We start from the raw sequence: 121,896 nt of genomic DNA on the forward strand, positions 1-121,896 counted from the left end.
CAGGTCCACGCAGAGAGGAAGTCCGGGACTTTGAGACGGCTATTTGTGTCCCATTTGAACCAAAAGTTACCAATTTAAATGTACATCAAAACTTAAATAACATAACAATTTTACTTATTGTAAGGCAAACCATTATGTTGTTATTAAACCTAACCAATTGGTTTGTTGCGTTTTTATTTTAATGAGTTATAACCATGTGTTTAAACTAGCATAACATAATTGAGAATGCAGTTCTGCTGTATGGTAACCTAATTTTGTAGAGACAGTTTGAAAATGTCTTTTTTCTAACAAGTTACCCCCCAGTTAAACAACTATATCAGAGTTAAGTGATTTCTGTCCATTTGGTTTTATTTTTTATGTTTTTCCAATGATCAGCCTCAGACAGATTTAGCTGGAACGTTTGATGTTGTCCAAAGGAAGACAGAAACCCAGGCAAGGAGAGATAAAAAGAGACAGAATGACAGATGGAATGAGAGACACCAGTGATTCATAGAGCCTTGTGATCGTGAGGAGGAAAAAAGAGAACCTCGATCTCACCCCTAGAACAGTGGTATTGTTGTTCTCTTGTTCGTTATTACAACTACATGTGGTCTGCATTTTGATATGACATGGTGTAAATGTTTGAACTAGTGAACCTCACATCTCAATTTGTAACAACAAAAAGGCAGTGGCATGGAATCTCACTGGATAGATTTGCTTGTCCAGCAAATAACTGGAAAAAGGAACTGGCATGTTGAGGTTATTGTGCCATTTTATTGCATTGACGACAGTCTAAAGATACAATGGTCAATTCAGTATTTCATTTAATCTGACGTGCAAATAAATACTAAGAAAGAGCACAATATACTATCACCCTGTAGCTATTTACTGATACTTCACATTCCTTCCCAACTTTAATATTGCTGTGTAATTGCAGGATAGCTCTTCACTCTAATCCAACTGAGTCTTAAGATTGCAATCCTTTTCCAAACACATGCCAGGCCAATCGACAGCACAATTGATTTCCTGATTAATGTCCTGGCCCACCAACTAGCATTGAAGCCTAGAGACATAATTTCTTTGTGAGCATGATCAATAGCTGCATCAACATAAATAAATGCTCAAAGAAAAGACATTTAGTTTAGTTAGGGCATCGAGGCCAAATAAACAAAGCTTTTGCAGGTTCATGGAATTAAGTCACAGAGTGCATGCTGGGAAAATAAAACGAAAAGATAACAATGCTGAGGACAGAAACGATTGACTGCAAACAATAAGGCATTCAAAGTTTGTAAGTTATGCTAAATGCTCTCTAGCACAATGCTTTGTGTTAAAGAAAACACACCAAAGCAGTTGGGTGCAAAGTGAACAAAAGAAGTGCAATCTCGACCTGCGTGTAACATTTGCTGGGGATTGCCGTGCTACGGGGAGGTAGGGAAGTGTTCTCGGTGCTGGACTGCTGACCTCTCACTAGCTTGTCTCTACACGATGAGCAGAGATAAAATATGTAGCAGGCAGTCGTCTAATTTTAGCTCCCAGCTCTTCCATCATCACTTTCTAAGTTTTGTGCTTAAAAAAGGTCTCTTGGACTCATCATCATCTCCTGAGTATATTACAGGGCAATATCTAAGACAGATATGCAGTTGGCGACTTTGTCCTGAAAAAAGGTTACATCGAGGTCACGAAACAAGAACATATAATGTAACATACAGAGAAGATACTTTTCTGAAATCGCAATTTCATTGTATTTGGACATGGATATGTTAATCATAATTGAGGCATCTTTGTTTTCTCAAATGCACACTGATTTCCAAATGTTCACTAAATGCTTCCAACATAAAAACTTCCACTATCATTTGTTGTCGCAGTCCCTGGTGTCGTAAAGCAACCCTAAACAAAAGCTGTGATTCATTTGTAGTATGCCCAGCACCAGTGTTGGTTCCAGCCTCTGATGACTTTGAGAGAATAATTAAAGTGTGGGCTGAGTGTTGCTTGGGGATATTTTACATGCAGTAGAAGGGATGGGACGGTGAAGCGGCCAGAGATATTGATTACTGCTGGGATTACAGCACCATGAGCATCGCTCTCAGTCCAACATTGTAATCATCAGCTTCTGTTTATAATGCGCAGGTCGCCTCAGCCTCACTGGGGGAGGGAAGGAGAGAGGCAGAGGGAACAGTGCAAGTGGACGCAGAGCAGATGGATAATGTTTCATCTGCCATTGTCCTTCAACTCTTGATGAATTTAAGGTTGTAATTTGCAGACTGGGAATTTGAGGAAGCTTTAAAGGAGCGGTGTCACACAGGAATCACTATGGATATCAGTGTCTGGTGTGTATTTATCGTCAAATAATATATTTAGGAAATAATTGTTTTGTCTAACACCTGTTCTGTTAAATGAATTACATCCATTCTTGTGGAATGAGGCTGCATTCTTCCCGGAGTTTAAGCCGATTGTTTCTCCTTTGCTCAGTGACTGTCACCATAGCTGCTAGCTCTAGATTGGATTCAGGAAAAGCGTTGATGGAAGTTGTCAGATACTTTTATTAAAAACAGCTCCTCTTTGAGAGTTTAATCAAGTGCTGAGCGAGCAGTTTTACCTTTCTTTTAGACAAATATTCTTCACAAAACTATCACCTTCCTCAATGAGAGCTGAATATATAGTCATACCCAGATATCTATCAAACATTTATTTTAAGATGTTTTAAACTACAAAGTGCATCCTCCATCTTCAGCATTGCATCAGCGGCTTTATTTTTCATTACTGTGATGCATTTCTTGTGGATCTTGTTGTGTAGGAGGAGTCCGTGAAATGCTTCATCCTCGTCAGATTTGTTTTCTTATATAACAGGTAATAGAGATTCTAGTACACAAATAAAACAAAAGCAATACAGAAGATATGTCATACTGCACCTTCAAATTTGAATCTGTGACTTTACCCATTTTTTTTCTGAAGAGCTTTTTATTACCGACATTTTTGTACATTTTAACATTAATATGAGTATGTAATGTATAGCAGATGTAAATGCATGCACAAAAATAGGAACATGTTGTAACTTTTAGATATCTTAATGAAACTTCCTCAGGACATTAGGACATTATTCACATTAGGACAACACTTTTTTGTATTACCATTTTTCTGTAATGTTATGTTTAAATATACACATTTTGGATACAGCCAGGTTCAAAATTCTTGTAACATTTTGTCAACATGTTTTTTTTTTTACCGAAGGAATAATCAATATCTCTCCACTCCATTTAAAAAAGAAAAACATGTTTTGCCATTTAAAAAGATAAATAAAAGGTTGTATAAATCAGCCGATGAATAATATATAAACAAAGCCCTCTGTGAAAACCGTCAGAAGTATGAGAAAACCTAATCATATGAAAACAGCCTTTAAAAATATATATTGTAAAATCCTATACATTTTGCTAGGCATTACAGGTTAAAAAGGTGAAAAAACTAAAATATTTGTTTTCTTTTACTAGTATACTGTATCTTTGATGTATTGTTCAGAACTCCACCTCTTGAAGTTGAACATCACATTTGTCAATGCACAGACATAAAATTCCGTTATAAATATTTAACATTATTGTGGACGAAGCATAGTCGGCTAAGTAATTGTTCTTTGTTTGAATGCACTTGCACTTTGAAGAGGAAGTGCTCTCGAGACGGTCAAGGGTATTTCTTGGAGTTCTTTGAGGCATCGTAGCCCTGGGGCGTCCCTTGAAACAACTTCCCATCTGAGGCAGAGAAGCTGGGACATCTGAAGCAAGCGGGCCAGGTGACATCATGGTGTTCCTGTCTTCTCCTTGCAAAGTGTCACACTTGCCAACTGTCTGGCAAACTTTCCAGCAACTTCTTGACATGGATTCTTATATAAATGTTACTGCTACTGGAGTGGAAGGCTTAGTTGTAGTATGCAAGCTTACCTGTGCTTTCATGATATCTGCCCATATAAATGGCCCTCTGTTTGCATTGAATCTGTATAACCAGCAGAGCAGTATTTTTTCTCTCTTCTTTTTACTTGTTAAATTTATCAAAACAGAGTTTATATCCTCTATTGAGGTTTTTTTTTGTGTGTTGCATGCTGGTCTATATTAACTGATTTATCACCAGATGGTACTTACCAGTTGGTTTGTCATCATCGAGGAGAGACAGTAGTCCATGCTGTCAATACTCGATTGAGTCATGCCTGGTGGTGGTGAGGGTAGTGGGGATCTGGACTTGATCCTGGATAATGACACCATCCAGACTCATATGGGGAAAAGTGGAGCTACTTTCCCTCAGGGCAGTGGGAGGGGAGGTAGATAAGCAACCTCTCTGAGGCTTCCATCTGACTGAATAGGATGACCAAGGAAACTGTGGGTGATACTAAGGAGGTTTTTAGATACAAATAGAGACTAAAGGCCCCTAATGCAATTGAGAATGTCATGCAAAGACAGAGATGTTACTCGAATGTGCCTGTAACATTAATATGGATATACAAATTTGGTTTGTAAAATGTGTGTGTGTCTCTCAACTTTCTCAAATAGAGAACAAAAGTAGGCTCCTCATAACAAAACACAAATTCTATCTGAAGTACACCTGGAATGTAAGCTGCGGTAATTGTGTTGGGTCACCCCTTACAGGAGCCAGTCAGTGAGATTACACCATTTGTTTAAATACTGCCTGGTCAAAAGGATAAACTCAAATCAAACGGAACTGAATTGCCACCTCAGTCTCCACCGTCTGTGTGTTTGCGCTGGCAGCAGAAAACACAACTGGCACAATATTGACAATCATCAAACACAGATGTTCAAACCCATGCAAAGGTATTGCTGCTTACTTGGTTGTGGTCCAATGTGCAGAACTAGATAAGAAAACCAAAAATGAAAATGATGATCAGTCATATGGTCAAAAACAAGAGTGAAGTTTTCAACAGGCGCTCGCAAAATGCAATGAGTTTCCTACTTGCGAAAAATCCCTGTTTAGAAGGTTTAATCAACTGTGTTAACAACTAGGTTACATTGCAATTTGTGATCAATTAGCGCACTCCTTAACAATACAAAATTAATCAGCTGGTTGTGAAAGTGGGCAAAATATCCACTTCATGCTTGATCTGAATCATGAAAGACAGATAAAGCAGGAGTGTGAATGACTTTGTTTAGGGAAAAGAGCGACTCCAGGGCTTCTCTGAGGTGGCACTTGTCATTGAAGGACTAGAGAGAGATAACCTGGGGGCCTGCAGATAAGTGAATCTAAAGACCTCAATAAAGCCGGAGCCAGGAGAGGAGGAAGACGCAGCCAAGTATTAGTCCATCCATCATTTCCTTCACCCGATCACAGAGTATAAAAATATACCACCCATCTAATATGCCTAGTTCTCTCTATCTTTGTCATCAGTGGCTTCAGATAACAAGTAGAGGTGGATCCTTCGTGACTAGATGTGGTGGGTAGGATGGGTTTACTGGAGGGTCTTATGCTCAAGTGTTAAAGGAAAATACCTATTTTTTGACGATTTACTAACAACCTGTGGGCCACGCAAGCTAATACAAAAGATTTGAAAAAGAAAAGTGTAGAGGTGTGTCTGATAGCTGAATTCTGTAGAAAAAGATGTGTTCTGAGAATATACATTCATTTTTCCTACACTTTGAGGAAAAGCAACAGATCCAGCTAGATAGGGCAAAAAGAAAAAATATGAAAAAACAATCCCTCATGAAACAGAGGTGACATAATGCAAAATGAAGGAATCGTTCATTTGATAACATTAGAGCAACAAAGTCTGACTTGTGATTACATCGACATGAAGTCTTATATTTTTTTAGGACTTAGTATTCAGCTCTTGTGCATCAAAGTGGCACTGGAAATATTTTAATTACAAATGTAGGACACACTAATTTGTGAAAACATCTGGGAAACATTATAATGGTATGTAATGGTGAGTGAGTCCAACTTTTCTTTGATATCAAAGTTGTAGAAATGTGATTTTTAAGGATGGGATTTACATATTATTGTAAAAGTACTGTAACCATATTGCGTTGTTATTCAAATCCATTGCAAACATACTGAAACATATTGTAATGATTAGTGGTTGTAAATGAAAGCAACACATAGTTATGGACTCTGATGACGGTTGGTAAATCTTCATGGTTATACTGTGACATGGTATAATTAAAGTGCAATACATATTCTGTACCTTCTTTGGTGTTGCATTTGCTGCTGATAGAAGAGACATCGCTGGCAAAGGAGAACATTACTTAAATTGTACTGTTTTGCTCTGGATTTTTTATTAGCAACAATAATGCATGATACACCGTCATGCTTATTTTGCTACTGAACCCTGGAGCATCTCTGAAATCTGCTTTTCTAAACAGTTTTCCAAAAAAGAAATTCCCTAAATTTTCAAAGCATTACTATAGCATCAAACAACTACTTGCTATGTATAGCTACAGTGTAGTCATGACTGCCTGAGCAGAGACTCAAGTTGCTCTTCCTCTATGTGTGTAATCTGAGCTTCTCCTAGCTTTGTTGACAAAGCCGCCCGGCCGCGTGTGCTCTTATTGCATGTTCGTGCATGTGAACGTGCCCCACTGGCTAGCTCATGGCTGCCGCTCTGCATTGCTCTCATAGGGCGGTTACAGCTTATAACTGTGTTATTAACAGCTACCCTCCAGTTCTTCTTCAAGTAAACACTATTGCTGTGTTAGCGCTGCGCGACTCAGCCCTCGCCATGTTGAGAGCCATGTGGAGGCAGTAGAAATGCTCCCAATCTAGTAGTGAGCACCTTTAGATAACTGATTTAATATGTATAAATTATCTTATATGGTTCCTTTTCTTATTGAGAAGATCTGGATCTATTCTTGCTTGTATAAATTGTCAACCATATTTTGAAATGGTATTTGGTGGAAAACTTATGTGATAATGCAAAATCCATGTATTTTGTACATGCAGTCCACCCTTATTAATAGTATGTTTAAATATTCCTTTGCAATGGTATGCTTTTAAAATCCACAGCCTACATAGCCACCCATCAAAGCATGACATGAATGTTGCTGAGACTTGCGGCGGAAACATCAATAGCAAGCTGACCTTTGTCACAACCTACACGACATTTAGCATCTTACTTTAAGGTCATTGTGAGAGATCCTGGTTGTTCCTGCCCCATTTGATATTTTATTGTGGGCTTTGATGAGGAGTATTAAAACAGGTCATTCGCTTTATGTCCCTCTTTGTCCCATCAGCAGGCGGATGATGTTGTCTTCACTAAAACTCAAGCCAGAGGTCGACATCAGTGAATTAATTGGGGAACATGAGAGATGCTATTCCCGGACAACATATTGATCTTGGAATGTTGAATATGCTAAACGCTTTGAAAAAATCAGCGATGCTACCTCCCCAGAATACCTGGAGTGAATATGTAAGGGACTGCGATACATTACACTGCTAATATAGAATGCAGAATAATAGTCATTGAGTATTTAATCATATGGTTCTCTGCTTCGGTCTCCACCAATTACCATGTTAAATAAGTCCTTGATTAAAAATCTTAATACCTTTATTATTGATGTTTGCTTTTGTACTGAGCAGGTTTCAGAATGGCTTTTCCAGCTTAGGAATGCAATCTCATAGGGGAGGTGTGTGTGCACAGTCTCATATGTATGCTTGTGTGTATGTACATACTCATATAGGAGTAGAACCTTCTGATTTTTCTTTCTCTATAACTTACTAAACCTAAAACAAAGACTTGCAATTATGTGGCATATAATGTTTGTAATCTTTTTTTCATGTTAAATACCATGGTTTAATTGACCAATCAAGGCATCTCTTTTCAACACAACTTCCTTCACCTTAACTCATTTTCCATCTGGAGCTCCTTCTGTGTAAAGACATCTGCTGGTATTGAGTTTGGGGGAAACTTCACTGAGTAAAGAAGGGTGGTTAGAGTACAAAAGCAAAAGTTTAGTCTCTGCCAAATCCCAGCTGATTTGTGCCCAGCTATCTATCCATCTTGTGTATGACAGGATAGATAGTTTATCATGTCAAAGTGCCTTGAGCAAAACAACAGAGAGTACGTTTTGGAAGTCAATATTTGAGTTCCTTTTGGTTTTCGACAACCAGCCTTGTTGTTTCCACCAGCCACAAGCCCGGTAGGGTATCGTGTCCGTATTTGATGTTGAACCTTATTCAGTTGACCTGACTGCCCATGAGTCTACAGCCTGTCATCAGTCTGAGGGATAATATTCCTCCGGTTCCAGTAGTGTGAAATGGAATGACTGTAAAAAGCTGTTTAATTGCTTCTATTTTCATCCAAGGCCCGTCGCAGAGTGAGATGCCCCCAAACTGTGTGGTGAATTTGATAACCAATCATACTGTAGCAATGCTGTGGGCCTCCCTGGCAGGAAGAAACATTGAAGTTTCCTTTTGATTCTCGGAAATTAGAGTGCCGAAAAACGCAGGTCTTCAGATCTTTTGGATTTTTTATTATTAAACCCTTACTGTTTGCTTCAATTTGAAAGTTACTGTCAGAGTTAAGTGATTAGTTGTGAAAATTAATCAAACAGGCACCTTCCACTTTTCATCTGCAAACATTTCAGATTGTTATGATGGTTTTCAATGTATATATTGAATGTATGTAGAAGAACTCCAGCCATTAAAAATATTAGCTGAAGATGGTGAAGCTGGAACGTCTTGTATTATATTCCCTTTGGTATTGTCACGGATCGAAGACCAGGGACCCAAGCACAATGGACAAAACAGAGTAAGCAAATAATAATCCTTTACTGGAGTAACGGCAGGAACAGAACAGACAGAAACAGGGACACAGACTATGGAACGCTGGAGAACTTGGTCTCAAAACACAAGACAATCTGGCAGAGGACAAGTGAGGGAACCTAAGTAGTGAGTGACTAACGAGGGAATGGGTTGCAGGTGGGATGGGCGTGAGAACCAGGTGAAGGGAATGAAGGATGATCAGGTGTGAATGACCGGGTCTGAAATGACAAGAGAGTTAATAGACAAACAGATATAATGAAAACAACTATTAACAGAAAGAAGGTGTGGAGCTGAACTGTCAAGTTACAAATCCTAAACCCACATTTCTACAGATCTAACTCCACATCCTCATTTTGTAACACATGCTTTCTGTCAAATAACTTGGTGATGTCAGTTAAATAACAAGTTACTGCAGGGGGAAGACACTAATTGCAGTTGTACACATTTTCCCCACAGCCCAACAACAAACCTGACAAACACCAATCACCCTCAGTATGCCATTTGGAAGTCACAAACTGCAGCTTTTAATGCACAATACACAATTGTCTGCCTTTTAGGGGTCTCTAAATCAAAACAACAACACAAAAAGAGTTTGGTGACTCTGTGAAATAGTATGGGATTGTGACAGTTGTTGTCTCCACCACCATTATTGTACTTGCAGTCACTTCTGCGGATTATGACTACGTTTGCTCAACTTTTTTCTCTGACAACTCCAAAATCCTTTATCCAGTTAAAATGTGTAGTTAAAAACTATCAAGATCTAGAAAGTGTTTAAATGTGGTTCAAAACTGGATAGAAACTACACACATTCTGGCAGACAACCAGACACATGTGAAAAGGAGATATGATGCCATTGACAGGTGACCACATGGTTAATTCACCTGCATTTATATATTGTCTTTCTAGTCTTCACATGTCAACATTCACACACACGTTCATATACTGATGCAAGGTGCCACCTGCCAATCAAGATCTAAACACATTCACACACACACTGATGGCGCAGCCTTCAGGAGCAATTTGGGGTGCAGTATGTTGCTCAAGGACCCTTAAACATGAAGAACGAGGATCAAACCACCAATTTTCTGTTTATTGGACAAGCCACTCTATCTCTGATCCATATCTGCACAAAATGAAATGGAACATTACCTTTATTAATATTACTGATTTTGTTAGGTTTTAAAATGATGTTGTCACCATAGAAGTAGTTTACTGTAAACAAATATAGAATACTTAAACTATATTGCAGAGTACGACAGCATACTGTTGAGCACTAGTCAGAGCTAATGAGAGAATAAACCTAGGAGCATTTAGCTCATTATGCTTCTTCTACAAACTGGGTCAGAATCAAAGGTCCATTGGGGAAAGAGTGCTAACCACCCAGACCAGAGTGACCAGAACACTTTCTCGTGCACATTTGAACCAAGATATGCAACAAGTAACACACTTCAAAATAACAAATACTCCACTCCGAATGCACACAAACAAGAAATGCAAATGATTGTGCAATAAATTGCGATATACTGGAAACAAAATTCTGAAAAAGCTCACACTTATATACAAGCCCTTGTTCTCCTGATTTTGGGAATATTTTCAAGTACATTGAGATATAAATAGTAAAATAACTAAAAGGAGAAATAACAATGACAAAATCTATAACTCAAATTACTAAATATGTAAGCCTGTGTTTTTCACATGTGTAAATTGTTAATATACATGTTGACCATAATTAGAATGGCAGGAATCTTCATTCAATCATAGTTGTTAGATTGCTGTGCATTTATTGCTCTATCCTCATCTCACCTATTTCTTTATGCATCGTGCGTTGCAGCTACTACACAATACAAACCAGCCATTCCTCCAACTAACGTCATTGTCATGCAGCAACTCTCAGTTCAGTCATATTCTCCCCTCACATCTCCGAACCAAAGCCCCCTCACAAAGCTTTATAAAAAAAATGTGTTCCCCGAGAGGGAGCAAACTGTGGAATACCAAAGTGTGCCAGGTGCTGCATTTAAAAAATCAGGACTGCTTAAACAGAGATGCATTATTTAAAAGATAACTGAGAGGCATACAAAGAATAAAAGCATGACAAGCCCTTCAATCTGTACCCCCTAATGTGGTCTTCTCGTAAAGATCAGTCGTCCCGCTCCCCCTCTGGCTCAGGATAACATGCTGTTTGTTTTAGTTTGTCCTTGAGCAGCTATTTCCCAGTCAAACCACAATAATTTAGGCCAGTCAGGCTGCAACATGAAATCATAGAACTGTGTCGGATGGCAATAAATGCTACTATAGCTACCGTATTGTGCACTGTTGGCCATGATACCACATTGGAACTTTGATCTTTTTCTTTCAAGATGTCAAGGTCAAAACTAGTATACATACAATGCTGTGCTGTGTGTGTGCTTGTCTCTGCTGATTAAATGCTTTATTTTCTATGATGAGATATAGATGACTTTATTAACATTTTCTGGGCAGATTACATTTCTATCTAAACCGTTGTGCAGCATCCCCCCTGCAGTACCTGAAATCCAGCAATCATCATCACTAGCTAACTCTCAAAATCACATCTTTGTCATGTGAAACAGACGCTACAAAGACAGCTATGCCAAGTTGCGAGCACATGGCAGAAATGAATCGCTCGGAGTCAGCCACAGAGAGAGATACCATAGACTGAGTCACTGACGTTTTGAGTCACAATCCACTAAGGGTCATGTCCAATGTGTACGGCAACCTACAGAGAGCCAGATGACCATCAAACACATTTACAAGGAATACCTGATTAGCTGTGTTGCTTATTGACAAAAGAGGTAAAAATCCAGCAGGACTGCATTTGTCCCAAATGCCAGGTGTTGAATACAGTTGTTGATTAAGCCATTTGTCCACATTTAAGGCACTCTCAGGCTCTTCTATTGCACTTTGCTCAGGTCTTATACCTCTCCAGGCTCTAGTGAGCAATCCTCACAGATTGCTAGAGTGCAGGTGTGCCACAGAGACTCACATCTCATTAAAAAGGTGCATTACCCCCTTCCTGTCTCCTTTTCTCCACTCTTATCCAACCCTGCTGAAACCATATGGACCCCATACCAACTCTAATTATACAGCATGAACTGAATTCATTCCCAGGAAGACAAGGAGTACCCAAAAGCGTTTGCATGTTCAGGGTGGCATGTTAATAATCAGATTTCGGGTTGGGAAAAGGCTGTCTCATTAAATCATGGGTGATATAAAGGGTTGATGTGGCTTATTGAGATGTGAGAAGGGTTCCAATACCTGTCAATAGAGCCTAACTTCAGTGCATGTAGTTTATCCCAGTATTAATACTTTTACTGAATCTGTTATTATGGTTTGCAGTGGGGTTTTTATGGTGCAAATTCCAGCAAAATAACATTGTAGAATACCAATGCATTTTGTCTGATAAGGTCTTAATTTGAACAAAGGACATTTCAATATAGATGAGCCAATCAGCCAATCACACATGCTGTACTCTTACTGCCGTTGAAGCAGCAGGTTTGGCAATTTGGGCAGTCAGTCATGGGTGTTCAAATAGATTTAATATTGTGAGAGTCTTTGTTACCCTTGGAAATATATTATATGTGCCATTATGACATGATTTTTCTTTTTTTATATATTTTTATATTTTATATAATTTGTGCAGAATGTAGTCTTAAAGCTGGTAAACTGTTGGGGGTCCTGAAAGGAAGGTTTTTCATGATCTTTCAAACAATTTTGCACTGGTTTTAAAATATTGTCCAGAAAGTCAGAATGCAACTTTTTGTAGCGTAAGCGAGTCTCTCTCCGTGGGCTCTCATCATATATTTGATAACACCTTGTTGGTGCCTATCTTGGCAACTGCGTTCATTTTGGTGTTCTAGAAAAGAACGCAGCCAGGCCAGAAAGGTGTGAGCCGAAAAATCTAGCATTCTCTCATTTTTGCTCCACCTTGAGATACAACCAAATTGAGGGCATATGCATAACAGTGTATGAAGAGGGCCCGTGGGATCTTTTCCTTTACCTTGACTTGGACTTCATTCAATCCCAAGGCCATAATGGGGGTGCCGTCATAGCACTGGGCTACAAGTTTTTCATTGCATCCATATCCAGAACCCAAGGGAGGGGCTGTTATGTCCTCTGCCCATTTGTTTCCTGCCACATCCTCACATTTTATGTATCTCTCTCTTACGGCACTGTAAAAGAGAGATAAAAAATGAATAACAAGCGATAGCTGTGCAGTACATCTGATGTTTCATACAGCATTATTTCTTCTTTCATCATCTCACCCATCACATCGTTAACAGCACTTGTCAAGTTGTTCTGTACTTGACTTGAGGTTCCAATAAAAACTTTGGAAGTGAACAGATGGTAGTGCTACTCTGTATAATATTCCGCTAAAAATTACAGTAGCTCCAGGTAATAACCACGATTCGCCGATTCTCTGCCCTTGTCATGGCCGTTATCATGGTCCCTGAAAGGTAACTCCTGTTTCCCATGGAAAATCACAGTGAATCCGAGGTTTCAAAATGTCCCAATTTTTTTCTCACCTTTTCATTGTGCATTGTCATTTCTCTCCGTCTCTGTGTGTCCAGCTGTAGTTCAATCCTTGAGTCTCCAAAAGTTTTCATGGTAATCGCCTTAAGATGACCTGCTGTGTTTTGGTGTTTGTGTGCAGCCTTTCCATAGCCTTTCTAATTCCAAGCACCCTATTTGGTCCAGAACAACAAGCACTGCCAGCAGTACGGCCTTGTGTCGTACTGAGCCCGTAAGCCAAGTGTATTGTTCCTAGTTCGTAGCCTGAAAATGGCGAACATAGCCATCTTTTGCAGGACTATTGAGCTCAAGGTTTTGGCCTTTTTTTTGTTTAATAATGTCCATCTTTTCATTGAATGTCATCTTGAAAAGGGCACTAATAATAAATCTGCGATAATATCATCTCCACCTGGGGCAATATCATCTCCATCGGCTGCGTCCACCTTTCGCTATTTTCGGCTATTAATCGCTAATTAACACTAAGCTATTTTTCATGAGCGGTTTCATCTAGAATACCCTGGAGCCGTGAAAAATACGCCCATTGGCTACAAATCCAAATATGATTTGTTGATCAAATTCTCGATCCAAACGTACTACGGTTGACACTACCTTCAATTGTCAGGGCATTCTATCAAGGAACTAGAAATCCCTGGATGGAGAATATTCTGCCCAGAGATCATAGAACATATCTTATAGGTTGCATTTGTTTTCCAACACAAAACCACTCAAATGTGCAAAGCATGTACAGAAAACAACAGAAACAAGTTGGTTTGATTTTTTATTTTATTTATAGAATTATTATTTTTTTTAATCTGAGGATCACAGGGCCATCTCGGAAATTACTTGAACGCCTTGGACATGTTGTCACTGATTATATAAGCTACCTTGCAACTAATGCTGTCTGAGACATTCTTCCTCTTTCTTAAAGGTAAGTGTGTAGCCTTGCGGGTGATTCATTTGTAGAAATGGAATATAATATTAATAACTATGTTTTCATTTGTGTATAATCACTTGAAACTAAGAATCATTGTCTTTCCACTAGCTTATTTTAGCCCTTCATATCTACATAGGGAGCGAGAGCCTTTCACATTCTTTACATTACCACTGTAGTGGCTCCTTAAGTAGTGCTGTTGTTGTTAGGTTGGCCTCTGCGTGAGGAAAAGGGCGTTATTATGCATGGCCAAGGCAAAAGACATATATTATACCAATATTGGATTTTTAATGTCACATTCACATTAAATACATTTAGATACACTTGAAAATAGATGTTTAATGACTTTCTTGTATACAAACAACAATTGTTTTGATTTATTTTTTCATAAATGTGCCTTTTTGTAAAAGAAATTGATACAAGATTGCTCTCACCGGTAGTCTAAAGGAAAGAAGATACAGAAAATATGCATGACAACAGTTTGAAGAACCTGCAAATGGCTTTCACACATGCAAAGACATGTACCACTCTCTCCATCCATCTTCATTTAATCCATTAGCTACTCTGAAGTTACATGTCCTGCAAGGCTGGGGTGCACCGAGGCACTCTCAGCCCCAAGTCATTAACCCCCTCTTCATCTGCTGACACAACAAAGTGAACAACCGCATACTCAGATGACAAGTGATGGAAATAAATTAAGCAGGAGGAATGGGGAGGGTGGTGAAGAAGATGTCTTCAGCTTACCTTAAAAGACAGTGCACAGCAGGCAGCTCATCCGGAGATTGGGGTGTCAGCTAGCTGTCAGGGTGCATTGACCTAACAGGGTTAGCGTGCCGGACAGCTGTCGTTGACATGACAATCTTCCTTTCAGCCAATCACTCATCAGCAGAACGGGGAGTGACTCACAGAAAGAAGGGAGGAAAATACCTATTCCGTAATATATATTTTTAAAGCAAAGGCAGAATAATCTGCATTTAAGATCCTGACTATTTCAATCACCACAATCATCAACATATTCCCAACTTCAAAAAAGCTTTAGCCACTCCCTCAACCTCTCAAATAAAGATTTTAGTCTTTTCTCAGTGGGTACTCACCCACCAAACACTCTTGCTGTCTCTGAAGGTCAAGCGAGTGCTGGGAGAAAGTGAGTGTTGGTGCAGAGGAGTATTACTGCTTGTGTTCAGTGCTGCCTCTGTCTGGGTGACCATGACGCTGCCTGTCTCCCCCCTTGCTCCCGCTCCCCTTTGCCTGGTCATGTCAGCTTTCTGGGGCACAGCGGTCTGGCTCCCCAGGGAGAGGAGACAAAGAAGGAGGGGATGGTGGGAGATGGGTAGGGTATAAATAAAATAACACTTGTGTTTCACCTTGGAGAGGCCGGTTGCCTGTTGTTGTTTTCCTCTATGCAGATTAAAATCCAGAGAAGTGCATTAATATCCCTGGGAAACGTGACATCTTCCCTCAGGTTTACATGTTTGCAGACCATAGTTTGGTCATTGTCTGGGGGTGGTGCATTGTGACTGACAAGTTATAAACAACTTATAATGAACTACGTTGGAAGGGAAGCATGCTAATTCAATTTTCATGGCAAGCATACAGGAAACAAATTACAGTCTTATAGTAAACTGCAGTCATAACAAATATGGTAACCAATGGACCCGACTTTCTACACCCTACACATAGAAAGGTAAATAAACATAACAAGTGGAGGAGGACTATATATGAAGATGAACACAAAGTAAAGCTGAGGCTGATGGGAATTTCATTTAATGCAGATATTTAGTCATGGATTAAAAACATGTTTGATGGTGGAACTTGATTAGTTAAGGTGTCAGTGAAGTTATTGACATGTCTGTGCCACATTTCTTGGAAATCCATCAAAATAGAGACATTTTCACATTCTGCATGCAGTAAAATTAGACCAAACAACCATCAATCTGGGCTGAACCTGCTATACACATTTATGTTATTGCCAACAACAACACATGTTTTATAACACACATTTGTAATGTGTAATATTATTATTTTGCCAACTGCAGTGTCAATATTATTGTTGTAATACAAATCTGACATCCATTTTTAATCCTTTTCAAACACAGAATATTTAAATTATCACTAACATTCTCTGCGCTACTTTTGACAGGTGGCACATGTTTCTCTCAGCCTATAAACGTTTTCAGTGAATATATGCAGTGTGTAGTGGACGGCTGTAGCTGTACAAACACTTGTTGTTAGTCAGGTTGACTGTTAAATATCTGGTCAGGGAATAAAATAATTGATTTAAGGTTCATCATTTCCAAATGGTTTGAACAGAAAACAGCTACACTTTGTGTTTTTATAAATTAAACTGGGAATATAGTAGCAGAGCACTGGTCTACCTGGGTCACACAAGAGATTTTGACATACTCTGTCTAAACCAAGCCATGCAACTTTAATGTTATGTGTTGCCCAGGGCAGCCATGTATAATTAAAGTGTCTCTGTGCCGCCCCCCCCCCCCTCCAATGCTTGTAGACAGATGGGGAATTAGGTGGGAAAAGTGTTTCTGAATCGCCCGCCATGAGGTGAACATATTATGAACAGAAAATGTGGTATAAAGATGAAGCCTTAATGAGATATGAAACTATACCTACAATTTGGCAGATGAGCAATATACAGTTCAATCTCCATCTTTCACAGCAGTGCTACAGTATATACTCACAGTGACAGACAAATCCAGTATGTAGTCGTCTCCAAGAAGTTTCTGGAAGTCCACCCGACAAATGTCAGAGCAGCAGTAATGACCTTGATGATTCTGCCACTCGGCAAAACCCAGTGATGATGGGGCCATTCCAACACATCAATTATGAGAAGCGTTTGTTGAAGTAATGTGCTGCACGCAAGGCAATGGGCGGGGGTGGACGGGACCTGCTACACTATTCATGTCACCATCTGCTCCCTTTCAAAAAGTCTTGCTCCACGGGCCGATCGGCTCTGGAACCGGGCCGTGGGCTGCTTCCCCGGTCCGATTCTTCCAGCAGTCCTTGTAGCCTCTGCACAAACATGTGATTTAGACCAGCCAGCTCTGCTGCCTTCATTGCGTTGGTCTCTGCTTTACTCCCAAGAGCACCTGTGCAATTGGAATCTGCTGGAATGGGGAGAGAATTTAAGGGAGCAAACATTGGCAGCAGGGGACTTCTACTGCAATAACAGGGATCAATACAAAAGCACAAGGGCAACAGCTGAAAGGGGTCATCACATAAGATCCCAAAGCCAACACATGAAATATAAATGTTGCTGAAATAGACAGGATTTCCTTTAGGAAGAAATTTCCCAAGACCAAATGTGCTTTTCTTTTTCGATCCGTATTAAACCCTGTATCTAGGTATCTATGGCACTTCTATTGGCAACATGACTCTGGAAGCTGTTGACCCACTGCCCAATTTGTTTTGAGGTGATTAAGACCTGGAAATGGCCTAATTGAAGGCCTTAGTCTGCACTCCTCAGAGTGTGTTTGTAAAGTAAAGCCGTGCTCTGATTAGATGTAATATCCACAGTGAATATATATGAGAGGGGATTATGTATCCTGATGGAGGCATCTTATCAGTATGCAAATTGAACAGCTCACTTTGCTCATTACATTAAATGAGCCGCGACTGAATGAGTTTGTCTCAATTATCAATTTCAAAGTTGTGCTGGGTGCTCGTTTCACATCGTAGTATTTTAGTTTCATATTAGAGTCTGGGTATAAGATTTAGGGCTAAGTAGGGCTTGTCACACTCTACATTTTGGAAGCCTGGGGTACAGACCACACACACCATAGACTAAATATTGGCCACTGTGGGGTGTCAGCTAGAAAAGATGACTTAGCCAGGAAATTATATCATTAAAGACTTAAGCAGAGAAATGTATGAGGATACAAAAAGCCAACCTTCACGTTGCTCGGTGTGCTGCTGTATAATCTGTTGGCGGGGGGTATGAATAAGCTCACTGAAAGGACAGCAAAGGTGTTGGAAAAGGGTAACTGTGGCACAGACCAATGTACTAATGTATCATTAGAATATCATGCTATTTTCTTCTCTATTTCATGGAAAGTGAAAAAAATATTCAAAATGAAATTGCATTTCTAAACATTATATTCATTTGAATACATTATTAGAATGTATTGTATTTAACGGTATGTGATTGTCAAGTGTTCAGTTCCGGTTCAGTTCGGTCTATGTAATATATACTCTATACATATATGTATATGATACTCCCGTTTATTTAGGAATGTGCTAGTTACATGTAATGTAATAAAATCAGTGTCCTTCATATAAGCAGGTACAATTTATGTTAATTTTAGATACCTGGCCAAAAGGGTGGTATGAAAATATTTAAAATACAATATAAACAAGCTAAAACAATGCTCACCGGCTATAAAACAGTAAGTATAAGATGCATAGACAGGTGTGAACAGGCCTATTTCTACAAGTTTGCCAGCATGTTGCCATTTTGAAAGGGCCACTACACGTGGAGATATGGAGTGACAGATATTGGGCGATGAAGCTGGAAGCTTGACAGGACTCGCCTGTGACCATAAAATGGATTCAGAATCCTGTTGAGAGCATGGGATCAATACCTTTCTGCACTTTGTCAGAATGATTCTTTGAAGAATGTTATGTTAATATTATTCAAAGAAACAATGGACTGCTTCCATTAGTGGACAAGGAAGGCAGGGTCTGTATCAGCTATAGAAGTAAACACTGACAGCCCAACAGTATGCAGTTTTGCATGTATTAAGTTTGTATGAGCAATACGGTCATACATCATTCACCTCTTTTACACTGTCATTGACAATATATATAATTCATGCTCAATTCTTTTCGCATCTTGAATAATTCTCCATTGAATTTTAAGCAGTTAGGAAATAAATATCACTGAGACCAGAATGTCTCATGGATCTTTTAAAATCTGTTTAGGAAAAGCTTCTGTTTTAGAGTTCTTGCATCAATACTGCCCCCATGTGATATGAAGCTGAATGTTACCCAGGTTACCACATGGCTTATTGGAGTCATGGCTTCAGTTCATGATTACTGCAATCACAAACACGTCAGCAGCAATCAGACAACCATCCAAAGCCAATTTTCCAACAGCAATGTGACTATTAAGGATAGAAAATGAATTTTGTAATTTATTATAGTCTTTATTATAGCCTATTTGACAATGTTAAAAAGCCCCTATTCCTTGTCTTTATCAGAGATCAGGGCATGAACCTCGCCCACACTGTTTTTTTGGCTTTCTCGGAGCAGAGTGAGAGAGACATCTGAATAGCTCAAAAAACTCAGTTGCTTCGTATTTAAGTTGATGACTGTCTTTCTCCTTGGGTGATGTGACAGGCAGGTCTGGTGCACCATATGAAATATGAAACAGGATGGGGACACCGTTGACAGCCATGTCACAAAGCATCAGTGAGGATGACAGGACCCAAGACCCTGGTCTGCTACACTGACGTCTCTGCGGCTAATCGGAAGGTACAGGCCCTCACAGCTGCCGGACCAAAAGATGGAGAGAAGGTCAATAATTTAACAGTCGCAATATGTTGAGCCTAGTCCAACGTTAAGGTCTCCTTCCGTCCTTCCGTCGTTCTCCTGCACTCTCTGTCACTTTTACATTCACGCTTGCACATCTTTGTGAGCAAAAGATTCATCAGCCGTGCACTGCTGTAAAATTAAAGAGCAATTCACAACTTTAGAGGAAGCTCATGAGACAGCAATGAGGGGAACGCAGGTGTGTAGTTCCTCAGACTATTTTTCTTTCATCGCTTTCTCTTACTCTTTCCATGAGGCATTAAAGAATTTACCACCTTTACTTTGCTCATGGGTCACGTTGCCATGACAATCGAGAACTTAGGTGAATATCCTGGCAGGCATCACCTCTGGTGGCTGGCACTCCAGTGTCACTGGCTCAGAGCTGCTCACAATGGGGACTAAGCAAGTGGACTGGGACTGTGGAGACAGGGATGGTAGGTAGACGGGCAGATAGAGGGAGGACGTTAGGATGGAGAGTTCACTCATTGCCCCCCCTCTGCCCCAACACCGCCTTAATGATGGATGCCGGCGTTGCCCTCAGGTAAAACAGCAAATGGCTGCAGTGTGATGGCAAAGAGTCACATGGGGAGAAGTACACAATGCAGGAAGAACATTCACAGGCACCACATGTCTTGTTCAGGACACTGAAAACAATCTGATTATATACTAATTTAGCTATTTCTTTGTCATTGTCGACTATATCTATAGACTGTTTACTAGACCACTCTCCGACTAGCGGTTGTCCAATCATAACTTGAAGCGATGTGCAAATGGCTCTGATTTTGAGTATTTTGAGTTCATTGTGCCAGATCTGAGAAGATTTGAAGAACAGATGGACAGGTATCCTACATATAGATGATTCATGTATGTTGCCCTTACATTTGTCAAATAAGGTCAGTGATACTGTTGCTGATACAATTGTTAATTGCACATCAAGCCTTTTCAATTTGATCAGGTTTTTATTTTTAACCTTTCTCGGTGTGAATTTGCATTCGATGGCAGCTGCTGAATTTTACACCGGAGGGAGTGACCACATACTGTGATGTCAAGTGCATAACCCCATAGACAAGTAAACTACAAACTTATTAGTTTTCCACCCAAGACAAATACTTAGCAGTAGCAGTATCCAATGTTCATCTCCAACTTACTACAGTGGTCCCAGTAATGTCTTGAAATGTACTAAAGTAGAATATCATATGACATGGTAAAGATATGTCTTAATCAAACAATTAAGGAAGGACTGCTTCAATTTAATAAATTCAACAATTTAATCATGCTATTTTCAATAATTAATTTTTTGGGTCTACCTTATCAATGTCCCATTTCCCATGCACGTAATTAGGGGTATTCCTCGTGGATCTTTGACTTTGCACCGTTAGTAAAACCTCAGATATTGGAGTCGGTAAGGAAATGAGAGGGTCGTCTTCGACTGATGCCGTGAACTCTTCTATAAAAGCTTCATGAAGTCACGCTGCAGACCGTTTCAACAGAACTGCACTGATACGGCAGGACTCGTTCAGACTCGGACACGAAACAAATAGACCTCGAGGCTTTTGGCTGGTGAAGAAACTCAAAGCTGTTGTTGTCAAGAACCTTTCTGCCATCGAAAAAGGCTGTTAAGGTGACAGTTTGTCCCCGGTTGTATGGTGGAACAACTATTTGTTATTTCAGCTGGATTAAATGATCTTTTTGACCTAGTGTGGTACATTTCTAATAAATATGGCAGCTATCTCTTTGTTGTTTATTTAAAAAGAATTTTAAAAAGTCAAGTGTCAGTGCTAAAATAAATATTATACAGGTCCCACTAACACACCTTAACAATAATAGTTTAACTGGAGGGAATATGGGAGTATGGATGTAAATTATAATAATGCAGACTTTAAATCATCCTAGAAATCGTCTCTGAAAATGTTTTCTATGGGGAAGGACATGCGATGTGCAGTGAGGTGAGAAACAGTGCATGTACTTCACTGACCACCTTTAACTCGGTCCCAGGCACCAGGGTTGGAGTCCTGGAGATCGGTCTTTGTCTCCAGACCACTCTATGAAAGGTCTCGGTCTCGTCTCGGATTCAACCGTATTTTTACCTGGTCTCGTTTATATTTCTAAACTGTTCAGGACCAACTGAACTGCCTGTGCATTGTCCGATGTGTTTGCTCACAGAGAAACAAAGGAAAACTACCACATGTAAAAAAATAAAATAAAAAAAATCACTTCTGCAAAGCCCTTTGATTATTTTATGTAGACACTTCTCATGATACACTTATATACACACACTGTAAGAATTTCAAACTACTTTTCACATGAATAAAAAAAAAGACACCAATGACCAACTGAACGGATGTGATGTGATTCCCATCCGTTCTTGAAGCTGCAGGAAATGATCCAAATATATGACTCACCTACGGTTGGCAGCGACCTTTGACAGGCCAGACCTCGGTTGCACTCCATGACAATTATTAACAGACATGAAAACTTTACTTGGGTTTTGAGGCGCTTCAGTTTTTATTCATGGAGAAACTGAAACATACACTGTGGATTTACTATTTTAAATTTTACATTTTAATTTTTTCTCTGCTTTGATCGCCTACAGCTGTCTGCTCTGAGGTCATCCACCATCACTCATTCTCTTCCTCGACCACACAGTGCGCTTCTATCATAACATATGCATCAGACTGTGTCAACACCCTACACAAATAGGATTGAAACACATGCACAGGAAAATAAAAATGTTTGTCATGAACTTAAAATCAATGCCAAAAGATAAAAAGTGTTTATTATAATCTGCTTTATTTTACGTTGTACATGATTTTTTTTTTTTTTTACAGCTTGGAGTCAGCGTGTATAGCAACGAAGGGGTCCTCATCTCTGTTGCTGATCTTGAAGTGGGCGCGCCCATCACCCCCAACATGGATCTGCTTCCCCGAGCACCCGCTTCCCTCCTTCTGACCAGAAATGACATCACAGTAGGTGCCACCGGGCATGCCAGTGTTCAGGGTCACATCCAGGTCCCTGAAGGTGAAGGCAAGGTAAATATTTTTTTTTAAACCACCAGTGGATATTGCCTTCTTATGTTGCTGTATTTTCTATTAAAACTGGATCCAAACAGAAGGTGTAAGCTAATAGGATATCACGTAGGAAGAGAGAGGCAGTTTTATGTGATGGGAGAAACCAAACAAGAAAAATATTAAAAAGTTATATTATTTGTTGGAAGTTTTATGTTCACCTAAATGCTTCTAGTTGGTTGGCTTTTTAAAAAAAATATTATTGTATTTAGTAAAAGTATTGTGATTTTAAAGCCAACAGTACATTGAAAGACATACAAATCCAATGAACATGTACATGATGGTTATATTTCATTTGACCCTATACATTTGTTTAATCTGGCTACTACTTGATCTAAGTGGGGAATTAGTATTGTGTCAGTGCCAAATGGTGTGCTTAGCAAATAATTCTTACCAGTCATCATTGTTGAAGACAATGAAACCACGATTACCACGTCCAAAGGCCACCTGGTTGCTCTGGTTGTCCCACCAGTTGGAATGAGGCTGTCCATTGACCACATTGCGGAAAATAACCATGTTCCTAAGAGGAGCAATATGGATAAATCCAAATCATAACATATAACGTACATAGTTTTCACATCCATATGACCAAGCATAAGTGACTTATGTTCTGTTGGTATTCAACAGTTCCCCGTCTCTAGCTTTTTGAGGACTCACTTGATTTGACGCCATCTGTGCTCACACACCCATCCATCTCCACAAGTCTGGTCAGCGTTGATGGGAACAGACTTGGTGGATCCATCACCATGGCTGGGGGGGCCCTCCCAGTCATTCTGATCCTGCAAAATAAAGACAGATCAATGAGTTTAACAAAACATATTTACACTTTAAATCACATTTATTTATCATTATTCCTAGTTAAAAGACCCTTCTAATCTACCTTTCCATTGACAATGTGGCGGTTCCAGCGGAAGCTAGACATCACCCTGGTTACACCGTAAGGGTGGGCCAGCATGAAGCCGACAGCCATCTTGTGGAGCCTGGAGTCCCAGAAGGTAGCGATGGCTGCACCACCAGCACCATGGCCTCTCTGGTTGTCGTGGTTGTCAACGAAGACGAGAGCATTGTCGTTGGGCATGAAGCCCCATCCCTCTCCCCAGTTCCTGCACTCAAGAATACAATGATACTAATGAGGCTTTCGCTTCTAAAACACCCAGGTTGGGTCAAAATTCTGCTTTTAACTGTGGTGCTTTTTAAATTGTGTCAGATTTTAAATATGTTGTACGGCGACCTTGAGTGCCTTGAAAGGCGCCTTATAAAACAAATGTATTATTATTATTATTATTAAAATATATAAAGTATTTAATTCCGAAACTCTAAGATGTGCCAGTTCTAAACAATGAAAAATTGTTTTGTCTCTTGAAACACAATTAGTAAGTAAGAAACTATCTATACAATCCATAAATGTGTAGCTAATTCATGGTAAAAAAAATATTCTAATATATCACTTTAATAAGTGGTTTAGGCACACCGACAGTAACAAACATACTTGGTGTAAGACAGCTTCTCGCCATTCCACTTTCTGAAGATAGTTCCCAGTTTGGCACCATACTTGAACTCAGTCACTCTTCCTAGATGGAAGTACTCTGTTGACGTGATGGACTCTCCTCCCAAATCAATAACCTATAGGGAAATCAAAACATGATCCACATCATACTATTCAAGGTAGGTGCGGTTAAGACCAACTGCACCGTAGCTCTCATTTGAGGATTGACAAAATGTAATTCAACATTTTTTTGGGACTCGGCAGTATGCTAACAAGAAACATATTCATGCTGTTTAATGTTTATGTTGTTAATGAAGACACACTTGTTTTTTGAGATCACAGGCTGTTTTTGCAGCTAACTTTGTTAACTGGGTTTAAGCACATTCTGCTTTATCCTTTTATACTATATTACCTGTATTTATGCAGGGGCTGGTTAACTAGTAAGGTATTCTTGGATATAAACATCTGCACCCAGTGTGCATATGTGTTTGTTCGTCGTCTTGATTTCTGCACTTATTTTCCCACAGCTCTGTTTGCTCTACCAGTCATACATATGAGTACTCATCAAATTATATCATGTTATGTGAATATCAGCTGTCAATTGTTTTACTTGAATACAAATACGTTATATTGGCAGCAAATTGTGTTTCCTGGTGCCATGTTTTCCAAGTAAATATAAGTTCATGCAGCCTTTATTTATTTTTTAATTATACCATTAAAGCACACAACTATCAAAAACCAGCTGTATGATATATATATATATATAACATGATGATATATGCATCTACAGTATATGTTCTTAATGCTACAGTAAAATGGAAGCTGATGGTCTGTCTAACCTACCTCCTGGAAGATGAAGGGTCTGGAGCCACCAGAGAACCACTCGGTGTTGAGGTTGTGCAGACGACCGTAAACAGCAGACAGGTCACCTGGCCACATGTGCTTGCAGGCATCCACTCTGAATCCAGCCACACCCATGTCAATCAGCTTGTTCATGAAGTCGGCCACCTTGTCCCTGACATAATCTTTCTCCAAGGCCAGGTCCAATAAACTAACCAGACGACAGTCACGCACCTGTAGCAGCAAATAAGCATTTACGTTGCAATTTATTTACTCTTTATTCTCATTTTAAAACTTCTCCAAGTCCAACAACAAGTCAATGTGGATGCTTTTGAATTAACAGTTCCTTGTATGGATCCTTTTAATGGGATTAAAAAGTGCTGTGAAATGTAGCCAGCTGCCAATGAAGCTGTTTGAGTGGCATTCATTACCTGATTGGCATCACCATAGTTCTCAATCTCGCCACTGCCAGTCCTGCATTTGTGGTCATTGAAGTCAGACTGGGTAAAGGGGACACTGGGGAAGTCCTTCCTGCCAGCACTGAACCAGCTTCCACATGAAGAGTGGGTTCCCTCTCCAGCGCCGGCGCCGCACATGTGGTTGATGACAGCGTCAACATAGATATTGACCTGGGGTGGATGAGTATAGGATTGAAGGTGCAACTAAACCTATCGACACCTCTCTTCTATCTCTTAACTTTGTTACTCAATACATTGAGTTTATTCTCAGGGGACAGAAATATGTCAAAGCTGCGCTGCTCACTATTGGTTTATTGTGATGTTGGCAGTCTAAAGTAAGGAACGAAGACAGAGGCATTCATTCATTAGTGTTGCTATTTGTTAAAATTCCAGCTGCCAGTTGTTACTGAACAGTTTGATAATGCTGCATCTTAAGCATCTGTATTGTACAAGGCTGTAGATTTACGAGGTGCTTTTAAACCCACAAGAACATTGTTTCAAATGTCTTTCACTAAATCACTCTTTACCCCAACGTTGTTGCATCTGGTGATCATGTCTCTCAGCTCGTTCTCATTGCCTGATCGGGAGCACAGGTTGTAGCCGACTGGTTGGTATCTCTGCCACCAGGGCCTCCAGGGACTATTCAGCACAATGTGCTCATTTGGAGGGGAAATCTGAGCAACATAGAGAAAACACATGCCAGTAATTATTGTCTTTACCACAGATAGTGTCTGCAGAGGGAAGATTATACAATACATGTTCTATGTATTGTACTATGCAGTTATTAAAGAGCCTCTCTAGCCATTTACTACAATACTACTCAGTCTGTGAAAAGATTATAACATCAGGGTTATTTTAGGCAGGGGGCAATAAAAGACCCCAAAGAGCTTTATTAAAAATGATTCATTAAAAAAAGGTTATAATATCTCTGTTTCTAACGCTTCAGTTTTTACTTTTCATAAATCTGTTTCTTCTAAGTCCTCCAACTCTAAGGAAGTACAATACTAAATCACTAAAGTACCTCTTTAGATTTAAATTAAAGTAGGAGATACGGGCAGACCAGCTTTCATGATCCCTACTAATGCTGATTTTCTTTATTTTTCCAAATTAAAGTTTTGTTTGAAATAAAGCATTTTCATAAGCAAACAAAATCAAAACAAGTAGCATATTTTCTTTGTAATTAACCTGGAATCGCCTGTTACCTGTTGATTTTATTTATCTGACCCATTTGTAGTATGAAGTGATGTTTGGCAATTACAGCTTTATGGTTGACAGTTTAGGACTCAATGAATTATGTCTATATCCTGACTTATCATTTTTGAATGGCGTGTTTTACTGCCCCATACACTCACCTGTATACCTAATGTATATTCAACATTAAGCCATCTTAACATCTGGACATCTTATTTCAAAACAGAAACAAAAGGGATTATCCTCCTTCTCTAGACTTGGAGGCTATGCCGTGCTCAGTCATACCTGAACTCCACCAAAGCCATTAGGACCCAAGAAGCGCTCACACTCTGCAGTGATGTCGGCCCAGCGCCACTCAAACAGGTGCACAATGGAGGTCCTGCCATGCTGGATGTGGGGGTTGTGCTGAGCGAGGCAGAGCCCAAACAGAGCCACCAGAATGAACAACTTCATGCTTTCTCTTGATGAGAGAGAACACCTCACTCAGCTGCTGCCTCACTGTTAATATTTATACTCATTTGTCCTGTCCTGCACCAATGAGCGACTGGCAAATATCAGCGTGGAGGTTAAGCAGGTGCTTCTTTCTCACGGCTTCCTATGTAGTTTTAAAACTAGTCGAAGGATTAATAGTTTAGAGGCACATACAGGTTGGAAACTAAACCAAAAACAGCCTTTACTGGCTTTAAACATTACCATAATAACATCTCAGGTAATGTTTTTTATCTTTTAGTAATCTTGTAATGATTAAAATATTTATATATATATACGTATATGTACAAATATTCTGTGTTTTAGTACTTTTTGCAACATCCTCTGGTTCAATAACCTGAGGATGTTGCAAAAGTTCAAACTTTCCCCTACAAAACTTTGATTGAGAACAAAAATCTATTTTGTTGACACTTTTGCCTAATCAAACATGTGACTGTCTATCTGTCCTTGACATGAATTAGGAATTTAATAACTCCCTCCGTGAGGGAAATACCAGTATCACATTTTATGTTAATTCTGAACATTATAAATATACCTTTGATTTCTGTCAAGATATTAAAATGTTTTATTATGTTGTATTTTTATTATGTTGTATTATCAAGATTCTTGCTATCAAATTGAATTGTAATGATCTGTTCATCAACATCTAATTGTATTGGTCTTATTAGATGATCACAGCAGTCAGTTTTATACAACTGATTTAATCACAGACACACATGTTTGAGGGTTACACAACAGGCCATGTTCTTCTGTGACTTTGCCTTGTTACTAACCACTTTTTATCAAAGAAAACCAACACAAATACGCTACACACGGTTGTGAAGGGTAGTGGGTCAAATAACTTAAGTCAAGTAATTAAACCAGCCCTGACAAAACAATTTTCCCACAAGTCACCCTGGCTGAGTCACTGTATAGATAAACAACTTTAAAAGATAGTCGTTAAACTACTTCATGTTGAGACTTTAAGTACGTTTTACTTGATACTCATCCACTCGTGAGCTGGATGAGCCACACCTGACCTGGTGTGGCCTTAAAGATCTTCATTTGGCAGCCGGGTTTCTCTGGGGGAGGAGATCCTTGGTGTTGCTGGCATGACACAGTTGCTGTGACTTATGTTAGTTCTGTTTCAATGTTCACACTGCCATACATCCACTTCACTACTGATAACTGATACCTCCTCTTTACATGGTCCGACTTATGTCATTAAAAACAAATCGCTTCTTCTGCAGCAATCGGATTGGGAAAACCCAGCCATAACACAAGGCACAAAGCCTGATACTCGGGTATACCACGGGATCAACAAGGAATGGATCAGCCCCCATATGTCACAACACGGCTCAGAGATTGCAACAAAAAGGGAGACAAACAAACTGGCTGCTAACAAGAAGCGATTTTTGACAACATAGGTCACCAAGATAACTTTCACAATGAACACCAATGTTCTGAATGCAATTGGCAGAAATAATGAGCTAACGTTTGGCTATAAAAGAACGACACCACCATGACTGTGAGTATAGGCCCGCACAACAATGATATTGTCATATATATATATCATTGTAGAACAAAACATTAAAAGCTCTTAAGGCTCCTCAAAATTCAAAAGAGGGGTATTTAATGACGTATTTTATATTGCAGAACAAAACATTAAAATGTCTTAAGCTTGTATTCACCATAGACCTTATTTCAGTATTCTAACAAAAAGCCAATTAAACAGAAATCAATGAATAATAACTAACTAATTTATGGGTTTTAGAACTCATTCCGTCAAAAATATGATGGGATGTATAGTTTCATATTACAATAGCAATCCCAATGGTTCTTGAGAGAACTGCTTAATTTAAAAAAAACATTATATATACTGAACATCATTTGGTTTATGGTATACAGAGAAATCACCATAAACAAAGTTCTGTAAACAACATATGCTGTACTGGATTGCATCACACATTGTTTTTAACCACACACAAATGTATTGGTCTGTGTCACAGCGGATGCATTGCATAAAAAAGGGCAGTGGATGCCATACTGACTGTATGTTTGTGTGTGTTGAAGCTTTTATTAATAAAGCCTGGTGTGCGTCCTCATGCATCATCCCACCTGCTTACTATCTGACCCAGCTCCTGCTCCTCCCGCATCCCCTGCGGAGAGTGTGTCAAGCGGACATCTGACCTGCCTTACTGGGTTTCGTTTCGGGTCATTCCTCCCAGTGAGTCTGCGGGTCACATGTAATAGTGAAGGGGCCCCAACATGCTTGTGGTGGAAACACTAACTCATAACTCATCTCAGTGCAGACTGTGAGTGTTGACACATAAGGACTAAAGGTATAAAGATCTAATTTTACAGTGCAGGTTTTGCTCTTAGGTTGTGATGCCATGTTCAAAGTAGTGCACAACATTAAAAACATGTAATCGTTATCTGAGTGGTAAAAGTTAAATCCACATACCGGAAAATGGATTAAAGGTTCTTCATACAATATTCAGAGCATTAATATAGCCTCAAAGAAATATTTGCTTGAAGCTAATTTATGGACCCTAGTCCATCGTTTGTCACATCAGGGAATGTGAGAGCATTCTATTTGTGGGGTCTAATATGTATCTATATGTGCATGTACATATCATAACAGTCAGTAATGCCACTGATATCTCTAATTGAAATATCTTATATATGTACTTGTTGATGTGCCTTGTCTTGTGAAAAAAAACATTAAAAAAACATTTGTAAAAAAAAATATATATATATTTGCTATGTAAAAGTATAAAGCTAGTGGAGTATTGTCTACCTGATCAGAGAAGTTTCTCTCCGGAGCTTCTTGCTTTGTTGACATATTCAGGCTGCATGTTGGTGCATGTGAGCGTGCCCCACTGGCTAGCTCAAGGTCACCGCTCTGCACTGCGCTCCAACGGCAGTCACAGCTGATACGGCTGTCTCGTTCAGAGTGGTATTCAGAGGCGTACTCTGAATTTCGTATTGAGCGCCTTAAAGAAATAAGACAATTATTACCTGACTTCTAAATGTGTGTGTGTGTGTGTGTTGAGGTGAAACTGTGTTCTTTTCAAAATAGGCCGAAATGTTTTTGGTTGTTTTTAAGTTGGCACATCATTGACATGTCACCCGCTTACGAGGTAATATGTGGACTTGTTTGCAAGCAGATGCCTGTTTACAGAACTATATTGTCATGCCTGTGTTTTTGGTCACAATGTACTTCTGCAGGACACATCTGGCTCTTTAGCTACTAAATGCTCCACTAAAAAGCTGCCCGCTGCCGCCGATAACGGCACCATGAGAGCAGTGAGAGGGAACCAAAGCAGTAAAGTGGAAGGCGGGACAACAATGAACTGAAACTCCACAAAGTGTTGTAAAGCCAAAGGGCGCTACAGAATCAGGTGATGATTATGTGTGTTCATCACTTACAAGCAACCCTGTCCACATTGTTTTCAGATTGTCATTTAACATTCTTGAATTTATTATAGACACACGTTTTCTTATGACTTACTGGAATGAGGTTTTCACCCTGATGACGCATCACGCTCTGTGGGAGGAGATGTCTGAGAGAGTTAGGGCCCAAACTCACTCACATTTTCCCATGGGCCCCAAAAATTCCACTCAGACCAAAGTCCTTTCCTGTATGGACAACATAGGACATACCTCCGGAGGCGATGAAGGCTTTTGGGGACAAAGCTTTCTTTCACAGCTCGAGCTTTGAGACCAGGTGAAGGAAGAGAAGCCGGTCATTTGATTCCCGCCCCTGGTTCTGTGATGGGAAAGTGGAAGAGTCATAGCGAAGGAGGGAGGCCAGAGGGTTGACTGGAGACAGGGTGAAGAGAAAGTGAAGAGGAAAGAGTGAGAGATGAAAGGAAAAGGGAAGGAATGGAGGTTAGCGGGTTAAGAGAGAGAAAGGAATGAGAGGTGAATGTGGGATGTTAGTTGAAGACAAATGAGGAAAAATAAGAGAAGCGAGTGTGTAAGAGGGGGGGTGCTGCTGCTGTATAGTTCAGTGCAAATGAGGAAAAACACAGAGGGAGAGAGTAGAAAAAGAGAACGGGGAGTTTAAACCAAAAAGAGAGTTGGGGTAAGCATAAGAAGCTGTATGTGCCTCGTCTTCTTACACCTCAGGTCGCTCGAACAGACAGCTCAAGCAAACAGATAGCACATGGCATGCTGAATAAAAGCAATGACACAGTGTGCAGAGCACAAGCACAGCAGAGCAACCAGGGTTATTCAACACAAAACTCATCAATCACTGGTTTTATATTGGATGAAGAGGTGTCAAATGAAAACTCTAACCACATTTATTGTCCGATAAAAGTCCGATCCAAAGCATTTTGTCGCTTCACTGTGTACTGCAAAATATATACTGCCCTTTACTTTGCATGGCTTTTTAATGATCCCAGTAATGCTATCAATTGTAGGTTGTAGTGTTTCTTGCTCAGACGTGAAGTCACCACATTTGTCCCGCTACGGTTTTAAAATGTTTTAATAAATAATTCTCATTTTGGGATCATTTCAGGTTTCCTCAGTTAAACCAGACATTCCAGGGAGGAGAAAAGTCCTATAAAGTGAAATCCACACGCTTTTTCAAAGGAAAGTTTCAGCCCAGTATCCTCCTTTTTTTTTTCTTTGATATGTTATGCAGATGTTGGGAAAAGCTTTCCATCCCACTGCAAAGAATAACAGCAGCAGCGGAAGTCCCCCAGGAAAGGTTCACGCTCTGAAACTTGCTAATGTGCACACACGCACATACACACACATACAAACACACACACACACACACACACACACACACACACACACACACGAATGGGCTGGGTTTTGAGACAGGTCATGGATTCCGACACTTTCTCACCATCTCTGTCTCTCACACTCATGCTCTCCTTCCAGTCAGAGAAGACACTCCAGGTTGTAGAGACACATGCTTCTCACCCGAGACATTGAAGAAAAATATCGGGCCCATAAAAATGACTATTTCCCAAATAATGTAATGATTTAATTATTTCACACTTTTAAACAATTTCCTTCATTAAAATGTTGTATAAGAGTGAGAACAGTTGCAAAGTCTTTCCCTGAAGAGGCTGGAATCTACACATGTTTGGAATTTCTATCTGATTACTTCCACCTGCAATAACTTTCCTTTTTTTTTACCAATTGGGGGCAGTGGAAACAAGCTGTAGAAATTGTATGGTGGGTTTTTAGAGCTTTTCGCTGGGAACAGCTTCCTGCTGCAGCTGAGGCTGAAGAGAGCGGTAGAAGTGAACCAGAACAGTAAAGTTGCAGGTGGTAAATCCCTAAAGCAATGTAGCTAAACAACACTAAAACACTGTTGGTGGGAATTATATGTGAGTTCAACCAAGCAATAACCTCTGTCTCTGAAAAGTGAAGCCAATTTGGAAGTGCCTTAAACTTACATTCTAATGGCCAGAAGGGGGCGACTCTGGTTTGCAAAAAGAAGTCTGATTGTACATGAGGAAGTCGATGAGGAAATGACCCTACTTCTCACTTGATTCATCATCTCGGTGAAGATTCTTAACACAAGTTTATGGTCTCAATCACTCTGCGGTCTGGGTGGTGACTGTGTTTTCATCTTAGAACTTTAACCCTTTTCACAATGTGTTTCCAGTTCATGAAAGTCGATTGTAACCTTTTTGTTTGCCTGTAAGTGTCTTCTTTTTCATTCAGTTGTACTTAGCTCCAACCAAAAACCAAGATAGCGACCACCAAAATGCCAAACTCTATGCTTGATTGATTGTAGTATCTCAGGGTTATTCCAGAGAGTTAGTATTGAGCCTCCAGAAGGTGGTTAGACTGAAACTGAGAAACTGACTTTTAATTTTAAATAAGAATATATATATTTTATAATACAACCTTGGACAGTACGTACTAAACAGTACAGTTCAGATGACCCTGTGGACGACATCATTATTGGCATCAAAATGATACTAAAAGAGGTCTCAAAGTTTCAGAAACATAAGGTCAAATAAGTAAAATATGTTAAAATCCAACCCATGCCATGCCGTTGCATATAATCTCTCTTTACTGTCAAATATGGCCACAAACTTTAAAAGAGACATGATGATGATATGAAACAGCTATTCACAAAAAGCCACATTTCTCCCCTAAGACTATGCTACGCATGTCCATGCTTTCAAGCGGATTTTAATAGAACTTAATAGAAGGAATGCCATCGTGCTGCTGGTGGCTGGAAAGTTCACCATAAAATTACACATGGAGTCAATTTTATGATCCCCTTTCACAGTAGTCAGCGAGAAATGAGAGCTTTGCTTTCATGGTTAGAAGCTGAGCAACAGTTTTACAGTGAGGAAAATTCCCGAGCTCCCCTGTACTGACTAACTGCTTCTGAAATGTTTGTCCTCCTTTAGACATTTGTTACCTTTTAGGCTACAATAACAGAGGATTGCCTTTGGGAACCCTTGAATACACCTTTGTCTCATTTTCTGTGATTTCCTTTAATAAGTATTTCACGATGTTCCTCAGAAATGCAACCACCAGGAAAGAAGTTATAATGAAACTACATTATTGATTTCATGAACTATTTATACAACATGTAAAAGTGGAAAGCTCAGTATGCATTCCATATGTCTGCAAGATAAACCATGTGTGCTAAAGATCTGTGAATATTTAGAGAGCAGCAGTAATCCCTTTGACTCTCTCCCACACCTGACTGACTGTCAGCCTTTTCCATTATATCACTGCTGGCTTTGAGATGTAGAGAGCTTCCTTTGTTTTGCAGTGCTCTGCTCCTCCAGAGCGAGAAGGGAGTAAGATGAGGGGTGACGTGGTGAGCGGGGGTAGAGCAGGCAGGAATCCTTCAAATAACACAATACCACGGTTGCTTTTATCAAACGGAATCCTGCTCCAAATCCCTGGCCACAACGGCCCAAACATGTCTTCCATTATCACTCCAGTCTCTTTATCTGATAATCTCTAATTTGTTCATGATTGGTCATTTCAACAGACACCATGTTTCACTGAAGTGAGTGTGAGGGCCTACTTCTGTAAGAGGGGTTTAACTGATGAACCAGATGACGAAGATCCTTGCCAAATGGCAGCAATGTGCAGAGCAGATGTCTGTGGCACAGGAGGTAGCATGACAGCACTGAAATCATCTCTTTAAACACTCCTATACTCTCCCGCGAGAAGAAATAGCAACAAGTCTGTAGGTCTGCAGGGTTATACTTAAGGAGGAATCACAGGTTGTATACTTGGCATGGAGAGGGCAGAGGATGGCTTTAAACCTTGACTTGATCTCACACTAATGAGCTTTAGTATAAACGTGGCGAGCACCTCGCCGTTTGTTCTCTGCTGACTTTATTTGTTTTCAGTCATAAACTGTGTAGCCCGTGGCTGCTATCTGTCCAAGTTCCTGTCTTCAACTGGCTACATCTCTTTACTACTGTTATGGTAGCGATGCCATAACAGTAGTCAAGAACTACCTCTGTGCGAGGCACTGGCATAGAGACTGACAGACACACACACACACACACACACACACACATATGTAGTGGACTGGGAGAAGGTGGGTCAATAGATAAAGTAGATTATAATTTGTAGTTTTCCTGATTTCTTTTCAGGCTAAACTAATGAATTCAAACAACAGAAAGTTGCTACATCTTAGATTATTGTAGCTCTTAAATTCCTTTCAGTCCACGTCTTTGTCATAAGAATTCATCACACAACTTCAAAAGTGAATATCAGCAATCCGTTATTCACACAGAACACTACAAGATATTTTCCACAATCTAGATATGTGTAACTCCTAATTGATGAACGAATTGTGTGTGCTATTAATCATTCATACATTGCATCTCCTTCAGTCACGTGTGCTCCAAACACATGGTGTATTAACTCAATGGCCTCTTTCTCAGGGACAGAAATGGAGAGAGCCAGAGGGAGAACAACCGACTAAAGGAGAGACAAGAGAAAGGGGGTGGAGTAATAAAGTACCTCTCTTTTCAATGTTGTATAACATTTAACCCAGTTTTTCATGAGAAAGAAAGTATGCCTGCAAGAAAGGTACTACAAATATCATCTAATATCATTTTTGATCATTGTGACTTGTTTTTCTTGCTTGTATTTTCCTCAATCTATCTCTGCTGTTTCTTAACACACCTTTTCTCTACTTTACTTTCTACATGAATTTTTATATTTCTATAATACCCTGACAAAAACACAGAAGTTGGCCAGAGCATTTAGGTATGAGAATGAATGTAGAGATAGAGGCCCAGGAAGTTAATTTTGGAGGACTTCCATGAGGCATTCTCGAAAATTCACCTTCCAGCCAAATCAAGTTAAGACTAAATGATAGTTTGCAGCGGAATGAGATTCACTTGTATTTTCTGTCTATTATCTGCTCATCCCAACACACACTGGAGTCACAGATGACCTCCACACACCATTAACGCCACGCTTTGGGCCGGTGGGTGTCATTCTAGGTTTCCAACACTAGGGGTCTCTCTCAGGACTTGCTGAGTCTAAACCAAATTGCCCAGCAAACAAACCCACAATTAGAAAACCCCTTGGTTCCAAATTAAGCTCACATCATCAAGCAGGGGGAGGGCACGTAAGTAATGGTGTGCCCAGGGACTCCATCAGTGCAGCCTGGAAGTGGGCAGCAAGTTTATGAACTCTCAAATCTTGCAGAGGAGAGGCCTGAGATTTCTCTTGCTCTCTCACACTTACAATGTCGGTATTAATTTCAGTTTTCTTTGTTGGCATGACATTTTAAATATGCTGCCAAAGCATATAGTAAAGAAACACAGGAAATAAAAAAATACATTGTCGATGTCAGTACCATTTCTCTATCAATTCAAATACATGTTTGCAAATCTTTTGATGAGTTTTAAAATGTCAATTTCGTGTTGTTCTAGCACACAGACCTCCTGGGGTGTAACTAAGTATGTTTCCTAAACTAAGGTTATTAAGTACGATTTTGAAGTACTTCCATTTGGTGCTGCTTGTGCTCGATTACTTTTCAAGCAAATATTGATATGTGCTATATATGTGCTTATGATTATTTCTATTTCATGCTACTTTATACTTGTGCTTATTGTACTTTTTACTGAGCTACATTTGTCTGACTGCTGTAGTTCATTTGAAGATTGCAGTTTTTCATCCCCTTCTCTTCTGTTTATGATCAACTGAAGAATGGTGTTTTTCTATTATGTGCTGAGAAAATCATCCTACTAATTGACAAAGTAAAAACTCCAGCTGAAAATCCATCATCACAAAGTTGCAAACAGGGCGTTTTCTTTGAATTCATAAAACCTTCTCTCGGAACAGTGGTGCTTTTCAAAGCCTTTTGCCATTCTGCTGAGACATAACTAGTATTAAGCGTAAACAGCTGAGGCTCAAGGGAACGTCACTAGTTTGAATAAAAAACAGAAGATTGGACACATTGAGAATTTAACCTGATAATAGCGCAAAATGGAAAGTCAGGGGATCACAAAGTTATTACAATTCACTCTGAGAGGAAAAGTAATGTCTGTTCCAAATGTCACAGCAATCTTTATAATATGTGTCACTCTAAAGCACATCAACCTCATGGTGGTGCCAGAGGAAAACTCAGGGGACCACCAAAGTCATTAGGATACAGACAGTAGTCTATAATATAAGATTTTGAACAGGGCACAGTTGGCCTTTGTATTTTTACTGTACAGACTTTGAGTGCATCTTGCTGGTAGTACTTTTACTTCAGTAGTTGTTTTGAATTCAGGACTTCCTCAAGTAAAAGATCAAAATACTTCTTCCAATGCGGTCCTTAAAGCAAAGAATAGACCATGCTGTTATAACCTCATCAACACTCCAATGGGTCAAGCCAAAACACAAAATACCTTTACAGAAGTCATTGCCCAACATTTACAATCGAGGTTGTTTTCAGGGATGTGTCAAACTTCACAGATTCTCTAACACAAATCAGAATTCAAATTTTCTTTTGTGCTGTCTGAAGTGCTGAAACGGTGCAATAAAAGTGGTCTGTCAGTCAGTTGTTTTTGCTTCTTTATTGAGTGTGATTGTGCTTCGGCCAAACGTCTGGAGCCGAAACTAAGCCCAGACCGTTATTAAGTGTGCGGAGCAACTATCTGGAGCTTGTCTGACAAAAGCACCCAGTATTGGGAAATGTGGGTAACACTGGTGTCTGTAACATAGCTGCTGTTAGGCATTGATGTGACATCATGTCTTCAGTTACACTGATGATCGCAGCTTGACGGGGACACGTGACACATTTGTGAAAGGAGTAAAAGCTTTTGATGAACCCCTTGAATTATTTTTCTCCCTGAAAGATAGATCAGATGTTTTCCCCAGGAGGAGTTATATACATATTATTTCACCTTTTATATATATATATATATATATATATATATATATATATATATACATATATATATATATATATATACATATATATATGTATATATATGTATATATATATATATATATATATATATATATATATATATATATATATATATATATATATATATCACTTGTCTGTGTATGCCACTGTCTAATTCCTCCGTCTAATTCTTCTCAATCTTTAAGAAAACCTTCAATCTCACATCTTATTTTCGGCTTCTCTCCTAACTGAGCTATTGCAATTTTTCTTAGACACTGAACATTGTGCCCACATTTCTCACCCACTTACACCTAAACAGGAACTTTCAAAGTACTGCCTTTAGCTTTGTGCGTGTCATACGCGCACATCTCAATCCATGAGTGTATTTGTGCATGGCTGTACGTTTGCTTCACAGTTTATGCGTATATGTGATTTCCTATGTTATATTTGTTCCAAGGTATCAATTTGGTGAGCAGGGCTTGACTTGATGGCCAGTAATAAACTTCTATTCCAGTGCTGCTTGTGCCGTGGCCTTCACCACAGGCAACTATGTGGCTACCCGCCCGTGCCACAGCGAGAGGAGCCATACATTTATGGATGGTATGAGTCACCGCTTACTACAGCTCTCAAACACAGGGTCCTACAGTGATGCATCAAGTTGTCAGGCTTCAAAGTAGCTTTGAGTTTCAGAATAAATTATATACAGAGTTTTAAATCAAACTCTGATTTTCTAATATAATATTGCTGATTAATGACTTGTTGGAACATATTGGGGTTCACTGAGCACACGCTAATGTACGCTGTGGTGTCTTATAAACCAGTGTTTCACAAACTTTGGTGCTGGGAGCCCACTTTTAAAAACTAACAAACCATTTAGACCCAATTCACAAAAGTCCTTATCTATACATGATTAGAAGAGCAATCTTAGGCGTAAATAATTTTCTCTGACATTTCCACATCACCTTATATTATTTAGCAAACTATTAACATATGTTAACAGGCCATCTCATTCTTTTCATTTCTTATCATTATTAAAATACACCTAAGGTATAAATATACCTTTCATGTATGATTATACATTACAAAAAATACATACCGGTACATCTAACAGAACAATACGAACATTAAGGCTCTCTTGGCACAAAGGTGTACTGCAGATATAAATGTTAAATAACCCAAAAAGGTTCTAGATTTATCGGGGGGGAATTAAATGTGATTTTCTCTCCTGATGAGTGAAAATAAAAACTTTTTGGTTCAGTTCAAGCTTTGAAACCACATTATGTGTGCGAAGCCATGATCAACCACAAAAATGCTGGATGCTGCTCTCAATTTTGTAAGCTGTTTTTTTTGCTAGCTGTTTTCCAGACGTGTTATACTTTATGAATTGTGGACACAATTTTAAACATTCAGTAATAAAGTTTAACAGAAATGTACATCTATAAATTCATATGAGTCTTAATTGATAATGACTAACGGGGACAGTTTAATGTGAAATGATATCATAGTGTGAATTAATTTGTGCAATACATTTGCTTACACTAGCCTAAACTTGCCCCAATTATTCAAAGTTCCTATTCACCCAAAAAAAGGTTTTGGGCCCGTTTACACAAAAAGGCATGCCCCACCTCCTTGGAATATAATATAACCTTTCCACCTCAAATGGAACATCTTCAGTATTACAGATGTATAAAATGGCTGTTTTGGGGGATTCTTTTATTCATGGGCTAAAGCTTGCAAAAGGTGGAAATTCAAAAACTGGTCCAATAACCCTCAATTCACCCTGTATCTGCTGTGTTGATTAAGTAGTGCTGTTTTCCGTTATGATCTTCTCAGAAAGTGTCATCAACATATCTATCCATAATGTATAAAGCCATTACATTATTGTACAACTTCATTCTCAGTCCCCCCAAAATTCTCAGATGAGAACAGTCATAACTTCTATCTGCATGGTTGCAGACGTGTATAGCTGACAGGAAAAGTAAAATATGTAGGAAAAAATGCTACCTGATTCATGGTGAAAGCAAAGCTGTCTTTGGAAACAATGACACTCCTATTGGGAGGAATATTTCCACATGCGAGAATGTGTTCTCACTCTGTTTAAATGATTCCAGACATGGTGCTCTCCCTATCGGCTTTACACATGTGCACGTGGGCAACAAGCAGGCACGAGTAGGCCTATAATCTCAAAAATGCACACATGCTTATACACCCCCACCCTCTGCACCTTCCACCTATCACACACTAACCACTTGAATATCTTTGCAGTCGGGGCTCCACTGATCTGCAACATGAGGTTTTGCAAGAGCACCACTTGTTATGGCATTATGCACCTGAAACCAAACAAATTACTGCAAATGTAAATCCAGCTGCTCTGCCGACTGTTTCTGAGTCTTACCCAAAAGAAGGACCTTCACTGGAAAAGGCAATAGATCAACGTCATTCAAAATGGTCTTTTATATTATTGCAGGTCCACCCAGCAAAGCCCTTTCCTTACAGCCAGGAATTGGCATTCTTTTACGGCCAGATGTTGAACCTAGAAAAAAAGACTTAAGTGGTGCCAACCCCTCTTATTAAGAGCAGAATTTAAAGAGTTACACTAGACGAAGTGGCTTAAAATACAGTTATGAATAGGCTGACAACTCTTTTGTTCCCCTTAGCTCTAACAGAGCTAGTGGCATTTTAGTCTTTAGTTTTATTGTTTTGGTTCAGTCCCAGCAACCTTTCTCAGCAAAAAAAAGCTTTGTTAAATCAACTGTACACTATCTGCCCGTCACCTAGACACACAGACGAACCAGTGACAAGCTGGTGAACACAGTAGACCATGAAGGAGCTGAAGAGCCAGATGTTTCCCTCAGGACTTTAAGGCAAACTACTTTAAAACCCAACTTTGCGATTGCCGCAATGTACGTCAAAAACGTTGCCTACACGTTGTCATAACCCAGTTACTGTAAATTTGAACACAGAGACAAGACATCCAGATTTTTTTAGATTCAGCATTTTTATAACAGTATCTCAGTAATCCAGTGATAGTTGTCTGTACATCCATTGCTGCATTGCAAACAGAACCTAATAATAGCTAGTTTGGCATGCTTTTAACACAGATAATTTGTCAAACATATATACAAAAATGGGGCTCACATTGTAATCAACAGTATACTGTTGACTCAGTATACTTCCTGTTTACATCCTCAAAGACCCCAAATTATGTAAACTATATTTCGAAAAACCTGGAGAATCATTATTCCCCAAATCAGGAAAGAATATCAATATTACGACAGCCATAAATATGAATTTTAAGTAATAAAATAACATTTTGCAGAGAAAAAAAAACCTTTTACTTTGAATATATTAAATAAAAACTGATATGGTTCCTTCAACCCCCCATTGTTCCATGGCAGTCCAGTGTTTAGGAATGATTGCTTTTGATTGGCTGGTTTCTGAGCCTTGTGGAGGGACACACAGGAACTGTGGAAACAAGGCTCCATCCAGCTGGTGGTTACTGGAAGCCAAACCACGATGTTGGAAAACACCCAAACTATACACTGTGGGAGGTAATGAACATGGAAAATAGTGAGCTGCTGCTGCCACCGCTTTTACCTTTTCCACAGTGACTGTTAAAATACTGGTAACAATCAAGATGGAGGAAATACATAAAAAACCCTGGCCACAGATGACTCAGTTCAATGTAGGCTATCTACTCTTTGACCAACCTTTAACCGTACTATACTCAAGCAAAGCATTGTTTCAGTGCCATCATCGGAAGATATAGTCAGGGCCTCATTGTAAGTGGAAAATAGCCCATTGATATTTTCAGTGTTGGGGGTAATATGAGTGCAGTACCCTATAATTCACTTCATCTGTTTTTCCATATCTCCACTCCAGCCACAGTTGTGTTTTTGGTCCTGCATGGGAGCACATAAGCGTAATCAAGGAATATTTTTTGCTTTGAGGTATGGAAGTATGGTGACAGTCTGTCGTTGGCCACAAGTCTTTTTCAGTGCAACAAAGCAGAATATTTTCCACTCGATTTTATTGTTTTCACCATTATAATTGCTTGTTTGTATTAGCCATATCCTTGTATGACACACAACATTGAAATAAGCAAAGCTTAAATTAACACTAATCAACTGATAACAGCAACAGTAAGATTTGTGTAACAGCTTATAGCTAGGATTATTAAAGTATCATTTTAGCAACCTTTTTCTTACATAGCTAGAGATGGACAGCACTTAACAGATGTGACTCAGCAGAAAAAACATGTATTCCAGGGTGTTACATTTGGAAGAAGAGTCATCATTTAAATTCTTTAAATGGTTACTTAAAGGATTTATTTTTTTGTATATTTTAATATAAAATATATTGAATCAGCATACTGTATTTTCAAAATGTAGAGAGTTATCTGGCAAAAATGGTATCACTTACAAACATAGATGTAGTCATATAATACATGCCTCAATGTGCAAAGATGATTATTTACCTTATCAGGTAAATGAACAGTAGCTAGCTATCTGTACTCTGGTGCAATGGTGCTTAGAACCAAATGCTAATATCATATTGGTATGCAAACCTGCTTACAATGACAATGTTAGCATGTGGAAAAAAAGCGTATTAGTTCTAAACGTAAAGAATGCAATTTTTTTCAGGTACATTGTCATAAACCAAAGTAATGGACACATTTAAAAGTTGACCCAATGGTGGTGCTCAATGAAAACTTCAAGGATAACCAAAGTCATTGCAATTATTCTTGTGTGATACATGAATGTCTGTATCTGCAATCCCCCCAATTGTTGAGTTATTTCAGTCTAGAACAAAGTGGTTGACCGACCCACAAGCAAAGTGACATTGCCAAGTCTGGTTGTCAGTGCCAGCAGGACCAGTAATTGCAAATAAATGATTACAACACAGAGCTCCTCATTAATCATCTTTTATTGCTTGTATCATAGTTTCAGTCATAGTCCCTTTTCTCTTGGGTAAACCATGTGTTGATTTGTAGTATCGTACCAGTTGCTTGATAAATAGTCCACATTGTGCCAGTTTTGCTGACAATTCAGATGTAGATTTATAAGTTGAAGCTGTGTTTGTACTCTTTGTTCAAGTCACTGACATCATACTTTCCTCTTATCCATTCACATAATAAAAATCATGGCTATCAATTCATGAGAATAATAAGCCAAGCAGGTTTCAGGCTGAAAAGACACTCACATTGTTACTAGATTGTGTCCAAACCAGTCCAAACAGCTTCAAGGACTGTCAAAAACAAACTAATCAGCTGAATACGAAACTGCAGCTCAGCACACTATTGGGTTTAGTAAACGTGTCTATATGTATTTGTGTGAAACTATTATCGTGAAAAGGGTGATGGCACGTCGGAAGAGGAGTCTCCCCACTGGCTGCTTTTATGACTGGAAACCCCGCCTGCATACCCACTCATTAAGATGTCAGAGGAATATACTGTACCTGATGCAGTAAAAACTTAGGCAGCAGACATTTGCTTCGTCACTAAACTGTGAGCAATGGCTTTTTAACTCCGACATAAACTTCCCAATCCTGGGCGGTGTTTGGATAATGGAATGGAAGGGATTTGGCATTTACTGCTTAAGCTGCATATTAGCTGTAGCTGAACTTCAGGGAGCATTTTGCAAATAATGAGGACTTTGAATTGCAGTAGATCTCAAAAGAAAGCTGACAGAGACACAGCCCCAACATCCTCCCATCTGTGGATAACATGTCAGCAAACAGTGACCCACTAAACTAATCTAGACACAGAACACCTGTATCACTTTTCTGGTCACCAAAATACACTATTGTCTCTCCATTTAGCTTTGGTTTGGTCTCCACCACTTACAGAGAACATTACTTGAGTATATTTAGCTTGCTAGATGTTCAACTAATCAATAATGACTAATACTCAATTTCCTTTATCCTTTTGGTTGGTCTCCACCAACTACTGAAAAACATTTGTTGTTTGATTCACTTCAATAGTTGCTGTATACTGTATGTTTCAGTGCTGTCTTTCATTGTCTGCAGTTAGAATACAGTGCGTTTATCAGAGCTGGCAGGTTATGAAAACCAAACAATATGCTTAGAGACCAAAGAGAACCTTTATAGGTTGTTGATAAATCATAATAGATGTTTTGATTGAATATCAGAAATACACATTAATGCAGCTTTTAGTAACACTGAATGTTGCTGAGCTGCATTCACATGTGGTGATTCAACTGATTCTTTTTGAATTACAGTTTACCACATCAAACTTTGCCTCATTCCCTGACCCCCATTCACCCTTTAAAGATGTATCTTCATCTGCAAACTCAATACTTATTGTAAGAATAGTCTCATTCAAAATAATTGCTATTGTATAAAATGTCAGAGTGAAACTGAATTCTCTCCATAAATGTTTTTATGCAGAGAATCAAAGATGACACAGAGAATGATGCTTTACCGCAACAAACAAGAGTAACCAGGAACATTCATGGCCTGTAAAAACCACAAATACCAAAGTGCTCTAAATCCAATAAGGTTCATGAGTTCAACCATCTTCAGAGAATAAGCCATGTGTCTTCACCTGCCAAGTTCTCAGCTTTGTCTTTGTGTTTTCATCCCATCTTCGCAATATATTTCCTGTATCTTTTAGACCTTATCTCATTTATTTGTTCTTCTAGATTAAAGACCCAAAGTCAGTAACTAAACTGAGTTATTTGACATCCTTAATTCCCCCCACGCCTCTCCCCAAGTATGATAACAGGAAATGACTAAGCGATAGGTTTTGTCTTGGCCTAGCTGTGTTTGTAAGCTTCCATAGTGAGTGTCAGCCAGTCCGCCATCCGTTTTTACTGCTGACGACTGGAGACCGGGCTCAAGGAGACTTTGGCTCATGAAATACGAGAGGCTTGGGGCATGTTTAGATTATCACAGACCTCTCCACTTAACTCTCCATAACACTCAGTTTTCTGCTGAAAGTAAAGGCATTCATCACACTGACTTGACAAGAAACAAGAAAATATGATGGCCTCTCTTCATCGATGTCACTCCTCTAGTCCACTTGGAGGTTGATCGCTGTGATATCTGATATCTACTTCTTGAACTATACAGACCAACTCCATTTTAGCAAATTGCACCTTCATCATGCAGTTTTGTTCCTGTCATATAGATTATTCTATATGACTTTTCATATTTACTTTCAGTTTAATTGTTCACATATTTACAATGTCAGTTCCTGCAGTGTTTAGGAGCCAAAAACAATATGGTGTAGAATCGCTCAATATGAGTGTATTTGTGATTTGTTTTTGCTATGCCAGTGGCACGGCTCTAGTGATGGGGATGTGAGTCCAGCATTTTGATCTCAACTGAAATATCTTTCATAAAATTTCTTAACAATTATTGGATGAAATTTGGTACTGGCATTCATGTCCCCCTCAGAGGGCAGTCTAGTCAGCCTCAGCTGCCCCTTTTTGTTTAGTACTAATTAGCAGGTGTTGGCATGCTAACACACTAAACTGAGATGGTGAAGATGGGAAACATTATACCTGCTAAAACTGTGTATGTTAGCATTGTAAGAAATATATCATGCTGATGTTAGCTATATTGCTAGAAAGCCCTGCTGTGTAGAAGCATAGTTTAATAAAGTTACTAGCATGGCTGAAAACTCTTAGGCTGCTTTCCAAATCTCAAATCTTTTCTTGTTACTTTTAGTACGTACTGCAGCTGCCTGACAAAGTATGCGCTGTTCCATGCAGTGAGTTTACAATCGGGGCGGACTACTTTGTCATCAATGTGCATTGGACTTTGATCTTCTGGCTCAGAAATCCGTTGCAGTATGAGGCGCAACATTTAAATGAGCTGTCATCAGGCTGTCGTCTGTCTGTGCTATCTAGTCGATGAGACTTATCTTGTGCAGGGGATTGTGGGTCCGAATATCCAGGAAAGCATGCTGGCTTGCCTACTGCGTAATGCGACCGGATGCAGTAGAACATCCTGGTATTTCTGGCGTACTGCATTTAATATATATTTATTGGGACATACTATAATTTGTTCAGGCTTGCTAATATTATGGTATTATGTGCATTGGACCACACTTTCAGTCTTGTTATTCTTTCTCGGAGTGTTAAAGACTCATACCTTGTCCAGTAGTCTGTATTTATTTTTAGAGGATTTAATTCATATAATTACAGTGTCAGAGTCTGCGTTTACTGCAATAGAAGGACATCAAAGGCAGTGTCCTGCTGTGTTGAAAAGAGTCCTGTATTGTAAAGTGGAATAATGCCTGATGTCATGGACATATTGGGCTGATTGTCACATGAATTTGTGCCAATAATGTTGTCTCCTCTGATGTTGTGTTGTCTGTTTCTTTTCTCTTCTGTGCGTCATGTCAGTGTGTAGAACAGCAAAAGATGACTTTGTAAGATAAAACCAGGTGACCTTAAAAAAAATTCAAAGCGAAAAAAAGTGAAAGCACACCTTCCCACGTCCTAGCAAACCCCTACTAAGTGAGGCTGTCTGGGTACCACATGCACCTATAACAAGCATGCCCAGACAAACATACATTCCACTCAGTGGTTATGCGGTCTGCAGTGTCTAGTATGCATCCCTCTCCGCCTCCAAGCCAAACACTGCCTTCTAGCTTTCTAATTCATAGTCACGATGAGCTCCTGAGGTTATATCGACTTGTGATCTGGTCAAGGACATTTGAGATCAGAAGACCCGGTTTAACTTTGTTCTTGTTGCAGCTGTTTAGGCACATTGATGAAGGGAATCACTCAACTTGAGGCATGGGTTTAAGTGCTCACTGTTATTCAGTTGAAGAGCACCTTGCTGATTGCCAAGTGATGCAAGCAAATTAAAAGAGTAATCATTAAGGTGTACATTGAATAGAAAGGTGTTTCCTTGACACTGTATGGTGTTTCATAAACATCACAAATCACAATTAATGTATAGATATAGACACTATGTCTGTTGTGTATTTGGGATAACTTCTAGTCTTAAACTCCTGAACTCAAGGGACTGTGCATCTGCAGAGAGGTGTGTCAGTCTCCAAGCAGCAAGAATAATATTATTCTGGACCATGAAAGCACTTGAATTAAAAGCTGCCTCCAAAAGAAAAACGCAGCAACTGGGCAACATGTTCATGACATTTTTGTGTTTATAGCTACTCTGGGCTGAACCATAAAGAAAGTATAGACTTATTATAGAATAATTATACAATGGCATGATCTCTGAGCACATTGGCAGTAAATGCATCAGTTGTAATCATATGCTTCCAACTACAAAGAGGGCAGCTCTGAAGTCGACTCTTCCTGAAAATTGTACACTGTCCCAGGGGACAAGAACCTAAAAGCTGCTGCTGGACGCCTGTTGGCTGTCCGAGTCCTGTTTGAAAGGAAAACTAAAGACTTTAGTTTCGGTTGTTCAGATTTCCTCTCTGCCAATGCAGGCAGGCTCGTCAAATGTAACCAAACATGTTGGGCCACAGTCCCAGGGAGCAACATGAACAAGAGGTTCTGACAATTCTGCCAAAAAACATTGAACCAAATGACAAAAAAGGGCCAACCACCTGCCAGAAAAGCAATAATCAGAACCAGGATGTGTTGAAGAAAGACTTTATTTTTTATTTTTATTTTTGCAAGCACAAGTTCATCTCATAGATACATTCAGACCATCTAACATCACATAATTAGCTACAGAGGTCATTCTATCCCAGCTAACATTTTGAACAATGACCCCATTCTGTTCATATTTCCTTTTTGAGTCTGATTGTGTGAGTGAGTTAGTTCCTCCAAAGTATTTGTTCCCAAAGTAAGAATCAACACTTTTTTTTTACAATAGGAGTCCATTTTCAACCCATTGATATTGTGTTTTGTTTTAATCATGTTTTACCCACACTATCTGCATTTCTAGCCCAACAATGATTGGATCTGGCTCAAAACTAGAATATCTAAACATTCCCTGACTTTTCCTTCATTGTCATCAGTAACATTTCCCCCTATTCTGTAAAATATCGCAACATCTACGAATTTTGTCCGTATCCTCTGATTTCTCCTCTTGCGAATCAGTTGGATGGATTGCAATGAAATTCGGCACAAGCATTGCTGTCGCATTCAGGGTGAATTGTAATAATGTTGGTGATTCCTTTACTTTTCCTCTCGCACCATCATTGGGTTTGTATTATTATTTGGTTTGCGACTAAACACCCGCCAAGCTAATCAGACTCAACCTCAGCTGTACTTTGTGGTTAATGCTAATGAAGAAAATATTACCATGCTAACATAGTGTGATGAACAGAATGAGCATTTTACCTACTAAATGGATCGTCAACATTAGCATACTGAAATTAGCATTTAGCTCAATGCACCGTGGTTTCTCTGCTAGCATGGCTTTACTTTAGTCTTGATCAACACTACCAGTCAATTCTCAAGCCATTGATTGTGTATGTTTGTCTTGATTACATATCTTTATTATAATCCCTACTCAGGTGCAGAGACAGCTACATCCTCACTTAGGTGCAAACTCAGCAGCTGCCTCCATGAGCAATGTGTCTTCTCTTGTCCAGTACAGCTGCATGGTGTCTAACAGTAGAACACTGTGGTTGAACAAAGTTGGGACCATATGTGAATGTGTTTTGAATTTTCAATATGCTCAGCAAATTTCTCTATTTCAACAAATGTTTCAAATGTCCACGACCTTAATAAATCAGACCACAATTCCGGCACACCCTGGAGTCTAAAACAACTAATCAAAGCCACACTTACACGCACAACAGTATTTTACTTCATTTTAAGTGCAGACATATCCTTTATTCAGCATTTAAAAAAATACTTCATCACTATTCATTGCCAAACTATAGTATTTAATTCGCCACACCAACACAATGCTGTCTAAGTCCATGTATAGTTTTAATGTCTGCTTTGTGATAAAATAAATCAACACAGACTATTTCTTACAACATGTGGTTTTGGTTACTGTGACAATGGCTGTCATTGCACTGTTAAAGCTGTCTTTCATCAGTACAAGAGAAACCAAATCAAGGAGAGGACTCTAGCTAACACCTGTGCTGCCATTCTTTGTTCCTGCCATCTCATCTCATTAATTATTGTCAAGCCTCAGCAGCCCTGCTGCAAAGAAAGAAGAACAAAATCTAAAAGCTCCTCAAGGAAACTCCTAGTCTGGAAACACTTATTTTTGTACATTGCGGCTTTCACATTAGCCATTGGCCCGTGTAGATGCATTTCACAGCTCCACCCCACCTATTTTTTTGCATCTATGTTGAAATTAGTTTAGTACTTCTATTGCTGCACTTTTCCATGTCCATTATTATAAGCTTATTTTGTTGATAAGAAAGTTGGGCCATTTTTCTTAATTTATTGTTGTATTCTCATTTAGATCTCTGTTAAAGATTGTATAATAAACATGCGCTGGAGCACTTCTAGGACAGTATGCATCTAGGATACTGCAGTGTGTCCTGTAATTAGGTTCCGCTGGGATGATGCTCGGCTTGATGCTGTAGCGCATGCAGGGGGCGGGTCCGGAGACTACTGTCCCGACTGGTGATTTGATGAAAGGAGGATTTTCCAGTGTCAGTATCTTACAGTCGGTTCAGGTTCAGTTTTGCAGCGGTTGTCCAGCCTCCTGACCGTGCGCAACTCTCAGGGAACCGAGTGGGTTTGCGTTTTTTTTTCCATGAAAGCCCTTCACCATCAGTCTGAAAGCTGGGCTTAAGGTGGAGCGGATCTGAAGGGCCCAGTCTGGCTGTGAGAGAGACCCTTAGCCTTGCACACATGGCACTGTAGTATAAGAACACTTTGTGGATTGTGGAAAGGACCGAATTTGATCAAAAGTAGACCGTTTTCTGTACTTTTGCGGGCGTTCATTATGGAGATGCAAAGATGGACCACCAGGTGGAAAACGAAAAGGTCGCTATGGGATTCAACGCTAATCGCTGTGGTCACATTACTTTTAAATCTACAAGCTGCCAATGTCAGAGCAGGTAAGAGGCTGCTTCTTACACCACGTCACAGTCACATTGCCAACTCCAGGGCATCCCAGATAGCGTGAGGGCATCCGATAGGCTGGCGGCCAGCCCATAGGTGATAATAGAGAGAGGGCTTACGGGGTAGCGAGGGATCCGCCATCGACTTTAATTTAGAAGACTGCCACTCTCATCCCAGGAAAGTCAGATTTCCAGTTTATAAACTTTTACAGCTGCACAGTAGCCCTTTCCTCCTTATCCAACATAATCATACTTCTGTTGTGTGTGTTAGATGGAATGTATCTAATGATGATGACTGAATTTCGTTGTTTGTTTTTGAGCGACTGAGCGAACTGAGCCCGTATCACACAACACCTGCATCCACGTGTTCAGTAACTTTAAAAGGGGTCTGCTGTCTCGAAGCTTTATTACGGCTTTGAAGTTATACGTAGCGTACACTTTAACTATGCAGGCAACCGACATGGTTTCTATGTGTCGAGATGTGTATTGGATTGTTTGTGATGTCAGGTTTATTCTTGACACAAACCGACGGAGCTGCTGCTCACTCTGAGTTCCCTATGAGTATCTTAGAAGTCTAACTCTGCCATCCAGGTGTGGCCAGTGAAGAGAGGCTGATGGTGGTGGTAAAAAGTGTACCTCAAATTACAAGTGAGCAATTGTCCCGCTTATTAGCGATGAAGATACTGTAATTTACGTGCTGCTGTATAATTTCCGAAGATAACTGATCACAGAAAGAAAACCATCTGTTGTGTCGTTGTGTTCATCGTCACCACTTTGCATTACTACTGGACACCCTTAAGGTTTTACGCAGGACTTTTACGCACGACGTTTGCTGTTCCAAAAAGTGTTTCCAAAATATTAGTGAAGTAAGAGCTTAATCCTTGATTCAAATTAACAAAAGTCATACAATTGGCACAACATGTTGTTTATCTTGTCTAATGAGGTGTCAGCTGCCATGTTGAGTGTATTGTTGCACAGTGCAACTTTAAACTTTTTTTTTTGTGATGAATATTCATAATTTATAATATTCTTGGCACAAGACTGTGGAATGCTGGAAATGAAATTCATATTCTGGCCCGAAGGATCACCATCTTTCCACATTATCTGGGCTCCCACTAAGTCCAAGAAGGGGCGTTAATGGAAAAAAGAAAAAAAAATGATCTGTGCTTTAAAAACACATATGTGGGTCGCATTAACTAATTATTTTATATTCCCTTTGTCTGTGAAGCCTGAGAGACATTCATACTTTACGGTGGCTTAGTTAGCCTGGCGACATTTGTCTGTGTCAAAATTAGATTCATTTTTTCTTTTTAATATTTATGGTTTTGACATCAGACCAATTAGAAAAAAACTTTCAAAAATAATGCCTTCTTGTATCAGTCACAGTACTGGCAGAATTAGTTATTTATAAAGTGAATATTTAAATTGAATTACAAAAGGAGGCTTTTTTCAATGGTTAGTAAAATGCGTAATGCATTGCGTCCTGTTTAATCATTTCCTGTCTTAAGTCCCACCCTGTTTTGAACCATTGTTTTTGCTGAACTCTTATGATACATAAATATACGGTCAGCAGAGGGAGCCCCCAAAATGAAAAGATCATGGAAAAAACACAGTTGCATTGCTTGCCCATTGCCCATCTTCCTTCACTCTGACTGATATTTAAACTAACCATAATTGCATGATGTCCTAGCAAACATTTACAGGCTTTCCAGTGCACTTTAATTGTTGCCTATTGCTGCCAATTCTCAGTAGAACCCAGTGAAAAAAGACCGACAAGACATCCCAAGATGCTTCTGCACGACCGCAGAGACACTATGTCAGAATGTCACGGATCGAGAAGTTAATCACAAGTAAAGTCTTGAAGTCTAACCACAAGTAAAACATCAAACTCTATGGCTTTGATAAGTTATGGGTAATTTTGACTATGCAGCTGAAAACGGTATTTTCATGTGTGAGGGTCTGCTGGTGAAATTGCTTTAATGATTTTAACAGGTTTCTCCTGTCACTACATGCCTCGTTGCCTCAGGGGAAATCGCACGTCTTTGTCATGTTAGTAGCTTGTTCACATGGCACAAGTCTCTGACAGCAGTCAGGAAGATGTGTGATTAAAAATCTGAGACTGGCGATTACCCCCGAGACAAGACTGTGGCTAGTCTGAAGCTGCTTTAGTACCTTTACCACGAGATAACTGTCTTCTCTCTCTTGTGGTTTTCATCCTTATCATTAGAATATGGTTTAATCCTTTTTTAGGGTTTTCTCAGGATGTGCTGAGTATATTGCATGCTGGCTCCTACAAAGCTAAACATTTTTTTTAAAAAGCTATGCTTATTCATTTGGGGTATATAATGGTTTGGGGATATAGCCTGTTTTTCAGGACTTCTGTGAAGCAACAGTTGTGGAAGTAGAATGGATGAAGAGTAAGGGACGTGGGATAGTGTGTGTGTGTCTGTGGGGGGGAGGGGGAGGGAGGTTCCTGGCCAATTCAGCACATCTGGAATATATGAGGCCTTGAGGTATGCAGTAATGCAGAAAGGCATTCTGAAACTCACAAAGAGACCTTTAGTCCACTCTTTCATTTTTTTCAAGAACCAGTAGCTCTGTACTTGGGACAATATTCAGAAGAGCCACAGACTATTTTCTTTTTCATGAGGCATTGGGTGTGAGCCTTTAAACTTGGCATTTGGTACCCTTTTTTTATTCTGTTTGTGGCCAAGTCAGAAGTCAGTCTGGTATTCTTCTACGGACAAAACGAACCCTGTGTCTGGTAACTTGCTCTTTTGTACAGTGTCAATCATAAAGTCTGTTTTACTCCATCTCTCTCTCAGTTGGTAAAAGTTACTGTTGGACTGAATTGGATACGGCATTCTGATTTTCTTTATTTTGCACCAGTGCAGCTTTCTTTATGCTTATGCTCTGAACAATTTAAATTCATGATCAGATGATCTGGATACATGTCAGCATAAATGATCTAGATCCATATCAGCATAAATAACTCCAGTCGTTTCCATCACTTTGAAGATCAGATCTGCGCAACTTCAAATGAGCCAAAACTCAAGACACCATCCCTCAGCATATGCTCGAATCAAGCAAGTTTGAGTCACCACTCAAGCTGTTATTTTTCTGGTCACAGGAGAAGTAGCCTTCTCCGTTTAGTCTCATGTATGTTTTAGTTGGGGGGGCAGAATAGGGAGTGGTGCCAATACCATAATGGGTTCAACATGTGGACTTATAGCTCCACCCATCAGACCCCCTCCACTAACAGCAAACAGGAACTGCATAATCAGCACTTCCTGGCTTCACGTACATTACTTTTTATAATAAAATTCCTTTGGCTTTTACTATAGAATGATGTTTAGATATTTAATTCAGAGGCACTAATCAATGGTAAAACTACAGGCTAACAGAGTTTGGAGTCTACATTTTGCATGAAAAGAAAGAACATATGGTTCTTCAACTAAGCCTGCCATTGGTAATCTATGTCTCTATGTCTCTTGACCAAACATTCTTTCTGTTTCATCAAGTTTTAAGGCAGATGGGAGATTTCCTCCAATGTGAATTTCAGTCATTTGTCAGATCCCTTTAAAATGATTTCCCCAACAATATCAAACACATGAATCTCACATTTTTTTTCCAAGGAAGGGAGATTTCACATTAAGACAGTTATCTGCCATTCCTTAAAGGCCTTATCTTCCTAGAGAGATTTTGAGCTGACCATTCAGACATTGTTTATCATTGCTGGGGCTTTTGAGGACACATCCTGCCTGTTGACTCACTAAAAAAAACATGACTTTGCTGCTGTGTCTTTTGTAACAGTAAAACAAGTATGATTTCATACTTTGGTTGCACAAAGTTTGAAGGTTTGTGGGGAAACTTAATCATTGTATTCTCTTCATTGTTCCTCTGTTACTGTATCTTGTAATATACAAGAATAGTTTTAGTTTGGTAAAACCCAAAGATTCCAGTCGTTTTGTAGGTCAAATCTTTCATCAGGTCCAATACAAAAAAAAAGAAGTCTCACCACAACAAAATTATTAATGACTGCTTATTTAAAGTAGGGCTGTGCAAAAATATTGATATAGCTTACCATCGCGCTAATCTTTCAAACGATAGTGTATCGATATGTTTGTGACTAATATTGATACATAAAAAATAAAAAGAATCAGCTGTTTTAAAAGGATTTAAAATGTCCTATAACTTGAAAATCCCTGTTTGTGTCAAACAACCTACTCCTCCGCTCCTGTATCGCTAGCCTACTGACTCCTAAGTTAAGTCCAGTCACCTCCCGGCCTGTCACATGATCCGTCCAAAATCCGACAGATGATGGGTGTAGCTGTTTTAGTGCCTCTGATTTACAAAAAAGTGAAGAAATGTGAGAAAACATCGCTCCCCCCTGCAGAGAAAGAGCCCTGACATGCGATGATAGACGACTACCGAGTCGTCTACATTTTTAGCATTTCCATCATCCTGTAATTGTGGCCCAAGTGGCTCGTGATCAGCAAACGTTAGACTTAGACTTGCTTTGAAGATTTGGGTTTTGAAAGACACGAGAGTTAAACCGATAATTGGCCAAGCGGATATACAGTATCTATCAGTAAATTTCCCGTACCGAAATGCCAAACTATTGTTAATTTAGTGTGTCTTCCGTCTGCTGTTTTTTCCACAAGAGAGCACTTACACGTATATTTCTTAGCTGTAATATGTCCTGCTCAGTTACAAGTAATTAGAGCTACAATGTCACAATCACAAGCCAGCTTAAAACATTTAGATAATTAAAACCTTGAATTACCAGCTTCCTCTTTCTGTATATTTTTAATTACACTTAACCTCAGTCACACGTGCGTTAAATCAGGAATGATGTTGTGCTGTACGTCAACACTCCTGTTTATAACATAGCCATGAACGATACCTTATTAGGCATGCCTCGGGGGATAGGAGAGACAAAATATTTACAGAATGGGACAGAGAGAGACACTGAGAGTAACGAGTTAGACAATTACTGAGCAACAGTGTTTATGACAGTACTACACAGTAGTCTGACCCCTGAGCACCAGGTCCATTGATAGAAAACTGTTTAGTAGTGTTAAGAAGCTCATAAAGCTGCCCCCCGCTGCGCTCTCCTTATTCCAAGGACCCAGTGCAATGAGTTTTATCATTCCATAGTTACTGTTGGCTGTGAAGGTAACAGTGGTGGTGAAGGGACATTTTTAATGCTCCTCTGACAAGGTACCTCATAAATTAACAACTGCTCAAACAGACATATTTGGCCAACAAGCATGCAACAAGGCCTGTGTTTCCAGCAGACTGATAGTTTATGTGAAAAAACATCACATGTACAAGCTGATTTATGTTTAGGAATGTCATATTTTCCAATCTAAACAAATTCACATGAATGCATCATTATATCACACTTTTTAAACAATGTACATGTACATACCTACGACTAACACATTCCCCCAAATAGCTTATTGCTATACAAATGTTATGAAATGTTTGCTGACAAATTATTATTGGGTAATGTAATCAACTTTTTGTTCTGCCTCCACAGTTGAACAGGTAGATATACTGAAGGCTCTCGACTTCCAGAGCTCTCCTGAAGGTGTACGGAAAACAACAGGCTTCTGCACAGTCCGGAGAGGATCCAAACCCGACATCGCTTACAGAGTGGGAAAACAGGCTCAGATCAGCGCTCCAACCAAACAGCTCTTCCCAGGTAACCTCACTCTTTACCTCCCATCGATTATCTGCATTTACACTGATGCTGAACAAGTCAACGTTGCCTGGTTGCTCCGGACATTAGAGAATAATTAGTTAAGATGTAAACTGTAAGCAGAATGTGAGGATCTTGAGGATAACTTCCCCACGGTTCAGTGGTGAGCAAAATACACATCACAACCACATATTTTCTGACTACATATTTGCACTATCCTCAGTGTAAAACGAGCTATCCAGCCTTTTTAACGGCGACTAATTTTGCAGCCATGCTTGCAATGCTTTAAGCTAAATGCCAGCAATGGTATGCTAACATGCTCCCAATAATGTTGACACGGTATAATTACTTATAAAGAGTTTACTATGTTAACTATCTTAGTTTCACATTTTAGCACGCTATCATTAGTTAATTAGCACTAAACAAAACTAAACACAAAGTACCACTGAGGATGATGGGAAGTTTTACTGGAATGTAATCCTGTTAAGTGTTAGACAAAGGCATATTTTGAGCGGCGTAGATATATCAATCAAGACGGAAGTCGGGGAACAAAACCAACCACACTTCCAACCCTCGAGCCATACATGTTATGCCAACTCAGACACATAATTGTTTTGGATGAAAGTGGAACAGATGCTTTTGTTTACTGTCTTGAACCATTTTCAACATATTCCAATTGTCCAATAAAATAGCAAAAATTGTGAGGTCAATGAAATCCCTCAACACATGTCCTCTAAAATGCAGTGCTGACTTTGCGCAATACTTTTCTGGAAGATGGGTTGAATGTGTTGATGTTTCAGTAGCATCCAAGAGCCCAAAGGGGATAAGTCACTCAGCACATGATGTATGCAATGTCATGTCAACACATGATTCAAGTATGAGGAGCAACAGCAGATTTTTGTTTTTGGATATTTTGGGGAACCAAAACCCACAATGTATTACAGCAACTCAATGAGAGGACCATTTATTTTGTATCTGTCCTCTAGTTTGATTGCTGGCAGACTTCAGCAGGCTGTGTTTGGCTGATGTAGGGAAATCTAGCATGGTTTTCAGACTCGGTGTGTTTTGCCTGACAAAGTCTGCTGCCCAGCTGTTTGTAAGCAATAAAGCCATATTTATTTTAGTAGGAAGGAGTCCACATATTACTCTGTAACCATTGGTTTGCTACTTTCTTACACTCATTGCTACTCATGAACTAATGTGAAAATGTAATACTGAACTGTAAAGGACAATATTTGTCATTACTTATGGCGGTAGAAAACCAATGAGCTAGAAGGTGTTTAGAAATTTATTCCAGAGTGCTGTTAAATGTATTGTCCCAATCTGTGCAGTATTTGTTGTTTTTTCAGCTTGGTTTGATGTCGTAGAATAAAAAAACTATTCAAAATAGTGTGATGTATGAACAACATTTCTGTGATTATTGGCCTTAACTGACAGCAGACATGACGCTTTCAGTAATGGAAATTTGAAGACTATAATTAAGCTAGAAAGGTGAGACATGGGAACTGCTTTGGAAGTGAAATGTCAAAATGTCCTCAGTCAGAATAATGTTTTTGAACTGTAGTTAAAAAAATATGGCATTTGTTCAGGTGTTTACTACCCTTGTAAAATTATTGTGGCTACATCGGCACTCAAGTCTTTTCAGGGGATGACATGGTCTCGTTCAGCTTCCTTAATAAACAGTGCTCCAGGTCCAGTTGTCTAGACATTGGGGTTTAATATGAGGAGAGAAAGTAAGAGAGCCAATAAACTTGTCATTATTCAATTGTGTTATTACAATACAATTGCCCTTGTAATACCATCTGTAGAAGGCAGATTGGTAAATGACAGGACATAAAGTGAAAGGGAGTCTGCCTTCCATTTCTAGCTTTGTATTCATTGTACACTGAAAAAGAGTGGTATCGTCTTCCCATCTAATATCATCAAGAAGATGCATTGTACCCTAAATGGTAACATTAGTATTTTTCAAACTGGAAGAACGAAGGGAGGCAGTAAACCTTCTGTGCAACATCCTCAGAAATTATTCTAACACAATTGTGCAGTTACCCAGATTTTGTAACTAATTATCCGTTGGTCTTTAACATACCAACCAACATGCCTGCTGCTTGTCCAACCTTCAGGAGGAGTTTTCCCTGAAGATTTCTCCATCCTGTTCACCATCAAGCCAAAGGCTGGCCTCCAGTCCTTCCTGCTGTCCATGTACAACCAGCAAGGCATCCAGCAGCTCGGTGTGGAGGTGGGACGTGCCCCAGTCTTCCTGTATGAGGACCAGCATGGCAAGCCTGCCCCGGAGGAGTACCCCCTTTTCCGCTCCATCAACCTTGCCGACGGCAAGTAAGTGACTGACTTCATCTCAAGAGGGCTTGAACATGTTGGGTCAGATGTGGGGTTATTTGGTCCCCTGTATTTTTTGCTCGTCCGTGTCCCATTTTCAATGTTGAATGTGAAACATGAAGTTGTTGTGAAGTTTGTGTGAGCTCATCTTGAGCACTTTATCAATATTTATAGGTTATATTTTATGCTAAATAAAACCAATCTGCTTAAAATATTTTTTCAGGCACTCTTCTAGCCTGCTAAACAGCTCTGAGTCATCCTATGTTTGTTCAGACTTTAATGCCATATGGAACAAGTCAGACAGTAATGGCAAATAAATTGCCTACAGCAATTTGATGACACATTTTTCTTTTCCAGATTAGTTGCAGCCTTTGAATACTGATATGCAGTAATAGGCAGGATCTTCATAAATTGCAGAGCTGCCAAATGACGTTGATACAGATCACTGTTAAAGTTGCCATCAATCATTTCAACAAATACTAACAAGCTTTTCCATGCGTGGCTGTTTGTCTGATTATATCAGAAAAAAAACCTTGCAGTGTAAATAAAAAATTATTAAATTAATTTACAATATTGATATTGGACATACATGTAGCTTGCTGCAGTGTGAAGTTGATTAATGTTGACCCTTTTTATACTAACAAAGCTGCCTGCTGCATTTATGAACAAACCCCGGCAAAAGCAATGATAAGAGATGTTATTAAATTCTTTGGGTTTGCAAAGGCTTTTCGAATTCGAGTCACCAAATCGAAATATATTTCCCTGCATACTCAAAGAAACCTGTAAACATTTTTGGACATGTTGGAAAACAGAAAAAGCAGTTGGAAGCAGGGGAAAACTGCTAACACGGCTCCGTTTTTTAAAAAAAAGGAGAAAATTATTGTTTTTTTTATTGTGTTAATTTCTGAGCTTTAGCCATTGGTATGCAGATGGTGTTACTTCCAGGTAGAGTTTGGTTAGCTGTTTTCAGTTGCTTCCAGCTTCATGTGCTCCCAAAATGTCACATTTGGGAGAATTCTGGAAGTATTTCTGACCGACCTTCTTCCCTGCTGCACAGATGGCATCGTGTAGCTATCAGCGTGGAAAAGAAAAGTGTCACCATCATCGTGGACTGTAAGAAGAAGGTGACCAGGACACTCGGTAGGAGCGACCACGCTGCCATCAACACAGAAGGCATTACTGTCTTTGGCACCAGAATTCTGGATGAAGAAGTCTTTGAGGTAAGGCGGCCATACTGAAGCCCTATTCACCCAGATTATGGTGTGAATGTGTTTAAATTAATGATTTAATATTTTGGGAAATGCACTAATTTGCTTTTTTGACGAGAGTTAGGTGAGAAGATAGATGCCACACTCATGTTTGAGTTTGAAGTATCAAGCTTGAGCCAGGAGGCGATTAGTTTGGGTTAGCATAACGACTGGAATGTAGCCATTAAGACATTTGCCGTCAAACGTGAACCATGAGTCATATTTACACTGCTGTTTGTACATAGATTAAACATAACAGATGCAATGTAATAATTCATGTGTTTGCAGGAATATTTTTATATATTTGAGTCATGCCAGCCCAGTCTTTAAGCTAACCCAAGATAATTGCCCTCTTGCTCCAGTTCTATTCCAAATGCACACATATGGGAGAGGTAACAATCTACTAATTTAAATGTCTGTAAGAAAGTTAAGAAGTGTGCTTCTCATATTCCTTAAATGCCTCCCTTAGTTGTATCAGTGCACAGATCTTAAGAACGATTAATGTAAATTGCTACATTATCTTTAGTATTCTCTTGCGTAGTTCTTGCTGTCTTGGAATGATACAACACAGTTTACCGACAGTCTGCTTCAATATGTCTCCATCATCTCCACATGAATGTCTTTCAGGAATACAATGCAGATATTCACCACTTGATTGAAGTGATTATGTGTTGAGGGAGTTTGGAAAGCTGACCAAGATGCCAAGATATAATTGAAAGCATATTGGGAATCTTACTCTCAATGAATCTCATTTACCATTGTGAAACGGGACTATATGAGTGTCTTATACTTTAAGTACCTTACTTTAAGGCCAGACATGTTGATGTGTCATTTACTTGTTCATTCAATAAATGTGGAATTGTATTGGCAAGAACAACAATATTGGCTTTGTATACTTTTGCAAGAGCTATGGTGTCTGTGGAAAGGCTACTTGCACACTGTTGTTCAAAGGGCTTTTTTTCTTCCAACACTGGTTTGGATAAGTTTGAATAGGCTAATTGGCTTCAGTTGTTCATATATGACAGTGTGTTCTTTGAGCTGCATGTATTTTGCCACTATTTGTGAGAGGATTTTATATTATTCCCTTAATAACTGTGCCTACCAGAGCGCACACTCAGGATTAGTGTATGGTTACTGAGGTGGCGATTGTGAAAAGGAGGTCCTAGCTACCAGGTTTAGCACAGGTGAGTTGAGTGGAAAATGTGAGCTGAATGCTACCTCCCAACACAATAGTCTCTCTTTGATGTCTGCATGTGGAATGCTTGCTAAGTAGAGCAGCTTGCAAAATGTTTGCCTCCAGGTCAAACAGGACTTTCCACAGAGGAGCCACTTTGATTCCCCCCTTTTTCAGTGATAGCGTTTTGGCAAGCAGTTCACATTGTGAGGTTAAACGTACAGACAAGTTTAGGCCATGATAAGAAGTATACCCTATATTTGTACACTTGACATTATTACAATTACAATGAGCACAACCAAAGTAAATTAGAATGTAAGAGAGCCAGAAAGCCAAAGTGAATAGCGTTGTGGTTGTAATTAAGGTAATTGAGTTAGGTGGAGAGGATGAAAATAGCCTAGCACTTTCACCAAGCCTTTTCTATTTTTAATGCTGATTTAAGTCCAGCCATTTTACTTTTGTGAGTGCTCTTTGTTTGAACATTTATATGAAACTAAATGGTGTTGAATTACAGAGTAATTTGTTTTTTTCCCCACTTTTAAACAACCTGGAGAAGACGAAATGATTCCTTTGGTTCCAAGGTTGTGGTTTTTTTTTTGTGTTCCAAGGTGGTTTTAATCGGTGTATCACGCAATAATAATGTTGTGGTGGCCCAGCTAGAAATGCAGCCATATCTTAAACTGTAATCATTTCCAGTTTGATAACCCTAGATTTGTTGATTGCCAACTGGCTACTTGTCGACACACTGCACAGATAATGGCTAAAATGTGTACTGGCCTGGGTTTTCTCCTATAGATAAAAACAGGTTTGTAATGTAGATGTAAGCCATGTGTTTGAGTCAGATTTGTTCTTTGGATTATACTTTGGCATTATACAGCTGTTATAGGTATACTACTGCAATCATAATACCTTGGAGGCTATGGAAACTTTTGGAAACTATAGATAAATACAATGGGAACATTTGAAACGTCCCCACAATCAGAATCCAGTTAAATCTAATGGATTTGTTTAAATCTTACAGAGATACATGCTATATTATGGCCTCATCTAAAATGTATAATTCTTGGAATTAAGTTGGAATGATAACTTAAAAAATCAGTCAGTTACTCCCACCTTGAATTCATTAGGGAAAGTGGGAACGACTGTTCAGGTCTTTGAGATCAAGCAATGCTGATCACACTTTTTTTGTTGTAGGTTATTCCCCAAAGACATAAAGCTAAACATTTCTATGTAGGTTGTTGAATACAATGATTATCAATGTTATATATAAACATACCCATATCGAGGTCTGTACCTAAATGGATTAAACACAAGTTAAACATTTGTTGCAGCTTGTCATCTATCTCTTAAACTGAAGAATTATAGATTTATAGTTATCAAAAAATGTATTACGAAATTGTGGCGTTTAACAAACCTGAGCTTCCCAACTTTGGAGCTATTCCTCAGTTTAATTCCGGAGGTTGGCTGGGATCTTTCCCAGTAAAACTGCTTTGGGCTTTGAGCACATGGCTACCTTACTGCAGTAGATTGCATAAGCAGGTGTCAAAGTTGGAAACACAGGGGAGAGTGAAAGCTTGGGGAAAATATGATCAGTGTGTGCTTAGTCTTGGCTCAGATTGCACAGCTGTTTAAAAGATATTCTCACTGACCAGGTCTCCAAATGCTCCGCTCCCCTTCTTCTGCTTTTCTCTCTTTTTAAATAAAAGCCACACGGTATTTGAATAAGCTCTCATTTTTATGTAAATCCACTCTTCAGACTTTAAAGGATAGGGCGGGATATTTTATTTGTATGCCTTCTGCCAATTTGTGTTTACGCGTGTGTTGTTTAATACGTGAATGCATGCATAAAAATGTGTGTTTGTGTGCATCTGTGAGGAGACAAAGATAGTTTGTTTATGTGTCTGTCATGACTGTAGATTGTTCCAAAATGCTGTCCCTCAAGCGGGACAGTCTTTGGCAAAGGAATCTCACAAGGCTCTGATGGGCTCCAAACCTTAAAGTGAATCATTGTTTATTGTTGACTTGGCAGGAGGAGAAGCGGTCTGACTGTTTCTCATCTGCCTTTGTCACTAATCACCCTCCAGTACTTGTCACATGTTTTGGTTAGGGTTGTGTCATAGAATACAGTAATTGATTCATATTTGTGTGAGTGTCACTGAGAGGGTTGTCAGTCACTGATACTTTCAAGATGTGTTTATACGAAGAAACAGAAGTGTAGAAAGTGTCTTTGTCAACCTGTAACTGTATCTGATCTCCATGTCCCTTGTTTTTAACCCCCATTAACTGGTCCCAGAACCGCCAGGAAGTTGCGGAGCCAAGGTGCTTCTTAAAAACGTTTTCTGATGCAAAGGAGCAGAGAGAGGGGAAAGAGACTTGGGAGAGAGAGAAGTGAAGAAAAGGCAGGCAGACAAGCAGGCAGATAGTTCAAGCAGTTCAACAGTTTTGTCAGCTACTGGCAGACAAAATGTTTAATATTTGAAGGGTGTAGGACATTTGTATGCCTCCACTGCTTGAAAAGAAACTTTATCCTTGGGCTGACCACAAAGGCTGCATTTGATAAAATGCTGGCAAGGATTAGGAACGTATTATCCATTTTTCCTTTTCTCTGTTTCTTGGTTAATTGTTGTCCTTCTACAGTGTTGAAATTCCATCTGTCTATTTGTTCTTTCTAGATCTGCGCCCCTCCCAGAGTCTGGAAAAGCAGCATTTTTAGATGATAGAGTAAAGAAAATACAGAAGTAATTAAAGATACTGCAAGTTTGCATGATATGCATTTTAAAAAACAGAAACATCTGCAAAAGACTGTTCATTAGAGCAGCGGTATTCTGCATGACCTGTGAGCTGGTGATGACGGTTCAGTGTGACAGGCAAGTTACAGTGACATCCGTAAAGGTTTTAATTTGGACTATTTCGCTGACAGAAAGTAGTTCCAATAAAAGGCCTGAGTTGGGACATTACATCTGGAAAACTAAGATGTAATAATACACCTGTATATCATCTTAAAGGTCGAACAAAGTTGCAGTATTGAGGACTGTCCTGTCATTCCTGCATTCATGTTGAGAGCCCATACAGTAACCTTTTAAACACAGCTAAAGTCCTGGTTCTATGTAAGGGTACAGTCTCTTAAATGTATTATATCCACCAGCTGTTACTTGCGGGCAAATTGACTGTTGCATCTGGACACAGACAACAATATTTCAACCACCTAATTAAGTGCTTACATGTTGTTTTGTACGCGTCAGGGTTATTTTTTTTGAATAGTGTAGAGTAGGGTTGCAGACTTGGAACAGTCGTAGTAGAATGTCAAATTTACTTTAATTAAATTTAACTTTAACTGTGTTTATAGTGGGTTTTTTTGTTTGTTTTTTTAGCGCAAATTAATTACACTCAAAATATGAGTGTATGGAGGTAGAGAGAGCGCCTCGAACCATAACTTTACAAAAGCGTATGGGAATAATTATACTACACACTATGTGTGTGGGGCGTTGGGGGAAGGACTCAAAGGGCAGAAAAAAATGGAAACAATTTAAGAGGAGCTGGATTATTTCCTCTATATTATCATATTTATTTTAATATTATATGAAAATTTCAATTTCAATAGCTGTGTGGATGGTTTTAGGTTTTACCAGCCCCAGTCATGAGGTTGCTATCCCATTCTCCCATGGTCTCTTCTGTGGAGTCGATTACAAATTACATCTTTGTTTATGTCTTCAAATTAGTCCCAACAAATGCAAGATGGAAAAACCCCTGTGCCTTCTGTCATCTCTGATCCGCGCCATCTAATTAAAATTGTGTCTTAATCTTTGAGGTTTGTCATGTGATATACAGTATGCTCATGAATGAGACCAGGCTTAAACTACTCACTTATAATTGCAATTATCCATCAGCTGGTTGTTTTCCTCAAGGGACTTCTGTTCCTGGTGGGTGTAGGTTGTGTGTTGGGAGGGATACTCTTCATGGTCAAGGTCACCTACTCCAGGGAGGAATTGAGTGGTGCCTGTTCGCTGTTTTACATTTGTGAAAGGTGAAATGTGTATGCTTGAGGAAAATCCCAGTCATACTCTGATGGTGCACAGCCAGGGCATTGCTGTAGATCATTCCTGGAATTCTTAGGAGGAACCTCAACAGATCCTAGAGAAATGTGCAAGAGAATCTCGACAGTAACATCAACAAAATCACAGAGATGCCTACAAAGGACACACAGAGAGTAAAAGGAGAGAGTGAGGCAGAAGCCAGTCGTGGAGTATGGGAGTGATTGAAACACTGACTGGCTTTTTAAGTGTGTGTGTGGTCTCTTGACAAGCCCCGTATGACGTTGTGGACTTTCCGGCAGATTTCCACCACATGTTTGTTTTCCTGTTGTAGTTCATGTCATGTACCTGTATTTTCTTAGTAAATATACATAAAACAAAGCAATAAGTGAGACCGAACGTACATAAAAAGCTGCACACAGGCAGACATAGACAGGAGGAGGTGGACAGAGATATCGCCAATTGCAATGTGTCCATATTTTTAACTTTCCTCTGTGTTTCGGGCTCTAACTTTGGCATGACATGCAGTGTGTAGTGGCTGAATGACTGTCATACACTTTTCATTGTAGTTTTAGTTATAGAGGTTGAGAAGGTACAGGCTGAACTCTTGTGAGCAGGTTATGTTCCCCTTCTTTCTTTCTTTTTTACATAAAGCAGAAATTCTCTTTAAAGCAGAAATTATCTGCTCCACAATCACAGCTAGAAGCTGCAGAGTACAACCTCAGTGGAATCTGTTGGCCACATTTGGGCATTGCATTCCTTGCTCATGACGGGGGAGCTGATTTATTCTGCTCTCTGGGACTCAAACTGACGACTTTTTGGTCACACATATTTGCTTTTGGGCCACTGCTGCCCAGTTTTATTCTAAGGTGCTGTGGACGTGGAATAGTGGAAGGGACCATTTAAATTCAATGTACGGTACTTCTCTGTCTACTTTTAGAATATTTAAAATTGCAATTCCTTTTTTTCTTCTGGATAACTTCCCAGCTACAAATCTGATATAGACAAGGGTTGAAATGTTGATATCTTGTGTGTGACTGTTGAAAACAAGTATGTCATGTTGTCATTTTTTTTTCCCCTTTATACCCTTAATTACGTGTATAATGTTTTGTCTCATAACTGCTGAATGATAACCAAACACAAGCATTCAATGTGTAGAATTTAAACTTGTGTATATCTTCTGGTTGTTGTTTGTGTGTGTTTGTGTGTTGTTTGTTGTGTGTTCAATACCCTGTTTGGGATTTACTGATCAGTGAATATCTAATGTGTTCCAGAGGTCTAAGCTTGTGCAGATGTATCCTTCTGTAATTTTATGCAATGTGCACGCATGGGCTTCCTCTTTAGAGGCCACCCTGACTCCGTCGTTCTTTCACCTTTACACGGCACATAGGTTATTTTCTTTGTTACTTATTCCAGTTGGATTCTGAAAGAGGTCAGCTTAGTTGCCCATATGGTTGATGAGTATGGATAACATTCTCCACATCCGTGGAATAGCAGTTCCTGGTTTCTGAAAATCCGTAGGAGACAATCATGGAAAAAGAGCCTTTGGCTGATGGAAGGGGATCTAATTTCCTTTTCCAAAAAGCTTATGAAAAACAGACAGCCTCAGATAAGTACAGACCTTGGATATGTATCTGCTGTGTGAGGGGACTTGCCGTCCCTAATGGTTGAGTGTACAATAGTTCTTCTATAGTTCTAGTTCTTTCATTCTTACAGACTTCCTTTACAGCCTTGATTTATTTTGGTACTGCACAGCATTTGCTTTGTTGTTTTATTGTCACATTTTATTATCACCACATTAGTGCAAAGCTGAGGCAATCAAGCGAGGAGGAATAGGTGTATTCTTTATGGGTATTAACATTTGTTTTTTATTTGTGTCATGAAACAAATATTGAGTTATTTGGGGTGTCAGGGCTTAAGTTAATTGATTAGCAGTTGAAGCAATTTTAAGGCTTTATTGGGCAGGAAATTCAAGTTGAATCGGTGCACAAGATTAACAACCATGTCAAAAAATATCTCTTTCTTTGAAAAAAGCCAAACCTTTTAAAAATGCATGTAGAGCAGTGAACTACAATCACTAAGTAGCAATCACATCACAGAGTTTAAAATCCTGTTACGTAACTTTGCCGCTAGTGTGACACTAAAGACATTTGTAAAAACGGTGTCAATCCATTCACTTTCGGTTTCTAGATCAAGTTTGGATGAAATTCACTCAGCACCTACTGTGCCAAATGACACATCTTTCTGTATTGGCTACAGCTCTTTTTTGTGCCTCTAGCTGGCTTCTGCTCAATAGCAACAGGTCTTGAGGCTCCTCTGTATTGTAGTATTTGGAGCCATTTGCCAAACCACACTGGGAACGTAACACAATTCATGGCCTTAACATAAACCTATAGTAGAACGTTTAGAAACACTAAGGATAAAAGAAAACCCTGACATGGGAATTTACACTCGGGCCTGTGAAATTTGTTGACATGGCTTCAGTTGCTGACATGCTTCTTTTCTTCTTCTTCTTCTCTTCCAGGGTGACATCCAGCAGCTGCTGATAGTGGCAGACCCCAGAGCAGCCTACGATTACTGTGAACACTACAGCCCTGACTGTGAAACCCCCAACCACCACGACATCCCCCAGGCTCAGCAACCTGAGGACGAGGTCAGTATCTGGAGAGGGGCGGGGATCAAGAGATCTGGTGGGAGGAGTAGCTGGCCGGAGGGAGGGAAGAGGGAACAGAGAGGAGGGAGGGAGGGAGGGAGGGAGGAAAGGAAGGAGGGATAAAATATGGGAGCTAGTAAGGCTGATAAGGTGTTGTTAGTAAAAGATGAAGTAAGAGAATAAACTAGGAAGCTTGGATGCAAGAAAATGAATTAGATCTATTTTAAAGTGAAACACACATTTTAATTTTCTTCATTTTTTGTGTGAGGAAATCAAAACTATAATGTTATTACAACTGTTTTGCATATTTTTCTATAGAGGATAGAACTGTCATTCGACATAATTGTAGAAGCAAAGTCTTAGCTTTAAGCCTGCAGTTTGCTGTTTCCCATGGCAACGGTTCACTGACAATTAAGGGCCGTTGTTGCTAGGAGATGTGGCGTCAACTTTTGTGATGAGCTAAAACACACGCACACACACACACACACACACACACACACAAACACTGAAGCACTAGTTCCGTATGTTAGCAACAATCTATTTTTTTTTTAAAAACACCATATCTTCTGATTCTTTATTTGCAAGCATAAACTAGATTTCATATTGACTTTAAAAAGGATGATTTAGCATATGAGAAAAGTAGAAACATGATGCTTCGAGGAACAGAAGGAATGATTCAGTGTTGGGTTGTAACTTGAGATACTCCACAACACATTAAGTCCCCAATACAGGGTAACATTTAGGATGATTCAAAGCAGTGAATTTTATCAGCAAATTATGAGATCTTAAAATCTCCTTCAGGCAAAAGTACTTTGACAGAGACATACTTGTATGAATTTCTATGTCAACTCTAATATGTTTTTTTACATGCTGATCAAAATACATTGTTAAGTCAGAGGTCATCTTCTACAATTAAAACTTTATTTCCACTGGCTCTAAAACATAATGTGTAGCCTTATCAGCCAAATATCTTAATTGAAATACAGTGCTTTTTGTCCGGGCCTCCTCTTTCTTTTTCATCTTCAGTTTTTGTTATTCAACCCTTTTTGTCGGCTGAGATTTTCCTTTAGTATTTCGCTAAATAACTGATGAGCTCACACTGGAAACTTTTCTTTTTTCCCTGCCACGACGTCTAAGCCCACTTTGGAGTGGCCCCGTGATTTATATCACTAACGAGTTCTGCAGGTTCTGCCCAGACTCCCAGGGAAATTTAAGCTTTTCCTTCCCAGCTAGACTCCCAGTACCTGGAAAAATAGACCAAAAGAAATCAGGAACCGGTTCTCTGTTTGAGAATATTGTCTGTACAGTGGGTACCGTGTCTCGGAAAATATAGCCTTCACCATCAAGTTACTCTTCAACGCCAGGACAAGGAGCCTTTCAGGTCTAAATAGACAGCAGGGAGCAGTTTTGTTTTAAGAACATTGGAAATGTGGTTTATTCATTGTTGGTTTCTCTACAGCTTTAACAGAAATGTTTTTCCTACAATCCAACTCATTCTTGCACAACGGAAAAATGTTTAATCTGGACGACAAATCACTGTTGTCGAATTTCAAAACTCACAACTGGCCAGTTTTTAAAATTTTAAAAGTATTTCTTGATGTCTGAACTTTATGAATCATCCCCCAATATGTATTAAACCAAACCTATACTATTCAACAAAAGCACAGAGCAATAGCTTTCACCTTAGCCTCTGAAGGCGCTGCTTGACCTGAGGCCGACCGCCTTTGCAGTCGTCAGCCACACGTCTGCAGCTGGTTTGAAAGAGGAAGAGGGAGTGATGCAAGAAGGAGGAAGGGGGAGATTTTTTTATGAGCCCACTTCAGTATTTACGCCTTTCATCCAAGCCTGTGGTGAAGGCCTTAAACTTAGCCAAGCACTTCGACATCATAAATCTTTATAAATCCTTCCTTCGTTCTCAATATTTCTCCCTGACCCTCTCCATCCGTTTAGTTGGTCTGGCCAAAGCTATTTTCTCTCTCTCTCTCTCTCTCTCTCTGGGCCGCTGAATGGAGGCCAGACCAACATTGCAGCAGGCCGTATTATTTTTATGAGTTCAGCAGTCGTTCAGGGAGTAATATTTATCCCCGTGCTGATAGAGCAGCGTCTGGGCTGTTAACCTTTTCCGCCTCTGACATCGTTAGATAAGGAGAATTCATTGACATTGACTACATTGCATACTATTTTCCAGTGTTCCAATAAATGCTCATCAACATTGGTGACTCAAAGGAATGGTCTGACTTTTGGGGAATCTGCTTATCAGCATTCTCAGATCAATATATTTATATATAAGCTAACTGTCTCCTGGCTCCATTTTCAGAATTAACGGCCAGATATAAGAGTGGTATCACTCTTTTACTCTAACCTTTGTGAAGAAAGTGAATGAGGATATTTCTCTAAATGTTGAACTGATATTTTAAAGTAAGCCACTTAAGGTTAAAGTCATTCTCAAATTTAAATATGAAATGCTTTGGAGAACCCAAAAAATATATTCTGAACACATGTTGTTGTCACAGAGATTGGTTCATCGGTGGTGATATGCCCTGCTACTGCATTCTGTATGTTCCCCATAATTGACCTACATGTGGTGAGTCAGGACAGCTCACGGTTTTGGTTTTAAAAGGCCCATTAATGAAACCGCAGGGCCATTGTTGGCATACAGAATTAAGCGCTAGCGGCAGATGTTTTTTTGCTGGCATCACAATTACCCTCTAACATCCTGTTGGAAGCAAGCAAGAATCTTAATTGCTGTTTGCTTGGTTACAGACATGAACCTTTCAATAGCGTCATGCAAATCGCGTGAGGTTTGGGTTGAAATGCAAAATTGTTCAGTTATCTAACATGGATGGGATATTTATTTTACTACATTTAAACGTGTTAATTCCAAAATTACATTTTTTAAACTGAGACAGTGTGCTGCCTTTTTTAAATGATTGTACTAATTAATGTATTGCCCCTGTCCCTTTTTCCTTATAGTACACTAACTATGAATATGGTGAGTTCTATGACTACAATGAAGGAGCGGTAACCACTGATGCTCCCCCAACTGAAGGAGCCAAGACTGAGGTAACACTTAGTACTGTTATAATTATCATAGCTGTTACCATAAATAACACAGTTACTCCCTATTAACCTCTCATGTATGTTATCCCCCACTTTATCAGCATGTCTTGATGCTTACAAGTGTTATTAGATTATTTAACTCTTTTTTTAATTTTTATTACTTAAATATATTCTAGTGTATCACTTGTTTTCCCCAAATGTATTGAGGATAATCACCTTAATTTTACATTTAAGATGTGTACACAAAAGATCTTGAATATGCCCTGAAATTGAATTTACCCATATCAGATATGTTGTGCTTTATTCAGACAAATGTGGGTGGAGATTACTACACGGATGAGTATGAATACACCAAAGTGGACGGAAGTCAGCCAGAAACCCCAACTGATACCACAGAACAAGGCCAGGTATCTTTTCACAACCCCATTGTTGGTATCATAATGTAGACATATTTGTATTCTTGACATTTGTGAAATCACGGTGGAACATTTTCTGTACTTCACTGACTTTTATCATCCTTGCTTGGGTACCATAACCAACAAAGTATATTTTGTATTTTCATCTCTGGAGGTTGAGACCAACAAGGCCTCGCTGAGACCAAACTGCTCACGCTACTTCTTGATTTTATGAGAAACCGCCTCCATCAAACAGAGTCTGGATACAAGCCCAAACAGGAAAACATTGTCATTTAATGAACCGTAACCAATGGAAAATCAGTAGACAGACACATCCCCTATGTTTCTGCCATATCCTGAATTTGGCAGATCTTGTCTTAATTTGTGCAAAACCATCACATAAAACACAACATAATGAGGAACATTTGGGGGTTAAACTAAAACAATACGTCTATGTTCTCCGCCAGCCAAATGTCTTGAGAATACATTCATTTGAAATGACAGGGCAGAGGGCGATCTACGCTAAACTTATGCTGTCCCATGTTGGAACACATGTCTGATTACTGAGGACCACTGGACAACTTGTAATCCTTGTCATATCCCCCGTAGACCGAACACAACTAGACACTATTGTTGGATGCTTTTAATATAAGTATGTTGCAGTAATTGGGTTGTCAGTGGATGGCTGAAACCCCTAACCTGACATAGTCTGCACATGCATTTGTGCCATCTTTTAGGGAATTATGCACTGGGTGTCCCTCTGTATTACTGCTTAAGTATCACATGGATCTAGCCATGGATTGTGTTTCTTTAGATGCCCAGTGTTTTCATTCACTTGTTGATAATGACATACGATAAATTTACTGTGTAATAAATACGATCAAAGATTATTTTGCAAGTGATTGTTGCCTACATTACAGGTAATTGGACTGGTGAATTAAAAGTTGTGTGTCTATGAATCCTAAAAACATTAGAGCATGGAGACACTGATAAAAACCTCTTGCGATTCAATATAAGAAAGGTTGGACTATGATAAAATTGTTGTTTTACAGCATTTACACAAGCAAAGAATTTTAACTGACAAAAGGATGCTTACAAAATCAAATTGCATTGAGAGGGTTTAACATTTTCTCTACTTTTTTACTCAAGACACACTCATTTTGTGAGAAATATACTTTTTAAAAACACTAATGTTTAAATAATTTGGGACATCTCACATCCTATTGCTTTGCAGAGAGACACTTGTTAACATACAACATGATTATATATTTGTAATGGCAATAATAGTGCCTGAGTTTCAAATATTTTGAGTTTTGGATGCTTTGCCAAATTATAAACTTGGATGTGTGCACAACTAAGTTGAACATTCTTTCGAGGAGTTTGTGCTAATTAGTAAAGCCTTGACTATGAATCATGTTATAAAGAATATGTGAATCATTGAAGCTGTTTCATTTCACTAACCAAACCTTCATGTTCTCATCAACCTTTCCCCCTCTTTGCAATGCCTTGATTGATTCCAGAGCTATGATGGGGAAATTGTGGATGATTACATCACCGGTGTGGAACAGGTCGGGGCGGATCCCACCATTGCTGTGGAAACCGCTGCCCCAGTGGACCCCCAGGAGAAGGTGGACCCTGCCACTGACGTGTATGAGTTTAAGGAATACGACCTGAAAGAATATGACAACAAAGAGAATGTAGAGAAGCCATATGAATATGGTGATTATGGCGATTATGGCCCCACTGATGCCAACCCAACACCTGCAACATACGGGGACGAGTTTGGTCCTGGGGTTCCAGCAGAGACGGACATCAGAGAAAGCAACGTAAGTGCTGGACTAGTTGGGAGTTATTTGGGGTTGGTGGGATGGGGGAAAGACGGAGGTGGTGTTCAGGAATGTCCGAAGATTGAGAAGCATGTGTTTTGATGGGGTGTTTGCGGCGCCCTTTTTGATTGTTGTTTCTAATGGTATCGGGTTTTAGCTTGGAGCATTCTGCATGCACCAAGCACAAATACACCAGCAAGCACAAACACACACCGTGTCGATCGAAGTCTCCCACAGATAAACAGATGTCGACCCAGCTGTCAGCACAGACACACCCTCCATAACCTTTGGCATCTGTGACCTTTTCTGCTAATCAAAGACAGGCTCTTCCCTGGTAATCACACCAATGAACTGCTGGGATTGCCTGATGACAAACTAAGTCTTTGCACATGTTTATTCATTAAATCCGAGAAGATCAGTATTCAAAACGAGACTGACACCTTTGTTGAGCTAGTATCTATAATGGCTTGAGCCCCCTTCCTTCTCTGAGGATCCAGATTATCAGAGGCAGGAAGTGACATCGTCCCTGTCTGTATGTTGGCTTGAGATCTGTCTGCCTTGGGTTAATCTGAACCGCTCTATTAGTGCCTTCCACTCTCAGGACAACGCAGTTCATGACTTTCTTCCAAAAAGTTTTTTCTTCAGGCGAACTGTACAATCTAGTGTTTTTTTGACACACTGGAGGTGGTTTTGAGAATTCTTCTTATGTGAAGTCATTGTATGGATAGGGTCAGGTATCAACCTCTGCATTTGTGCACAGTTGGAGTCTTTTTGAAGTTCCTGGCTAAGGGAGCTTAATAAATAGGAGTCATACCAAAGTCTAAATTATAGCTTCTTGCAAAAATAATTATTGGGATGAAGAAAAAAGGAGAGAAAAAAATGTGATTTTTGACTTGAGAACTAACCAAATTCAATGAACCAGGCAATGTACTAGTCAGCACTTTAATGAGCTTTTCTTAGCAGTTTTGTTGGTATTTTAAGTAACTTCAATAAAAGAGGAGGCATCCAACAGGGCAGGGCATCTGCTGCTGCCACATAATTTCCATTGTTGGCTTTCATATCATTGGAGCTCACCTGGTCTGTCTTATGTCTGTAGGTGGGTGGAGGTCACAGTTACCTCGGAGAAAAAGGAGAGAAGGGTGAACCTGCCGTCATTGAACCTGTAAGTGAAGTATTACACTTGGCTAAGTATAACTTAATTCTAATTCTGATAATTTTTTGTCCCAAATTAAATAGCTAACATTCAAGTTTTGAAAGTCACTCTCACAAATCAAAATGGTAAATGTGTGAGAAAAAAATGTGGTAGGCAATTTTGTCCGGCCTGCGTTAACTATAAAATGTTAACTTTGCTAAATAGCAAGCCACCAAACTGTTAATCCTTTATCTGTAAATGACAGCTAAATTGTTAGTTTGTGTCTACCTAGCGACCTAGCTAATAGCGACCTAGCTAATAGCTATCTAGCGAGCAGATTTCAATAAAATGTATGTTCAGAAAATATATCTCTTTCATATCTGGTTTACATATGTTTGATTCTTTTTTGTAGTTAGATTTAACACATCTTTGGTCACAGACTAAAAACAACCGCTTTTCATGCAAATTGGCAAAGTGCATGCCTTTATAGAACCATCCTGAACAATTTACGACTATAGGCTAAACATTGACTGAAATAGCAACTGCAGTTAACATCTCTCCTCCCCTGCCATCTGTACCACCACAGGCTCCCAACCAAATCGTTGACCACGCACACTATAGAATAGATATCTTCAAATAGCCAAAGTATTGTCTTAAGCTTGCAGCTCAAAGTAAACTCCTCAACCTCAAACCCAAAGCACCCTCTGACTCTAATTTCCCCCCCATTCTGCATTGCCTGTGGGATTTACAGGCTGCCCTATAATGCTACTGTATCCACTTTTTCCCTTTTCAGGGGATGCTTATAGAAGGACCCCAAGGAGCCCCCGGCCAAGCAGTGAGTATCACGTTATCCCACACTCCTGTCTGCCTTCCACAGATGGAGACCAGCTAAAGAGGGAAAAAATGTCTTTATGGAAAGAGCATCAGCCCTGATCGCCAGTGAAGCTTGAGTTGAGCGAGACAGTCAAAATGTGTATTTGTGCATGAATGTGTGTACACGTGTGTCTTTGTGTGAGTGAGTACAAGAGAGAGAAAGAAGGGGAGTTCGGGGCTATTTTATTTCTTAGGCTTATTTCTTTCTAAACCCGTGTCTTTGCCTCTGTCTTTGTTGGCCTATGCACATGAAGTACTGGATAGACTGACTGTGGTGGGAATGCTGGTCAGCAGCCGTTTGGGATATAATGTGCTTAAGTGAATGTGGTTGTGTGTGTGTGTGTGTGTTTCAGGGTCTTCCTGGTACCCCAGGATCGCAGGGTCCTCCAGGTCCCCTAGGAGATCACGGTGAGAGGGTGAGTAAAGATTGGCCTTAATTTACAGCTGATTACAGATCATTCTGAGAAGGTCCGTTGCCCATTCTCTACACATCATGAACACTTACTTTGACCTAAAAAAAAAAATTCTGAAAGAAGAATAAAATCTACTGAAATAACAACTTTAACCTTAGCCATCCATCTCACTTGTATGTATATATATATACGCCCCTTGATTTGTCTTCTTCTTTATTGGAAAGCTGTGAAGTAAAGTCTCCATGCCATGGAATGAACAAACAGCTGTGTCTGTATGCCGCAGGACTTTTTTGAAGTTTGCTATGAAATGTGTAGAAGCTTCAGCTTTCCCAGCACTGTGGGATTCCCCTCATTTATTTGATTGATTGGATGACACAGAATAATTGCCTGTCCCCTCCACAAGGCTGGATATAAACTTGTTTTTCACAAATGTGATAATTGCCCCACACCCCTCTTTCATCACTTTTTTTGCAAGTTTCTTCTGTCTCTGGAAGTTAACCCTTTAATTGCTCACAAAAAAAAGTAATACCCCAACACGCCTCCTCCAGCAGACATTGCCTGTACAAAAGGCATATTGTTCCACAGGGTCGAAGCGATCAGAAAATATTTTGTTGGTCCAAAAGTCTCTCCCCCTCCCTTAATTTCCTCCCATGAGAAACAGTCTTGCTGACATGGGAATTAAAAGTGACTCGTTACTGTAGTCTTGTGGTTTTCCGTTGCGCAGTATCTGCCTGAAATAAACATTTGGTCGGCTAATTTCTCTCATGATCACCTTCTCCCTCCTTTCCACCCAAACCCCACTTCCCCAGCCGTGTGGGACCAGCTTTAACACAATCTGCTATGCTTACTATAACAGCAAAGGATGGAGAGTATTTACCACCTCAGGGAAAAGGCAGATGGGAACACATGGCATCAATTTGAAAAGTCTGAGATTGCTGCACATGACAAGACTGCTAAATAGATCGTGGTCTCTCTTGAAACAGTGGGTACTGCTTAGCCTTGATCCTTAAAATGAGTTTTTTTCTTTATTAAATCAAACTCTGCTCTCCAGTATTATTGAACTGTTTATTTGTACTGTCATTATTCAGGATGAGTAACTTTTATACAATTATTTTGCTTTTATAAAAGATTGCCATCAAATTTGGTACAGACTTTTATGTCCCACGGAGATGAATCTTGAATACTTTGGTGACCCCCAGACTTTTCCTATGGTGCCAAATATGATATTTCAACTGTCCTAATTAAAATTGTCTTAAGCCTCAACGTCAGCCTACACTTTCCATTTCTAAAGTTTTAAGTTGTTTACATGCGATGAGCATTATAACCCACAGGGCCATAGCTGCGGATTTCTAGCCTTGTTTTAAAGTCCGTGGTCCCCTGCAGGCAATATCCCCGGGCCAGCTTAATGAAAACACATTCTTTTAATTTACCCGTGATTGAATCCCCTGTCTTACTCCTCTCAGTAGGATTAGTGAATCATTCATTTGGAATAAGCAACAACAATGCAGACTGCAGCAAAGTACCTTCCCATTGACATTGGTGTAGTATAGGGGTGTGCTGTGAACAGATTAGTTATTCAGTCTCTGGACTATTACTGTTATTTTCTTTCTTATTTCCAATTGGCCTTCAGGGGGATTATTAATAACAAAATAATCATCTTATCGTATTGCAACATATATGGCTTGATTATTACCACAGCTAATTAATTGTTCTTAGCAACGTTACGCACTGTAAGTAAACAAAATAATATTTGATATTTTAAATTCAATACTTTCAGGATGTGTTTGTTACAACAATATTTTTAAATAGTATTACACATTTACAATGAGACACAATATCCTAAAGCTCTCTCCCCCCTCTGGCTCTCCAGGGTCCTCCAGGGCGTTCTGGTCTTCCAGGTTCCGATGGTGTCCCTGGGCCTCCAGGTACCATTCTGATGCTTCCAGTAAGTCCTGCAGTTATTTACATGCCCACTGGGCTTTCTGTCTTATTAGTCTCACATACTATACACCCTTCATCTCAGGCACTAGCCCGTGAACACACTTCATTTAGTAAGTTTACCTCATAGCATCACCAGTAGGCCAAAGGATTGCAAACTTATTTTCTTTGGGTTACAAATCACTTACCTTGTAAATGTCAGCAAGTGCAATGGAGTGGAACCAGTGACTGAACCTTTAAAGGCTTGGCGACACATATTTGTGTGTATGTGTGTGTGAGTGTGAGTGTGAGCTGCCTGTGCTTGTATGCCAGCATATGTAAGTGTGTGTTTGTGTGTGGTGGGCATGGTGACAGCTTTACAGACTGGTTAACAAAAATAATGTATTTGAATTGAACACACACTCACGATGGGAGACCATTAGGCGGATCCCTTTGTAAAATGTAAATGTAAACGCAAATGAAAATTGTTTTTTATTGTTTCTTTTTTGATTTGTGGTTGACAGTTCCGTGCTGGCGGTGAGTCACACAAGGGACCTGTGGTTTCAGCCCAGGAAGCTCAGGCTCAGGCCATCCTTTCTCAGGCTAGGGTAAGTAAAAGCAGTAGACATGACCCAGTGCATCCATCTCAGTTTAGAGGCCACTAATCTTATTAGCAGCCATTTAACTTCATTCGTTTGAAATACTATGGTCCAAATGATTTTCTTGAAAAACGTCAGAAACATTAAAACAAAGAAATTTCAAATGGCCCACAAAGTGTATTAAATATTGGAAGGAGAAGTCACACTGATCCTATAAATTGTCCAAATTCCAAAATATGAATCTGTGTCAGATTAGGTAGTACATGAAGCCAAACCAGATGTTCACACACCCTCAGGGGTCCTGGTTAACATAGCACTGTTAAAAAACCGCCTGCATTATGTGGCTGTAAGCAAGGCGTGATCTATAGGAGAACACATGGAGATCATTAAATGTTGTACAAACACTGAATATTCACACATTCAAAACACTCTATGGAGTGGGAGGGCTGCCAAAACTGGTGAAACAGTATTTAATAAAGCACTTGTCGCCTTTCTATATTTGTCTGTTATTCCAGGGGTTTTGCCCAAGACGGGAACAAGAAAAAACATGGCAGCAGTTGTTAGTTACTTCAAAATGTAAAAGAGATTTGAAGGAACACATTGTTGAACTTGTTGAATTCTCTTTAAACTATTCCCAATGACAATGATACCTTAAAGCTGTCACAACGCAAATACGCTAACTAATATGTGTGAGTTGGCATTACTCGCTTTCCGTTGAATTAGCACATTTGCTAATTCAGTAATCAGGCTGGAAATTAACAATGTATTTGGTCAAGCATGAACAGGAACAAAGTAAAGTTTGCTTATGCACTTCAGCGGCTATATTGGCGTTTTATCAGTGTTTTAATTTCTTTATTCTTTATGGCTTTTTAGTTTAATGGTTGATTAGTTGAATGAATGTTGCGTCAATTTAAATATGAAAAATTCCCTACATTAATACAATGACTACATTTGTAATTTTAACATCGATCCCACATTCATTGAGCAAAATTTGAATAATCCCATAAACAAACAAGAATGTGTGCGGTATGGTCTACATTTTTCAAATAAAAATATTTTTCAGAGGCTTTTAGCTCTTGAAAGTATCTTCATCAGGCTAAGACCAGACCAAGTGCCTTCGTAAACGATTAGTCACAGTGCGTGCCACATAACCACACATTTCCTGGTTAGATTTCAGCCTCGGGACCTTTGTTGCATGTCATTCACTTCTCTCTGTCCCCATTTCCAGTCGTTGTCTCTACGTTCTCAAATAAAGGCAAAAATCCCACCAAAATACTTTAAAACAAGAAGACTAAGAGCAGATGTTCAGGATGCTAATAAACTAACTGCAAAGAGAACCTTGCAATATGTGGACATGGCTTCACTTTTAATGCAAACAAACCTTACTCCTTTTGGTAGAAAATAAAATATAGCTTTTTGATACATTCAATTGGCGTAGACAGGTATGAATGCCAGTGTGTCTACATTGTTAGTCGAGCCGTGGATTATGAGTTGTTTCTGTCTGATCAACAGCTGGCACAGAGAGGTTCTCCAGGGCCAGCGGGCATGACAGGACGATCTGGTCCTGTGGTGAGTGTCAACTTTTAAAAAATGTGAACACGCAAACACATACCATTGATCTACTTAAGTTCCATTTGTTTCACAGTTGATGAGTAAAACATTAGGTGATACGCTCTTCTTCAGCTGAATACTCATTTTCTAACATGCACCTTTCACATGCCTCCCTCTTCCCTATCTGTCTGTGAGCAGATTTGATTTATTCCAACAACATCTGATATCTAGCTTGAATTATTCAAATGTTTACTTATAGCTAATTATTTGTTATATCCACAGGATAATCTATCAAGCATTTCATGAAAACTGACAATAGCCAAATCCTTTCTTTTGTTTTGGTTGTGTCTTCCACACGACCAGGGCCTTTATGCCTTGTATGCATACAACACATGCATGTAACTCTTTAATACAGGACGGATGTTGTACATCCACATTCCCAAGTTTTAAATCATGCGTTATGTGTGTTTGGCTTTGCATTTGGTTCCAGTGCAACATAGATTATTCTGCTTTGCTAGCGAAATGACGAGACGACAACATTAAATATGTATTCATTTTTAATAGGGAGGTCCTGGTGCTTCTGGACTTAAAGGTGACAGTGGCGACTCCGGGCCACAGGTGAGATGAGCCTCTTTCTTTAAGTACAAGGTACCTATTATAATTTTGTTTAACTCCTTGTTTTGTACAGTAAGTTAATTTGTAAGCTTTTATTCACCTTTATACAGTTATTGTAACATAAATAATGTTTTAAATGTTAAAGTTGTAGTTAAAACAATCATATGTTTACCACATAGGGTCCCAGAGGTCTTCAGGGTACATCTGGTCCCTCAGGGAAAGCAGGAAAGAGGGTAAGTTCTTACCAACTGCCATGCTTTTCCTCCTCTAGAGCAACACAGTGTTGCAACTGAATATTGAGTTTAAATTCCTAATATTTCATGTCATCAAAAGTGCAAAGATCAGTGCTACAGGGCCCGAGGAGAAGAGCCTGTCTATTTTCAAACGTGGCCTTATTTCAAATAAGTCAGCTGCACTCAATAATTGTCTCTGCATGTTGTGTAAATTCATAAAGCCATGTTTATTTAACTGTAAACTAGTACAACAATATGATGGCATTTTCCCAGTCTGTTTTTCAGAACCATTAAAGATAATTAGATATCCTCTTCTATGTGGCCTGACATGATTTTTGCGTGTCCTTCAGGGTCGTAATGGAGCCGATGGTGCTCGAGGAATGCCAGGAGAGGGAGGGTCCAAGGTAAAGTGCACACAAGGTTATCCAATAACCCAGTGAGTGTCTGTGGGATGCCTTTGAAAAAACAAAGTGATTGATAAAACTAACCATTTGTTACCATGCTGTTTCAGGGGGACAGAGGTTTTGACGGACTCCCTGGTCTTCCGGGAGAAAAAGGGCATAGAGTAAGTATGAGGAGAGATAATTGACGGTTTGGTGAATGAACAAAGTCAGAAGACAAACCACATTCAAGACTTCTATCTGTCTCCAAAAATAAGATCCTGTAGTCTCTTATTTCTCGACTCTTAAGGAAGTCAGCATTGATCACAGTCATTGCTGCTCTGCACCCTGTCCTTACAGAGGAATCAGGGCTGATTGGTAGCTCATAGGCCACGCCTTCCCTCCATCTCATGTACACCCAGTGTTAACAGATATGCATTTTTAACCAGTGGAACTTATGAGATGTGGGATTAACTCCAGAACCACTAGGGGTGCATTTAACGGCCACTAAAGAGAGGACGGAGATCACAGAGGGCTATTTCTAGACAGACTTTCATGCCTTATCCTATACTGAGTAATTACAGGGGGCCAGTCCTTATAGCGCACTATGAATAGTTGAAACCATATAGCTCCATGCCAATTGTGGTGTACTGTAGATTCTAAGCAGTTTCGTTGCCTTTTTTTTTGTGGGGCGGGGGGGTGGGGGGTTGCTCTTGTTTCAACATTGCTTTTCTTCTATGTTTTTATGTAAAAAAAAAAGCTGTCTCTTAGCTGCAGGGATCAAGCTTGTGGACTCTCTTGTTACCTCCCGCTCTTAGTTGATATTCCTTTTCTCTCCAGGGAGAATACGGTTCCTCAGGTCCTCCAGGATCTCCAGGAGAGGATGGCCCAAGAGTAAGCACATCAATCACCACATAACATATGCTTGTTCTCAAAAGTACTCTGCATTCCTTCTTAACACACTCTTTCACTTTCTATCCAAAGGGTGAAGATGGCCAGGTTGGACAGAGAGGTGTGGTTGGAGAGAATGTAAGTGTACCCTTTTGGACTTGAACTTGACCATAGTTCATCAGGACAAAGATGATAATGTGATGAATATAGGGCCTATGCCTTTGCTACTACAGGTCCCCTGATTCCTTCTTCTACATTATTTTGGGTAATTATTAAAACATACAGCCTCATCCTCCTCTTGCAACTGTAATGACATTCCTGTCTGCAAGGGTAATTTCGTTTGTAATCTCAACCTTGCCGAGACAGAATGTCTCCGGATAACAGATCAGAAAATAGAACGAGGAAATGAGTTGTTCCGTCATTATGAGAAACTGACACATTCTGTCTGGTTCAGTTGAAAGTGGCCAATCGTTGAGGTGCATTAGTTAGAGTTGAATGAGAAATGGTTGCTCCCTGTCATACTCGAAACATCCCAGTTGTCCTTTTAAAGGAATAGTTGCAACGCAGTTTGTCACACACACTGTCAATGTGGTGAAAGAGCACACTAAGTGCAATGATTTTAAGTGCATGACTTAAGATATTGACATAAGCAATCTTCATGTTCACTTCTCAAAATATACATGCACTTATCAGATATGACCACAAGGATGCAGTATTCTACACATGTCACACAGTCAAATCAGTTTTACGGATTTTAGATGTTCAGTATAATATGCCAATTTTTATCGCCTGCCTATCCCTAAGCACAACACATAGTTTCAGACAAATTCACATGAATAACTATATGTTTAAGTATTTACGAAAAGTATTTTTTTTGTCCATGTACAGGGTCCTCGAGGTTTGCTTGGCCCCAGAGGGTCTCAAGGTCCTGGAGGACAGCGAGTAAGTACATCTCCTTTGTCACCTAATTCTCATACTGCTCATCATTTGTTTTCTAGCTCAATGGAATGTCAACTTTCATTGTCAAATTTCCGATCTCTTTAGGGTCTTCCTGGAATTGATGGGCAAGCTGGTCCAAAAGGAAACCTGGTGAGAATTATTTATGTTTTGCTAATTTCTAATATTTACCTCCCAGGGTTTAAAATCTGATTGGTACGCTTCCTACACATATTTGTAAAGACCACCTAAGCAATCAGTATGTCATTTGGTTGGCTTGTGGCCAGTTGCAGGTCAGTGACCTTTTTTTTGTCCGAGGGGTCATTGGTCATCTGCCAATTAGAGATGATAGATTGAGACAAGGGGCTATCTTATTATTGTTGTCAGACCTTTTCAAGGAACTACAAAGTCTGCTGACGTAACAGGCCGTGATGAAGAGCCCCTAAGCTCAAGTAGGGGATGAAACAGAAAAGCTTGTCTGTGCGTGGTCCCATCATGCATTCAGCTTCTCGGAGGCTCTCAATGGGATGGGAACCCATCTTTGGTCAAGACAGCTGGATAAGCCCACATGTTTTCTGTGGTCACTGAGCTGAAGAAATAAACAGCTGTTAAAGGGACACATAAAACAATGGGAACAAGGTGTGCTTTTTATTAATGTTTCTAAAGTTAGTATTGATACATTATAAAAGAATATCACAGCAGAACACTTGCAAGTATCCACAGTAGTAAAGCTTCCCAAAGGGTTTATAAACCCCTATGATGCTCACCCCAGCCTCTAACATATGGATGTTTTATGGCCTCCTCTATCAGTAAAGAACTCACTACATCTGAATCTTAGACAAATGCCCAGCAGTGCATTTTGCACTCAAAGCCCTGCTAACAATCTCAGTCAGGCCCCCTAAACTTCTCTGAATGCAGCTTTTGTATTACATGTTTGTAGTAACAGCTGGAGAAGACTGCGTCACAAAGGCCTTGTCTGTTTTTGTATATTTTTGGTTTGTAACACACCAATTCTCAGCAGACAAACCAAACAACCGACCATTCCGGTTTGTTTCATTAGCCTCGATCCATAGCCAGATGGCTCTGTAGCCCCACATTGTGTATTTAAATAAAGCTGCATTTCAGATTCTGATCAGGTTTTAAAACTGGCTCTGATAGAAACTTAACATAACTTTGGATAAGGCTGTAAAAAAGGCTGAAGCCAGTGTATCATATTTCTTCTCGCTGTTTGCACCTTTTTGTTTCACATTCTTGACATAGATTTGATAAAGCCAATTCAACCAGTATATCCAAGCAAGGTCAACCAAAGCTCACCTGGTACACCTGGTACCACAGTTTTGATGTGGGAAAACTACAAAAGTCACATAACACCCAATAACTTTAGGGTTTTCCCTTGACTGTATTTATTTATATACATTTTCTGAAATTATTGGCAGTATTGTTTTTAGTAGTTGTAAAGATTAAAAGCATACAATTGAATAGATGGAATGGCACCACTTGCAGTGAATGGAAATATTAATGGCTTCCTCACTTTTGCTTGTAATGCACAGGGTCCACAAGGAGAGCCGGGGCCTTCAGGGCAACAGGGCATGACTGGTCCACATGTAAGTTTCCTTCCTCTCTCTGTCTCTTTTTCCAATCGGGTCTGATCACTTCATCTCTCCTGTGCTTTACTCTATCTCTCCTCTATTGTTTAATGTCTTAATTTCAGTTTTCTTCATCCTGACTGTTATATCCATTGTGTAACCGGGAGTGGTCTGAACTCAGATGATCACTTGCAATCCTGTTTTGTTCATCAGACGTTCTAAGACATCACTTCTACTTCTTTCTCTTTTTCCTTCATTCCTCAAGTTGCATTCCACACAACTGACAGAAAATGTCACTGGTGTTCCCTAGCATTGTTTTTCTGAAGAAGAAGATAAACATCCTCTCTGTCCTTCTAAGCTCATTTTAGATAACATATTGTATTAATTTGATAGCACTTAACCCCATTATATTGTTTAGTTGGTAGCAGAGTGAAAACATGTTCCATTTTGCAGTCATCTTTAATACAAAACAGTGCATCCAATATTGTAGCCAGCGCCAAATGACGACTGCCAGGTAAGATTTTCAGTAATGCTGACGCTCACAGTTTGGACAGGAGGGCGTCACTCCTATGGAAAGTATTAGTAGGGACCTATCCTGATGGTACACAGGTTAAATAAATAACTTCATTTTAGTAAAACCTGGCTAGAGGCAGATTAAAGCCTTTCGGGAAAAGCAGTGCCCTTTAGAAATATAACACAGCTCACTTATTTTAACTGCTAATAATAGATATTTTTTTGTTCTAATAACAGACCTATCTCGATTGTCTTTCAGGGTCTTGTTGGTCCTCAAGGTCCGATCGGGCCTCCTGGTGAAAAGGTAAGTACTCAGGGAACCCAGCTACCCCTTCAGTCCTCCCACTACAACCCCCCGATAAGTGAATGTTTCAGTCATGGCCTCATAAGTGATTCTGCAGATACACTGCTGTCTGGTCGAAAGGCCTTTGATGACTTCTCTGAATGCCATAAGACACACAAGGATGGACACACACACAATATGCATATAACCATAGGACTCCTGCATAAGCACTTAGTAACTCAAAGTATTTTTATTATTTGTGGTTTTGTGCATATATAATGTGATTTCAAGCAGTATTATGAAGCCAGTCTTCATAATACTGTCAGAGATGGTGAGGTGTGCACTCATCCGTCTACTATCTGTCTGTGAACTTCCTATTTATTGATTTCTTTTCATAGGGACCTCAAGGGAAACAAGGTCTGGGCGGCCTTACTGGTTCTGATGGCCCTCCTGTAAGAACCACAACGGACTCCTATTTCATGTTTACATGATTCAGTCAGAATACCAACTGACAAAGTGATCAACTCTTAATAAACTACATCTCTTGGACTTCTTTTGTAGGGCCACCCAGGAAAAGAAGGTCCTGCAGGCGAGAAAGGAGCAGCTGTAAGTATAATGTAGTTGAGCTGTTAAACTGGATTTTACAGGAATGTATGTAATTACAGTTTCATCAAATGTGTCGCTGAGCAGTTAAAGATAAGATAAGATCATGCTTTATTAGTCCCGCAGTGGGCACATTTACAATGTAGCATTTGTTTAGCCACCATAGTGTTCCAATAGAGTGAGGTTTAATATAACCATACAATTCAGATTATATCTGGTAACATGCCTTAGAAGTAGAATACAATAAAATGGCCTTTTCTTACTTTTATTAACTAATCTTGTGAGTTGCTGTGATTGTCTTGTTGTTTTATGTGGTAAACACAACAAAAAGTGAATATACACACAGTGTTGATAAAGAATGATAAGAAATTTGTTCATTTTAAGACATGGTGAATCTATTTCTACAGAGGAAGCCGGACTTGAGGTGTTTATACTATGTACTTATAAAAGTCATATGGTAGTTTATCTAATCTTCCCTCTCATAAGAGATGCACACACAGGATTAGACGAGAACAATATGATAGAGATAATTCATTTTAGTTTCTAAAATTGACTTTAGGCAAGTAACTATTGGGCTTTTTACGAGTTCACTCGTTTATTTTTATTTCATCTTTCACTACTGGATATTAATAGATTCATTTATTCTTGTTTTCCTTATTTTTATTCTTGATGGTTCATTGTTGAATAAAAATAATGGAAAATCATTGAAAATCAATGGCAATATCTCTAGTTTGATGCATACTAATGCAATGTTACATCACCACTCACAAGACACTCTTTGCTCTCTTTTAGGGTCTCAATGGTCCTCTGGGGTCCATCGGCTACCCTGGGCCTCGCGGTGTGAAAGTAAGTGCTCTTAGTTATGCAATACCACACTGCCATAATATTTTATAATAATAATTTCCATTTTCCCTGAATTTTATCCTGACTCTATTGTCCTCTCTCCCCAGGGCGCTGAGGGAATTAGAGGCCTTAAAGGTGGCAAAGGAGAAAAGGTAAACACCCCTCCACTGTTGTCTCCATCCTCAGCATGATTGACAGCTGTCACAAATGCACCCGCAGTTGCAATTCCCTATTTTTGCAATCCAACAAGTGTAAAAAAGACTATTAAGGGCCCATCAATCTGGCAGTTAAGTCCTCATGCCACTGACCTGAAATGGAGTGTGCAACATTAAACGAGAACGAGGCTGTTTGGAGGGCGGTTTCAGTGGAGATTGATCTGTTACCATTGTTTTCTTGGGTTGCCGCGGCTTAACATAGTCTGTTGCTACCTCAGTGTATTTGGATAGATTTTCCACTGTATTGTTAGAGAATTTAAGCTCTTCAGAGATAACATAAGAACACTGGACATGTAACAAAAAAAAGAAGCTCTTCTACTCCAATACGCTTCTACTACTTATGTCTTAATTGTGACTTGAAATAGATGGGAAACGGCATTCTGAATTGTAACCAGCAGATGGCAGTAGAATAACAGAGAAAGCGAGTCCGTTGCTTCAAAACAGCTTTTGTGAATGCATTATTTAAGTGACCACTAGGTGTCAGTATTAAACTATTTATACTTTTACTCTTTTTTTAGTCTTTAATCTTTTTTGCTATTTAAAGTATCTTACGTGTTAACTATGTAACTGGATTGTATCATTTTTGCCTAAATAATACACTCATCTCTGATCCAATTTGTATCTCTTTCCTCTTCAGGGAGAGGATGGATTCCCTGGCTTCAAAGGTGACATGGGTCTCAAGGGTGACAAGGTGAATCATCATCATTGAAGAGAATACTGATGTTTGCAGCTGCAGAGAGTGATAGGATTTGTAATGATAGTAACACTTTTGTATTTGTTTTCTTTGCATCAAGGGTGAGAATGGTGTATTGGGATCCAGAGGAGAGGACGGCCCCGAGGGGCCCAAGGGCACGTCGGGACCCGGCGGGCAAGCTGGTCCTTTGGGATCAGCTGGAGAGAAGGTACATAATCAATACCTGCAAAAGACTTAATTGTAAAACTGTGGGGTTTTTTTATTTCAAGTTTAATCGCTGAGGATAATTCCATACAAATGGAATTAAAATGCTTTTCCTCGTATATGAATAGATATAGGAATAAAAAGTCTGTTACAGAGCTGCTCTGAGTCAAAATCCAGACCAGAGTCACGATTGCTCTGACATTGACAGCGGCTTAATAAAGATTTATTTAATGAACTAAAAAGAAAGCAGTCCCAAGAGAGTGCTTTACTGTCGCAGTCCTGATCATATTGAAGTTTAGATTTTTTCCTCCTCCCTTCAGCTCGAAAACAGTCCCATTTAATTGGCCTTATGTTGCCAAGATTTCCCATGGATCTTTGTTCTTGCTGTATTTTGCTTCATGCTTTTTGCTTTCATGGTATTTGCACAATTTGAAAAGAAATAATAGTTTATAAATGCTTCAGAGTTCTGATCAATTAATTGTTTTCTAATTAAATGGAATTAGACAGGCTTTGTGATATAAATTGCATCATTAAAAAACAGTAATGATCTCAGACAGGAGTAATTGTGATTTAAGCAACCATAAATGATATGTGAAAATAATTAGAATTGATGGAAAGAAAAAAAAGGAGATCTGTGTCTCTAAGTAAATCTTTCCAGTCATCCTACTAAACTTTTAAATCACCATTTGACACAGATGAGCGTCTTTGCAATGATACTTTTATATCAATAATGCAGTAACTCATCCTAATGAAAGTACTAAAAATAAAATACTTGACCTTAGTTTAAAAGCACATGGGATAGTTACATCATATTGCGTGGACCTCTTATACTGTATGTACCAAAGAAAATTCCCATTTGGGTGAAAAAAATAAAAACCTCTGACTGGATGATGTCATGTTAGTAAACATAGTCATTTTATATTTCCCACGCTAAAAGTAAAACTTTATGGGTATAAGTTTGTTTCTTTCCAAAATGCTTCTGTGAACTCTACTGAAGTCTCTCAAAAATGTATCTAGTGAAACAATGAGAATTAATCATCTTTGTTTTGTTTTTACTTCACTCCTTCTTAGGGAAAACTTGGAGTCCCCGGATTGCCTGGGTACCCTGGTCGACAAGGCTCCAAGGTATGTGATGAGAGTAATAATAAACACTTTACAATGCAGAGGAATTCTTCCCGTGCATGCCTCCAATACACTGGGAGGTCAGAGGTCAGGGCCGGCTGAAGTGTTTAGTGTCTTAGTCAAGGGCAAGTCAACAGAGGAGAAGTTTGCCAATGAATAGTTAAAAGCAGGAGTGCCTCGATCAACTATAAGAACATAAAATGTAGAGTGCATTGGATCAGTTAACAAAAATAATCTGAGACCTGCCGGGTCATGAATCTAGATTTGAAGCTGAGGACAGTTAGTGCACTTTCAATACAAACAGGAAGTTGGTACCAGAGATGAGCAAAAAGCTAATTGACCGTGTTAAGTTCTGACAGTAGCTCTCACTAACAGAGTACTCTCCAATGATCTGAAAGGTTAAGCAGGAGTGATCTGCTGAAACACTGTATTGATTCACCCAGTGACTGCATCCCCATCTACGAAGTCTGTCTGATCAGCATCCACTCATATTTAAACTTGTTCTCATGCGCCTTTCTAAAGACTTGCTGACTCACCTTGATTCACACAAACACAAACCCAAGCAGACTGTACTCTCGCCACAACTCTTAGAGGAAGCCTAAGTGTCATAGTCACCTGCTGGAGTCATCAGCCGTCCTCCCTCCTTAAACTCTTCCAGGCATTATCCAACATTCCTTGCACTGTAGCGCTGACCACTGTGCCACTGCTCCACTATCAGGATGTGCTGCTGCAGCTGCTTCCTCTCTGCTGTTGTCAGCACTGACAGCTTGGCACTGATATGATGGGTCAGATACATCTACTCTCACAACATATCCTGTCTGTTAATGTCAGCGGGATCAGAGCTGAGCGTGGCACACTAGTTAAAAAGAGACCTGGACAAATTGCACATAGTGGGAGAGACACAGAGAAAATAAGAATATAATAAGTCCAATAAACAATATTCTCTCCAGAAAATCCTTTTTATATGTTCTTTTAATTACTGGATATGTTATACAATAATGACAAAATACCAAGGATATTCCTTTGTTTGTATTCATTCATGGATTTAAACAAAGTTTGCCAACAAAAGGTTCCCAGTGGATCCCAGAATCAAATGTTCTTTTTAGACTTTTATGCTTAAAAAAAAGTTTATGAAGAGACAATAAAGGCATCCCGTGATTCGCATGGTATAAACGATGCCCTTGTTTCCTTTCTATAGCCCTCAATTGAAGAGTGTTATTCTTCTAGAGAAGCATTGAATATTGTGAGGATGCTTTTATAAATGCATTCTCTATAATTTTATAGATACTTTACTTTATATTTTAAAGTTTACATTCACAATAAAAAAGTACTTCTTGGAACCCTTTCCTTAAATCGATTGATTCAAGATCAAGTGCTAGTTGCTCATTTGAGAAAGAAAATAAAAACTCCTTTGTTGCCAATGCACAGTATCATCAATGTGACACAAATGTCACATCGTCCTCAAGAGTAAGTTCAGGGTCACAGTCTGGGTCTGTTTGTAGTCTTTATCCCTCTCGATCAGCCTGTGCACGAAAGCCTCCGCTGGCTGTGGTTTTGGCTGCTGCACCCCATCACTCTCTGTTAACAGCTTTCCCCCTCTGTTAATTATGGATGCCATTTGCAATAGCTTCAGTGGAGCCTTATCTCTGTGGCGCAAGTCAGGCTTGTCCAGCACCAGCTCTCCTTTCAGTTTACCATAACTGCACCTCTGTGAAAAACAAATTAGGCAGCAGAGATCGCCCTTCTTGCTGTCTCCACAATGTCGGTCTGTTTACCTCTTGCAATTCTGCCCACGCTGCCTTGGTATAGTGCCCTTGCTTATATTGAACAATATTATGCCTCATATACATATGCATGTGAACAACAATGAGCACTATGGATGTGCATTGCATCAAAGTATGTTTTAAACTCAAAACAAGCAGGCATGCTTTTGACCTTGTAGTGCTGCTGAAACAAAGAATTGTATTTATTTTTGTACCTAAATTGGTTGAATACATATTTTTGCTACCTAATTTTGCATAGAGCACGGCTGTATTGGTAAGTTGCTTGGTACTCCTTTTATTCATCCCACAGTGATTGCCCTCGTAGTATTTGTTTGACTGGAACCACCCTGCTATCCGAGGGCACAGCCTGCGAAAGTCCAATAACTAAATTGCTGATGGTTATCAAGGGGGATCTGCTGTTTCCCATTCCTTTGTCTCGATTTGCTCCCACGCCTTTTTTATCTTCCTATTTTGCTTTGCTAACAACCTAACAGCAGAGAAAGTGTCAAAAGTGGCGAGCAGGAGACTTTTCTCTTTGGGTTCCTCTTAAGTGTTAGAAGAAGGTCTTTATTTTTCTATGGGGAACTCACAACCTATAAACCGTGGTCTTATGATAAAAATCTGCTGAATTGTGTGACGGTACTTATGTTAGGACCTCACAGTTTCTCTATTAATTAGCTTAGTCAGTAAAGCATGAAGGAATAATGTTACTTTCTCTTAAGTCTCTCTCACATTTTTACTCTGTGCTATCCCGTATTCTATACCCTACAACTATGTAATGTCTCTTCTTTCTTTCCTTTTTCTGTCTTGCAGGGCTCCAACGGATTCCCTGGATTCCCCGGGGCAAATGGCGAGAAGGGAGCAAGGGTGAGCCACATAATTCCTCATTGTTTTTCCTATTAAAGACATGTATACTTTTTTTTTAGATGTGCAAAATGTAACTATGATGTTGCTGGTTCGTGTCTGACTAAGAAAGGCAAACAATAAAATTAGGTTTCAACTTAAAACCTACTTAGTGTCATTCATCTGAACTGCAAAATAACTTGTTTGCATCTATTGTACCATAATTACACATAATCAATACCATGTCCAGTCAGTTTTTATGTACAGTATATAGCCCAAAACTATGAATCCCAAATGTGCCTCAAGGGCCATAACAGACAACATCCTCTATCGTTTTAACAGAAGGGAAAAACTCCCCAAAAAGCCCCAATAACAACAAGAGGATCCCTGGTGCTAGACGGACAGACAACTAATAGATGTACAATATAATAGTTTAACAATCAAGTGTCATCTAATTAGTTTGTTAATAATATTCTAACATGTCTGTTTGGATGTAGAAAATGTATTTTACTGTTTTTATTACCAAACTATGGAACAACCGCACTACAAAGTATGTAAACAGTCAAACCACCCGAACATGTGATTGCTGGACATTTTATTCCATAAGCACTGACATAATGCTGCTAACAGCCCCTGCTCGTTTAGGAGATTTGTGAATTTGGCTGCAGGCATTTGCTCCTTCCTATTCAGAGTATTAGTGAGGTCATTGAACGACATTAGGCGATAAGGACAGACCTTCCAGTTTGTCCTAAAAGTGTTGGATGGGTTTGAGGTCAGGGCTCCGTGAAGCACAGTCAAAGTTGTAAGCACACAATTGCCTAAATTATCATGTTCCCTTGAGAGTTCCCTTGATTAGACAAAGAAGCCAAACTGAGAGAACATGGGTGTCCACGTACTTTTGGCCTGGCGTGATCAGGATTTAGCACTCGAGGGAGGACGGGCTCCTGTTTTCAGCTGTGTAAGAGTAGAGCGGTTGAAAAGCGTCAAAGATGAAGGGATGTAATGGCGAGTTGCAAAATGGTGGGAAGGGTTATTATTGAAGAGACAAGCTTGTCTCTGCTCTCAGACAGACATTGAGACGCAGACACCAATGGCCCCGCCGTGCTAAAACTGACAGGTAGTTCAAGCTGTCAGGAGCCTGTGGGTAACCACTTACCTCGGCAATTTGATTATTTATTTTCTTCCAAAGATGCTCAGATGTTTCTATTTGATCCCCCACTCCAATCTCCTCAGTATTTGTGTCTGTCTGATATTTGAGTGTATTTGTAGATGCTTTCGTTAAATACAAAAAAAATAGAAAAAGAGTGTGAAATCACTTATTTTGTCTTTAATAAAAGCTTTTGTTTTTTCTTTCTCAGGGAATTGCTGGCAAAGCAGGCCCTCGAGGGCAACGTGGTCCAACGGTAGGCAATTCATCTGTCTGCCCGATTCCTGCACATAAATGATGTATTGTGTTGAAATGAAAATACCTTCCCTTAGTGTAGTTGTGTATTGGCTTTATGTTGCTGTCTTTTAAGGGGATATGCACTGGGTGGGGAATTGTAGAGAAGGCACCTGCAATGTATCTAATTATGTGTTTTTGTATTTTGGTAAATACTGAAAATAATTGTTGTTTGTATGTAGGGTCCACGTGGTGGTCGTGGTGCTAGAGGACCAACAGGAAAGCCAGGTGCAAAGGTGAGAGCCAAGACCATTTTAGAATCCATAATGGTGGGGCCGGTGATAATAATTGTGTCTGCATGTTTCAAACTATATAGAAAAAGTACAAGAAAGTGACCATGAACAAATGCAGAAACTAACTGTTGCCTGCAATAGAAAAAGAAAACAATGTAAATGAACAGGTTCATTTCCTCACATTCTTTAACCATTATTTAACCACCAGAGTGCCATCTCAGGTAGAAACATAAATGTGCACGAGCAAATAGGCTTGCTACACAACCTCTGTGTCAATACTTTGCACAATTGTATTCCCCCCACTTCATTATTTGACAATGTTTCTCTTTGCCTTTTCTTTCTCCTCAGGGCACCTCTGGCAATGATGGACCAGGAGGTCCACCAGGAGAGAGGGTTAGTATGACATCTATTGATCAGTGCCTGAAGTGTTGTGCACTTGAGTGAGATACAAAAAAAAGTACACCAGGTGCTTCGTGCTTGAATCTTCACTCAAAGTGAAATAATTAAAGTTAAAAAATAAAGCTTATTTGTCAAATAAAATGAATAAAAAAGGTGTGTGTGCTCTACAGTAGCTGTTCAAATTATAAATGTATGCTTAATTCCCTGAAGAGACTCAATTCTGTGTACATCAAGCTGAAACAATGGCATACTATTATAAACATCAACAGATATCTAATTAAGTATAAAGAACCATTTGAGGTTGTGTTGTGTGTGTTATCCATTCTTCTCTCTACTCACTCGATTCACTTTCTTTTCATCTAAGGGACCTCAAGGACCACAGGGACCCGTCGGTTTCCCCGGACCCAAAGGACCCAATGTAAGTAGCTGCTGTCTAACTGTCTCTGGGTTTCCTACCACAAGTCCATGTTGACACTTTTCATATTAGCTTTTCAAATATTAATACCCTCTTAGGACCTGCTGTCTTGATATTTGTATCTACCTGTTCACCCCCAGGGTCCAGCAGGAAAAGATGGGCTGCCCGGTCATCCTGGACAGAGAGGAGAGACGGTGAGTGGATAGTTTCGCCCATGAATGCTTTGTGCTGTGCCATTCGACCCTGACCATCATGCATCAGCGCCTACTCGCTCCCAACTTGCTCTTTCACTCTCTCAGATAGGTTGTACAAAAATATATAGCAAGGCAGAAGACAACTGGGTCGGCATACAAATTGTGTTCTTTGGGTGAAAGTAAAGCGCACCAGTACACCTGAGCTTGTTTCAGAACATCTTAACGACAATTAATGTCTTTCAACAAAGAATATTTGATCACTGGGCATGGCACCATTGGTGCCTTTGATCATATCCTCTCACTTTATATACAGTTATATACTATTTAATTAGTTTTAGGAGCATTAGAAGTAAATATAGGAACATGTTTTTTATGCAACACGGTCTTTCATGAGATTCTTTCATGCAATTCCCATATTTGTGCTTTATTATAATGACAGTTAAGTTGGAATGAATTGAAGTAAACTAAGCTAAGTAATGTAGACTTGTTGACTGCAAACATTTCCACCCAAAGAAAACGAAAAAGTATATTTTATATTACTCATCCCTAAAATAAGTATTAGCCATTATGGTTTTGTTTGCTTCATTGTTCATAAAGTAAATAATTACAGTGTGATTTTCTTTATGCTAGTACAGTGATGTACTTTACTTTTGTATTTATAGCCTTTTTCAGAGGGAAATATTGTACTTTTTACTTAATTATTTGACTGGTAGGGGCCATTTATTTGTATAATGAGTACTTTTACCTGATACTTTTGCAGGACTAGTAATGGAGTATTTTTGTATTGTAGTGTTGTTGCTTACACTTAAAGGAAAATGAGTACTTCTTCCACCACTCAAAGTAAAATACCAGAAACAAAGGAAACAGCTTTTTGGATGTGAACTGATCTATCTTGCTTTAACAAGACCTGCTTACAGTTTGATTATGAGAACAAATTAGATATTTCTTTCACATCATGCATTCAGAACAATGCAGATTGCTCAGCATAGCAAACATTATTGCAACGTTTTACAATAAATGATCAGAATTAGTTTATTTTTGCCAATAGTCTGGAAACATATTTTCAACTTTCACTGTCACATAACGCTGGTTTTCTCTTTGGCTCGGACGTGTGACATCCGGTGCAGCACAAAGTAGACAGTGCATAATGAAGTATGTATATGTATACATATGTATAACCCTGCATATGGACTGCTGACATTGTCTCTCTTTTCCCCTGCAGGGCTTCCAAGGAAAGACAGGACCTCCAGGACCTGGAGGGGTGGTTGGACCACAGGTAGATATACAGCACAGTACTTCACTACAGTTCCACCTCCTCACTTATTCTTTTCCTTGTTGTTGGAGAATTATAATAAAAAACAAAATGTTTGGAAGTGAGATATCCTATGTACTGTATCAATATCATATCTCCTTTAGGACACAGGTTAAGACACATTTTTATAGGACATTGACCTTAACATGTCTCTCTGTGGTCCCTGACAGGGCCCGACTGGAGAGACAGGACCCAGTGGGGAGCGAGGACATCCAGGCTCTCCTGGTCCACCTGGTGAGCAAGGTCTACCTGGAGCTGCTGGGAAAGAGGGTGGAAAGGTAAATTAATGATTGCAAAGTGCACCAGTCATAAGTAGTTATATGTATTGTGCCAAGTGTTTTATGGAAGAGGACCGCTGTGGACATTAATTCCTGGCTTCTTTATTTTTGTCCTTGGAGGTTATTTATTATGTAGTTATTTCTTCCTCATTATTCCTACACTCTAATTACCCATTGTATTTTAATATACTGTAACTGCTTTATTCTAATATTAGTTATAGGAAACCAATCTACTTTAAGTTTGGGCCAAATTTGTGCATATGATCTCGTTGAAAGTTCTTAATGGATGGAGAGAAGTATGTTTATTGAGATGTCATTTTGGTCATTATTCTTTTTAACAACTCGCATCAGAATAGGAACTTGTTTTTAAAAGGCCGTTCTAACAAAAGTGCACTATTTTTGTTATAAATGGATGGGTTCAAAATATTAACAATCCCTTTAATGGTTGTTTGTTAAAAACTGGCACATCTTTTCTTCATCCTTCACTTCTTAATTACTTTGTTATTCCCACATAATAATGTATAATTCCCACTTTTATCAAACAGATCAATCACTTTAGTTGTTTTTCTAAACATTTCCTCTTCCACTTCACACAGATTCAGCTCTGCTCATTATGTTGACCTAAAGCAACTGCTAAATAATGAGCTAAAAGTATATCAGATGTCAGTAAAGTGGGTGCTATATTTTCTCCTTCTGCAGGGTGACCCAGGTTCTCAGGGTCCTGGTGGCAAAGCAGGACCTGCTGGCTTGAGGGGCTTCCAAGGGACTAGAGGTCTTCCAGGAGCCATGGTAACAAACAGACCCACCCATTAAGACACTCATGAAACACATGCGTGTCATCCCATTCGGAGCGCACACACCCGGTTGAATCGAGCTCCAAACCCCAATTACCAGGCTAACTACCTGCTGTTAAACCAAATGTCAAGCTTGGCAGTCGACCTGATAGAAAGGTGCAGAACTGGCTCATATAAGAGAGGATTGAGCCAGACATATTGACCCATTTTATCATCGACAACCTCAGCAAGGTTGAAGTAGATTATAGTTGGTTGTAAATTGCGGCTTCAGCAAAACACTTTAACATTTCTGTGATTTGCTGTTGTCTGTGTATTTTAGAGGCATATATTTCCACATTTAGAGCTACATTAGTTGCAGATCCTTTTCTTTAAGAAATTCTTGTCTTGTGTTCGATCGAAGACTGAGTCAAAGCCCTCTGATTCTGGTTCACACCCACAACTTTGTGAGTATACCACATGAACCCTATAGCCTGCTGAGCAACCTCGAATTAATTCCCAAAAGAAGTGGGTCTGGGTGAGAAAAAGTTCAAGGTGAGGCGGATGGCTGTTAGAGGCTGACTGAGGATCAGCTTGAGGGACTGAGGCTGAAGCTCATTTCAAGGCTGACCATTAAGAGAGAATACGACAACAGAGCCCAGACTTATTACCACCGTTATGTTTGTGCATGTGAGCGGAGGGATGGCTTTCTCTTCATAAAGGCGGCACACACACACACACACACGCACACAAAGTCTAGACAAGCAAATAGAGCCTCCCACTCTTTCTTAAATTTAAGAGGCGTAAACATACATACACGTGTATACCTTTTGTATGAGAAAAAACATTTAAAAGGAATCCATTTCTGTTTGCTGTGAGAGTGGAGATGCCAACACACACATTGTGCAAGCACACACACAAGTTTATACCTCTCCAAAAAAGAAGAAAACAGATTAATACACACATGCACACACATATACACACTCTTCATCCCATCACTCACTCTTGAGGAAAGGCACAATAGCAATATATGAGGCAATAAATATTTATTTTTTTGTGTGTGTGGCAAAGAAAGATCCTTCCAGTCTTCTAATGCACTGTGCTGCAATGTGGAACCCGGGAGGTAGAGACTGAGAGCCTGCTTGGCAGCGTCTGCTCCCCCTTGGCTCTGTCGGAGCCTGTGAATTAGTTATTATAATGAAAGTCTTTACTGCCTCTGGTGAATCGTGTTTTCCATATGCAATCTCAGCCTTCTGGTGCTATTAGTCAGCAGCACAGACATTGCCATTCAAGGCTTGGGATACCGAGGATATGACAGGGGTCCAGAGATAGATGGACTGTACTTAAACTTGTGGCCCACCACAAGCTTCAGACCTTTGTCTCCCCTTTTTAATTTCCTTTCAAGCTCATCTAAGGACTCGTTTTGCATTTATAAAATAAATATGCCCAGAGATCAGAATATATCATAATGCATTAGTTAATTAGTCTTCTTCTTCTGCAGTTGAACTGCAGCCTATAAATGTTGTCACAAAATTATTGAAATTCTATTATTTATTTTCTGAGTTTGGTGAATCAGAATAAATCCAATGACACAAAACAAAAACTAAAACACACTCAGCTGCTTAAAAGCTTGATTTGCCCAATTTTGGGTGAACGGACCATTTAATGACCTGCAGCCTGAAAAGGGATTTGTGAGAGCAAATGCACATGGTCTAGTTGCCCTTTGCTTTTATGTACTTGTTACTTTAGAGTCAAAACAAGAAGCTTTTATCAACTTTGATTGTATCTTCTGGTAATGATAACATCATCACTAATATACAAAAAGAGTCGCTCCTATAATTACTTTAACTAAAATATTTCCTCCCGTTTTGTTTCTTAATATAGGACACAAATTGCTAGTTCCTGAATGCCTTTCTGGATCTACGCCCTCCACACACACATGCACATACATATGTACACATATCTTCACGCGTGTGCACTGCACACATACACACACACACAATAATATTTAAAGGCCCATTTGACAGCTGTGATCACTTCTCTATGAATGGCATTGATCTAACCCTCTCCTGTCCTCTGCTTTCAGGGTCCAGCTGGCTTAAAGGGAGGAGAAGGGCCTCAGGGTCCCCCCGGCCCCACCGTAAGTAGCCCGTCACTATGGTTACCTCATCTCTCCTGCTACAGAGATTACAGTGAAAAGTGACTTGAGCTTTTGGAGAATGGAGTAGCACACGCTGTGCACAGCTCCGCTCTCCATGCATTCAGCAGCACGCGTTAAGTAAACTGCAGTATTGAGGGTGGTAGAGGAGGGCAGGGTGGTCTAAATGAAATCAATAGTTAAAATCATGTTGTTTCAAATTGATATTCAATAGGGTATTAAATGTCAAATGTTCTTTTTGAATTGGTTTTCTTTGTATAGTTAGTTGAAAGAAATCACTTACACATTCACAACTGTTTTGGATGTTTATTGTGCTTTACTGTTATCAAAGGAAAGGACTATACATTTGTACCCTATGGTTTGATGAAAACGATGTGCGGATTAATTTCCAGTGTTTTAAGAACAGATAGAGATATTCTTATAGCTATGAAAAAAGAGTACTTGAAGCATGGCCTAATCATTGCTCACTACAGCAGTTTCATACCAGTCACTCGATTGGTCTTACATGTGTTCCTCTCGCATTTAGCTGTTATGGAGAAAGTGTCATGTTTTTTTCATTTTCATATGACCACCACAGAGAAACCTTTCACACAGTTATGATCACACTCAATACAATTAGGGTGTTTTTCTCCGTGATTCATGGATAGTTGTGTTGCCTCATCACTGATGTGCCCTTAATCACAGGAAGATACCTCCTCTTAGATGCTGTAGCTGCATTCATAAGCTGTGCTGTTGCTGTTACATAGTTTAGGATATGTGGAAAGGAGCAGGAGTGGCACTGCAACCCATAAATAAGGAGAGCACTCTTTTTCCTGCCTTTGTCTCTGAGCAGTTAGTGATATATGTAATGAAAAGCCTTGTGAGCTCCGGTGGTGAATGTGAACAGAAAGCTGACTGACAGGCAGCTTTGAACTGCCTGACACTTTGTTCAAGCGTTAAACGCATGCTCCCGATAATTGCCCCTGCTCACCCGCGACAGAGCACCACCATATTAGACGACAGCGGATATGCAGAGCACGGATGAATAGATGATGAAAGCGAAGAAGATGAAGGTTCTCTGAATGAGCGAAAACGTTCCCACTGCGAAATTAGATAGTTTTCTCAAATTGGCTTGAAAGTGAGCCGTTGGATGAAAACATGCGATAGACTGTTTTGATAGTGTTTGACGAAAAAACTCTTTGAAAAGGAGACCGTTGTGCAATGCCCACGCTACACGAGAGATCGGATATTTTCCTCCATCGATTTCCTGCCAGAGATTGAGCTTCTGTGCTGTGGGGAAGTCTGTGAGTGCTGTGTGTTGCTATTCCATAGTCCTTTCAGGGGTGTGTGTGTGTGTGTGTGTGTGTGTGTGTGTGTGTGTATGTGTGTGTGTGTGAAAGAGACACACCAAGATACTGCACGGACAAAAAGAAACGAAAGCAACAAGTTGAGTCACAAACACAAAGCTTTTCTGTTGCCATTTTGATTTCCAACCAGAGAATCACAGAGAAAAACATTGCTAAAATGAGCAGAAGAAAGAGAGAATGCTAAGTTATGAGTCAAATAAATGTGTGTGAGCGACTGTATGTGTGTTTCCTGGCGGGCAGGTTGGCAGGCTGGGGGTGACAGTTTGGTGCTGTGTGTGTGTCACCGGCAATGTCTGTCAAGAAATGGGCCAGGCATATGAGTGCCAGGTGGCAGCAGTTGAATCACTGAATTTGTGTGTGTGTGTGTGTGTGTGTGTGTGTCTGTGTGCAAGTTTTATTTGAAAACAGCCAGAGACCTAAGAAGGAGAATGCCATAATAAACTGCTGATCAAAGATGTAGTCACAGTTTGTGTGATTAGGGTCACCTAGGCAGTGATGAGCACCCACCTGAGCACAGTGAAGAGTGGAGTAATAATACACGCTGATGTGGGAAAGAATTGAAAGACCTTCCACAAGGCCTTGGCAGAGGAGAGCAGCTGAATCCTATTAGTATTAGTCGTTCTGAAGCTTTGAGGCTTACAATAGGTTAAATATACTTGTCCTAAAATTCTCTTTGGATCGATTGTTACATTTTTATTATTGCTTCTCAAAAGTAATGAAATATAAAGGTTACATTGTACCTATTCTAATGTGTGCCTATTGCAAAAGAAGCACATTCACTTTATCGTCCTTCTGTCGAGGGTTTTGATCTCAATATTGAAAAACATCAGGCTTTTTCATTCAAATTGATTAGGGACACTTCACATTACAGTGGCCATAGTCTGTGGAAAATGTGTCTGTAATTACTGCAACCTTCCTATGAAGTCAGAGTTTTCATGCTTTTAACACTTGTTGTGACATTCAGCTGTTTCATAACTTCTCTGCTGGAAATTGACTTCTCTAGTTAGCTGCCACATGATGCAGCAGTGACTGATGGGTCTTTGTTCTTTGGTGACAGGGTTCTACTGGAGAGAGAGGCGCTGCTGGCCCTGGAGGTCCCATTGGTCTGACAGGACGCAATGGCCCCCAAGGACCACCTGGCCCTGCTGGAGAGAAAGGAGGCCCTGTGAGTATTTCTATCTTACTATCGCTGAGTCAAACGCCTCACTTTTACTTTTACGCTGCAAAGTTTGAGGAACATTTTTGCTTTTGCCTGATGATAATGTGACACTTCTTATGATGATTGTAATGTGTTTAGGGAGAGAAAGGTCCCATTGGTCCTGCTGGCCGTGATGGCATTCAAGGTCCTGTTGGCCTTCCTGGACCTGCTGGTCCTCAGGGTCCCCCAGGAGAGGACGGTGACAAGGTGGAGTAAAAATGTTCTACTGTTGTAATCCTTGATTTAAACATTTCTCCCATCTGTAACCAACAGCTCCTTTCAAATAAGTTCAGCGACAAAGAGAAAAATACAATGAATACATCAAAGAATACAACACATGTCTACTGTTGGAATCCTCAAAATGTGTCTAGAATTGTGAAGATGTTATATAAGTGCAGTTTTTGCTACTTTTATAATTCTGTCTGTACCACAAATGTCTTAATATACAGTGCATATATATATAAAAAAACACACATACTTCATATAAAAGAATATTTGTTTGGCCTCAAGCCTTACATTACAGCAAATAACATAAAATCATTGCATTCAGTAAACAAAATAAGCACACTCTGGATGCATTAAATCATTTATGAACACAATCAAACAAACATGTGGACATACCGAGTTTACCTTCAGACCAGCAAATCCCACACCGAACCACAGATCTCTATCTTTGCATTTGTAACCATCAGGCCTCTCGGATCCCAGTCACGTCTTCCATCACACCATTTTGTCAATCATAGTGCCGACGGGGTGAGACAGGGAGCTAATCAATTGATTGCAAACACTCGGCAAAGGTCTTTGCGGGCCAATCAAATTAGAATCTCTTGAGAAATATTTACTACCCACTCGTAGTAGAGGTGACACTTTAAGATATTGGACTCTAACTAAACATGGGAGGCAAGAGCCTTTTCTGATGGATGAGAGAGATGTGAACTCTGCTGTTCGTTTTGCACCTCAGGGAGAAGTTGGTGGACCTGGACAGAAGGGTAGCAAAGGAGACAACGGTGAACTTGTGAGTCTTTTATTCTCTTTCTCTATTACTTTTCCTTAATTTATTTTTTTTAAAAGCAATGAGTTGGGAATGATAATCCATGTTAATTGAACAAAGAACACTACTTGTAGTTACTGAATTGTCATATGAGCTGATTAAATTAAAGAACTCAGGTGACTTTACAATGACAGACATCATCTGAGGTTATCTTGCCAATCTTCAGCATATCGAATGCTATTTGAGTTGTTGCTGCGTTTCCTTTATGTGTATTGCTTACTGTATGAATTGTGTGTGTAAACAAGTAGTAGGGAATCCCAGTAACCAATAAACAACTTTTCATTGCTCTTCATGTTTTTAGGGTCCACCAGGCCCAAGCGGTCTTCAGGGTGTGGTCGGAGCTCCTGGTCCAGCTGTAAGTATGGCTTCCTCCAGCCATCTGTCAACCTTTTCCCCATGAAATCATATTACACATTTAGCTCACTTTTATTAATGGAGGTGATAATCGGGAATAAAATATGAAATGAAAAGCGAGCAGCAAATGACCACCTGGTAACCAATGCACACCAATATTTACTCTTCTCTTTTCAAAAACGTGCGTATTCCTTTGTTTCCAAAATGTCAGATAATAAAGTGTTGGGTTTTGACTAAACTACGTTGTTAGGTAGTTCCCAACCATGTTCCATCAAGAGCAATTTATATTCTATGCAGGTTTTTATTTTGACTTTCTGGCTGAAACAAAATCGGAAAAGTGAACACTTAGCTCTTAAATGAACACTTCACCAACAAAATGACCATTTGTGGTAATTACTCACGCTGTGTCGCCTATAATTCATGCAGAAAGCGTTTTCTCTTACTTGCCTCGATGATGGACAAAGTAAACGGATTAGCTTCTTGAGAAATTGAAGAAAAACACTTCGGACATCTGGACAATTAGTGTGCCTGCGTGAGACTGTTGGGTTTTAAGTGTGTTTAATAGTAAAGATTTCACAAAATGAATTTCTTTGTGAAGTAGTGACTTAAATGAGACGTATACTGCAGTTTGTAAACAAGATGCTTTGATATGACTTTTCTCAGTTTTTTGATTCTTTGCTTTTTTCGCATGCCCCCACATTTAAAGTTTTCTTTAATAATTTAAGGTAACACTGGTTGAGTCATTTATATACCAATGGCAATTTTGTAGGTGAAGTATTCCTTGAAGTTCTGTTCCAGCGAGGTCGGGGACACATTATGCAAGCAACGTTGCTTTCAACTGTCACCTCTGCAGTCCCTAAACCTTTGGCTTCAGTCCCCATTTATTTAAGAATTCACACCGTGTTATTATTTTAATGTTGCAAAAATGTAATTACAATCACGGCTATTACTTGTGACAGGGTCCCCCACGGAGATCTTTAACATACCAGTCATTAGCTGACTGTGCTTGAAACCGTTAAAGCACCCAGCAATCAATTTCGCTGCAGTTTCAAATTTGGGATTTGGAATATTTGTTTTGCTTTGCGAAATATCTTTTCTCTGTATTACCTCATATGATACCCCGTTGTAGCTGAGAATGCTGCCTTGTATGCTGAAGAACATCCTCTACTTATATATCTCATTAACGCAACAAGAAAAAGTCCTGTTTCTACGATAGTTGATGGCTTGAGGGCAACTGAGATCTCATTGCTATAAATTATCAGGCCTTAATAACCATTCTAGTAAGAATTCAGCATCTGCAGGGCTCTGTGGGGGCTAGGATAGACCGGGTGAGACGGATTGCCGCAAGCAGGTAGTGCAACCAAGCTGAATAACAAATTATTTAACAGTTGTTTATCCTGGTGAGTCAGTCTGCTCATGTGAATTCATGCCTTTATAACTGAGACCTGACTCGTGCTGTGTAATTTCACCTTTATCTGCCCTCCTTGTATTATTGTCCTGATGCTGTAATCAATTTTGACTAAACTATCCACCCCACCTCCCAAATCTTGAAAATGAATGATCCAATTTTCTTTTCAGCTAAGACTGAATGAGGTGCAAACAGCTCATTCTCCAGTATTGTCTTTAAGATACAACTTAGGTAGTAGTTGGAATGAAAGACTATTGATCTTCATCAGGATGTGGCAAACATCCGTTTCTATAAATCAATTGTCTTTTTGTATTCAATCTAATAAAAAGACAAAAATGTACAACAACATTTTTTTAAATGTCCCTTTGCAGTGGAAACACCATTTTGTGATGAGAACCTTTGTTTCTAACAACATGAGGCAAACAAAAACCCTTAAATTGCCACTTAAATGCACTCATAAATTACACCTGCCTCAGCATGTGTGTGATGCCTCCTTGCCTAAGTATCTCTTATACCCACAGGTATCGCATTCAATTACAGCTACACTTCAAATTTGAGAGTCCAGCAAATGAAACATTCACAGTTTTAGTACAAGTTATTATACATTGACTTATGATGATTAAAACCCAAAAGAAAGTAGTTTCCTAATTAGAACTTCAGTGTGTGTTGAATGCACATACTTGTGTGGTTCCTACTCCTTTACAGCTGTAATTCAGAAAACAGGGAGCCAGTTTTTCAGAATATAATTAGTCAGTCCTGACTAAATATATATATATATATATATATATATATATATATATATATATATATATATATATATATATATATATATATACTCTTCCTTCTCATTAGATTAAGTAGAAGCAAGATACACAAACCAAACTTAGCATTTTGGTCATGACAACTGCAATGTTGTTTTGTCAGTCCAATTCCATCGATCAAAGAGCTCCACTGCTTCAACAAAAATAATGATGAAAGTTGCTACAATGAATGACAAATTATGCACCATTTAAGATCAAACCCTCCACAGGAACACTCATTTCTGATTCTGATCTCCGAGGAGCTGTTGGGGCAGTCAGATCTTTGAATTTCTTTTTGGTTAAAGTCTGTCTAAACTTTAGTCCACCATGTGTCTGACTCTTGAGTTCAAAGCTGTACCTGCGCTTCCTGTAATCACCTCTCATTTCCTTCTAAACCGCTCTGCATTCAGTACCAGTGCCTTAGGCTGTCTACATGTCCCAGAGCTCAGCAAGAGCTCCACAAGCACTTTAAAGTGCTGACATGCGTTTGAACTGAAAACTCCCAGTTTGTCAGCACTTCGCTCCTTCCCTGTAGTCTCCCCTTCCTATCCTCTGTGGCCATATGCACCTCTGACTTCCCAGATGACGTCAGCATCTTTCACATACACTGTTTACCGTAACCCTATGGCTATAGTAAACTGTATCATGCATTCTCTGGTGAAGAGCTTTGGTAATCTGGCAGATGTTTCCTCCACCATAGTGGATCCGTGGCTAGAACTGTTGCCTCACCCTTGTTATTGTTTTGAGTTGGCATTGTCTTCCGAAATGCTCAAATATCGCCTTCCCTGCTCAAAGAATTAGCAGGTTGACTCAAACTCCAAATGACCTGTGACTGCAAATGCCTGGCAATGCGTAAGCCGTGAGTGCCCTGTCCTGTCCAGGGTGCATGCTGGGAAAAGGTCCACCCACATATGACCCTGAGCAAGAATATGTCGGTGTAGAGAATTGATGGATGGGTGAAATTGCCATAAATGACCTTCAGAAAAAGGCATTAAGGTAAACTGTCTGTCCTGATCTGAGTGTGAATACTGGCATCGACCCCCTCTCTCCAATGTGAGCTTGGATATGCTCCATAACCTTGAAAAGGATTAAGAGGGCAAAGAAATCCCAGAAGAGAAATTCCTCACAGATACCAGTATTTGTGGACTTACATTTGCCAATGCTTTGGCTAATGGAAGATCAGAATAAAGATGTTTTTATTTAATGAGCTATGACCTCCCACAGGGCAGTGATGGTGAGTCCGGTCCGAGAGGACAGCAGGGTATGTTTGGCCAGAAAGGAGACGAAGGATCCAGAGGATTCCCCGGTCTACCGGGACCCCTTGGTCTGCAAGTAAGTCTACATCTTTTATATACATACATACACACACACACGCACACACGCACACGCACACACGCACACGCACACACACACACGCACACACACACACACACACACACACACACACACGTGTTGATTGTCTAGCACACTGCTTTCCCTCTTTCAGATGTGAGTCCCTCCACACCCCTTAAACCAACAATTTTTCACCGCTCCTTACATCATTTCCATTACATCAAAACAGAGCGTAATTTATTAATGCAGATTCGGCTCCTAATAACACTGCATTGCTCCTGGGCAAACAATGCATTCCCCCACTCCTCAAGGATAGCATAGGCGGTGCTCAAAATCCATCACCAACACTCACATTTTGCATTTGGCATTTTGCCGCTCCATTAATGGTGGAGTGGAGACTGCTGTTGGTTTTCCACTCAGACTACATCACATTATCATGCAGTAAACCACTTCCTTGCAGTGCTCCCAGCCAGGACAAATAAGAGACCATCCTCTGTGGTAGTCTGTATTCAATGAGATATTTTAATCAATGTATAGTATGACTTCATTTAGATTTTGAAATGATGTCTCATAATAGATGGTTACAATACAATACAATATTTATTTCCGAGAGGGTTTAGAGAAAAGAGGCAGCAACTCTGGAGCAGGTTGGCAATCAGGATGCTTTGTATACTCGGATGGACACATTTGCTTTGTCAGGTATCAAACCTGTGACCCTAACAAATGTCTGTCTCGCCACCATTACACCCTGCCTACACAAACACAAACTATGCATATCAAATGCTTCGCAGAAGAGTAATATTTTAGGGCTTGTATCAATAAATAAGCCGCAGTTTTATTTTCCACTTCAACACACATTGATCTGTGGTGATTTATCTTGTTTTTTTTATTGGTATAAGATTTTCTTGGAATAGAGTATTAGCAGTCATTTTTGGTATTAAAATAATATTCTGTGTTTGCTTTTAAATTGTCCCATAAAGACATGATACTGAGATGAAGACACAGCTTAACGTGACTACTGCTCCACTCTACTTTGCTCTGTTCAGCTCCCTTTTCCTCAAAACTGCTAAAGAGGGGAAAAAAGAGCAAGAGGGCAAAGCATTGGCTCGTTTAAGCCATTGGTAGCAATGAATAGAGAAACGGCACATTTTTGAATATCTAGATGTCATCTATCCAAGGACTTGTGGAGAGTGAAGCCCTGCTGGTCAATAGGGCCAGATAGCGTTGTTAGTAAGTGCAATTAGCTTCTAATTGGGCATAATGCACTCCATCTCCACTCTTTTAATTATGTTTGGCTAAGCTGCCCTTCAATAGATGGCAGCATCCACTGCGAGCTCAGCTCTTCAATTCAATTATCTGTTGCATTAATGATTTTTGACTATGGGGAATGAATGGCTTTGCCTTGAAAGACTTCATGCAGGGTGTTTTTTGCTGTGGAAATGATGCGGATGAATTTTTCATATTAAGAGGTTAAGATGTGGATGAAGAAGAGAGTTAATATCATATTTGATTACACCAGTGTGTCCTTATAATTCATAGCTAGGAAATGGCAAATCATAGGGAGACATTTATGTATTGTTTGCTCTGATATATGAGCAAATAAGAGTAGTTGTGTGCAGATGTGTGTGTGTGTGTGTGTGTGTGTGTGTTTGTGTGTGTGTGTGCGTGCGTGTGTTAAATGTACTCACAATACCCCTCTTCTTTCTGTTCTGCCTTCCATTAGTACATAGAATTTACAAAGCAGCGTAACAAGTTTAAACATTGATCAAGAGCTCATCACATCCAAACATAATGAATGAAATAGTTTGCTACTTTATTTTTCCATTCTTATTACCCTGCTTTATGACTGTGACTAAAGTCCCAGTCAGAATCTGTTATAGATTAGCCTTCTCTAGCATTGCAGAGGTACATTAAATCAAACGAAATGGGCTGAAACTACACACATGTGATCTTGATGATCGATATCCATGTCACTTCAGTTTCACGGTAACTTATCATAACCGCTGCTTTCCACCCACCCTATTGATTATGCATGCTCTGTCATTGCAGCTTATCTAATACCACAAATAATAACTACAATTATGCAGATAAACAATAAGCTACAAATGAGAGCTCCTTCCCAAGTTGTTTTCAAACCGTTTTAGTCAAACGTGATTGAATCCCAAAATAGATGATACATCCCACTTGCAGCGTCCACTTTGTTGCCACTTTCCAGCAGACATAGATAGATGGAGCTCCCACCCTGCAATTTACACAGGCTGATTATCCCCAAGCCTCCCGTACCCTTTAATTACAATAGGTGTCCTTTTTGACTAATTGTGTGTTTACACTCAGGGGTTCTTCCGCATGTATTAATGTATTTTCTATCATATTGCATCTTAAAGCTTACTCTTAAATACACATCATCTGTTAGTCCCTGTTAATGAACAGCAAAACAAATGTTGTTGCCTCACATGACACTTTTCTTTGTTCTGAAGAATATGTGTCTTCTTTGCAGGGATTGCCCGGTCCTCCTGGTGAGAAGGGAGAGAATGGAGACGTTGGAGCAATGGTGAGTGCAGCTCTGTCAGTGAATTTCTTCTGTTGCAGTTCACATTGTATTTATGTAGAAACCGGAGAGGTGGGAACATTTAGCTGATTGTTCTGAAGTTTTGGCTCATGGCTGAGTTTGGCGACTCCTCGAGCCACATGACCGATTCCTTTAAGTCTATGGAAGATGTACAGATACAAACATTTCTACTGGTGAACACTTTGCATGCTCTGTTTCCATGCAGTATGTGTGTTTTTTTAATCTCCCAGCATTTATACATGTTTTAGTACAGATAGGCTGCAATAAAGATACTCTGAAAATAGCACTAAAGGGTGGTACAGATTTGGTTCGGGGATGCATGTTTTGCATATGTTGAGTTGTATTCTGCAATAGTATATTGTAAATCCATCATAGAATGTTTCTATGTATTTACAAGTGTTTTACACAAATGTATTGGACACAAGTAATTGGTGAATAAAATCCAATTCTGATTCAGGTTCTGATACCCAATTTATTTGTAAACAATGACGTATACTGTAGCACAAAGTGATTATTTTGGATTGGTTCTTTTGGATTGGTTCTTTTATAACGTGTAATGTTGAGCATATATACAGCTTTCCTTCTGCAACATAAAGACAATAATGATTGGAAATACTACTATACTGCACATAACTTCTATCTCTGCTGACAGGGTCCACATGGTCCTCCTGGCCCCAGAGGTCCTCAGGGTTCAAGCGGAGCCAATGTAAGTTTGATGTTTTTTTACATTTTTTATTTAAAAGGCAGCAGTTATTCTTATAATTATATATAATTATAATTTTAAAAAAGCACACACTTCTGTTGTAAGTATCCTCATTATGATTTATCTACAGGGTGCTCAAGGTCCTATTGGTGGTATCGGTGCAATGGGAGGTGTTGGTGAGAAGGTAATGTTCAACTCCTAAAAGTACATTCCTTTCATTTTCTTTTGTAATTCTTGAAATAAACAGCCATTTTACAGCCATCTTACTACAGCTGATAACACTTTCTGGTGTGATAATCCACATTTTCCTGGTCATTTAATAGGGAGAAAATGGTGAAGCTGGCAACCCAGGACCATCTGGAGAGCCTGGTATCGGAGTAAGTACAGTAGCATGTTGAAATACTTTTTTATAAAAAAATGACTGATAATTTATACATGTGAAAGCAGCATTTATAATGCATGACAAGTAGCACCACAATCAATACAGTAGTTTTACCTAGTGTGCTATTCATCCCTTTTAAAGCAATCTGTCTGTGAAAAGAATACTTAGGAGTGCAGCTAATTCTATTAGTTGACACTTCCGCTTTGGGGGCTGTTCTACCTCTTAAGTGCCTTACCACATATTTATGCGGGCTTATGTGTGGCAAGAGAAAATTTCTGCAAATATTTAGATTTGAACACCTCCATTGTTAGCGTTAACCTCCTGTTCAAGGCTTTTATTCGAGGCAAAAGTTAGAACACAAGTTATTGTGTGTGACAAAAGCGTCACAATTCATAATAATTGTTAGTTGACCGGATGTCCACTTTCTCATATTGCATTTTAACATTAATTTAGGAGGACATCTCCTGCATCAATCCACATAATATGCACAACATCAAACCTGCAAAAGTACCTCTGCTTTTTACTTTCCAGTTGTATAAATCATGATATGGTATTCAGAGCAGTGACATTGATCCAGACTAAGCACTGATTGTGTAGACCAGAGAGGCCTCACCTTAGTTATAGGTATGCGCCAATCACAATCCCTGAGTCTTAGCCCATCAAGTTGTATTGATGTATCCGCCTGCTGCCGCGTATGTGTTTACGGTGACAGATCGAGCCAGTGTTACATTTCACATCGAGGTCAATTTCACAGGTGCCGTGCTGGCATCGACTTGAGAAGCTCTTTGCTCAAATGGGCCAACTAACGATTGCTGGTTTGTAATTATGCTCCAATTGCGACCCTTAGTCAGAGCCAACACTTAAAGACACGGCTATAACTAGAGCAAAACAAAAGATAATACGGCTATTTAGCGTTGACTGTTTTGGTTTCTTTTGTTCAGCTCAAAGAACAACATTTTGAGTTCTTTGTTGTAATGCCAGATGGAGTGACAGATTTGATAACACACATGTTTCTTGCCCGTGTCTGAGAAGTGTGAATAGCCCTTATGTGGTCTTCATGGTGACAAGCTTGTGATGCCTTTTTCCTCAGGGACCCAGAGGAGAGACTGGTGAGAAGGGAGAAACTGGCCCACCTGGAGCTGCTGGACCCGCCGGTGCCCGCGGACCCCCTGGAGATGACGGTCCCAAGGGCAACCCTGTATGTCGCCTCCACCGTCACACACACAGCCATGACATAGCATTATTAAAGCTGTCAGCTGCAGAATCACTGTCATATCAGTCAGTCAAGCTGCCTGCTGTCAAACAGGTTGTTGAGGAAATGTCAAATATCTGAGTCAAGCTCAGTCCTCTCAGTGTCTCAATCTGTCTGCAGGGTCCTGTTGGCTTCCCAGGAGACCATGGTCCCCCTGGAGAGCCTGGTGCTGCTGTAAGTGCTGTATTTATCTCTCATTCAATCTTATTCTTATTATATTGTACCATTTACTTGAGTAGCAATGAATGCCTTTATTACCGATAAGTACTTGTTTTTCTCTTTTTAATGTGACATCCTTGATTTCCCATTTTGTAAAGGAGGTTTTTGTTATTGTTTGTATGTACATTTCTTGAATGTGCCATTAGTGTATACCCAGCTCTGATGTGAAACATACAGTACAGTACAAGAGCTGATGAATGTTGTCATTTTGTTTTAGGGTCTTGATGGTTTATCAGGCGACAAAGGAGACGATGGAGAGGCTGGGCAACCTGTAAGTCTTACCTGATCTGAAATTCTGAAAACTTGCCTAGTAAAATGAAAATGATTCAGCCAGTCATATTCAAACACTAAAATGAATGTCCCATGTACACAATGATGTTCAGGAATACAGCAACATGTATTATGTAATGTGTGAACTAACCTGAGAATGCTGAGGAGCATTAATTGGCAGCATGCTGAGTATCTAGTAATTTAATTATGGGTTTTCTTAAACATTAAAAATCTAGAACATGTGTACATTAAGGGAACTTATGGAAATAAAACTAGCAGCAACATTTTGATATAATGTTGCAGTTTGTTTATTTTAAATTCAGTTGTGTTGGAATGCACTGTATCACAATAATAGTGAAGCATATGTAGCAACAATATGGTGAAACGGGTGTGAAAAAGACCCCAAAACTACAATTTCAATTCTGTGAAGATCAGTTTTTCCAAAATGTAAATTTTTCATCATGAAACAAAACTCTTCAGTCTTTGTGAAGTGTATTTAAATGTTCTATCTACTCTACATTAGGGCCCTGCAGGTCCATCTGGTGAGGCTGGAGTCCCAGGACCTCCAGGCAAAAGGGTGAGTACATTTCCAAAATGATACATGAGACAAAACTTCTGCTACACTCTTGAGATGTTCTCTTTTTTCAGAATTGAAATTGCTCTTGCTGGCTTGCAAGCTATTTTTACCCACTGTAGGCAGATACATATATATGATAGCATTATATTATATGTTTAGATTAGTTTTATGGGAAATTACGCCTATTAGTTTTGCTTCTGAGAGTTTCTGGAATAGCCAGTAATTGCAGACAGAGATCATAATAAGAGAATATTGATGTATTGTGAGAATGACTTGCAGTAAGACGCCTGCTGCTTCTAACGTAAAGTCGTAAAGTTGTAAAGTTGTAAAGTCGTAAAGTCGCTGCTGCTGCCACTTTAATGTCTGGCTCTCTTTGCCCTTTCTGTCACACCAAACATGAGCTGACATTATTTAATTTCTCTAGCAAGGCATTTTTTACAATGCAATCTATTTACTGTAATACTGTTTTACAATTAACAATAAAGCATGCCATGTATGTAGTGTATAAAAGGCTGACACAATATGGCATAAGTGAATATAAACTTTGATATTTAAAGTAAATTAATTTAGTTTGTTGTACTTTAGCCGAGATGATGCTCACTAAATGTCTCCTCCAGAGCATCCGTAACAACCAGCTGCCGTTTCATTATACGCAATAAGCATTGATATGCTATGATTTTGTATTTAATTTAATGCTACTTTCTACTTCTACTACACTACATTTCAGATGGAAATATGCTATGTCTTACTCCATATAGAGATTATACATTATCCATATGAGATTTTACATTGAAAACACGCTATAAGATTATATAACACATTACTCTTTTTGCTAAAGATTAAACCAGGGATTCGCAACTTCCTCCTAAACCTTTCAAATGTTGTTTCTTGTTCAGTTCGAGGTCTAAATTGGTACAATTATCAAAAGCAAAGATAAAAGATACTTCAAAACAATGTCTTGGGAACAAATTTTTTTCTCTCAGATTTATGTTGTGACGTAATAGATGGGTAAAAGTACTAATGTACTAATTATGTGATATTACAATACATCTGTCACAGGGGATAATACTTTTGCTGAAGTTCTTTTACTTTGGAGATTTCAGAATATAATCAAAATATTGCCTGTTGTTGCTGAAACACATTGATTTCTCTTAGTTGTGGTAAGATACTGTGCAGTACTGCAGAGAAGATGATCATTGGGGAGATAAAGTACAGTGACATTATGTGTCATAATATATTAAAAACATACCTATATGTGGTGGTGCTGCCACATGTTTTCTTTAAGCATTAGCCACATTAGTTTGCTTGTTTTCATGTGATTATGTGGCTGGAATTAAAATGCAGGCTTGGACTGTTCTTCATACATTTTAAAAAGGTTGCTATGGTAAGCACATTTTAGACCCCCCGATTTGTATTCCGAGGGACACTATCCATGTGACAGAGGCTACAGAACATATTAATGGACCATTTTTCATCCTTCACCATGATAATTCGGGGTTAGTCTCCATCCCAATATCTCTTCGAAATTGACTCAGGTTTGGTGTTCATTGATGCATGTGACTGCTTGACTACATTAGCACACATGCACGCCCAGGCGCGCACACACACACACACACACACACACACACACACACACACACACACATGCACTTTCACTAATGCACACACACAGTTGCCAGGGCTCATAACCTACATTGAAGACCAGTGGCTTTTGTTTGGTCTATTTGATTATGGTTATTGCAAATGACAGCCCATTTACAAGGTTTTGACCACAGGCTGTTGGGTGAAAATACTGATGTGCTTTTAGCCCAGTATGTTTGGAATGTAGGCCAATTGGCTCACACTGATGTTGCCTGGTCCTGCATAACCCTCTCTCTTTAAAAAGATTCAAGGTCACAGCCTGCATCAGCTGAACAATGACTATGAACATGAAACAACTGCAGTCAGTCAAATGTTGGAGCATTTCCCTTTTAGAGAACAATTATCTATCTTTTCAATGTGTTAATGTAAAGGGCTTTGACATGAGCGAGTATGGTTATTATGTTCATTTGTTGTTTTTTTTAATCCAATGATATAGTTGGACATTATTGTTCATGTTTTTAATGTATGTAACTATAATTGCATTTTATTGTTGTTTTCATCAGGGTCCTCTTGGATCAGCCGGTCAGGAGGGCAGACAAGGAGAAAAGGGATCAAAGGTGAGAGTTCAACCGTCTTGAAACAAATTACAATCAACTGTTGAAGTTGAACGTGCAGGGATCAGGGTTGGATACAAAGAAGGAAATTCTTATTTTCTCAATAAGCAATACCAAAGTGCAATAGTTATTTCCAGGAAAAATCACATACTCGTAGAAGAAAGTATTAAATGTATAACATTGAAATATTGTACTTATGTGTACGTGCAATTCAACAATAATACATAAATGTGACATTTTACCACAAATGCATACTTAAAGGGGCACTGAGGAGTGTTCTTTTAAACAAGCAACCACAGTTATGTTTATAGTCAGTGTTACTCACCAACATACATGATGTTTATCCTAGAGGCAAAACAAGCATATTGAATGCTTTTTTTTCCACATAAAATATTTTGAAGTATTTTGAACCAAGCATTCTTTATATCCATGTTCACCAGCTTGCAGTGTACAAGAGTAGCAACACGGGGGCCCATTCATAAAAAATAAACTCTGCAGTGCTACTAGAGGTCTACATCTCCACAGGGAACCTTTAAGTTGCCTTTCTTTCCTCCCATGAAATGCATGAAAAGATTGATTACATTACATTACATTACATGTCATTTAGCTGACGCTTTTATCCAAAGCGACTTACAATAAGTGCATTAAACCATGAGTCCAAACTCAGAACAACAAGAATCAAGCGAGTACAATTTCTTCAATAAAGTTAAACTACAAAGTGCTATCAGTTAGAGACATTTAAGTGCTACCAAAGTGCTACTATGGCGCTACCTTCCCTATTCAAGATGTCCAATAGATGATTTTAAAGGGTAAAGTAACAACCTTTAAAACTGTTCCTATAATATCCTGCTTAGGTGTACATTTATTTGTTCACATCAGTTCCTGTATAAGAATTGGTTTCGCCGAAAAAGCAGTGAGTTTTCTTGAGGCTATTCGCAGATTTGATTGCTTTGTTAAAATCAATAACATTTTGTTTGATAGAGTTTACTTTGTTGAAGAGCATCAAATACAACATGTCTTTGTACGCCTGAAATAAATAGTTTGTCTGCAAATCAATTAGTTCAAAGAAAAGCACTGACAGAAAGGCTCTTTGTCGTCCTCCATTCCTCAAGCAGACACACACACAGAGACACACACACACACACACACAGACACACATATACAAAGTGCACATTCTGTCCACATCCAGTTACATGATTAGAGTTAATTTGATGGAGACAGGACATAGGCAGTGTGATGATCCTAGAGTTTCAAATCCAGGCCTATTTGGTTGTCAGAGCAATGTAATCCCTTCCTTCTCTCACCCGAGTCAATATGACATCTCTGGAACTTTAATGCATAAAAACTCAGAAACAACAGACGAGATCTGGTAACATTTGATCTGTTGGGATGTTTCGAATCTGAAGGAAAACATTGCACAATATTGAATAATGTGGCTTCTGTTTGTAGGGTTGCTTTAATTATCAAGTTGTTGTTGTCATTAGTGAAGAGACATGTGACCAAACTCACATTGAAGAAACAAAGCAAAGTGTTTCAGAGCTTTTTGTTTGCGTCTTTAGCACAATGACGTACTCTTTGCTTTTTGTAAATGTATTCAACATGTTTGTTACTAAGAACTGTAACCGAGAGTACCTTTCAGTGCCCAGTCTAATTGTTATTGTGTGCTAATGTTTTACAGGGAGAAGGTGGTGCTGAGGGGCCTGTTGGGAAAACTGGACCTGTGGGACCTCAGGGGCCTGCTGGAAAGTCTGGTCCTGAGGGACTGCGTGGAATTCCTGGTCCTGTTGTGAGTATATTTTGCCAAAGATCTGGTAAAATGCCACAGGTTTCACATTATAACCTGTTCGAAATAACACTTCGATTTAATTTAATTTATGTGTATGAAGAAAATGACATTGGTTGAAATGCATGTTATTATCATGGATACCTTTTGAACATGTATTGCATCTTAAAATAAGTAAGTAGCTTTTAAATCTAGTATTTAGATTATTTTCATGTTATTAATTTGTCTTTATTTTCAGGGTGAACAAGGACTGCCTGGTGCTTCTGGTCAAGATGGCCCTCCTGGACCTTTAGTAAGACATGTTCTCGCCTTGTGAAAAAGGTCTTATGTTGCTATTTAGCCTTTAACGGACATTCGTTTTTAATGGTACAATATACCAGATTATGGTGTCATACCATTACTGTATTGTAGAGCTGCAGCGTTTTATCAATTAGTCGATTAGGGGGAAAAATAATCAGCGACTATTTTAATAATCACTCTTTGACTGTTGGTTAGACAAAATATTATATTTGATGTTATACAGGTGATTTGAACTATTATCTGACATTCTATGAAAATAAATCAAATGTATTAATTGTGGAAATAATCTATGGTTTCTCTACTAAAGAGTTAAGAATAAATGTAGAGTCAATGCAGAGATCTGTGATGGCTGTCACTGTAAAATGATGTGTATTTATTTCACTGCTCATTGTGCTTCACAAACTGACTCTTTCCTTCCACAGGGTCCCCCTGGACTTCTTGGTATGAAAGGTGACTCTGGATGGAAGGGAGAGAAGGTGAGATATTATTATGATGCTAATCTCAAATTGCTTTATTGTGTATTTCTCATATCTACTTATGCACCTTATCTGCAGCTTCCAAAGTAAGCAACCGGCTGGGCCTCGTGCCTCTATCTCTTAGTTGAGTTTCCCCTGTAAGGATAAAGAAAACGTCTGCTCTGTGCTTTCACGCAGTGATTTAATGCCGTGAATGAATATGTATAAATCCAATAATATTATCGCTGTAATGTTCATTGGTTAAATGCCAGCATGCAGTAGTCAGATGCAGAAGACCATAACTCTGCCGAGCAGCAGGTACCATTGTATATGACAACCACTATAAACACACTAATCATTTTATAGGCAGAAATAATAGTAAAACTGTGGTCATCTGGCCAGACATTTGTGCAAGAACTTTAAGGTGAATATGCATGTGGGCTTTGCCTTGAAAAACTGCTTTCATTTTCTGCAGATGATGAATGAATAGAGATTAAACTTTAACATGTATCTATAATATACATACAAGTAGGTGACAGACAATGCATATGTAAACAAGGAAAATAAAACAGGGGACCACCATATATAATGTCTTTAGGTTAAACAATAATACAGTAGGTGGAAAGTGCAAATATACTGTAATAAATATTGAATGGCTAATGTTCCAGGTTGCTTTATATACATGATGTAATTCTATCAAATATTGTTTTGTTCTCAAAACTTATTTCTAAGCCTTCATCTTCCTTTTTAATGTCTCTGCCTGCTTCAGGGTCATCCGGGTCTTATCGGCCTAATTGGACCACCTGGTGAGTCTGGAGAGAAGGGAGACCGAGGATTGCCTGGACTTCAGGGTACTGGCGGTGGCAAGGGTGATGCTGTAAGTGTCAGGCAGAGTATGCTTTATTAAAATGTATTCGTCGTCTCCACTGGAATGTGGAAATAATAAAGTCATAGCGCTACGTAAATGTATTCTTAAGACTTAGAGGTTATATTCCCACAATACAACTATATAGTAAAAGGGGGTCAAGAACTAAAACAAAAACAAATCTTGAATTTAGATTATTTTATAACATATATAAATACATAAGACTGTAATTTAGGCTTGGTGTTTGGATAAATTCATTCATCAAGTATTGTATCTTAAACGAGACATCTGTATATTGCATTTTGACTAATGTGATCTATTATCTGTTATAAGGGTGCTGGTGGTTCCAGTGGCCCTCTCGGCCCCCCTGGTCCCCCTGGTATTTCTGTAAGTAATTATTATTATTTTTCTTTGATCAAAACATTTTTATCATCATGGCTGTAGCTCATCTCTTAATATTCTATTTTCCACAGGGCTCTCAAGGACAGAAAGGTTCAAAGGGATCAGGTGTAAGTTATGTTTTCATTCTATTCAGTGTTTTACGCCTCTCTTTGCCTGTTGTGTCTTTTATGAAAACATTATTTTTTTCTACATTATGACCATGATACTTTGTCTTCTGTCAGGGTTCAACAGGTCAGAAGGGAGACACTGGACTGATTGGACCACCTGGAGCACCTGTAAGTTACCCGTTTATTGTCTTTAGATAGATCAAACCAAGCATTATTATTATTATGCACCTATTTTACTTTATTATTATACTCCTAAAATGCTCTGAATGTGCATTAACTATAGCAATATGATTAGAATAGAAACAATGAGGTGTATCAATAGGCTTTGGGAAATAAAATTGCTTAAACAGCTTAAACAGCCAATGTTTAAGTTGACAAAGACTACACATTTCTTTGGAAACCAACCTCTGACATTTATATTAATAGCAATAACGGGCTTCACCTTCACCTCCGTGTTTCAGGGTCCACCCGGTGATATCATCCAGCCGCTGCCCATGCAGCAGTCTTACAGAAAGACCAGGCGGCATGCTGAGATGCAGGGAGACGAGGCGCTGCCAGACTACGGCGTAGATGGCGTCGGTATGGGGGGAATGGAGGATGTCTTCGGATCCCTCAACAACCTCAAACAGGACATTGAGCGCATGAAGTTCCCCGTGGGCACCCAAGACAATCCTGCCAGGACCTGCAACGACCTGCACCTCAGCCAGCCGGACTACCCAGATGGTATGGCAGAGACAGATTTATATTAGTGGCCTATAGAGGAAACAAGTTAACATACAGTACAGTGGCACAACATGTATTCTATGCTCTACTTCAACAGGTTGTGATTAATTAAGTCATCATCTTTACTTGAATTGTTTTAAACACCCTCTTACAGTGCAGCTGCCAACATCCTGAAGTGAGGTTGATAAAATAACTCATCTTGTCACCTTTATAAGCAGCTAGGGTTGAACAAGACGCATTTGCTTCATTTGTAATTTATATTCTATTTAAAACATTAGCATAAATCAAAGATAAGACAATTGTAGGTCACTATTATGGAAACTAAATTGTGAGGTTTTTACATTTTGTTATCACAAATATTTGCATTATGTTATTTGCTGGATTTAATGCAGAAATTGGCATCCCCTTTATTCATGTGTGATTAACCAAAAACAAGAAAATATATACTCCTTGTGGACATGCTCACAAAGCCTGACATCCATAAAACATGAGTGTATTTTCTAATAGTTGAGCTGTGATGATGTGGACATTAAATAACAGCCGTAGTATTCACATGTCTCATGACTCTGTTTCTCTCTCAGGTGAATACTGGATTGATCCAAACCAGGGCTGTATCGGAGACTCCATTAAGGTGTTCTGTAACTTCACAGCAGGCGGAGAAACGTGCATTCACCCAGATAAGAAATCCACAGGAGTAAGTAACGGGCAACTGTTGACATGTGTTGAATACAGACCTGAAACAAATGGTGTGTTGAGTAAAAAAAATGTTGGAGCTATTTGCAGCTATTTTAATTAACATCTGTGTGCAGCTATTGCAAAAGTGAAACATGTTGAAGTTCTCTAATTGTCATTTCACTTTTTCTTCTATTAAGGTTAGAATATCCAACTGGCCCAAGGAGTCTCCAGGTTCATGGTTCAGTGAATTTAAACGTGGCAAAATTGTGAGTCACCCCACATGACTTTAAAATGTCTTATTTCATCTACCTGTAGATACTCACGTCCGTTCTTTCTCACTATGTCTCAATTACTGTAACTCTTCCCACCATTCTCTCACTTTCCTGCCGTGCATCTCCCTCCGTTACCTTCCTCATCCTATTGACCTCCTCTCCTCCTTTTCTTTCCCTTCCCTGTCCCGTCTCTCTGTCCCCAGTTGAGCTATGTTGACATGGCAGAAAACACCATCAACACGGTGCAGATGACCTTCCTGAAGCTGCTGAGCTCCTCGGCACGGCAGAACTTCACCTACATTTGCCACCAGTCTGCTGCCTGGTACGACGCCAAGGAGGACAACTATGACAAGGCACTGCGCTTCCTGGGCTCCAACGATGAGGAGATGTCTTACGACAATAATCCCTTCATCAAGCCTCTGATGGACGGCTGCTCGGTAAATACTCATTAGCTAACTTTTAGTTTGCAAAAAAAAAAAATGTTTCCCCGAATCCCACTTATCCTCACAAACAGACTGACTGTCATACAATGTGTGTATAGTGGTGAGAGTCTGATATTGATTAAGAAAAAAAGCAATTCCATATGTAGTTCTTCTTTGTACAATATTCAGAAACATTTCATGCAGTGTAGCACGCACACTGTGTAGCTCTCCATCTGTCTTTTATGTTTTCATTCTCGCCTTTTGAGTTTTCAGTCTTTTTTACAACATGCTATAGTATTATTTATTTTTTTACCACATACTCATTTACTCTTTATGGCATGCTATCTTATGCCTATGACAGTCTATAATATGACTTTTTTGGTTTTCATGACATTGTACTGTACCAGGACTTTTTAATGTACGATATTATTACTTTTCTTTCATTTGTCACACTCTATGTCTTTCAATGACTAATTCCTTTTTTTCATTTCAGAAGCTTATTATCAAAACTGTTGTTGGTTAATTGTCTGTAAAATCCAATATTATCTCATCAGAAATTCACCCATTTTCTGTACGTTCTTTTTCAATGTGATTATGGCCCCGTTTCTTTTTTTACAGAACAATCTGAAATGAAATTCTTTGAATGACTGTGATAAAAGTCCCCGTAAAAATTGCGAGTCATACTGCACCACCTTACTAAATGAATGTCTGTCCTTTGTGTTCTCAGCTGAAGCAGGGCTATTCAAAGACGGTGATGGAGATCAACACTCCGCGCATCGACCAGTTGCCAATCATTGACGTCATGCTGAATGACTTTGGGGAATCCAACCAGAGGTTTGGCTTTGAGGTCGGCCCTGTCTGTTTCATAGGCTAGACACACACTTACTCCCCGCTGAAGGACAGGGTCAGAGGGTAAATATTAACACCCACATGCTGAGATCCAACATCCTAACTTCTCTCCCTGCGAAGCAAAAAACCTGTGTTTTCTTTTGTTGCCGAGAAGATCCACTCAAGCCCGGAGAAGAAGAGTGCCTTTAGGCCCTGTCATGAAGTCGCTGACTAGGGGAAACTACTCCTCGCCCTTGTAGGGCCAGAATCACATGACTTTAACTTACATGCAGTAATGGGAGTGACATCAGCAAAAGGACATTTGATGCCGTGGCGGACAGCTGCGCACTTTCAGCAACAAAGAGAGGATCCACTAAACTCAAGCCCCATCCTCCCTCGTCCTTCGCCTCCCTCTCTGGATGCTCCAGGTGCTGCTCTGAATACAACCACAGAGGTGCTTTTTTGCAGAATGGCAAAACACTCAAGGTGCTACAAAAAGTGCTTTTTGATAAAACTGTAATTATTATTATTATTGTGTATAATATTGTTCCTTTCCGAATCCACTCTTAAAACGTGCATGTGCCCCAGCTCTTAGAGTTTAAATACATATTTGGTAAACTATATAGAAATAAATCCAATGAATATTTTGGATGTGTGTTAAAAACTAATTTGCCAAGAAATATGTCTTTTGAAAACATTCCAGTTTGTAAGTAAACAATAATCCTTGTGTAAATAATATGACTTTCATTTGATTTCTATGAGCGATAACCTAACTGGAACATAACATTTAAAACTAAAAGCATTAGGGGTTTATTCATGAGATACCAGTTGTTGTGTCCATAAGGATATTAAGCCATAATAAAATAAGATGCTAATATAAATATTGTAAAGGCTTATTCTTCAAAAGATTACTCACCCAGATGTTATATTGTACCTCAGCTTCTATTTAAAAAAGGTGGACATATTTGGCTTGTCTTCAATTGAGCTTATATCTTGATAACACAATAAAGTTTGAACATTATTTGTAGAAGTCTAACTTACAAAGAAAATATTTTCTTTTTTTCTTTTTTGGAGGTTAATTTGTCAAACTGTTTGTTTGTTTTTTAGAAATACCCCCTCCCCCCCCCAAAAAAAAAGTCCTGGTGATGTTCTTATTTGTGAAATTGAACAAAGTGTTTTCACGTGCCTTGAATTGTTCATAAAAAAATATTAAAACTGGATTCTGAAAAATGTTGGATTGAATGTCTGTATTTGAGTGCAGAAATAATTGGTGCCCTTTTGTGATTCTGCCCTGCCTGAAACATATTACCTTCCTTCCCCATGATTTAAGATTAGGGTTCATGCTGTGATCTCTTCCACTTTCTTTCTCTGACTCAGATTTAACTTTAATCAAAATCTGTTTGCATCTCCACCTTTAGCTGAAAGCTATATTAGCATAGACTTCAGAGCCGCTTTCAAACCTGTGTAATTACAGTATGTTTACAAACTATGTACAATGGAAATAAATATTTGGTGCTTGGCCAAATGCACACTGCAATCGTTTGCATTCACTGACAGATTATCCTATATTTAGTATTTTATCATATTGAATACATAAAAACACTGTATCAAGGCTCTTATGTGCCAACACTAGGCGATTAAAACACTCCACAGGCTGATAAGGCTTCCAAATGCACCACTGGCTTTGTAGAAAATGCACATGACAGACAAAAGAATCTTCACAGGATAGTAAAATGAAGATATTGGGTTTTTTAAGGCCAGTTATCTATATACATTGTTGATATTCGGTAAGGGATTTTGAGTTACTTCAGAAAAAAAGCGATCTGTGAGTATGAGAAACCCGTTAAGCATCAAAGTACAACAACATCTAAAACATGAACTTTCCTGAGATAGCACTGATCAAATGAACTTACTGTGTCACCCCAGAGGGTTTATTTCACTTCCACTTCCAGACACACAGGAGCGACGTGGGATCTCTTG

At 39.3% G+C, this 121,896-nt stretch overlaps 2 protein-coding genes across 3 annotated transcripts; one reads left to right on the forward strand and one right to left on the reverse strand.

Moving 5' to 3' along the window:
* Nucleotides 1-22,554: 22,554 nt before the first annotated feature.
* Nucleotides 22,555-27,225, reverse strand: amy2a (amylase alpha 2A). The gene is made up of 9 exons (XM_034555619.1): nucleotides 27,058-27,225; nucleotides 26,109-26,255; nucleotides 25,555-25,752; nucleotides 25,127-25,357; nucleotides 24,287-24,420; nucleotides 23,678-23,900; nucleotides 23,455-23,576; nucleotides 23,192-23,317; nucleotides 22,555-22,744 (listed from the first exon to the last, which is right to left on the reverse strand). Exons 1-9 carry the CDS (start codon nucleotides 27,223-27,225, stop codon nucleotides 22,555-22,557), a joined length of 1,539 nt encoding a protein of 512 aa, XP_034411510.1.
* A 22,085-nt stretch (nucleotides 27,226-49,310) lies between these two features.
* LOC117747064 (collagen alpha-1(XI) chain-like) lies at nucleotides 49,311-121,440 on the forward strand. Of its 2 annotated transcripts, XM_034556461.1 has the most exons (67): nucleotides 49,311-49,589; nucleotides 55,138-55,302; nucleotides 57,420-57,633; nucleotides 58,691-58,853; nucleotides 66,610-66,738; nucleotides 69,712-69,801; nucleotides 70,107-70,205; nucleotides 71,714-72,019; nucleotides 73,116-73,181; nucleotides 73,945-73,986; nucleotides 74,378-74,440; nucleotides 76,308-76,382; nucleotides 76,879-76,962; nucleotides 78,466-78,522; nucleotides 79,069-79,122; nucleotides 79,299-79,352; nucleotides 79,703-79,756; nucleotides 79,864-79,917; nucleotides 80,573-80,626; nucleotides 80,717-80,761; nucleotides 81,512-81,565; nucleotides 81,668-81,712; nucleotides 83,110-83,163; nucleotides 83,918-83,962; nucleotides 84,340-84,393; nucleotides 84,503-84,547; nucleotides 85,337-85,390; nucleotides 85,495-85,539; nucleotides 86,240-86,293; nucleotides 86,397-86,504; nucleotides 87,572-87,625; nucleotides 90,199-90,252; nucleotides 91,587-91,631; nucleotides 91,852-91,905; nucleotides 92,251-92,295; nucleotides 92,666-92,719; nucleotides 92,857-92,910; nucleotides 94,133-94,186; nucleotides 94,393-94,500; nucleotides 95,200-95,289; nucleotides 97,357-97,410; nucleotides 99,832-99,939; nucleotides 100,072-100,179; nucleotides 100,934-100,987; nucleotides 101,325-101,378; nucleotides 104,810-104,917; nucleotides 107,415-107,468; nucleotides 108,139-108,192; nucleotides 108,320-108,373; nucleotides 108,513-108,566; nucleotides 109,662-109,769; nucleotides 109,944-109,997; nucleotides 110,260-110,313; nucleotides 110,836-110,889; nucleotides 113,034-113,087; nucleotides 114,763-114,870; nucleotides 115,106-115,159; nucleotides 115,590-115,643; nucleotides 116,392-116,499; nucleotides 116,821-116,874; nucleotides 116,961-116,996; nucleotides 117,111-117,164; nucleotides 117,458-117,719; nucleotides 118,301-118,413; nucleotides 118,592-118,660; nucleotides 118,870-119,103; nucleotides 119,816-120,049. In XM_034556461.1, exons 1-67 carry the CDS (start codon nucleotides 49,475-49,477, stop codon nucleotides 119,960-119,962), a joined length of 5,472 nt encoding a protein of 1,823 aa, XP_034412352.1. In that variant the 5' UTR covers nucleotides 49,311-49,474; the 3' UTR covers nucleotides 119,963-120,049. The 2 variants fall into 2 exon arrangements, with proteins under 2 accessions (XP_034412352.1, XP_034412351.1); XM_034556460.1 differs by lacking the exons at nucleotides 49,311-49,589; nucleotides 55,138-55,302; nucleotides 57,420-57,633; ... (3 more) ...; nucleotides 70,107-70,205; nucleotides 71,714-72,019 and adding an exon at nucleotides 120,092-121,440 and having other exon boundaries at nucleotides 73,132-73,181; nucleotides 119,816-120,000.
* Nucleotides 121,441-121,896: the final 456 nt, after the last annotated feature.

Source organism: Cyclopterus lumpus, chromosome 17 (assembly GCF_009769545.1).
Source record: "Cyclopterus lumpus isolate fCycLum1 chromosome 17, fCycLum1.pri, whole genome shotgun sequence".
Classification (NCBI taxonomy): Eukaryota; Metazoa; Chordata; class Actinopteri; order Perciformes; family Cyclopteridae; genus Cyclopterus; species Cyclopterus lumpus.

What these genes read in the sequence shown, in the direction of transcription:
- amy2a (XM_034555619.1), bottom strand. Translation starts at nt 27,225, where the DNA reads ATGAAGTTGTTCATTCTGGTGGCTCTGTTTGGGCTCTGCCTCGCTCAG. An exon ending in ACTATGGTGATGCCAATCAG is followed by an intron (nt 25,358 to 25,554) that starts GTAATGAATGCC and finishes TTGCTGCTACAG; the next exon opens with GTGCGTGACTGTCGTCTGGT. An exon ending in GCCACATTGTCAATGGAAAG is followed by an intron (nt 23,577 to 23,677) that starts GTAGATTAGAAG and finishes TTTATTTTGCAG; the next exon opens with GATCAGAATGACTGGGAGGG.
- LOC117747064 (XM_034556461.1), top strand. Translation starts at nt 49,475, where the DNA reads ATGGAGATGCAAAGATGGACCACCAGGTGGAAAACGAAAAGGTCGCTA. An exon ending in CTGGTCGACAAGGCTCCAAG is followed by an intron (nt 87,626 to 90,198) that starts GTATGTGATGAG and finishes TCTGTCTTGCAG; the next exon opens with GGCTCCAACGGATTCCCTGG. An exon ending in AGGGTTCAAGCGGAGCCAAT is followed by an intron (nt 108,193 to 108,319) that starts GTAAGTTTGATG and finishes ATTTATCTACAG; the next exon opens with GGTGCTCAAGGTCCTATTGG.